Source organism: Suncus etruscus, chromosome 1 (genome assembly GCF_024139225.1).
Source record: "Suncus etruscus isolate mSunEtr1 chromosome 1, mSunEtr1.pri.cur, whole genome shotgun sequence".
Classification (NCBI taxonomy): Eukaryota; Metazoa; Chordata; class Mammalia; order Eulipotyphla; family Soricidae; genus Suncus; species Suncus etruscus.
In genome coordinates, this window is record NC_064848.1 from 185,181,616 (window position 1) to 185,321,134 (window position 139,519).

Sequence of the window (139,519 nt, forward strand, 5' to 3'; positions counted from 1 at the left end):
CCCTATCCACTGCACCCACTCCAGTTCCAAGAATAGGAAAGCTCTGGGAAAGCTGATCTGTGTATCCCTCATAGACTTAGACAAAGAAAGCAGGGAAACTTGCTGGTAGAGTGACCCTTTCATAGCAAACTGCATGAGTTTTTGGTCCTGGGACCATAATTTCCTTTCCCTATGAATAAGGGAAATTTATTCATTTTTTCCTTTTTAATTGACTTATTAACTTATAATATTTATGAAAGTTCACCGGGTTAGTTTAGTATCTCTATACATGTATAGAACTTACTGACCCACCTCCAAAATTTCAACATCCTCCTATCATCAAAAAGATACCTCCATGCATTCTTCCTACCCCTTACCAGAGTTGACATAGAGGCTAGTTTTATTGTGGAGTTTGATTTTTTGTTGGCTTTTTATATTTATATTTCTTTTTTTTTTTTTTTTTTTTTGGTTTTTGAGCCACACCCGGCGGTGCTCAGGGGTTATTCCTGGCTGTCTGCTCAAAAATAGCTCCTGGCAGGCACGGGGGACCATATGGGACACCGGGATTCGAACCAACCACCTTTGGTCCTGGATTGGCTGCTTGCAAGGCAAACGCCGCTGTGCTATCTCACCGGGCCTTATATTTATATTTCACATGTAGGTGAAACCATCTAGAAATTAGAAAAGACCAAGTTTAATTTATTTATTCATTTGTTTATTGGATTTTGGGTCACACCTGGAGATGTTCAGAGCTGACTCCTGGCTCTGTACTCAGGAATTGCTCCTGGCAGGCTTGAGGAATCATATGGGATGCTGGGGTTTGAACCGACATACAAGTACAACCACCCTGTACTATCCACTATACTACCTCTCTGGCCCTGAAATTTTAATTAATTAATTAATTAAGGCCACACCCAATGACACTCAAGGGTTACTTCTGGCTGTGCGCTCAGAAATCGCTCCTGGCTTGGGGGACCATATGGGATGCAGGGGATGGAACCTCGGTCTGACCTAGGTCAGCCATATGCAAGGCAAACGCCCTACCACTGTGCCACTGCTCCAGCCCCTGGCCCTGAAAATTTTAAATACACATGATTTAAACACTTGTTTAAGAGTCCCACTCCTGAAATGATACTGAAGTGCAGATTCACAAAGGACAAGTGAGTACCCATGGAGCTCAGGGAACCCCTTCTTCGGTTTTTGTTTAGCATTGTTCCGGCTCTCTTGACTTATCCCAGATGGCCCCAACTCTTTTCTCTACCTCAAATTACTTCCTTTCCTTTCAGGTCAGGGAATAGCAGTTGGGAGGTGAGGCTGGATGAAGAGATGGGTGACAACCGCCCCTTCACACACACATATACCCCCACCCCAAAGGCAATCTTATCCGCCTGCTCCCAGGGAGACCTGGTTCCAAGGTCACTGTAAAGCAGGGGAAGCAATTTGAGTTGCTTCCTGCCAAGTCTTGATTAGCCAAGTCCAGTTGTAAAGTCCAAGTCTCGTTATTGCTTTTCTTTTCCCCTCCTGCATTGTCGCTTGGGGCCTATTGCTGAGACTTGCAGAGTTTAGAGCTGGAGTCCATTCCAACCATCTCTTGGTGTAATCATTTCCAAGGCCTGGATTTAGCCAAAGTTTGCTGGGCATTGGAAGGAATGGGGGAGGGTGAACGAGGAGGAGTGGATTTTGGCTTCCACACAAAAGAAATTCTGTTTTTCCTGATTTTGTGTATGAGTTCAGGTCAGTGGCAATCTGGTAAGTGCTTTTTAATAGGGGTCTCTGTGATGTGGTGGTGAGAAAATCTTGATGTGCAGCACTTGCCTATTTCTATGGTGTAAATGCTCTGGCCAAAGTGCCTTTCAGGTTGCTGACTAGAAATTATCTCATGCAGAACTGGGAAAGCGCAAATGCTTGGGAGCTCTTGTGAAAGTTCATCACTGATAGCACTAGTTCAGGACTTTTGTGGGGAAGGCCACATCCAGCAGCGCTCAGGGGGGATTCCTAGGACTGCGCTCAGAAGTCACTCCTCGCAGACTTGGGGGACCATATGGGATGCTGGAAACCAAACCTAGGTCCATCATGGGTCTGCCACGTGCAAGGCAAAGGCCCTGTTGCTATGCTATCACTCTGGCCCCAAGTTCATGGCTTTTTTTAATTTTAATTTGTAAAGGATGGAGCTGAAATAATAGGACAGCGGGTAGGGCATTTGTCTTGCACACATCTGACCAGGGTTTAATCTGGAATCACATATTCATCTACTAAAACCTCCATGATTGATTCCTTAATTCAGAGAGCCAGGAGTAAGTACTGAGCTCCCCGATCCTCCTGTCCCCATTCAGCACCATCGGGTGTGGCTTCAAAACAAAACAAACAAAAAAGTGTGAATAACATAATTTAAGACTTCTTTTTTTTTTTTTTTTTTTTTTTTTTTTTTTTTTTTTGGTTTTTGGGCCACACCCGGCGGTGCTCAGGGGTTACTCCTGGCTGTCTGCTCAGAAATAGCTCCTGGCAGGCACGGGGGACCATATGGGACACCGGGATTCGAACCAACCACCTTTGGTCCAGGATCGGCTGTTTGCAAGGCAAACGCCGCTGTGCTATCTCTCCGGGCCCAATTTAAGACTTCTTAAAGCGAGACACTATGAGGCAGGAAGCTAGCTCAGGTTGACGTCAAAGGCATGAGCCTTCCATGGTCAAGGTCCTGAGTGTGATTTCTGACACCACATGGTTCCCAGAGCAGCACCAGGTATATCCTTGGAAATCCATAAACACCTCCAGGAATAGCTCTGTGGCCCCTTATCATCACCATGGGAGCCTTGGTGACCCCCAGCAGCACTGGGCCAAAGTAGCATCACATTGTCGGGCATCAGCAGGACTGTCCCCTAGACCCCCCTGAGCATTGTGTGGACTGTCCCTTCACACACACACACACTCAAAAAGATTCAGCATGAGCTTGGGGTGAACCATCGGCCTTGCAAGCATGAGGCTCCAAGCTGAATGCCTGGCACCACCCCACATGTAACTCCACCCTGGATTTAGGTGTACATACCTGAGACCCGCCCTTTTCTGGGAGGGGTCTTGGGAACTGGATATTAGGTGTAACCTTACCTGCAAGACCCCTCCCATTCCGGGGAGTGGTCTTGGAAGGTTATATAAAGTCTTTGACCCAGGGGATTAGGGTCTTTCGCCCTTTTGGCTTTAGGCTGGGTCTTTTGCCTTTTTGGCTTTTGGCTGGCGCCCGCGCTTCTGGTCTTTGACCAGCATGGAGGTCAAAGGAAGATGGCTGAAAGGAGTTAAGATGCAGGGCTAAGAATAAGAATAGTGCTTGAAAGGTTATGATGTAGGCCACACACATGTGGTGGATAGAGTATGAATAAAGCTGATGCTTCCTGATGCCTGCCTGTGAGTGAGTTCAATACCCGTCGCTTTCCTGGACCCCAGGCCCGCGGTTCATGGGGGATGAAGCCACGTGGTCGGGGCCTAAGGACAAAGGCCTCCATCCTTCACCATCCATCGCCATCCAGATCCACCACCATCGTTAATTATTTAATACAACACCCACATACTGAGCCGATTCCTGCAGTGTTGCTGTTTGTGATCTCTGACAACACACTACAAAGGGTGTGGCCTCCAGTACACTGCAATCGAGTACCACGACCATATATGTGAGCGCCACCACTAAGTCGCTAAATTTGGGACCCCCCTGGTCATCATGACACCAACAAAGAGGATGGGAGTGTGGAAATACAACTTATTTTATTTTAGTTTTGGTTTTTGGGTCACACCGGCAGTGCTCAGGGGTTGCTCCTGGCAGGCTCAGGGGACCATATGGGATGCTGGGATTTGAACCTGGGTCGGTCCTGTGTTGGCCACATACAAGGCAAACACCTTACTGCTGTGCTATATCGCTCTGGCCCCTGGAAATAAAGTTTAAACGTTAAAGAGGAGGCGACTGAGGGCCAGACAGGTTTAAAAACATTGCTGAGAGTTCTACAGAACACCAGAGCCTGACCCCCAGCTTCCTGGCAGCACCCCTATCAATCCTGCTTAGTCCTCCGTGTCCCCACAGCTGGGAGGGAAGCAGAGTCCTTGTGGCACCACCCGCTCTGCAGATGGACCAAAAGCCCACAGAGCTCCTGCATCCAATGCCTTGGCTGGGAACGACTTGGCGCTGCTCCTCAGCCTTCCAGAGCCCCAAATCAAAGGAGCCCAGTTTCCCACCAGCCTCCTTCCCATCCCCAAGAAGAGAACTGTGTTCCCACACTGTAGAGGGCAGGAGTACCCGGACCCCTTTCCCAGAGTCCATCCCCAAACCTCCTTCCACCCTTGGGGAAAGCTCTGTGTGTGGCCTAGGGGCGGGGAGGGAGGGAACAAGCCCTTTCAGACAAGCCCCGGAATGATGTTTTCCGCAGCTGTTTCGCTTTCTTCCTGGGAAAGTGGCCACCTGGGGTATGATAGGTGCAGTGGGAGGACCTTGATCTTCTGGCGCCCCGAAATTCTAGTGGTGGCGCCGCTTCGGATCTGGGGTCTGTCTTCTTCCCTCTCTAGGCGTCAGTTTCCCCACCTGTACAGAATGCACAAGTCTTTGCAGCCTTCTTAAACCCCATGAATTACCGAGGGGGAAGGGAGACCTAGCAGATCACCCAGAGGCGTTTCTTGTTCATTCCACCCTTTTGCCTGTGTGTCTGAAGATGCTCCATATTCCACAGAATAGCTTTCTCCCCATTTCTCTGCATGTGGAGCATCCCAGGACTGTCCTGGGACTGCCCCAGCCAGGCAGCTTCTTCTTCTGGCTCCCAGTGACTTTGTCTCTGTCTCTGCTCCACAAACTGGAGTCTACTAAGGAGCAGAAAGGAGAGCCCAAGAGGGGTCACTTTTCCCCAACTCCTGCTCTGCCCACTTCTCCCATTTCCAGTCTGATCTGCAGACTGCAGCAGGGAAGGACTGTCTGGGAGTGATGGAGGGCAGGGAAGATGGGAAAGAATACTGTGCTTCCCCCCAAACCAGTCCTGTGTCTTCTCATCCCACTGCCCCCCTTAAGAAGAAAATGGGTCACAGTCCACAAGGGCCATTATTGCCAGAGTGCCTCCCCCTGGCCCAGAGATCCTGGCCCTCCCCCACCAGATCTCATTAAAGGGTCGCTGCTTATGCTTCCCAGCCGCCCCCCATCCATCTTTGGCCACGGATGACAGACTGGCCCGGGGGCTGATGTCCGGCAGGTGACAGGGTTAATGGCAGGAGAGGGCAGAGGGCAGAGGGCAGTCAACTCCAGTGGTGGGAGGGCAGCCTGTGGAGGCCCTGGGCCCATTCCAGCTGGGCAGCCCCTCAAATTGCAGCACCTGGTGTTGGGATGTGTGTGTGTGTGTGTGTGTGTGTGTGTGTGTGCGCGCGCGCGTGCGCATGTGCTGGACCCACCCAGCCCCAAGGAAGCAAAGTGGGCACCAAGGAAGCAGATGGTGTAGGTGGAAAATGTGAGGCTGGGGAGAGAAGAGAAGATGCTTACAAGGACTGGAAAGAAGGGGGCCATTGCTGAGTCCCTTCCCTGGCCTCCTTCAATGTTTAAATGCTTTCAGGCAAGAAACATGGGTCTGGGATCAGGAAAATAGCTCAGGGTGGAGCCCTGCTTCAAATAGAGATGAGGGACTGGAGACATAGTACAGTGGGTAGGGTGTTTGCCTTGCACACGGCCAACCTAGGCTTACCCTGGATACCTAGGGATATCCTATATGGTCCCCTGAATCCCGCCTGAAGTGAATCCTGGGTACAGAGCCCAGAGTAAGTCCTAAGCACAGCTGAGTGTGACAGTAAAATCTTCCCTGCAATAAAACACAAACATATATGCGGTGCATCTAAACTTTGACCTCCCACTCCCCAGGCCTTGCAGATTGCAAAAACTATGAAGTCTGAGGAGTGTTTGAGTTGAGTGCTCAGGCTTTCTTGGTCTCTCCCAATTGCCTGTTAGAACAATGACTAAATAGGGGCATTGGGGCCAGAGTGGTAGCACAGTAGGTAAGGCATTTGCCTTGCAAGTGGCCAACCAGGTTGGATCCCTGGCATTCCACATGGTCCCCTGAGTCTGCCAGGAGTGATTTCTGAACACCGAGTCAGGAGTAACCCCTGAGCACTGCTGGTTGTGGCCCCAAAACCAAAACCAAAATTAAATTAAATTAAATTAAATTTAAATTAAATAGGGACTTGGACACCAGTTCTGGACACCACGGATGAGGCCCTGAATCCTGTTCAGACCCTCCCTGTGTGGGCCTGAGAAAGGGGCTCCACTGCTCTGAGCAAGATCCTTTGGAGCCCGGACCAGACTGTGGGTTGCTGTGCCATCCCCAGGCTGAGCTTGTTCAAAGACGTGGTGGCAGCTCATGGTGGTCGAGTTTTGTTTCACAATCACGATCTGTTTTGCTGCTTGTTTTCCCCCTACCCCCCTTACCTTCCCGCCCAGGCTTTTCCCAGGCCTTCTGCCCGGGGCCCTCCCTCGCCTGACCTCCTACATGCCCACCATCACCTCCTCACCCTCTCTGCTCACTCCCAGGGATCCGCTGAATGCCTGTTGGGGGCAGCTGCCCCCTTCGCAGCTCCCAGAGAAGAGGCCCCACATTGGCAAGGGTTAGTTTCTCTGTCTCTCCGGGCCTTTGAAGCAGGGAGGGGAGGGGCTGCCCTGTGCTCCTGACCTGGGGGGGGCAGGCCCAGCCCCCCACCTCCCACAGTGGGAGGGTGTCGACTGAGGAACAATGGGTAGTAGAGGCTGGAGGCTGGCTCAGGCGCTGACCAGCTGGCAGCCAAGAAAGGGGGAGCGCAGGCTGGGAGGTGCCTCTCCAGAGCCATAGAAAGGGCCTGTCAGAGATCGGCCGGTGGCTGGGGTCTCCCCACGGGGAACCCTGATGTCCAGGGCATTCTGTGCAGAGGAGGATTGTGCCATGCCTCTTCTGGGACTCAACTAGTCCAGAGCCTTCCAGGAAGGGGCAGCAGGAGTCCCTCCTCAGCTACAGGGAGCCTCTCCAGACAACCCCAACTTTAGGGTAGGCAAAAGAGCCAACTAGCTCTGTTCTGCCCTCCTTCCCTATCCTGAATGGAGCACCCCACCACCACCCCCCAATACTGATTACCTCCATTAGGTCCTCAATCTTGCGAGGATAATGCATGGCCCAGGCTGGACTGGGGGAGGCAGCTGCCGGCAGGGGAGCCTAGAGGCAGGAGGGAGGCCATGAGCAGAATACCAAGCAGCCCCAAGCGGCCAGCAGCCGGCAAACCTGGCATGCTAGGAGACAAGTGGAGGGTCTAGCCTAAGTCTCAGAGTCCCTTACCAGCTTTGCCGTCCACAACAAACCCACCAACTCCCCACTGTGGCTCAACTCCTGTGGACTCTTGCTTCCCAATACTGTTGGTTGGTGGGCACTTGGATTTGTGCACAAAATAACCCACAAACCAGAGCAATAGTACCACTTGCCTTGAAAGTGTCTGACCAGGATAAGCCCTGAGCATCTCTGGGTGTGATTCATAAAAGCGAACACACACACACACACACACACACACACACACACACACACACAAACTATATATGTATATATATATATATATATATATATATATATATATATATATATATAACTACAGAGGTTATATGCCTTGTGTGTGGCCCACCTCAGTCTGATCCCTAATACCATGTATAGTCTCTGAGGAGTACCACCAGTATTGATTCCTGAGCCCAGAGCCAGGAGTAAGCTCTCAGCACTCCCAAATGTGACCCAAATCCATAAACCAAACTAAACAAACAAAACTCTTGTGGGGTTTCAATCTGGCCACTACTGTCTGATGTGATCGATCAAGCAGCATTCTAAAGTGAGGACTATGGATGGGGCCTGCTGATGGGTACATTCAGTCCCCCTGAGGGGTTGCTGCCCCTGGCCACTTACTTACCCTTGCCACTACTCTCTGTTCTGCAGCCTCTTCTCTTTGACCTTTGGCTGCAAAAGTATTTTTCTGAGCACCCTTTTTTGGCTGGTTGGTTGGTTGGTTTGTTGTTTATGGGCTATATCTGGCAGTGTTCAAGACTTCCTCCTGGCTCTGCACTCAGGCATCTCTCCTGTTGGGACTCGGGGGGACCACATGTAATGCCTGGGATCAAACCTGGACCTTCTGTGTGCAAATTAAACACCTGCCCCACTGCACTATTGCTCAGCCCCCTGACCACCCTCTTTTATCTGCTCTGCAATCTCCAGAGTCCTTTTGTCCCTAAAGTAGCATCTAAGACCACATTCTGCCTGCTCTGGTGACAAAGGACTGGAAGGTGGAGGGACTCAACAGTCAGGAGCTGTCCCAGCATTTCTGCTTACCAGCTCTGTGACATTAGGTAATTCTCTGAATTTCAGAAAGTTTGAATGTACTTATCTACTATGGGGATTTAATGATCATCACATCTTTGGTTTGTGCATCACTTCAATAAGATAATGAAGGAATCAAAGAGATAGTACAAGGGTTAAGGCATTTGGTTTATATGCAGCCAATCATGATTAGATCCCTACTATTGCATGGTCCCTAGAATCAATTTTGCTGGAATCAATCTCTGGGTGCAGAACTGAGAGTAGCTCTTGAACACAATCATAGAAGGCCCAAAAAATTCACCCCTTCTTCCAAAAATATATAAATCAAGAAGTATGGTAAAACCTTTACTACAATGCCTGACATGCTACAAGTCAAGGGGACAGGCCATGAATTAGTTTCATGGTTAAGGCACATGCTTAGCATGCCCCCAATCCAGGTTCTAGCCTTGGCACTACTTGGTCCCCTAAGCATTCACTACCTGGGTGGCCTGGGTGATTCCTGGTGCCAAAGGGTCTGAACATCACTATACCCTCAGGCCCTTGCATTGAACTTTGGTCCAATTGGCTGAGAATAGAGGGTGGGACCTTACTCTTCCTAAGCATCATGTGGGAGCACCCATCAAAATAAAGTGGTAAATGGGATGGGGAAATAGTTTGGCAAATACAGCATTTGCCTTGTATGAGACCAACCTGGGTATCACATATAGTTATATGAGATCTGCCAGGAGTGATCATTGGACACAGAGTCAGGAGTAAGTCCTCTAAGCATTGCCAGGTATGGCCTCCAAATGACTAGAAACCAAAATAAAACAAAACAAAAAAAAAAGTGACAGGGGAAAATCAAGTTTGAAATTTTCAATCTAGGGTTAGTCAGACAGCTTAAAAGGCTGGAGCTCACACTTTGATTAGGGGAGTTGGAGAGATAGTACAGTGGGTAGGGTATTTGCTTGTATACAGGCAATACAGGTTCAATCCACGGCATCCCATATGGTTCCCTCAGCCCACTAGGAGTAATTCCTGAGTGCCACTAGGCGTGGCCCCCAAACAAAAACAAACAAAAAAATATACTCTGCACATGGGAGACCAGTGTTCGATTCTCAGCACTGTCTGATCCTCTGAATATTTTCTGGAGGGATCTTAGCACAGAACTGGGGGTAAACCCTGAGCACCTCCAGCTATGACCCCAAAAGAAAAGAAAAAAAAATTTCTTATTTCAGGTCAGGGCTGTGACTCTGTGGTTGAAAACATGCCTGGAATGTGTGTGATCCTGGGTTTCATCTCCAGCTCTGCAAGAAAAAATAAAATCCGGGGCCAGAGAGATAGCATGGAGGTGGTGCATTTGCCTTGCATGCAGAAGGATGGTGGTTCAAATCCCGGCATCCCATATGGTGCCTGCCAGGAGCTATTTCTGAGCCTAAAGCCAGGAGTAACCCTTGAGCGTTGCTAGGTGTGACCCAAAAACTAAAAAAAAGAAAAAGAAAAAAGAAAAAAGAAAATCCCATTTTGAATCCTCACCCCCCACCCTTTCTCCCTAGGTAACTTGACCTTACCTGCAAGACCCCGCCCATTCCTGGGAGGGGTCTTGGAAAAGGTAGATAACATCCATCCACCTCCATCCAGATCCATTGTTAATTATTTAATGCAACACCATTTTACAGGTGCAGAAAAGCAGGGCCCAGAAGGAAAGAGCCAGATGAGAGACAGGAGTGGAGTGGCCATGAGTCCTGGCATCTGCACCCTCTGCCCATCCAGCAGGAGACATCTGCCCCCCCTCCAACACCTACTCTCACCCTCCCACCCACCCTGCAGTCTTCACCCCACCCTCGAGTTCTCACACCCTCATGGCAGCCTCTGAGTCCTCCCTTCATGAGGTAGGTTGATGCTCTCCTCCCTGAGGACTCTGCAATCCTGAGCACTGAGACCCATCACTTGGGGATGATCGGCTATGGGAGTTGCCAGGATAGTCCTATAAATAAACATGGCATTAAAACTGCCTGGCAAGGGTCTCATAAAGCACGTTTGGGTGAGGTAGTTGGGTGTGTTTATTTATTTGTATTTTTCCTCTTCAGGAGCAAACCAGGCCGCAGAGGAAGACATTAAATTATCTCTCGAAACGGTTCTGGTAATCAGTTGGGCGGGTTAGGAGAATTGTCAGCAGCTTCCCTCAGAGCTTCGTTGGCCTTTCTGAGCTCCTTTCACTCGGCCTGGCTCTATCTGGGACCTGAGACTTCTTTCTGACCTGGCTGTGCCCCTAGGTCAAAGCTGCTGCCCACCTGGGTAAAATGTGCATTTTTCATCAGTCAAGCACATGAAAGAGAATCTATATTGTTCTTTTTTGTTTGTTTTTGGGCCACACTTGATGGTGCTCAGGGTTTATTCCTGATTCTGCATACAGGAATTACTCCTGACAATACTCAGAGGACCATATGGGATGCCAGAATCAAACCTGGATTAGCAAACACCCTATCTGCTATACTATTGCTCCAGTCCTGATTCTATATTATTCTTTTTGTTTTGTTTTGGGGTCACACCCAGCATTGCTTAGAGGTTACTCCTACCTCTGCGTTCAGAAGTCACTCCTAGCAGGCTCAGGGGACCATGTGGGATGCTGAAGTTCGAACCGGGGTCTACAGTGTGTAAGGCAAATGCCCTACCAGGTTTGCTATTGCTCTGGCCTCTCTTTGTTATTCTTTGCTAGCAATAAGAGCAGACTGTGAGACAGGGAAGACAGAGTCCTTGCAGGGAATGGTGTGGCCTGTTTAAAATAAACTCTGATCTGGAAAAGCAGGTGTAAGGAAACCTAGACTGAATATTTCTTTTTCATGTTCTTTCTTAACTTCATATATCAGCTGGGCCGCTAGGACAGAGTCTCTGCTGAGCACATGCTGTGAGTTAACTCATTCCTAGGATCACCTGACCTGGAGGGTGTCATCACTCCCCTTCTCCAGAAGAGGAAAGCAAGTTCACAAAACAAGAGGAGAGGGATCTAGCCATACTCTAGCTAAAGCCTTCTCTCTGCTACACTGCCTCAACTGTTCTATGGAATGGTTTCTTCTGCTTCCCTTAAAGGTGTGGGATGGGGGCTTTGGCTTGAGCTAAGAAGATTCTGGAAGCCTGAGAACTTTTGTTAAATAGTAGGGGTGTCCAAATGGCCTTTCCTGGGGCTGAAGCAATAGCACAGCCTTGCTATATAGTACAGTTTGCCTTGCATGTGGCCAACACAGGATGGACCCTGGTTCAAATCCCAGCATCACGTATGGTCCCCTGAGCCTGCCAGGATGGACTTCTGAGTTCAGAGCCAGAAGTAACTCCTGAGTGCTGCTGGGTGTAACCCCCAAAACAAAACAAAAAAGTGGTCTTTCCTGAGTCAGGCCTAAGCTAGAGACCAGTTCTGCGTACGCACCCCTGTAAGTGAGCTGTGAAAGCCTATAGGGGGTCTAGCTAGTGTTCCTGCCCTCTTTAAAGAGCAAACCCCAGCTTATGCAGGATTTGCAGCACTGTACCCAAGTTTCTCCCCTTCCTCTATCAGGACTGGATTCTTCTGTTCCTCCTCCAGGCTCAGGTTTGGTCCAGACCAGAAATCTACCACATTTGGAAGACGCCCTCATTCCCCAGGGTGGGCTCCTAAGCCCTGCGACCTGTCCTGCCTCAGGCCCAGACAGAAAAAGCAAAAGGAGTCTTTTAATTTTACATTAAAAGAGGAGGCCTCCTCCCCCACCCTCTCTCCATCTTCACCTCCCTTCCAATCACATCAGAGACCCTAGAGGGGGCTTGACCTCTGTCCTCAGGGGAGGTCAGCCGAGGTGACCCTGCCTGTGTGCAGGGTCCTGTGAGAGAGGCCCAGCTGCAGGCCCCTGAGGGCTAGAAGTGCCCCCGGAAACAGGCTTCGGGTCAGCGAGGGCAGCAGAGGCTTCGGGAGGGACTTGCAGGGCCCTTTGTGAGCTGATGGACAGAGGGAGATTAGTTCCACAGGCGGCAGCAGTGTCTGCAGAGAAAGGGGCTATTATGGGGCCACTAAAAAATATTGGGCCACAGCCCACCCCCTCCCCTTTTATCGCCATGGAGATAAGGCTGGAGGGAGGGTGAAGAGAGCAAAAGAGGGAGGGAGAAAGCAGAAAAGGCTGGGCAGGTGGAAACTGAGGAGAAGATGGCTGGAAGCAGGTGGGAGGGAGGAAGAAAACCAGGACGATGACAATGATGAGGAAGAGGAGGCAGAGAGAGAGAGCAGAGAGGAAGAAAGCTTGTCCTTTCTCACTAAAGTGGCTTCTAGTTTCCTCACCACATCCTGCCTATGGAGATCACAGATCCAGCCTTGGAGCTACCAGGGCACAGAAGCCCTGCACCTGGCCCCACAGTTCACCCCTGTGACCTTTGAGGTGAAGAGTCTGACCAACTGGGACTAGATGACACACTGGCCACATGGAAGTAGCTGCTGAGCCTTGTCTAGCCTCTGCTCATACTTGTACCCCCAAGTCATTGTAAGTGGCTTCACCCATTTTCCCCCTCCATGCGTCCCTGCCAGATGCTGATCCCACACCTGTGTCCTTGCAGAGGCTCAGAAAGGGGTCCCTGCACTCGCCCTCCTGTTCTCAGAGGGTTGCCCAAGGAAACAAGGTTAACAAAGAATAGCGCAAGAAAGTGGGCTGGAGAAATAATACAGCGAGAGGGTACTTGCCTTGCACATGGTCTACCCAGGTTCAATTTCCAGAATCTTATATAGTCTCCCAGCCCCACCAGGCGTGATCCCTAAATGCAGAGTAAGTCCTGAGCACCTCCAAGTGCTTCCCAAAAACAAAAGAAAGAAAAGTAGGAGTGGTGATAGGTGAGAAACTATTTGGGAAAAGCTGCTGAGAAGGTACTTGGTTGGAAAAAAATCACCGTTTCTGGTTTAGAAAACATTTTAAGCTGAATGAAAATACAAGAAGGGATAAACACCCAGTATCACTGATGAGCAGAAGCCTGAATGTTTTGGAAGGCCCAGGGCCTGGGAGCTGACCCAAAAGCACAGAGCAGACCCTGGCAGGGCCTGTGGTGGGCTTCAGCAAAAAAAGTTTTGTGAATACTCAGTTCAACCAGCAGATGTGGAACCCAGAGTCAGAACTAATCAGAGAATTGTGGTGGGTCTTAGGCTCAATGATGCTCAAAAGTCCTCTCTTCCAAATAGGATGCTCTTGAAATGAGGGCTCTGCTCCTGGCAAGCAGCAGAGACCTTATGTTTGTCTCAGAGGTGTGAAAGGAAAGGACCTCTCTGCTTGGATCCTAGAAGTAGAAAAGTTGATGATCTAACTCAGAGGATTGGAGTGCACACTTTGCATGTGGGAGTCCCAGATTCTAATCCCCAGAACTGCACACCCCTGAGCATTGCTGGGTGTGATCCAGGAAACAAAACCCCAAACTTGAAAGCTAGAGTTATAGTACAATGGATAGGAGGTTTGCCTTGCATATAGCAAACCTGGGTTCAATCCCCTGCATTCCATATGGTTCCCCAAGCACTGCCAAGAGTAATTCTCTTTTTATTTTTTTTTATTTTGGGCCACACCCAGCGATGCTCAGAGGTTTCTCCTGGCTATGCGCTCAAGAAGTCACTCCTGGCTTGGGGGACCATATGGGACACAGGTCAGTGGCAAGGCAAACTCCCTTCTGCTGTGCCATCGCTCTGGCCCCAGTAATTCTATTTTTGTTTTGCTTTTGTTTTTTGTTTTTTTTTTTATTTTGGGCCACACCCGGTGGTGCACAGAGATTACTCTTGGCTCTGCACTCAAAAATCACTTCTGGCAGGCTCGGGGGAAGGGGGGCGCATATGGGATGCTGGAGATTGAACCCAGGTCTCTCTCAGGTATGCTTTGTATAAGGAAAACACCCTACAGTTGAGCTATCTCCTTTGCCAGGAGTAATTCTTTTCTTTTATTTCCTAGTGGTGCTCAGGGGTTACTCCTGGCTATGCACTCAGAAACCACTCCTGGCAGGCACGGGACCATATGGGATGCTGGCATTCAAACCATGGTCAGTCTAGGTCGGCAGCTTGCAAGGCAAACGCCCTACCACTGTGCTACCTCTCAGGCCCAGGAGTAATTCTTTTTTTTTTTTTTTTTTTTTTTTTTTTTTTTTTTTTTTTAGTTTTTGGGTCACATCCGGCAGTGCTCAGGGGTTACTCTGGCTCTACGCTCAGGAATCGCCCCTGGCAGGCACGAGGGACCATATAGGATGCCAGGATTCGAACCACTGTCCTTCTGGATGCAAGGCAAATGCCTTACCGCCATGCTATCTCTCCAGCCCCAGGAGTAATTCTTAAATGCAGAGCCAAGAGTAACCCCGAGCACTGCTGGGTGTAGCAAAACAAATAAATAAACAGATAAAGAAAAAAAACACCAAGAGGCCAGAGCTATAGCACTGTGGATAGGGCATTTTGCCTTGCTTGCTCACAGCCAACCTGGGTTGAATCCCTGGCATTCTATATGGTATCGTGAGCCTAGCAGGAATAATTTCTGAGCACAAGAGTAACCCCTGTGGACTTCTGTGTATGGCCCCAAAACAAACAAACAAACAAACAAACAAACAAAAAACCTTGTCATCTTTACATTTGGAGAGAAGCTGGACTTCACGGTTGACTATAGTTACCAATTAGCAGGACTATGAGCTCATTTCACTCTGAAGATCCTGAGGGCCAGGCCAGCCAGCCCCTGATCCCTGCTAAGACTCTTCTTGCCTTGTTGGGTCAGTCACTAGGCAGTAGGAACCAAGGATTGTGTAAGAGTAGCTGCAAAAATAAAAAAGCAAGTCCTCAGTAGAGGAAGCACTTAGAGTACTCTTGCCCTTTGGTTCCTCCCCATGGCACATAGGAAGGTGGTGTGCGGGCAGACAGGAAGAGGCTTAGAACCACCAAGATGCAAAGAATTTGCTATACTGGGGGCAGGGCAATAACATAGTGGTAGGGCATCCGCCTTGCACACGGCTGACCCTGGACAGACCTGGGTTCAATCCCTGGCATCCCATATGGTCCCCTGAGCCAGGAGCGATTTCTAAGTTCATAGCCAGGAGTAACCCTTGAGTGTCGCTGGGAATGGCCCAAAAACCAAGAAAAAAAATGAATTTGCTATACTGATAAAGACCCTGTCCTAGGCTCAAAAACAATCAAGCCTGTGTTGGAGACAATCCTGCCTCTTGCCTTGGAGAGAAAAGGCACCATGCCTGGCTCCAACCACCCTGGGCGGGCTCTGGGCTGTCCTGTGAGGCAGGCGTACCTGCTCCAGTCTCTTCCCCTCTGCCTGGGGCTCCTGCCCAAATGCTCACGTCCAGAGTGTATTTATGACTGTTTTAAGAGGGAGTGACAGAGCCTTTTAATATCCCTGGCAGCCCGGGATGTTTTAATAGATGGTGGAGCTGGGCTGCGAGAGTTAAGGAAAGTGAGCTGAGTTGCAGCGTGAGCTGTCAGGCCTGGTTTCTATGACAGACCTACTGATGGACTCCACGACAAAATAAAATACGGGACCGTGTCTCTCCTCGGGCCCGTCAGGATGACGGACAGTCTGTCACCATGCTCTGTCATCTCTCACCTCTTAATCACTCAGGCTCGGGGGGCCTACATTTCCCAAGAAGCCCCCTTTCAGATTTCCACACAATCCACCTCCCGAGCCGCAGGCTCTGTAGCTGGTCTCTGCAGACTGCTGGCTCCGATTTTCTGGCAAGTGCATGAAATTCTCCTTGCTATCTTCCAAGAGCCCACTCATTTGTTGCAGTTGGACAGGATCAGTGGGTTCACAGAACCAACAGAGGGGCTGGGGGTTAGGGGGCTGCATAACCATGTGGGCCACTCAGCCAGCACTAAGGAGGATGAAAATGGTCAACTTCCAAGGTGGACAGGTAGCTCAAGGGGGTGGGCAGACTGGCTTTTGACCCCTAGTACTGTATGGCCCCTAGAACACCAGGGTGTGACCCTGGATGTCCCCAAGTATTGCTGATGGTCTTCAGAGCCACTGGACCCAGGCAGCATTTTCTCACTGGGCTTGAGCATTCAACTGTCTGACTGAGTAGGAGTGGCCCCCTGGCCCTCTGGGTACTGCTTGGGAGCCTTCTCCCTCCAATGGTAAGTTTTGTCTTTTGTTTTGGTTTTTGGGTCACAACTGAAGATGCTCAGGGTTTTACTCCTGGCTCTGTGCTTGGGGAATTACTCCTGGTGGTGCATGGGGACCAGATGGGATGCTGGGGTCAAACCAAGGTCAATCCCATGCAAGCCACACACCTTCTCCACTTATTAACTCTCCAGCTGCCCAATAAGTTTTGTTATGAGTTGGGTCAGATATCTTTTTTCTGTTTTTGTTTTAGGGACCATATTTAGGGATTCTCAGGGGGCTCTCGGCTTGGAGCTCATAAGCTTAGTGCTAAGGGACCGTGCAGTGCTAAGGACCACCAAACACAAACCTGTATGCAAACTGCATTCCAGCCCTTTAAGTCACCTCCCCTGCCAGCTCTTTCAACCCTCACTCACAGACCCATGGGTGGAGCCTGACAGGATTTTGAGCCCTTTTAGCTTATGCCTTGGACCATGCAGGCTGTGTGTGACCTTGGCAATATGTGACAAAACAGTGCTCAGGGTCTTCACTGCCCCGAAAACCCTCAGTTTCCACTCTTGCTCCCTTGCCTCTGCCCCTGCTCCCCTGGGCTACTAGGCCTCAAGGTGGTTCCTAGTACCTGCTTTCCAGCCCCAGGTTTGATGATGGTCTGAGCAGAAACTCAGCCTGTGGCTGAAGCCTCAGCACATTCTGTCAGGTAAGGTCTATGGATTCTCTAACTTATTATTGTTCTTGTTTTATGGATGAAAAGGAGAAAAGCAAAGTCAGGGGCCTTGTTCTTTCTTTCCTTTTTTGTTTTGGTTTGGTTTGGTGTGGTTTGGTTTGGGGGCCACACCTGGTGGCATTCAGGAGTTACTCCTGGCTCTGCATTCAGAAATCTCTCCTGGCAGGCTTGGGGATGATATGGGATGCTGAGGATCAACCCTGGTCTGTCCCGGGTTGCCTCATGCAAGGCAAACACCCTACCACTGTGCTCTCACTCTGGCCCCTGAGGGGGCGTTGTTCTTCAGTGACTGAATAAAGTCCTTCCTTTACATGTGTTTAAGGGAGTGATGTTGGTTGTGCATCAGACGGACTTATTTTGTCTGAGTCCCCATCACACCGAAGGCCAGTTAAGTGGGCCACAAGCTCCTGGGGTTGGACTCCCCAAGTTCTGAGCTGCAGCTCCAGGCAAGCATCTCCTTCCATCCTTCCCAGCGGCCCCCGGGCTCTGCGTTCAAGTCCTCTGCCAGGAGAGAGTTAAGGGCTTGGGTTTAATTTGCCCGTTAATCACAGTTAAAAGAAGTAATGAGCGTCTCCCCAAAGCCTGGGTGTTTCTCTGCAGATTAAGCAGCAATTTGCATAGCCCCTTATTCATTCCCACCTTCCCCGTGGGGCGGCTTGTCCTTTCAGACACAGCCAAGCGCAGCCCGGCTGCAGCGCTTTGACAAATGGCTTTGCTGCGCGTGGTTTAGGGAGAGGGAAGGAGGGGCAGGTTGGGAGGGAGAGGGCAGCTCCCGACAGTAATGGATAGCTAGGGCGTTAAATAGTGCAGAACTTTTTTATTAGACACACAGGAGAAGTTTAAATATTCCGACTGGTTTTTCTTGGAAGTCCGGAGAAGGTGAGGAAGGTGGCAGCAGGTGAGAAAGAGTTGAGTCAGGGCCAGTTTCCTTTGCCCACCACCTGACAGGAAGGGCATCTGGAGGTCACGGATATCTGCTGGCACTGTGGGCCCCCCATGGCTTGGAGCAGGCTTGATGCTTTCCTGCTGGGCTCTGGATCTGCCAGGCAGGTGCCGGCCTGAAAGCTGCTCCTCGGAGCCCAATTTCATGGGTTGTTTCGAGCTGGGGCTGACCAGTTTTTTTTGGTTTTTTTTTTTTTTTTGCCAATAAACCTGGGTCTAGACAGCAAGGCCCTCTCTTGGAAGCTGGGATGCTGATCCTCTCCTCCTCTCCCCTCACATCCCCCACCTTCTCAGAATAGGGAAGGAGGAAAGATGGCCAGATTCTCAGCATGGCTGTGTTCAAGGGGCAGCTGGTAAAAAGGGATTTTAATTTATGTCCTTTTCCTTTTCTTTCTTTGTTGTTTGTTTCTGTTTATTTTAAGCCACACCTGGCATGCTCAGGATTACTCCTGTCTTTGAATTTAGGAATCACTCCTGGTGGTGCTTAGGAAACCATATGGAATATCGAGGATCTAACCTGGGTCAGTGGTGTGTAAGGCAAGCATCCTATCCACTGTATGATCGCTCCAGCCTGTGTCCATTTTTGTTCTTTTTTTTTTTTTTTTTTTTGGCCATACCCAGTGTTGCTCAGGGGTTATTCTTGGCTCTGCGCTCAGGAATTACTCCTGACAGGTTGGGAAGACCATATGGAATGCCTAGGATCGAACCCTGGTTGGCCACACATAAGTCAAGACTCCAGGGCCATCCATGTCCATTTTAAAAGCTTTCTTAAAATCCTTTTCCTACCCAAACAAAACATCTAGGAGCCCAGAAGAACTTTTCCTTTTTTTGCTAATTTGTGAGCCATATGGTCATATTTTAGTGGCCAAAGTTACTTGGGAGATCATTAGGACAACTGACGTTGAAAAATCTGTGATTCCAGAACCAGCTGGGAGATAGCTCAAAGGGCTAGAGCACATGTTTTGCAGGCAGGAGCCCTTAGTTCAATCCCCAGCCCCCACGGGGTCCTCTGGGAACTTCTAGAAGTGATGCCCAGCACTGACCACAAAAATGAGCAAGACACAAAAGCAGCCCAAGCAGTCTGAGGCACGACTGGAGAGTGACAGCCAGCAGGGCTTCCTAAAGGGCATCTACATGTGGTTTTGGGGATGTGTTGAGGAAGAGAGGAGAGGTCAGCTCAAAGTGCTGTGTTTGGACTCTACTGAGCCTGGCTATCCAAGAAAGGTCTGAGAGAGGAGAGGAGACTGGAGTCTTGGGCACGGAGGGTATCCAGGCTAGAAAGATGGTGGGGTCCTAGTATAGACAGCCTGAATGAAACACTGGAAATTTAGTGAGCAAAGTAAACGAGGGTTTCTAAGCAAGAGAATGATTGAAGCAGAAAGGCCCCTTTGCAGTATGGCAAAGGCACATTGATAGAGCTGACAACATATCAGAGAAAGAGTGGGCAGCTGGATTTGGTTGGGGATTGGGGACAAGACCTGAACAGATTCCAAACTTCTGTCCAGAAAGTTCTCAAGTCTCTACCTCAAGAGAACTGATACTTGAATATCTAGTCTGTGTCCTGCACAGACTGGAGACTAGGCTGTGACTGCAGCTGCCTCAATCAGCAGAGGATCTGTCCTCATTGGGCAGGTGAGGGAAACGGGCACAGAGAGCGGTAGGTAGGTGGTGACCTTGCCCAAGGTCACAGGCAGTTCATAATACAGAAGGCAAGCTACTACCATGTTGTTGCTATGACTGTGACCCCGACATTAGCCCAGTCATTAGACTGTGTTCATGAGTTGGGGGGAAGGGAGAGGAAGCAAGGGGCAATTAAATGGATAGCAGGTGTGCATGAAAAGACAGCACAGGACTGCATGCCTCTAGGGGTGACAATGGACACACACCTCCACACTTGGTAAATGAATACGAGTGGGATGGACAAAGGGGGTGCAGCCCAGCCAGTAGCAGGATTCCATAGTGCAAAGCTAGTTGTTTCCACTAGCATGCAGGCTCTTCTTTGGTATTTGGTTGCAGGTCTCTAAGGAAGGTCAATCTTTAGCTGGTGGATACAGAGTTTTAGTCTGAAGAAGCAGAGAATTCCCTGTTCTCTGCAGGCCAGGGGAATTTAAGTTCTTCGACAGTAGGGTACATCTCCCTACATTTCCCTGGCAAGCCCTTTGGTGTTGCTAGCATCCAGTTGGGAAACCATTAATCCTCATGGCCCAGGGTTGCACCCAGCCTTGACAGGCTACGTTGCAAAGGATTTCTCTGCCATGGACTTTGAGGCAGGTCCCATGCTGGAGCCCCAGTGGATATGCAGGAAGGCAGGCAGAAATTAAGCCTGTGTGATATGTGGGCAGTGGCTGGATTTAGTGGGGGGAAGGTGACGCTGCTTCTTTATCTGTGCAGGGGGACCGGTCTTGCTAAGTAATAAGCATTTCACATCTTCCTGGGAAAGACGTGGCATCAACTTAGTAATGAAGTTACTAACAAGTTCCTTGGCCCACCTCCTCGCTCTCCCTGAACACTTGTTTTTCGACAACTCTGGCAACCAGACTGTTCAGAACTCGGTTTTCAAGCTCCATAAGCTCAGCTCTCACTTTCAAGAAAGCGAGTTGCACCACACGGGGAGTCTTTAGCAATGCTTCACAAATCAAAACTAGAGCTCCCGCTTGTCCAGTGAGCACTTACTGCGGGCTGGGCGCTGCGTGAAGGGATCTGTGAGTCCTCACTCATTTGCTCGTCATAAGCACCTCCGGGGCAATTCTGAGAAAACGGGCAAGAATCTCGATGCAGTCAGAGACCATTCAGACAGATGTGGAAGACAGAGCTGCTCCTGTGGGCTGATGCAGCCAGGTTGCATCATTGTGGATAAAGGGCGAACCCAGAGAGCAAAGTATGGGGCTGAGGGCATATTGGCACAGGCTCTGGGGAACAAACCTAATGTCATAGGTTGAAGGAGCCTCAGAAAGCACTTGCCTTGCATGGGTGAGGTACTGGTTCTGTTCCCTAGCACAACATAAAACAAACAAAAAACCCAAGAAACCACTGACCACTGCCCCAGTCAGGAGAGGCCTTGATTTCATCAGTAAGCAGTGGAACAGGCCTAACCCGCCCTGGGAGAACCTCCTTAACCACACCACCTACTAAGGTAGCCCCAAATGGCTGGAGCCCCTTTCTAAGTCCATTCCTCTTGCACCGAGGGCCAGGTCTCAACAGACTTGCTCCCAGCCTACCAGGGTTATACGATCCCCAAACTTTCTCCCTCAAGCTCTCCGGGTATGAGCAAGTATCTACAAAGCTCCTAGGCTTGGAAAAGAGGCACTGGAGTGGCAAGAGTAGCACTGGCTTAGGGAGCTGCTATGAGGGGCCAGCCAAAAGGCTGCAGGGCTGGGAGGGTTTCACTGCCAGCTGAACATGGGGGCTGGCAGGAGAGACCAGGAACAAGAACAGCAGCCAGTGTCTGAGGCCACCGCTGAGGACAGTTCACCTGATCGGTCCACACCAGTCGTTTTCCCTTTTCAATTCCTAGACTACTTTCAGCCCCCCCCCCCACAATTCTCCCCCAAAAAAGAGGTGACCAGGCAAAGATCGGGGGGAAGCGATGGGCTGACATTAATTGATAGGAGCGGCTTCGAGCAGTTCATGCTGCCTTATCTCCCTCTCCTTTGGAAAGCGTGTGTCCGCCAGAGTCCGCGGGGTCGGTGATTAATAGGGGCCATCACTCACTGTCCAGGACGGCTGAAAGGCAGCAGGGAGGGGGCGGCCCTCCCCAGAACTGAGATAACAAGCAGCAGGAATAATGAGTGGTGTCACTCCACTTTTCATTTTGATGGAAAGTCATTACGGGAGTCAACGCCAGCGACAAAGAGCCATGAATCAACTGCTCTGCTATGAAATTAAAATCGAATTGCTGGGCCACCCCCAACCCCTGCCCTTCCTGGGAACCAGGGATGGGGAGGTGGCTGGGGCCAGGGGTGCTATCCGAGGGTGGGCTCCACCCAATCAGAGCGCAGGCCGTTCTGGGTGGGGAAGTGGACGGGCGGCTAGTGGAGGTGACAACTCCTGTCTCCACCTTGTTCATCAGCCCCTTCCTCCCTGAGCCACGCTTCCCTGGGCCGGGAGGTAAGTTCTGATTAAAAGGAAAAGGTGGCCCTGCTCTCTCCCATGAGGTTGCCACTTCACTGCTCCCCTTGTGCCTCTGGCCTGAGTAGGGTAGCCTGGGCCGGCATGGGCAGCCGAGGAGAGAACAGGCCAGCTGCTCCCAGCCCCGCCTTTGGTCGAAGCTAAGTTGGAGGCCACCCTATCATCAGATGCTTAGAGGGCAAGTCCTCGGGCTGGGCCAGGGAAGCCCACTGGGATGGAGAACCTCACAGACACAGGCCAAAACCTCAATTCCAGGCCTGCAGAAGCAGTAGCCACCATCAGGGAGCCAGAGTCTTTTTCTCCTTTATTAAGATGAACTCTTCCGTGAGGAGGTGCAGAGGCTGGAGTTGTAAGCCCACAAGTCACAGGGTCCAGCACAAGTTTTGGTGGAGGGCACAGTGAGAGCCTAGGAAGGTTAAGAAGTAGCTTCCTGGGCCCGGAGAGATAACACAGCGGCGTTTGCCTTGCAAGCAGCCGATCCAGGACCAAAGGTGGTTGGTTCGAATCCCGGTGTCCCATATGGCCCCCGTGCCTGCCAGGAGCTATTTCTGAGCAAACAGCCAGGAGTAACCCCTGAACAACACCGGGTGTGGCCAAAAACAAAAACAAACAAAAAAAAAGAAGTAGCTTCCTGTTGTAGCTTCCAGTCCTCTCGCCGCTGACTGTCCTGTTAGGAAGGATCCTCCACACCAGCCCCGAATGCCCGACTCCTGAAGGTGAGGGGTCACAGAGTGGTCCCCATCAGGTTCACTGGACGCCCGTTGTACCTCTTGGAAATGTCAGCTTCGATCTGAAAGGCAGCAAGAGAGTAGGTGGGGTGGTGGAGTGGGTGGGGGGAATGAGGGGTCCCTCCTGGGCCTGCCTAAACCCCTGGCTCACCAGCTTCTGCAGCTCCTTGGTCTTTTCGATCAGCAGGTCGAGCCTGGGCTCCAGCGTGGCCTGCTCCTGCAGCACTTCCTGCTGCTTCTGCACCATCAGCTCTTTCTTCAGTGCCAGAAGCTGCGACTGCTTCAGCTTCTGCTGCAGGAGCTCCATGACTCGGTCCACATACCTGTGCAGGGCAATCCAGTCGGCACACAGCTCTGCAGCCTGAGCATGCCCATTAGCCACTGGACAGTGGGGACAGGATCCCGAACCCCTCCACAGCCTCTGTAGTTTTTTGTGATTCTTTGTGAGAAATTCTACCCATCATGGGTGGCCCAATCCTACTAGGAAAACAGATCCTGTGCGTAGCCTGCCCCCTCCCAAAGAAAAATCCGTTCCCCACTGAGACAGTACTGTTACAGGAGGCAGGGATGAGGTTTGAGGGGTCTTAATTGAAGAGAAATAAAGGAATAGAAGCTACTCTAGATGACAGAGCCCTAGGCCAAGGGATGGCACATATGCTGTGTATGCAAAGGCCTGGGTTTGACCTGATACTGCACAGTCCCTGAGAAAAACTGGGAGCAATGCTCTAAGTACTGCTAGGTGTAGGCCCCCAAACCAAAACAGCTCAGCATCAAGGGGACAACCAGACCTGGGTGAAGCCAGGATCATGAACAGGTGCTGCATTCGGAGACTGGTCAGCTGGCCAATCAGATCCTGCAACACTGACATCATAGACTCCATCTTCTCCTTGGTTTGGCCCTGCAGGATTGCAGGAGCCAGCTGGAACTGGCTTATGGACAGGATGTCGGCCTCCTCGCCCATCTCCACTGCTCTTTGGGACAAGAAGATCTCCAGCTGAGGACAAACAAGAATTTGGTTCAAACTGAGAACTGGACTCAGGAGCTAAGTCCTCAGACTGCTCACAATATAAGAATGAAGGGCCGGAGAGAGAGAATACAGTGGGCAAGGTGTTTGCCTTATACATGGCAGACCCAGTTTCAATCCCGTATGGTCCTAGATGGTCTCCAGGAGTAGTTCCTGAATGCAGAGCCAGGAGTAACTCCTGAACACTGTGGAGTTTGGCCCAAAAGTCAAAACAAAACAAAAACCAATACAAGAATAAGACACATGGGATTAGAGTCAGCTGAGGAGGGTTGATTTCTTTGGAACACTTTCCTTGCTATAAATTAAGAGCTAGCAACAACTTGCACTGTCCCTTGTCAGTCTTCCCTTGCTATCTCAGGCCTTTACTTGGTGTGGGACTCTTTGTTCTTAGAGTCCAAGATTGCCCTGTCCACTGGAGGCTGTCTGTCACCTCCAAGGGCGTGCAGGGCACCCTCCCTCTGCTAGCAGATGCTGCACGGCTTTCTCTGTACCTGCTGGCTCTGACCCAAGGGTCCTCTGCACACAGATCCCTTTCCCTCCTGGCACCCCTCTCTCCTGCTTCCTTCTGCTCTGGGGCACTCAGGTCAATGCCGAACATGCTACATTTACTAATTTTCTGCTGTACTGGTTGCCTTCCCCATTAGAATATCAGCTTCCTGAGGTCAAGGTCTGTGTCTTGTTCCCAGCTCAATCTCTGGCACTGCAGTGAGTGCCAGGAAGAGGAGCCGTGTGATAAACATACACTGAGTGACATGGGGAAGGAGGGAGGTTCTGATAAACTCCCTGCTCCAAAAAACAAGGAAAGGACATTGCACCTGTCCCCAAGCAGGAGGACATCTGGGAGGTGCCACCCCTGCCAGTTAGGTCTCCCGCCCTTCTGTCATAGGATGGAGGTACCTCCATGAGCTCGTCGATGAACTGATTCCGGGTCTCGGGGTATTCAAGAAGTGACAGAGCATCCGGGCCCCTTGCTACACCTTCCGGAGCTGCCAGGAGAGAAGCAAGGAGATGAGAAAACAGTGGCGCATGGGAGAAGATCCTTGATTTTGGAGGACTTCAAGGGACACAGATGCACTCGAGACATTTTATGTGCCAACCCCAGTGGGAGCTTGCCCCTATCCCACATGCCTCAGTCCTGCACAGACACTCCAGTGGGCCTTGGAGCTAAGATAAGCTTAGAAGGACCCGGCCCTGCCTTTAGTGGCCTCAAGAGGTGAAGTGTCGTCCTGCACTGCCCTCTAGTGGCTCTGAGCATCACTACAGACGCTCTGCAGGAAGGGAGCAAGGAGGGCCCCAACCAGAGCTGCTATGGAACCAGGACCCACGGTCATTCTGTAGCCAAAATTTTCTAAAAAAATGCATTGAAAAGAACAATAGTAGAGCGGGTAGTGTGTTCACCTTGAATGTGGCCAACCTGAGTTTGATCCCTGGCATCCCAAATGGTACCTGATTGCAGAGGCAGGAGTAAACCCTGAACATTGCCAAGTTTGGTCCAAAACAAAACAAAACAAAAAGCATTCCTAGACTCTAGACTATATATATATATATTTTTTTTTGTGGTTTTTTTGGGTCACACCCAAAAAACACCGGCAGTGCTCAGGGGTTATTCCTGGCTCCAGGCTCAGAAATTGCTCCTGGCAGGCACGGGGGACCATATGGGGCGCCGGGATTCGAACCGATGACCTCCTGCATGAAAGGCAAACGCCTTACCTCCATGCTATCTCTCCGGCCCCTCTAGACTATATTTTAAGAATTCTGTTGTCCTGGGACCGGAGCAGTGGTGCAAGTGGTATTTTGTTTACCTAGGATGGACAGTGGTTCGATCCTCCGGTGTCCCATATGATCCCCCAAGCCAGGAGCGATTTCTGAGCGCATAGGCAGTAGTAACACCTGAGCATCATTGGGTGTGCCACCCCCCCAAAAAAAAAGAATTCTGTCTTCCTGCACACTCACATTTGCATGAACATTTTGAGAAAACAATAGCACAGTGTGGAGGACATTTATTTGCCTTGCACATGATCTACCCAGGTTTGATCCCCAGCATCCCATATAGTTCCTTGCGCCTGCCAAGAGTGATTTCTGAGTGCAGAGCCAGAAGTGCTGCTGGGTATGGCCCACAAACAAACAATTTTTTTTGTTTTTGTTTTTGGGCCACACCCGGCTGTGCTCAGGGGTTACTCCTGGCTGTCTGCTCAGAAATAGCTCCTGGCAGGCACGGGGGAACATATGGGACACCGGGATTCGAACCAACCACCTTTGGTCCTGGATCGGCTGCTTGCAAGGCAAACGCCGCTGTGCTATCTCTCCGGGCCCTAAACAGACAAATTTTGAGAAAACAGCTGATGGTATGAGAAGCTTCATCTCAGCTTTGCACCTACTATTCTGAGAATGTGAGGGGGCACCCACTGTGCTGCAATAGCAGATCATGTACTTTACCCTGGTTTCCAGTTTCTAGCACTGTGATCTCCAAGTCTGTGGCAGCCATATCTCCCCAGTTGATCTCATCACTCCCAGTTTCCTGGGTGGAGAGCAAATACCCCAGCAGTCAGGAGAAGGTTCCCAGCAAAGGGAGCAGAACTAACCCGAGGCCCGTGGCAAGTCCAACCACTGCCCATTTTAACCGGAAAACAACTTGCAAACCTGACATGAGTGGCAAAGATAGCAGAGTGGGCTCACGCCTGAAGCCCTCTCAGCCCTCTGTTACACGGGTGCTTTCTGTCTACCCCCTACATACATATCTTGCCCGAACATCAGGAGAAAAGAGACCAAAGGGTTGGAGTGCTAGTAAAGCAGGAAGGGTGCTTATTTGGCATAAAACTGATCCAGATTCAATTCCTGGCATGCTATATAGTCCCAAGTCCTATCAGGAGTGAACCCCAAATGTAGAGACAGGACATTGATACAGAGTCAGGACAGAGTCTGTAACTACTAAGCCCTGAGTGTGGCCCCCAAACAGAAAGAAAATAACCAAAACTCTAACAGTGTCACTTTGAAAACTCACCACCACCACCACCACTTTTGGTTTGAGAGCAAAGCCAAAAGCCACACTTTAAAATGTGAAGCTAAGGGGCCGGAGAGATAGCATGGAGGTAAGGCGTTTGCCTTTCATGCAGGAGGTCATCGGTTCGAATCCCGGCGTCCCATATGGTCCCCTGTGCCTGCCAGGAGCAATTTCTGAGCCTGGAGCCAGGAATAACCCCTGAGCACTGCCGGGTGTGACCCAAAAAACCACAAAAAAAAAAAAAAAAAAAAAAAAAAAAAAAAAAAAATGTGAAGCTAAAAGTGAGAAGCTTTTCTTTTCACCAAAGCAGCAATGGGAGCAAGTTCTCAGGCAGGTGTGCCCAGAGCATCCTAACCTTTGAGTCGGATTCCAGTGAGATGCCCCAGTCAATTTCAGCAGCCTGGACGGAGATGCCTGAGTCTGTTCCTTCTGAAGCCACCTGGACCCCAAAGTCGCCCCAATCAATCTAGAAAGGAAAGCAGCGTTAGCTGACAGAAGGCAGGTAAGGGGAAAGGTATCTGGCAGGGAGCGTTCTGCTCCAGTGAGATGCCTCTATGCCTTCCACAGCTCCACACTAAGGGGGGGTCTCTGCAGAAAGGCAGCCCGTGAGCTGAACCTCCTCAGAACTCACCTATGCTCTGATCTCTGAAAAGCCAGAAAGGGCCAGATACGTTTTAAGTGGTAGAAGCACATGCTTTGTCTGTAAGAGGCCCAGAACTTGACCTACAACTGTTGGGTGAGGTCCTGGTGGTCCCTAAGCACCACCCAGTAGGGTCACCAAAACAGAAAACCTAAAATAACTGTATAAGGCCGTTCTGGTAAAATGGCTCATATGCTCACATGCTTTGCATGTGGGAGGCCTACATTCTGTTTCCACCAGGAAGACCATCTTTGCTCCCTTCCAGTAATACAGCAGGAGTGGGAGTGGCCCTCAGCACCACCAGGCATGGCCCCAAAACAAAACCAGAGAAGCTAAGGCGTGTTCCTTTGAGCCCTTCTATCACAGTGAATCTACTTTTCTTCCTCAGGACTCAATTTAGATCCTTGGGGATTGGAGTTGGGATAGGAGTGGTGGGCAGAGTTTTCTGAGACCAAGAGGTGTGTCTTTTATTATTTGGGGGAGTGGGGTTGGGCCACACCTGTTGACACTCAGGGGTTACTCCTGGCTATGCGCTCAGAAGTTGCTCCTGGCTTGTGGGACCATATAGGACGCCGGGGGATCAAACCGCTGTCCGTCCTAGGCTAGCACTGGCAAGGCAGGCACCTTACCTCTAGCGCCACCGTGCCGGCCCCAAGAGGGTGTGTCTTACCGCATCTTCTTCCACCTTCTCTGGAGCCTTCTCCAGGTTTGGCCGCTCCACCACGGTGGGCTCTGAGCCCGTTCTCCACTCATACACTGTGCAGTTGCCCCTCGTCTGTACGAACTGCAGCATGGGCAGTACCTGCTCCGTAGGGCTGCAGGGGCACACAACCCGTGTGATTGCTGGGCACAGTGCTGGCTTTACCAGCGCAGGGCTGTGGGCTCCAACCCAAGTAGCAACCCATGCTCCTGGTAGCTGCATAAAAGTGTGGCAAGACCAGAGCAATAGTCCAATGGGTAGGGTCCCTGCCTTGCACACAACCAATCTAGGTTCAATCCCTGGTACATCATATGGTCCCCTGAGCCCATCAGGAGTGACCCCTGTGCATTTCTGAGTGTGGTTCCAAATCTAAAAAGAAAAAAGGAATGTGGCACCTGGCAAGCACGACAAGTGAGTGTACCTCTCCAATACCACAACAATGTAAGGGGGAGTAAGGGAGGTGAAAAAAACCCAACAGACTCTCCTGCTGCCCACTTGTGAGCCAGTGTGAGGCTTCAGCTTGGACCATTCATTCCCTCTGATGGGCAAGACTTCCGGGGTCAAGTGGTAAAATAAAACTCAATGTGACATGAGAAAAATAGTGAGAGAAGAGAGATGAGCCAGAGAAAATTGCTAAGTGAGTCCCTGGGCCCCAGAGAAGGTGAGGATCCCTTACCTCTCACACACAAAGCCCACGCAGGCCTGGTACAGGTCAATGGCTTCCCTAAGGACCTGAGCTCCTGCCCCGATCTCCGCCAGCTGACTCGGCAGGTCCTTCACCAGGGCCATCAGCTCTCTCCAGACATTGTCGCCCTGCACAGGATCCAAGAGATGGCTTCAGACCAAAGCGAAGAAGGGCCTGGGGTGGGGGTATGGAGTGCAACAGATAAAAAGAAACCACCAGAAAATGGGAAATGGATGAGCAATGGGCCATGCAGGAGGCCTTTCCCAGAATCACCGTGATTCCATACTGCTTGCACGATTGATAGAACTGCTCCTTCATCTCCGCTGCCCCTGCCTGGCCCTCCTCTTCCTTTCGGCAGTATTCTTGATGCAGCTGCTGGCACTTGGCGATCTGCTTCTTCAGGGAGGGGATCTCATAGTTGACGTTGCGCACCAGGAGGCTGGCAAGTTCCACTGAGAAGGGCCGAGGAAATGCACCACACAGTAAGCACACCCCAGGAAACCCATAGTATCCCTGGCAATGAGCATAGGGTTGAGCTCCCAACTCCTCCTTTTCCAAGCTATAGGACCTTGGGAACCTTAACCTAATCCATCCTCATCTATGAAACAGGAATGAGAAAACTTATTGCGAGGAATATGAGACAGAATGCATTTAAAACACCAGACCTAATCCCTCACTTTACCAGGTGTTTTGGGAAAAATTAGCCATTTATTTGTACTATTAGGAAACACAAATCAAATATACCCCTTAGTAGGCCCCATCCCTCTGCCCTGTATAAAATGGGAGTAGGGGGCCCAGAGCCATAGTGAAGTAGGTAGAATGTTTGCCTTAAATGTGGCCGACCTACATTCAATCCCTGGCTTCCCATATGGTTCCCTGAACCCTCCAGGAGTGATTCCTGAGTGCAGAGTCAGGAGTCACCATTGTGCACAGCCTATTGTGGCTCCCCCAAAATAAAGCAAACAAGTAAATAAAATGGGAGTCTGGATAGAGTGGAGGCCCTCACTCCATCTTATGTCCGTGATAAGGCCAACAAGTGGTTGGACCAGCAAGTGTCCACAACCTATTCCTCCCAACATGTCTCATGGAATTTCTTGCCAAGCATCTACATCCACTTCTTGCCCCAACCAGCATCCCAAACTGTGCCTCTAACTTAGCATTTCAGATCTGTGGGAGTGGGCTTCACCTCTGGATGCCAAGATCCCCAAGCTGGGCCACTCTACCTAAGTAGGTATTGTCCTTCTCATACAAGGTCACAATCTCCTGCCAGTCCTGGGAAGGAAAAGAAACAGGAAGTGAACCCAAAAAGCACTCAGCTGCCACTTCCCAGCCCCATTCTTGTACATGGGAGACTCCTCCACCAAACCCAAATTCCTTGTCCTCCTTGCAATTCTCACTGGCCACCCACTTTAGGAGAATGGTACCAAACAGTGATCGCAGAGCTATTGCTAAAACTAAGCACAGTGGTAGGATCTATGCTTGGCATCAACCATGGAGATGAAGAGCAAGCTCAGGAAGGTGCCTTAGGTCGGTGTTTCCATGCAGCCGCAGGGCAAATAGAGGCTATTAGTCCTGGATGAGAGGCCTCTACTGTCACCAGCATCCCCACTCGCCTTCATGCGCTGAGAAGAATACCGGCCAAAAATATTCTTGGTGGAGGCTTCAGTGCCTTTGAGCAGGTCCACGATCTGCAGGCAGTGGAAGTAGTGAATGTCTGGGAAAAATAAATAAATAAAAGTATGCTGAGGTCATTTAGCACTTGGTACCCAGACTGCCAGTCAGCTAGGAGGCACACACAAACCCCTTCCTCCCTTGCAGTAGTACTGTGTGTGTGTGTGTGTGTGTGTGTGTGTGTGTGTGTGTGTTTGTGTAAACCACTATTGGGTCCTGTTTACTCCTTTGTTGATTGTTTGAGTATCCGCAAAGAGCTCCCAGAATGAGAAATTGGTTCCCATCCCCTTGTCCCCTTTTGGGGGGAGATCTTGGTAATATTTATCCGCAGCAAATAATCCACACAGACAGGAGGGTTAAGGGGTAAAAGGTTGGGTGAAGAGAGTCCTTTGTCAGCCTGTTGCTAGCTCCAAAACACACCTAGAGCCAGCCAGCCAACTCTGGCCAAAGACCCCCAACACCTCGCTCCCAAACTATTTATTCAGCTCTCAACAGCGCCTCCACCTGGAAGGTCAAGGTGGGACAACAGGTGAAGAATAATCTTATGGAAATATTTTCTTTTTTTCTTTTTTTTTTTTTTTGGATTTTGGGCCACACCCGTTTGACGCTCAGGGGTTACTCCTGGCTATGCGCTCAGAAATCGCCCCTGGCTTGGGGGGACCATAAAGGACACCGGGGGATTGAACCGCGGTCCGTCCTACGCTAGCGCTTGCAAGGCAGATACCTTACCGCTAGCGCCACCTTCCCGGGCCCGGAAATATTTTCATATAGAACAAACCACCATCTTATCCAAAACAAAAGAGCCAATGTGGTGCCAGAGAGATTAATTAAAGCAGGTAGGATGCTTGCCTTGTACACGGCCAAAGGTTTGGTGCACCACATCACATATAGTTCCCCGAGCCCTGCTGGGAGTGATTCCTTAGTGCAGAGCCCAGGAGTAAGCCCTAAGCACCACCAGCTATGGCCCCCAAACAAATATAAAATAAAATAGCCAAAGTATCTGACAAAAAGTTCTTCACTGGGCAAAAGGAGGTCCACCATGGGTATGTAGAGTCTCAATCTCTTTTTTTGGTCTTCTCCCTTCCCTTCCCCTACTTCCTATTCTGAACCAGATATTTTTTTTAAGGTTTTCTGTTCCCTACCCGCTCAAAAAAAAAGGGGAGGGGGAACTGGAGAGATAGCATGGAGGTAAGGCGTTTGCCTTTCATGCAGAAGGTCATTAATTCGAATCCTGGCATCCCATCTGGTCCCCCAAGCCTGCCAGGAGCAATTTCTGAGCACAGAGCCAGGAGTAACCCCTGAGCGCTGCCAGGTGTGACCCAAAAACCAAAAACAAAAACAAAAACAAAAACAAAAACAAAAAAAAAAAACCAAACAAACAAACCAACAATTTGGAATACCAGATATTCTGTACCCTAAACTTTTACTCAACTTTCTTCTTCCATTCAGTTCCCAAAAGCCAACCCCACAAGACCATGGATATACGCTTCAGGGTATCTTCACCATTTTTAGGTGATTTATTATAAAAAGCCCAAGAACACTTTATTTATCCTGCCATTAGAACTAAGATCTAAGGGTCAAAGAGACAGCAGGGCAGTAGAGCGTTTGTCTTGCACGCAGCTGACCCGGAGGTGCCTGGTTTGATTCCTGGCATCCCATATGGTTCCCTAGCCTTCCGGGGCGATTTCTGAGTACAGAGCCAGGAGTAGCCCCTGAGCGCTACCAGGTGTGACCCATCAATCAATATAAAAATAAAGTTAAAAAAAAGAACTAAGAGATCTAGTTATAATATCCACACTCTCTGACTTTAATCTCTGCCCTAGGGAAAGAGGAAAGCCAAGAGGGGCTTTCCTTGTAAATAGTGGGGTTAGGAACCTAAGCATGGGCAAATGAATGTATATGCAAAAACGTAAAAGCTTTCACACTGGGGCAAGATCCTTATTATGTCAAAATGGCCACAAAGGACCAGGGAGGTTGTTCAGGGCAGAGCCCAGTTGAGTTGAGCTACACACTTATTGTTAATAGATGGGAGTGAACTCAAATGCACAGGGAAAAAGGAGGTAAGCAAGCAAGCATATACCTCTTTTTTTTCCCCACACCCCATTCCTCTTTGAAAGGAGAATGAGCCCCTCTTGGGTTGGTGATGGTGACCCCGTCAACAGGAACAGTTTCTGACGGAAGTTGATTTGAATTTTGCTTCCTTTCCTACATGTTATCATTTTGTTATTGCACACAAGCTGACCTTTTTCCCTGGGAAAAAGCAGGGAACAAGCTCCAATGATAGTCCCTGTTCCAGGAAAGAGGGGGTGCTAGGCAGGTAGTCCCAAAGCACTCACAGGATCCAGAGAGCAGCTGGGCGATCTCCTCGCTCTCTGGCATGTCCTGGATGGCAGCATTGATCTTCTCTCGAATGGTTCGTACCAGACTCTGCCATTTCAAGTTGCAGTGCCTCCGATCCACCAGCCAGTCTGCAAGAGAAACCAGCCTGTCACGGAGTTCCCAACCACACAGCCAAAATCCCATCACCACCTCAAGTGGACGAGCTAAGACTTGGGCTAAAAGCTGGTTTCCTATCAGCAAAAGGCAGGTGAAGATGGGATAAACAGCATCCCAAAGGGATGCTGGGGGCAGAGCAGACTTGGGCTGCCTGGCTTTGGCGACAGTGTGACTTCTGGAGAACAAATGTTTCAACACATAGATAAAGAGAAAATTTACATTGGTCCTAACATCAAAGATCCTCTTTTGACCACTCTAAATTCTCCATAATATTTTTGTTTCCACAGGTAATTATATCTTTGCAACTGACAGAGGATGCCGCGTGACTTCCACTTCCTTGGGGCTGGGATTAGCCGTGACAATGAAAAATACGAGACAGTTATGCCAAGTGCCGGATGAAATGAACAACTGCAAAGCCCCTAATACCTGCAGCGCCCTAAGGTCTAGGCAATAGGTCTGTTCTTACCCAAGAACTACTCCCTCATGGGAATACCCTGTAATGAGCAGTACAGATGGTTTTACATTAGCCAAAAACGGCCAAGACATGTGGCCAGTAGAGTCCATTCCTCTACTCAAGGAAGGAGTAATTTTGTGGGCATTTGGTTCTGGGTTCTAATGATCAAGTCTTTCTGGGGCAAATCTTTCAAATGCTCTGTGCCTCAGTTTCTCCATCTGTAAAACAGAGACGGTAAGTTGCCAAGTACAAGAAAGAAGGCTGGGTGGGGAGACACAGAGACCACTGTGTCTGGTTCATAACAAGGATTTGCAAAATCCTAGTCAGCTTCAGTTTGGGATGGTCAAGTCCCTAAAAACAGCACTGGGGAGGAAGCAGCGTTCTGGGGATGGCTATCCCATTAGTCCTTTTCATGACCTGTGCTGAGATCATGTACCAAGAGCTCACAGCTGCCCAGTGCTGGCACATTCTGAAGCAGCTCCATGGATGAGCACCGCATAGCACTGGGAACCTGCCCCTGTGCATGAACTTGCCAACTGATCAAAGAGCAGAAGCCCCCTAATAATCAGTGATGCATTCCTACCACTGCATTCCTTTGAATCTTTAGGAAGAAAAACCCTGCAGCTGTCATAGAACTAAAAGCAAGTCAGACATCATCATCTTCACAAAACTGTCACCAAATGTATTAATCCTGTGAGCATATCCCAGAGCTCAGTGCTTGCCCTCGAGACATGCTTTTCAGGCTTTGAACTGGGGGTGTAAACCAGATCACCCAGCCACTATTAGGTCTTTATCTTCAACTGATCTAGATCCTTATTCCTCGAATCAGGAGATCTTTCTTTCCCTCAACAAAACAAAGGTGGGTTGGGCTGGGAGACAGATCAATGATTGGAGCATATGCTTTACATGCAGGAGCCCTGGGTTAGATCCCTGACACCATATGGTCCCGTGTGTACAGCAGAGTGATTTCAAGCACCAAAACCTAAAATACGGAGAGATGAGATTTTTTTTTCACCCAAGTATGGAGCAAAAAAGCATAATCAACGAAGTCATACTTTGCGCTGAAGTTTCAGAGGACCCACTGTGTAGCTCCTCTGTGCCAGAGTGACATGCTTAGAAGGCACCAACTAAAACTCAGATCAGATACAGATTGTGGTTCCTCACACAGAGAGATACAGGCCTGGGCCCCAGACACATTGAACAGCAAGGAGAGGAATGAATGAGCATCCGCAAAGAGGCCATAAGGGATAGGGGGCTCCTGGGTGAGAGCAACAGGGTGCCAAGGACCAGGCCTCCCCCTACATCCGGCTGCGTGGGAGAAGCCCAGTCCTACCGAGCAGCTTGTTGGTCTGGATGTCGATGGGCACGTGCTGGTAGTCCTGGCGGGAAAAAAAAAGGTAGAAAGCGGAAGTGAGTGCGGAGAGGGGACACACGCAAGCGCAACAGAATCCGCCCCCATCGCCACCCCTGGGAGCCCAAATGGCAAGTCGGGACGGGGTCACGGACTCATGGACTGACCCCTGTCCAGGGGCCCCGGCTAGTTCCCCAGGAACCCCCGTCTTGGGTCCCCCACCTGCATCTTTCTTCCACTTCCACTTCCGCTTCCGGTCACGGGCAGCCTCGCCCCGCCCACCACTAACCCTGCGCTGGTTGGGCCCGAGCGTCAAATTACGCACAGACCGGCCTCCTCCGGCCACGTCTCCCACTTCCGCTGAGCCAATCCCGGTGCATGCTCCACCCAGACCGCAAGCCCCGCCCACCGCCGGGCTCGGAGTGGCTGAGGCCGGGAAGGGCGGGAGAACAAGAGACAGCCAATGGGGGAAGCGAGGCGGGCTTAGGGGCGGGGCCATACTGGACGGACAGGGCTGCGGTGGCGGTGCGCTCGCGGCAGGTGGCGCTCGAGAGCCGGTCCCTGCGACCTAGGCAGATTCCTAGACGTGGCTTGTGTTCAAAGACTGATTGCCAAAATTGGACCACTGCAAGGGGTTAGAAATGGGTTCTTACTCACCTCTAGCCTCTCTTTAAGGTCTATCTTAGACGAGGTCTCTCGTACACTTGTCACTACTTGCCTTCCTCTTCATTCTATTCAACTGACATGTCTTGAGCACTTGCAGAAGGTAAAGATTGCAATAATGCTTTGCATGCAACTAACTGGTCCTCGTTTGAAAATCTGGCACCTCTGGGTGTGGCCCCAAAATCTAAAAATAAACAAAAACTTGTACACGTTTAGAGCCGGGAGGAGTGCCACGGGAAGTAATCTCAAAGATAACGTCTACATGGAACTTAAGGAAGAACTGGAGCCCGGGAGGTAGTTCAAATAGTAGGATACTCCCAACACCCAAGGGTTTTCTGGGCACTGCCTGGGTGGTCCGAGCTTCCAGGCTCCAGGCTCAAAAGCATTTCATGTACCTCCCATGAAGTATCAAGGAGCAACCTGCTCCCTCAGCACCGCTAGATATGGCCCCATTAAAAATCAAAACAACAACGACAGAAAAAACAAAACAATACAGAAACAGGGACCAGGGCAATAGCATAGAGGGTAGAGTGTTTGCCTTGCAGGTGGCAAAATCTGGGTTTGATCTGAAGCATCCCATATGGTCCCCTGAGTCCTGCTACGAGTGATTTCTGAGTGCAGAGTCAGGAATAATTCCTGAGTGCCACCAGGTGTGGCCCCAAACAAACATAAAACAGGTGTACAGGCCTGAATGATAGCACAGGGTAGGGCATTTGCCTTGCATGCAGCCAACCGGGACAGACCCAGGTTTGATTCCTGGCATCCCATATGGTTTCCCGTGCATTCTGAGTACAGAGCCAGGAGTAGCTATGAGCGCTACTGAGTGTGGTCCAAAACCAAGCAAAAATAAAAGCAGGGGTGCAGGTAAATAGTACAGCAGGTAAGGTGCTTGCATTGCATGTAGCTGACCAGGGTTCAATTCCTTGTATCCCATTAAGTGCCCTGACACAACCAAGAGTGATTTCTGAATGCAGAACCAGGGATAACCTCTGAGCACTGCCAGGTGTCACCAAAAGAAAAATAAAAGAAAAAAAAGTGAAGAAGAGCTGGTGAGAGAGAGAGAGATGAGAGGAAATGGTGCAGACAGTGATGGAGGTGAGAGGGGTGCAGAGAGTAACAGGCAGGCAAGGTCAGAGCAAAGTTAAAATAATGCGGTGTCACCGAGAGCTAGTTTGAGGCCAACCTGTGCAGCCAAGATATGAGGCAAGTTCAGGGAGAAGGCTGCGAGCAGGAAGGCCCTGTCATAGGGAGTCTCATGAAGAAACCAGAACCTCGCTGAAGGGGTACTAGGGGATTTGAAGAAAGGAGGTCCCTATTGGGATTGGCTGCAATAGCAGAAGAGGGTCGTGGAAGGTAAGAGAAGCAGGGAAGTTGCCAAGAAGTTATCAGGCAAACATCAGGCCCGGTGGGGATCTGAGAGATGTCTGAGAGGGAAATGGACCCCATGAACCAGCAGTGCAGATCGGGTAAGAGGGAGCATGGCTGGAGAACCAAACCTGAGATTAGGATATGAACTGCTGAGCCATGTGGGGAAGGAGAATCACCCTTTAGAGGTGACATTGCAGAGAGAGATCCCTGTGGAAAGCATGCCAATGGTACATGGGGCTGTTCAGCAGCGCCTTGGAGCTGGGTTATACCAGGTTGATGCAGCTGTGACTCAGGCAGTAGTTGAAGCCGAGGGAGGGCCTGGGCTGGGCAGAGTGAAGACAGGATGGCCAAGGACAGATCTCCAAGGCCCTCCCAGGACATGTACCTTTCCAGAGAACCTCTCCAGGGGCTTTGCCTGGCTCTAAGTGACACCCCCTCCCAATTTTGCCTTAGCACAGCCCTGTTTTGTTCCTTTTTGTTTGTTTTGTTTTGGGGCCACACCTGTGTCACTCATAGATTACTCCTGATTATGCACTCAGAAATCACTCCTGGCAGGCTCAGGGGCCATATGGGATGTCGAGGATCGAACCTGGATAAGCTGCATGCAAGGCAAAAACCCTACCCGCTGTGTTCGGGGCTTCCTCCTGGTGGTACTAAGGGATCACTCTTGTGAGGCTGGGGAGATTAAATGGGATGCCAGGGATTCAACCATAATCAAGGCAAATGTCCTACAATGCTGTACTATCACTCCAGCCCTCAGTTTCTTTTCTTTTTCCCCTTATTTTTTTTATTATTTTATTTTATTTTTGGTTTTTGGGCCACACCCAGTGAAGCTCAGGGGTTACTCCTGGCTTTGTGCTCAGAAATCGCCCCTGGCGGGGGCCGGAGAAATAACATGAAGGTAAGCATTTGCCTTACATGCAGAAGGACAGTGGTTCGAATCCCAGTATCCCATATGGTCCCCTGAGCCTGCCAGGAGTGATTTCTGAGCATAGAGCCAGGAGTAACCTCTGAGCACTGCTGGGTGTGACCCAGAAACCAAAAAAAAAAAAAAAAATTGCCCCTGTCTTGGGGGACCATATGGGATGCCAGGGACTCAAATCGCAGTCTATCCTAGGTTAGTGCACGTAAGGCAGATGCCCTACCGCCTGTGCCATTGCTCTAGCCTTCATCCCCTCATTTTTTTTTAAATGAAACTGTGTTGTAATGCTAGGATTCTTGCCCAGTAAGCCCATTCATCATTCCCACAGCCCTTCTCCCCACTGAAAGTCTCTCCATGCTTAGCCAGGGGGCTTCGGCTTCAAGACTTAGATAAATAAACATGTTTGACATATCTACATATATATATATTTTAGGTTTTGACCACGTTCACAGTGCACCATGTGGTGCTGAGGACCAAATGCAGTGCTCTCACTTGCCAAGCACGTTCTCCAGCCCTTTGAGTCATCTCCCTTGCCCCCAAAAGTACATACCTCTGTGCAGAATGAATAGCTCTTTTCTCAATCTTTGTAAACTATGTATGTATGTGAAGCATCAATCATTATTATTAGAGAACAGGTTTCCCTCAACACAGTTCCTAGGGCAGAAATGAGAGCCTCTTCGGGGCTCTCCCATGGGAACTTAGCTCGCCCCTCCAAGAACTGACTCAGGCTCTAGGAATTGCTGGGGCTCCCCACAATTCAACAAACACACTGCTCACTCTGTGAGCCTGGCTTACTCGAATATCCCATGAGGCCTGGCCCTGCCCCACCCTCATAGTGCATCTCCCCTCCTTGAACCAACAGGTGTAGCCAAGCCAGGCAGGGCGTAAATATTGGCCCAGCCCTAGTAAGTGGGTGGAGGCAGGGACCCCCCAGCACCTCACCTCTACCACCTGCTGCAGCTCTTGGGTGACTCACATGGAAGGGAAGGCTGATAGCAACTCTGACTAGCTACCCTGGGTGACTGCCCCTGAAAACATGGGTGCAGGGGCTGTGGGTGGCCTTTTACACTGTCTGGCCTTCTCCAAAGCCACAGAGAATCTCAGGGCCTCTGGTAGAAAAGCACTAAGCAGCACATAACTGGTCTGTGTGGTCTGGTGCGTGGGATTCCAGGAACTTGGTTCCTCGGGAGAAGATCTGGAATGGGGCTGGATATTTCTCTGTGCCTGCTGATTTGGCTGGTAAGGATGGGAAATGGGAAAAGACATAGGCTGGCTGACCAGCTTTGCAAAGGGTGGCCCAGAGCCCCAACACACCATGGACACAGGTGCCTGGCCTGCTTTTGTTACGGTGCAGTTAGCTTGCTTATTAAATGATAACCAGGTGCGTGAGCCAAGGTTGATCTAAATGTTTTACAAGCCTTATCTAATTTGATCCTTCCAGCCACCTTATAATGTGGGGACTAGCGTTAGTCAGGTGTTAAAGCAAAGCAGCCAAAGCTTGGGGAGGTAAATAACTTGTTTAAGATTATGCAACATGCAGTTGGTGCAATAAAGCTTCAGAGCAGGACTGTCTGGCTCCCCAACCTGCGTTGCTGATCTTGGTGGCATGGGACTTTTCTGCTGCAGTCCTGCCTATCCTCTCCCTTGGGCTTCTTCCTCTCAGTTGCCACTCAATCCCCACTTTCTCCCCAGTTGTTACGTCAGACAGTTAGAACTCTGGAGTCCCCACCTGCCTCCAAGGCTCTTCCTTAACACACCCCATTCTGATCAAGGACACCCATTACTTATCTTCCTGCAATATCCATAAAAGAAGGCTCACCCTTGAAATTCACATAACCCATTAATTTCCTGCATCATATGTTTTTTTTATAATGCATGTCTTCTATGTGTGTACTTGGTGTGTAAATGGGGGAGGCTGAAAACACAGCCCTATCTGGACTTCTTGATACATTTAGTGTCACCCCCGTATTGCTTTTCTCAATCTGTCTTCTCCAACTTGTCTTCGAGCACTTAGCACTTGGGGGCAGGAAGGACACCTTGGCCTGGTTTTGCCACCCATGCACTTGACCTTGAGTGCTGATGTCTACTGGGCACTTGTAAAGGGAAGAATAAGAAGGGGCGCGGTAACATGTAGGAGAGATGAGTGGGGCTCAAGGTCACTTGATCTGGGGAGATGAGTTCCCCAGAACCTCTCCTCATCCACCCCTTTTACATATTAGAATTTGGAGTCATCCTCACTGAGCTGCATGGACCCAGAGATAGAAATGCCAGAGCAGCCCCTCCACCCCGTGCCCCATTGGCTTCCTGTGCAGGGCCTGTGAGCTGGGCCATACTCTGACTAACTCCTAAACCTTGACTACTCAGATCCTCCCCACAACATGGTATCCTCAAACATAGTCAGTAGACAATAGCCTCTGAACACCATTGGGTGTGGCCTCCAAACAAACAAAAAGCAAACCACAAAAACTAGTGATCTGAAGATACCTGAAAGGGGTTCCCTTCATTCTTTGAGCCAGAGGTCAGAAACCGGGTATTAGCAAGGTGGATCTCTTCTAGGAACTAACAGGGTCTTGTTCCCCATCTCTCCCAGCTTCAGGAATTGCAGGCAACTGTCAATACCCCTTAGCTTGCAATGGGGCCCTGCCAATTTCTGCCCTGCTGTCTTGTGCTCCCTTCCCATTTGGGTGCCTCTCCCATAAAGAGGCTTTTTGGGACCCAAAAAGAAAGGGTGGGACCCAGGAGGCAGCTCAAAGGGCTGCAATGTATGCTTTGCATACAGGAAATCTGGGTTCTAGCTCTGACATTTCATGGTCCTTGAATTTCAGGATCTCTCTTCATCTTAAAAAATGACATGTGCGGGGCTGGTGCGGTGGCTAGAGGTAAAGTGTCTGTCTTGCCAGCCCTAGCCTAGGACGGACCGAGGTTCGATCCCCGGCGTCCCATATGGTCCCCCAAGAAGCCAGGAGCAACTTCTGAGCGCATAGCCAGGAGTAACCCCTGAGCGTCACAGGGTGTGGCCCAAAAACCAAAAAAACAAAAAAAAAAAACCCCACAAAATCCAGCATCCTAGGAAAATGCAAATAGAAAATCAGCATGAAAAACCCTCTGTCCTGGGCCCGGAGAGATAGCACAGCGACGTTTGCCTTGCAAGCAGCCGATCCAGGACCAAAGGTGGTTGGTTTGAATCCCAGTGTCCCATATGGTCCCCCGTGCCTGCCAGGAGCCATTTCTGAGCAGAGAGCCAGGAGTAACTCCTGAGCACTGCTGGGTGTGACCCAAAAACAAAAACAAACAAACAAAAAAAAAACAAAAACCCTCTGTCCTGTGACTCCAACAGCAGGTCTTTTTAACCAGCTGTGTTCTCTACGAGGTTTGGAAGGATAAATTGCTGATTAGGGACCTTTGCCCATGAGAGGGAACCTAGACAGAAACAAGATGGGGCAGAAGGAGAGGCTTCAGACCATGTAGGGGTGCTCCAGAGAGCTACCACTTCCCAGTCCCAGAATGCCTGAGTGACTGAAGTGGTCAGACTTTCTTTCTTGTGGGGTCAGAGGTTGGGACATCCAAGTTGGGCTATTTCTGTTTGTTTTGGGGTTGTTTTTGTTTATTTTATTTTGTTTTTGGGAGGGCACACTCAGCGGCGCTAAAAGGGGTTACTTCTGGCTCTATGCTCAGAAATTGCTCCTGGCAGGCTCAGGGGACCATATGGGATTCTGGGGATCGAACCAGGGTCTGTCCGAGGTAGTCCACATGCAAAGCATACGCCCTCTCACTGTGCTATCGCTCTGGTACATGTTAGTTTTTTTCTTTCCTGATAAAGACCCCCTCTTGGTTTTTGGGCCACATCCCATGGTGCTCAGGGCTTATCCCTGGCTCTGTACTCAGGGATCACTCCTGGCTGGGGTCTATATGCAGTGTCAGAGATCAGACACCGTGTGAAAGGCAAGTGCCTTACCCACTGTGCTATCTTTCTGGTCCCAGAGCCTGTGTGAACTGCAGACCAATATCCCTGATGAACACAGAATCAAAGATCCTCAACAAAATCCTGGCAAATAGGATCCAACGCTTCATCAAGAAGGTCATACACCAGAGCCTATGTGAGCAAGAATGGTAAAAGATTGCAAGTCAGATCTGGGGACAGCAACCCTGACCACCCACCACCTCCATTGTTCCAGGAAGGCAGTAGGCCTGAGCCACTCACCAACTCAAAGTACTGGCCACTCCGAAGTCTAAAATCCTAGGGGTCCTGAATCTCTTTCTCTTGACCTCACACTGAAGAAGTAACCCTGAGGAGTGGCAACAGGAAGGACTCAGTAGACCCCATCACCTGCACACCAGGACCTGGGGCTGGTGGAGTCCTGCAGTCACCAGAAAGCAAACCCAGTGCTCAGGGAGCTCAGGATTGGGGGAGCAGATTTTGCTTGAAACAACAGAACCCTCAGTAACCCTCACAGAGCCTGGCTCCCATAGACCCCGCCCACCCACAGAGCTCCCCCACAAGAGTCCTACCCACAGGGACCCTGCCCTCCCAAACTGAGCCCCTTTTACAGGCCCTCTTTGCAGAATAAACTTTCTCACCTTCCCAAAAGCAGGTTCAGATATGCTACTCTAGATTCACACAACCTGTGCGCATCTGCTCAAGCATGTCTTTGCTGAGTAAAGCAGGTGGAGTATACTTAAGGGCGCCCCAAGGCTCATGGTGCCCTCTGGAGACACAATTGCAGGATACTAGAGGATTATAGATTCAGTCCGACTCCACGGATCATTTCGAGCCCGCTGACCTGTGCTGAAGGAGGGCCACAGAGAGGGGTGGGCCTGCCCCAGCCTTCTTTCTGATGGACTTTGAATTGACAGCTTGTAGAGACCATGATAGGGCGAGCTGCCCTCCTCAGCAAAGGGCCTGAACTGTCACTTTGGAGAGAGTAGAGAAAGGGACTTGGGGGCCAATCCAGGTGATCCTAGGCCAATTGGGCTGGATAGTTCAGTGCTCAGATCTGAGGATGTGCTGCTCAAGCCCATGGATACTGAGGCCACTCCATACACCACCAGGCAGTCCCGGGGGAGAACTGGGGAATAGAAAGGTGGGGCCCAGGGAGTATAGGCTCAGAGGGCTGTAGTTTGTGCATTGCCTTCGGGAATCCTGGGGTCCATCTCTGACACTGCATAGTCCCTGAAAGAACCTGGAGCTTGAAAAAGAACCCGGAGCTTGAAGAAGGAAGGTGGCTGCTAGGGGATTGAGCAGCCTGGAGAGACACTAGTTTTGTCTCTATCTATTCATTTCTACCAAGGCCGAGGGGAGAGAGGACCTCACAGATGGGTCTTCTAAAGGGGACTAAAAAGCAAGCCTGACTGGGCAGGTTTGGCTGTACAACTGTGTAGGTTTACCTGGATGCAGGCTTGCCCTCCCCCATTCCCCAATTTCCTGCCTTGCCCTCTCTTCCCACCCCACACTATTTCCCTGAGTGCATCCGAAGAGCCCACCACCTCTGTGGGAGGAGGGAGAGGTAAGGTGTGGGGCCAGGTGCCCCTGTGCCCCCCAGGAGACCTGGTTGGGGTGCTGGCCATCAGGAGAGACTCAGCCCCCCACTGTTCCCCACCTGCACTGCCTGTGGGGCACAGGAGCGCTGGGTGGAGCGGGTGACCGGGAACCGGTCTGCCAACCAGTTTAACCAGGACTAGTTTCGGGCTCCCGAGTTCAAAGAAGCTGGGGTGCACCGGGTCCCGCCTGGCCAACGGGAGCTGAAGCAGCCCTTAACTCTTTCTCAAGGGTGCCTGCTTGTGCTCATTTGTGCCCGTTTGTGCCTGGGGCAATGTCCAAATGCCCCCCCCCCCCGGGAGCAGATTGGAACCCCTATGGGAGATGAAATGGGTGGGGTGGCCTTGAGTAGAGTTGAAGGTGCATGCAGGCTCCCACAAGTGGGGAAACTGAGCAAGACTCCCCAGTTCCCCTTTACCCCAGGTCCTTGGAATTTGCTCCTCCTGGCTGGGCTGTCCCTGGAGGACCCTGGCCATAGGGTGGGTGCAGGGGCGCTGGGATTGGATTTCTGGACTGATGAATATTCATTAGCCCAGGCCGGCCTCTGCTTCTGTTGACTTAGCCGGGAGGGGCTGGGTTTCAGGTTCACCTTGACTCCAGCACCTGTTCCTCTGCACCTGCCGCCAAGCTACCCCTCACAGGCAGGCGCTGTGGGCCTCAGCCTTCCCGGGTGCAGCATCCTGGAGGTACCCCTGCCTCCCCCAGCCTCCCCCAGGGCAACGCCTCCACCTCACTCCTCTGGGGAAGAGCCCCAGAGCCATCAGGATCACAGGTACAGGCAGTGGGTGGGTGGATGGGGAAACCAAGGCACAGACCGCAGACAGGGTGCCCAGGCCGCCTCCTCAGTCTGCCTTCTGGGCTAACAGGCTGAGCTGGGAAGGGGATCCCTGGCTTGCCTGTTCCCAGTGCTCCCTAGGTGGGCAGGCAGGGTCCCGACTCATCCACTGGTTGCTTGGCTCCTGGCCAGGCCGCAGGCAGCGTTCCTCCTGGGCAAGTTTCACTCCCTGGTGTGTTCTCTGTTAACTCCTGCAGCTCTGGGACCCACAGCCCCTACCATTACCCCACGTGCCCTGAGGCTTCTGGCTGGACAGCAGGTTAAGTTCTTTGTTCTTATGTGGAGGACCCCACTTCTACCCACAGACATGGCCTCAGAGTTGGGGGCTGAAGGTTCTGGGTTTTGTTTTTTCAATTGCTTTGCTCCTTCCACACCCCCCTCTCCTCCTTCACCTCTCCCTCAGTCAATGGTTAACTTGTCCTGGCTCACAAAGGTCCGGGGGCCCCAATGTGGGTAAGCCCCACTGGGCAGCAAACTGACCTCCACTAGGGTGGTGGGGCCTTTGGAGGGGTTGCCCGTGCATATGCCAGGGTACCCTCAACTCGAGGTAGGGGCTACCCCTGGGGAGGCTCTTGTGCAAACAGTGGAGGTATAGCTGGAATCCCCAGCTCTGATTTCTATCATCGCCTGAATTGCAGAGCCCCAGGGAAAGTCAGGCCCAGCCCTGGCCTAGCCAGTGCAGAACCTTCACCTCAGCAGTTGCGGGGCCCACACCAATAGGGTATCTGTTTCACAGCCCCATTCTGGTGCCCTTCCTCCTGCCATAACCGTGCAGACCTCCTTCTTAGACCTTAGCTGAGCTGTTGGATTCCTTTCATTTCTAAAGTCCTCTCTGGTTTTAAATTCCCTTAAGGAGCAGCACCCTATTGAAAAGAATCTTGTAATTGTGCAACTTGTAACAATAACTCTTACAATCTTATATTCTGCCCAACAAAGGCCAGTCTGCTCATTTACCTGCTTTGCAAAGTCAGATTTCCACCTGTCTGGTGGACATAACAGAGCACCCAGACCTGTCTCCTGCCACTCACTTGCGTGTTCTGAACAGAAGAGACTGCAAGGCCTGGGCGAGTACACCCTAGGGAGATGGGAATTCAAGGCTAGCCCCAAGGGCTCTGAGGCCTGGAGGCTGAGCGAAAGGCCACCAGGGCAGGAGCTGACAGCCGTCTAATCTCTCTAGGGTTTTCTTGACATTCTATCTTTCCCTTTACTGCTCAGAAAATGATGTGTTCCCAATTTGAAGTGTTCATTCCTGGGGCTATATTCTAACTGGCACTGGCAAAAGTCACTGCCGGAGCAATAGCACAGTGGGTAGGGCATTTGCTTTGCACGCAACCAACTTGGGTTCAATCCCTGGCATCCCAGATGGTCCCCCAAGCCTGAGCACAGAGCCAGGAGTAAGCCCCAAGTGCGGTTGGGTATGACCCCAACCCCCAAAAAATATTTTAAAGAAGTTAATTCCTCTTATTTTCTAAGTTCGCTGATAGCCTCAAAGTGGAAAAGGTGGGGCCCTGGGCTCTGCCTCAGACCAGGAAACAAATAGAACAACCACAGGCCAAGCATGCACCCCCAACTCTCCTTCCTTTCCCTCCCATAACTCTGTGCAGAAGCCCATCCAGTTCTGTACAAAACCATGGAAGGCCCAGGAGGGGCAAATTGCCAAAGCAAACTCTCAGGTCGTCCTTGGTGCACCCACCTCTCCACAGAGCCCTGCAAGTATTGTCTGGCCACTTTTACCCCCAACTTCTCTTCTCAAGTGGGAACCACATGTTTCCCCACTCCCTTCCTCTGGGTGTCTCTGGCTACTTGAGCTCAACTAGAGACTGGACTGGCAGTGAGCGCTCATCTCCCTGCAGAGAAGCATGGAGAGGATCCAAGGGGCCTGATCCAGGCAGAGGATAGAGGCGCTGTTTGGAGTATTGGGGATAGCTGGGAACTGGTGACAACAATTTTATATAAGCCGAGATGGCCAGCCCTCAGCTTTCAGTTTTCCTGTGTCCAATAATCTATAGGGGACTATAGGTATGATGGGAAATGTGGAAATAGAGAAGCAGAGGGAAGATCACAGCCCTGGGTCCTTCCACATAATAAAAATTATGAATAGTGCTTGCTTCAACAGCACATATACTAAAAAAATTATAAATCATCTGTGATTTCTTTGGATTTTTTTTTTTAAGAATCCTGATTTCTTCTTTTGTTTGTTTATCTTGGGCCACATCAGGTGATGCTCAGGGGTTACTCCTGGCTATGTGTTCAGAAATCACTCCTGGCTTGGGGGACCATATGGGACTCCAGGGGATCGAATAAGGTCTGTCCTGGGTCAGCCGCGTACAAGGCAAATGCCCTACAGCTGCGCCACCTTTCTGGACCCCTGATTTTTTTGTTTATTTGTTTGTTTGTTGTTGTTGTTGTTTTTGGGTCACATCCGGCAGCACTCAGGGGCTACTCCTGGCTCTGTGCTCAGAAATCGCCCCCGGCAGGCTCGGGGGACCATATGGGATGCCGGGATTCGAACCACCGTCCTTCTGTATGCAAGGCAAACGCCTTACTATCTATGCTATCTCTCCAGCCCCCCCATCCCCGATTTCTTAATTCCTAAAAGGAACTGGAATATTTGCCTATGCTTGGGCTATTTAGCTTTCTGGGGCATCCTAGTTACTGCACTTCTCTGCAAGCCCTTTCACTGGCTTTGGAAGCCCTGAGAACAAGCAGAACCTCTCCTGGCTCAAAGAGGCTTGAATTCTGCACATCTCTATCTCCTCCCATCCATGTCCTGCTCAGTGGCACCCACTCACCTCACCTCCCAGAAGCCTCTGCTCAGACCAACCTACTGTGGAGACCAGAAGAGATGGTCTCACAGCAGGGTCCATGGAGGACAGTGAGATGCCCGACTTTTGGCATGCCCATCGGGGACCTTACACTGTTAAACCCTCTTTCATTTTCCTTTACCTGTTGTGTTCAAAGCCCTCCAAGCCGGGTTTTCTTGGAGCATTGGGGAAGAGGGAGTGCCCCTCCACAAGGATCATGGGGCTCAGCCCCTCACATTCTGAGACCCCCGGGCCCGGAGAGATAAAACAGCAGTGTTTGCCTTGCAAGCAGCCGATCCAGGACCAAAGGTGATTGGTTCGAATCCCGGTGTCCCATATGGTCCCCCGTGCCTGCCAGGAGCTATTTCTGAGCAGACAGCCAGGAGTAACCCCTGAGCACCGCCGGGTGTGGCCCAAAAACCAAAAAAAAAAAAAAAAAAAGAACATTCTGAGACTCCACCTGACTCTTAGTGTCACCCTTAAGGGCAAATGTTGATGTAAAAGTTCCCTGACAAGGCTGGGACAGGGACATGAAGGTTCAGAGGAAGAAGTTGCCAGACCATGAAGAAACCCAGTCTCCCCTTTATTCTCCCCCACACCCCTCAGTGCCTTGCTTCCTGTTAGAAGAAATTCAGAAGTTCTTTCTGTCCAGTTGGTCACCACTAGCAAGTCAGCATGACCCCAACAGCCAGAGTCCTATTCCATTTATAAAGAATTCCCAGGCAACCATCGGCTCTTTCTTTTCTCTTTCTTTGTCTTTTTGGCCCATACCTGGCAATACTCAGTGCTTATTCCTGACTCTACACTCAGGGATTACTTCTGGAAGGCTTGAAACACCATAAGAAGTGCCAGGGATTGAATATGTGTCAGCTGCATGCAAGACAAATGCCTTTGGCCGAAAACACGGGTTGTTTCTATGGGTGTAAAGGGAGGTGCTGGAGAGAGATGTCTAAGACCTGAATGCTTTGAACTCCAGGAAAGCTGCAAAGCTTCCTCAATATCCTGCAATGTTGAGGGGCCTGGAACAGGGGCCATAAGGGCTAACCCCTCTTTCTCACGGAAAGCCATGTAGTTCTGGGGTCAAACATGAAACTGAGTGCATGTCAGAGATGTTTCTGACCCTTTGAGACAAACCAGATCGAAGCCTGAAATAGCAAGGCTACATGGCAAGGAGGTGATGTGGTCTCTTATCTCCCCTTCCTGGATCAGGAGACACACCCACTCAATTGACCCCTTCTTAGACAGCTGTCAGTTGACAGTCTCTGCAAGCATCATACCTCTAACCCAAGCCCCACCTTTTGAGTCTGTGCTATGAAAGAATCCATAATTCATTTCGGGAGGCAGTGCCAGGCACCCTACTTCTCCTTACTGACCCCTGTCTCCCGTGACCCTGCTCTTGTAGGCAGTCCCCTCCCTCGGCCCGGGGAGCGCCATGACTGAGGTCGGCTGGTGGAAGCTGACCTTCCTTCGGAAAAAGAAGTCCACCCCCAAGGTGCTGTATGAGATCCCCGACACCGACGTCCAACCTGAGGGCAGCACAGACCCCCCTCGGCCAGACAGCGGGAACCCCAACAGCGACTTCAATGCCCGCCTGGAGAAGATCGTAGACAAGAGTACCAAGGGCAAACATGTCAAAGTCTCCAACTCAGGGCGCTTCAAGGAGAAGAAGAAAGTTCGGGCCACTCTCGCAGAGAACCCCAATCTCTTTGATGACAGAGAGGACAAAGGACAGTGAAGGAGACCAACCAGGGCACACCCTGTCATCAGCAGGATCTGAGGCAGAGCTTGTGCCACTGGTCTCCAGGGGGCACTGATGCCTGCTGGCAGGAAATGTTGGGGGGTCCAGGTTTGGCTATATTTATGCACTTCTGGAAGCCCTGGGTGGTCCAGGCTTCTCCTCGTACCGCATAAGACTGGAAGGCAGGAGCAGGAACAGACAAGGGAAGTGCTTCAGTAATTTACCTGCTCCCAGTAGGGAGGGTCAAGGACAAGTGTGGCTGCCTCTCCCTTCACTTCCTCTCCCCTTCACGGCTCCCTGGCCAGCTCTGAGAGTGCATGTTCCAGAAACCATGTGACGCGGAGGCTTCCAGGAGCCCAAGGCAGAGACTCTGAACTTGAGCTCACCTCTGAACACCAGTGGGCAACTTCCTGGAACTTTGTTCCCTGGTGCACAGGGAGAGGAGGACCCTGGCATGCAGAAGGCCAATTCGGACCTTCCCCCTTGTCTGCAAAATCCTTCAAACAGAAGCTCTAGTAGTCCTCAGATCTTAACTGGGAAAAGGGATGGGGAGACTTCAGCAGAAGCCAGAAGTGGCCCTGTCCTTCCTCTGTCCCCTCCTGGTATTGGCAGACAGCCTTGGAGTGTCCTGTTTGGAGGTTTCTCTCCCTAATAAATGAGGCTGCAGAAGCAAAGCCTGCACACATTGCAGCTGGCCGAGCTGTTGTCTCATCTCTCCATGGCAGCAGGGGGATCCTCTGTGTTCTTGGGTCCCTTGGAAGCTTCAGGAAGGGTTCCCAAGTGTGAAATAGAGCACTGGGGTCAATAATATCACCCTTTTGGGGCTGGAGAGATAGCATATCTAGGATCAATTCCTGAGTGCAGAGCCAGGAGTAAGCCCCAAGTGTCGTTGGGTACAGCCTCCAAACTAAAGATAGTACTATGAGGGCTAGAGCAATAGCAAAGCAGGTAGGGCATTTGCCTTGCAAGCGGTTGACTCGGGACAGACCCAGGCTCAATTCCTCAGCAACCCACATAGTCTCCCGAGCCTGAGCACCACCGAGTGTAGCCCCAAAACCTAAATAACTGTAAAAAATTAAAGTAATAATATAAGGCCAAATAAGGGGCCAGTAGGTAGGGTGTTTGTCTTGCATGCAGCTGACCCAGGTTCGATCCCTAGTGTTCCATAAGTTCCCTGAATCTTTTAGGAGTAATTTTCTGAGCACAGAGTCAGAACTAAAACCTGAGGGCCATTATCTGTGGCCCCCCAAAACTTAAAGATAATAATTTCACCTCCATCCCAGGCTCCTCAGGTGTCAGTAGGGTGCAAAGGGACAGGAAGCTAAAGGAACAGTTAACACAGAGCTATGTCAAGGGTACTGAAGACCATTATGTCATAGTGCTTTGTCTAGAGAATAGGATTTGAATTTTGATGGGTTTTTTTGTTTGTTTTGTTTTGGATTTTGGGTCAAGCCTGTTGGTGCTCAGAGGAACCATGAGATGTGGAAACAGAATCCAGGCATCCAGCATACATAGGCAGAACATAAGCCATTTATTGGTTGTCTTTTGAGCTGGTAGAACTCAAGTTTCTGGTTCTGTTCACTAGGACCTGGGTGATTTGAGGGACACCAGGATCAAACTTCTGTGCCTCAATTCTCTCTTCTGGGTAACTGGGAGTAACTGTAGATGCCTGATAGTAGTTGTTCAGTAAATCCTTTTCTTTGGCCCCACTTCTGTTTCCAGGGAGAAATGCCCCCCGCCATGCAAGGGTCCCCAGCTCATTTGGTCTCAGGCTCCAGGGGCTGGGAACTGGAGAGAATTGGCCAGATCTCTAGAATGGAAGATGTATGTGAAGGGGAGACCATATAAAATAAGGGATGACTGGGGCCAGACAGATAGCACAGTGATAGGGCATTTGCCTGGCAAGTGGTTGACCCAGGACCAACACTGGTTCGAATACTAGCACCCCCAGTGCCTACCAAGAGTGATTTCTGAGCACAGAGCCAGGAGTAACCCCTGAGCGCTGCTGGGGTTAAAAAAAATAAAATAAAAAATAAGGGGTGACTGAACAAGCCAGCTCTAGGCAGGCCACTGGGTAGTCATGCCACCCCCTCCCACCAGTACCAGGATCATTAGAGCCCCAAGTGGCCCAGAAATGAAGTAGCCAAACAAATAGGCCAACACAAGGGGCCTTTGATAGATGGACACAAAGAGGAGGATCTTTGAAAAAGAGCAGGAGCCTTGGGCTCAGGACTCAGGACACTGCCTTCCCCCAGGTCATCCCATAACTTTGTAGGGTCCCAACTACCCAACTCCTTTGCTCCAACAATTCCCCCACAGTAAGTGATGTTTACAGATCACTTATGACAGGCCAGAGCCTGGTATACTCTACAGGGTTCCTCAACTGACCACCCCACTTTCTTTCTTTCTTTTTTCTTTTTTTGGTTTTTGGGTCACACCTGGCAGCGCTCAGGGGTTACTCCTGGCTCTACACTAAGAAATTGCTCCTGGCAGGCATGGGGGGACCATATGGGATGCCAGGATTCGAACCACGTCCTTCTGCATGCAAGGCAAATGCTTTACCTCCATTCTATCTCTCTAGCCCCTGCACCCCACTTTTCTGGTGAGACAGCTGAAGTTCTGAAAGGTCACTCCACTTACCCAAACCTCGGTGCCAGCAGTGGAAGGCCAGGGTGGCAATGAGAGCCACATTGTACATTCTCTATATACAAGATCCTGCCTGGTACCTCCACCCACCCCCCCCCCCCCCACACACACACACCTTCAGCACCACTCAGCAGAAGGCCTGAGCACTGAGCTGGAAGTAACCTCTGACTACCACTGGGTAAGCAGTCTCCCACCCAAAAGTTAGAAACGGGCCTGTAAATCCTAGTATTATTTCCTTGACTGGGAAACTCCACGCTTACCCACCACTTTTGTTTCCAGAGAGAACCAGTGCCCTTGGCTGGGTGATTTGGTTCACTCGTTCTCAGGCCCCTGGGGAACTAACTGTATGTGAGATCTTCACAGTCTTGATCTTCTGTTGTGGGGGCTGAGAAACAAGGAAGGGGGAAGAGGGGAGTGGCAGTGAGAGAGGGCAAGGCCTGGACCTGTCTTCTAAGACATAAGCACCACTTAAGGGGTTTGCACAGACTGTGGGACTCATGGACTGTGTCCCCGCGTCCCTGTCACTTTAGCCCCTGGTGAGGGCAGGGGAGGAGACTGGCCTCAGAGTCATCAGCACTGGTTTTAATGAAGGTACCACATGGCCATCATCTTGTGCCCCCCCCCCCCCACTGCTGCAGAATGACTCCCACAGCAATTCCAGGGAAGTGCCACACACATTCCTGACGGGTGTGTGTGTGTCTTTGTGTTCATTTGTGTGTCTGTGTTTGTGTCTGTGTCGGTGTGTCTGCATGAGTGGGAAAGTTGACTGCCAGGAATCAGTGCCCAGGAGGCGGAAACGAGAGTACAAATATGAACAGGAGCCGGGAGAGGCTACGGTTTATCGACCACAGTTTCACTGGGACACGACCCAAGAGGGGGAAGGGGGAGTCTAGGGGCCTGGCCGGAACTGGCCGGCACTACCTAGAGAGGCCAATCTCAGGCTCAGGGCACCCCCTGCTGGATGTCCAATCTGCAAGGAGAGAAGTGATGTGGGAGACCGGGTGCTTCAATGCGCCTCTCATCTGGGGATGGGGTGGGTGGGGGTGGCACAGGCGAGTTGAACATTAAACTCATGCTGGGCTATCAGCTTTTCCTGAAGACTTGGCACTGCGGGTGGTGGACAGAGCAAAGGGAACAGCTGAAACCGGGCTCAGAGCTGGCCGTGGGAGGGCTATACAACCCCCAGTCACACAAACAGGACAAGGTAGGGAAGGACAGACACGCCGTCTCCCTCCCCTGCCTCTATCCAGCAGGTGATTGCAGGGTTAGCAGTATCTCTACCTTAAGGAGATCCACCCCAGGAGTCTCCCTGGGAGGAGGCTGTCATGGTCAGACACTGGTCAGCCCTCGCCCAGATTACAGGGGAACCAGGGTAATGCCCAGGACGGCAAATACTGGTTCTGATTTTGGCTTAGTCACTGCAAACATGGACCAAGACTGGCTCAACCACAGCGGACTCCAGGCACCAGACTTGTGTGTGCTCTGTGAGCTCACATCTGTGTGTGTGTGTGTGTGTGTGTGTGTGTGTGTGTGTGTGTGTGTGTGTGAAGGGGGGGCAAGAGTCCAGGGTGTGAGAGGGGGATGTGAGGAATTAGGGTTCAGGGAGGAAGACAATGCACAAGTGGGTCTCGTCTCTACGCAGGGTCTCACTCTTGGTCGTACAAAATTTCCTGGACTTTTTGTTTTTGTTTTTGGGCCACACCCGGTGATGCTCGGGCGTTACTCCTGGCTATGTGCTCAGAAATCGCTCCTGGCTTGGGGGACCATATGGGACGCTGGGGGATCAAATCATAGTCTGTCCTAGGTTAGTGTGTAGAAGGCAAAAGCCCTACCACTTGCGCCACTGCTCCTGCCCCTCCTGGGCAACTTTTAAATATCCCAAAGCCTCAGGGATTAGCTGTTTAGAGATTGACTCATCTATGAGGGTGAGATCCGAGCATCAGATTTTTTGTTTTTGTTTTCTGTTCTGGGGTCACATTTCAGAGGTGCTCAGGGCTAATTCCTGACTCTGCACTCAGAGATCACTCCTAGTGCAGCTCAGGGAACCATATATAGTGGCAGGAATCAAACCCAGGTCTGCTGTGTGCAATTCAAGTGCCCTACCTGATGTACTTACTATCTCTCCAGCATACAGAATCAGGATTTTTGAAGTTCCCCAGCATTATTCCAGAGAGAATGAGAAGCAGTGAGCTGGGCTGGGAGTCCCAGAGCAGAGGTGGAGTGGAGGGGATGGGAATGTTGTGAGTAGTGAAACATGCAACACACACACACACACACACACACACACACACACACACATTGTATTGTAAACAAGCATGGAAACTAAAGCTTGATTAAAATCATTCTGGCCTAGAGGAACCTGAAGGTACCTGCATATGAACTCTTTCTACAAACCTCCAGACTGACTGGAATTTAATATTTCCTGTGTCAGAGCTCTCAGTACCTGACAGGTAGCTCCACCCCTCTTCAGGCAGCTCTGACTGTAATTTCTCCCCATATTCCATGCAACTTCTACTTGGAGTCCTTTGAACCTTGAACCTACAGTGAAGAAATTTAATTACCCTCCCACACATTGCTATGCTTCAGAGAGTGGAAGGGATCAGCTGTATTTTTTAGTGTTTTGTTGTTGTTGTTGCTGTTTGTTCTTGGTGCCGCATCCAGCAGTGTTCATGGCTTATTCCTCGCTCTTTGCTCAAAGATCACTCCTGGCGGGCTCAAAGTACTGTATGGGGTGCTGAGGAGTAAACCCCGACTCACAGCATGCAGGGCCTTATTAACTGTACCATCTCTACAGCCCCCTGTGGTCAGTTAGTAAAAATATCCCCACAGAAAGCAGAATTAGGAGTAAATCCTAAGTATAGCTGGATGTGGACCAAACACAAATAATCCTCTTGGGGCTTGAGAGGACAGACAGTACTATCTCTTACATGTGTCTATCACTTACATCTCTTACATGTGGTTTACCTCAGTTCAAACCCCAACACACATGGTCCCCCAAATCACTGGTCAGATATAGACCTAAATACAAACTAAAAACTTAATAAAAAAAATTCTAAGGGGAGCCGGAGTGATAGCACAGCAATAGGGTGTTCGCCTTGCACTTGACTGACTGGAACAGATCTGAGTTCAATCCCCAGCATCCCAGATGGTCTTCAGAGCCTGCTAGAAGAGATTTCTGAGCTCAGAGTCAGAGTAATACCTGAGCACTGCTGGGTGTGACCCAAAAACAAAAACAAGGGGCCGGCGAGGTGGCGCTAGAGGTAAGGTGTCTGCCTTGCAAGCGCTGGCCAAGGAAAGGACCACGGTTCGATCCCCCGGCGTCCCATATGGTCCCCCCAAGCCAGGGGCAATTTCTGAGCGTGTAGCCAGGAGTGACCCCTGAGCATCTAACGGGTGTGGCCCGAAAAACAAACAAACAAAAAACAAAAACAAAACAAAACAAAATGTCCCAGTTATTCCAAAACATCCCAGTTACGACCCGTTGAGTCTCTCCCACCTAAAGGGAGCCGGAGAGATATCACAATGGTAGAGCGTTTGCCTTGCACAAAGCCGATATGGGATGACCCAGACTCGATTCCCAGCATCCCTCATGGTGCCCCGAGCCTGCCAAGAGCAATTTCTGAGCGCAGAGCCAGAATTAACCCCTGAGCACTGGTATGGCGAAAAACAAAACAAAACAACAACAAATTCTAACGAGTTACTAAATCAAACAAATAATAAACTTAAAAAAAACTTTTTAGGGACATGAAAGAGATTACAGTGGGTGGCCACTTGCCTTGCACCTGGCTGACCCAGGTTCGAAACCTGATATACCATATAGTCCCCTGAATACCACCAGGAATAATTACCGATTGCAGATCCACACCTGGCGATCAAACCCTGAGTATCACCAAAACAAAAACAAACAAAAAGTCTTTTTAGTGAGTTAGTTACAGTTCTTTTAGTTGCCCACAAAATGAAATGAACTCTGGCCAGCTGAAGTTAAAATCAGTTTTATTTTAGAGAGGGGTGTTTGGAAGCTGGAGGATGGTCTGCATAGCCCAGGTGTAAGGAGGGAGCCAGTCCACTAGGAACCAAGGACAGTGTCCATAGACCAGGATGACATTAACTCCTCACTCTGGGTTTCTCTGTTCCAAACTTTGAACTGCTGACAAGAAAAGCTAGTTGGCTCAGATGCTTATACTTGATTGGCTCAGGATTCAACTGGCTTTGGCAAAAATGTTCCTTGTTACGTGTTACCTGGTGATACCAGAAGCCACCATGCCAGCTGCTGGCCCTGCAGGTGCTATTCCCCAAATCAAAGGTAAAAAAAAAAATCAGGGCCCGGAGAGATAGCACAGCGGCGTTTGCCTTGCAAGCAGACGATCCAGGACCAAAGGTGGTTGGTTCGAATCCCGGTGTCCCATATGGTCCCCCATGCCTGCCAGGAGCTATTTCTGAGCAGACAGCCAGGAGTAACCCCTGAGCACTGCCGGGTGTGACCCAAAAAAAACAAAAAAAAAACAAAATCAAAAACAAAAACAAACCTACAATCAACATATAATTGGAAGGGGTGGGGCGCTTCCAAAGAGATAGTAAAATCTTTGCATGCTGCCTGGCTCAGGTTCGATTCCATCTTGGCACAGTAGACAGTCCCCGAGCACTGCTATGGGTTCAGTCCTGAGCATAGAGCCAGGAACAATCTCTGAGCACAGCTGGGTGGGGTCCAGTAAACCAAAAAAGAGAAAGAAAAAGTTTTAAATAAAGAGAAAGAAAATATGTAATGGGAACTTTTCTCCAGTTGTTGCAATGTGACACCTCCTGCTGCTAGGTCGGGTTCGAGGCTGGCTTGGCTGAACCCTGAGCAATCCATCGTGGGCCTGAGGGAGCAGGCATGGCTTCCAAGGTCTGGTTCCCTGTTCCACAAACTTCCCAGCATCCCACTCCAGCTCTGGTTCACAGAGGATTTGGGAGTCAGGGTGCAAGTCGCTCATAGAGCCAGTCCTCCTCCCCTCGGTGGGTCATGGGCCCCACAGGGGTGGACCCCGAGGCTGTGCCCCGCCGGAAGACGATGCGGTCGTGCAGGCGGTTGGTTTGGCCCTGCCAGAACTCTATCACCTGTGGGTACAGGACGTAGCCACCCCTGCGGGGGGAAAAAGAGAGGTGTCTGTGGCTGGGGAGTTTTCTCACTGTCAGAACCGTCTCCCCCATCCCAGGCCCCCTGGAGGAAGTTGCAGGGAAGGGTCTCTAGGAAAGAGCCTGAGCATCTGGGATCCTATGACCATTGGGGTCACTCACCAGTAACTCGGCTTTGGCACTTCTTGTTCCTGGTAGAGCTGCTCCAGTTCCTCATTTTTCTTCCTCAGGTACTGTCCAGGGAAAGGAAATAGAAAAAGAGCCCAATCCTGTCACTACTGGACAAAAACCCTTCACTGGGCACTGACTGAGGCACTGGTGTCTGCCCTCCACAGCATAGGTGGCCCATTTGCTCAGCCCACATCCCACCACTGCAGGGAGAGAAGGCTATCCCCCCAAAACACCCTGAACCCCATTCAAGGACCATTCAAGGCCAAAGGAGTCCCACTTACCTCCCGGTCTGGGATCACAGAACTCTGCTGACTGACCACAGCCCCAATCTGGCTGCTCTTGGGGCGGGAGTGGAAGTAGCCCCTGGCTTCCTCCTCAGGAAGCTTCTTCACGGAGCCCTCCACACGCACCTGCACAAGGACAGCCCCTCAGATGGCATCCCTTGCCACCTGTTCCTAACCCCCTCACTCCTCTCTGCTCCCCTGCCCCCCCCACTGGGAGCCACCTGAGAGGTCACAGCAGAGATCTCACTGGACTTGCCCTCAATCAGGCCTCGCTGTATCCAGCATACCCCAAAACCACTCACTCACCTGCCGGTTTAGAGGCTCCCAGTAGAAGACAAGGGAAGCAAAGGGATTGGAGTCCTGGAAATAAAAGAGAAAACATGTACAGCCCTGCAGAGCTGGCAGGGAGAATGGGGGCAGGAGTCTGCAGCAGGTGCCCTAAGAGAGATGCGGACACTATAGAAGCTTAATGAAACCCCCAAAGACAGGCCTACTTTCTAGGGTGAGGAGACAGGCATGCATGTGTCCAGGTTTACACAGAACGTAAATGTCAATGTGGAACTCTGGGGACTGAGCCAACTCTTTTTTTTTGGGGGGGGGGGGTCATACCCAGCAGTGCTCAGAGGTTACTCCTGGCTCTACACTCAGAAATCACTCCTGGCAGGCTCAGGGGACCATACGGGATACCACCGTCCTTCTGCATGGAAGGCAAACACTTCACCACTGTGCTATCTCTCCGGCCCCAAGCCAACTCTTTTCTAAGACCTCAGAAGAACATGTTGGGGTGGAGGGGGCAAAGGCAGCTCAGGGTTAGAGCACCTGCCTTTGATGCTAAAACTGAGGGTTCCACCCTGGGGGTCCCACCCCCTATCCTCTCCTACCTCGAGTGAAAACCCAGCCCCCTTTGCTGGCTGGAATCCCCCAGTGTCGAAACACCCACAGTCATTGTGGATGACCCACACAGAAATCACCACTGCAATGTGGAAAGGAAAGGGTGCCCCTACATGCACATGGTGCTGCTGGCAGGTCTTAGAAGTATCTTGTTGGAGGTGCCTACTCACTGCAGCTGTGTTCTGTGTTAGAAGCTGGCTGGGGGTATTAACATGCTCCCAAAATGCAAAATCTGTACCCACCAAAGACAAATGCTAATCATAGAAGCACATAGACCAATGTTAGAGATTAAAATCAGGGGGCTAGAGTGGTAGCACAGCGGTAGGGCATTTGCCTTTCACACGGCTGACCCAGGATGGATGTGGGTTTGATCCCCAGCATCCCATATGGTCCTCCATGCCAGGAGTGATTTCTGAGCACAGAGCAGAAAGTAACCCCTGAGCGCCACCAGGTATGGCCAAAACAAAACAAACAAACAAAAAGACCAAAATCAGGGCAAAAAGGACAGCGAGAGCAACACAATGCCTGGGGCTGTCTCAGCTTCAATGCCAAGGATGGCAATGCTGTGGCTAGGGGATGGAGGTGAAGAGGGGGCAGAGGTGGGTACTGGGAGTGAGCTGTCTTTTGTGGTAAATGCATGGAGAGTGCTAAAGCCAGCAGGCACAGACAGCAAGCGGGTTGGGGTGGGTAGCAAGACGGGGTAATTGATGCAAAAATGGCTGGAGCTGGGCTGGTGCAGAAGGCTTCACAAGGAACCCTCACCAGCTCTTTTCCTTTTCGGCTCTCGAAGTTAGTGAAGAAGCGGAAGCCGTCCTTGCCAAAGCCTTTCAGTAGCAGCATGCGGGCAGAGGGTTTCCCATCTCTGCGCAAAAAAAAACAACAACAAAAAAACAGAGCAGAGTGGTCAGAGTCCACTTCCATATTCCCCTCCCCATAAAGGACGGGGGTACCCCTTCTTCTAGTACTGCCCCCGATTCTACACTATCTGATTACTCAGGCTACTCATGCTGACTTGTACTAGAGGTGCGAATTGAATCATTGCTGCCTTAGAACGTGGATCATTGCTGCTGACCTGCAGTGTTTCTCCTATAACACTGTTGAGGTTCTATCCTTCCATGTGAGTCAGATTGTGTGTGTGTGTGTGTACGTGCGTGTGTGTGTGTGTACGTGCATGTGTGTTGCTATTGTTTTTGTTGTTTTTATTATTTTTTTTGTTTTGGGGCCACACCCAGTGATGCTAAGGGGTTACTCCTAGCTATGTGCTCAGAAATGTCTCCTAGCTTGGGGGACCATATGGTACACTGGGGGATAGAACCACTGTCCATCCTAGGCTAGCGCAGGCAAGGCAGACACCTTACCGCTTGCGCCACCACTCTGGCCCCACTGGTCACACCTGGCAGCACTCAGGGGTTACTCCTGGCTCTACACTCAGAAATCACTCCTGGCAGGTACAGGGTACCATATGAGATGCCGGGGTTCGAACCTTCGTCCATTCAGGATCGGCTGCATAAAAGGCAAACTCCCTACCACTATGCTATTTCTTAGGCCCCAGAAGATAGATCTTTAAGATGGTGATTAAGGCTAAATAAAGCATTAGGATGGGACTCTACTCTGGTAGAACTGATGTCATTATAAGAGACACTAGAAGGGGCAGAGAGTAGTACAGTAGGTAGGGCACTTGCCTTGCATATAACCAAACCAAGTTTGGTCCCTGACATTCCATATGGCCAGGTACAATCCCTGAGCATTGCCAGGTATAGCCCAAAAGTGGAAAAAGGAAGGAAGGAAGGAAGGGAGGGAGGGAGGGAGGGAGGGAGGGAGGGAGGGAGGGAGAGAGGGAGGGAGGGAGGGAGGGAGGGAGGGAGAGAGGAAGGGAGGGAGGGAGGGAGAGAGGAAGGGAGGGAGGGAGGGAGGGAGAGAGGAAGGGAGGGAGGGAGGGAGGGAGGGATGGAGGGAGGGAGGGAGGGAGGGAGGGAGGGAGGGGGGGAGGGAAAAAAAGACACCAGAGAACTTTTTCTCCATGCAGGCCAGGACACACACACACACACACACACACACACACACACACATTGATTGAAAGGAGGCCTATAAGATAGAAAAAAGAGGCCTCACAAGAAACCAACTCAGTAGCACCTTGATATTAAGAGTCACCCTCAGAATTGTGAGTATATGGGGCCAGAGAGATATCATGGAGGTAGGGCATTTGCCTTGCATGCAGAAGGAAGGTCGTTCGAATCCCTGCCTCCCATATGGTCCCCCGAGCCTGCCAGGAGTGATTTCTGAGCATACAGCTAGGAGTAACCCCTGAGTGCTGCTGGGTGTGACCCAAAAACCACCCCCCCCCAAAAAATGAATTGTGAGCATGTTTCTGTTTAGCACAAGCAGTTAACCCTTGTGTTGTCAACCTTGTGCTTGTCAACTAACTAGTGATAACATTAGCTATTGCTAGCAAACTAACAGTAATGCAGCAGCCAATGAAAGTGCAGGAATTTTGTTCAGAGAAAGTGACTGGACTTTGTTCAGAGCCGAGGGTCATTTGGGGCACAGTACTAGAGCCTCACCTTCAAGGCCTTATATTTCAGTATTATGGCTCACAGGAAGAGCTGAATGAGAGGCAAATAAATACAAAGAAAAGTCTCAAATGATTCCTTCCTCAAAGAAGAGGCAAATGATTGTCGAGTGAATGATACAGCCAAGCACTGAACCAGGTTTTGAGAAGAGAACTTAATGCAGTAGTACCAGGAGCTGTAGCTCATTTTTTAAAATATATATAATATCTTTATTTAAGCACCATGATTACAAACATGTTTGTAGTTGGGTTTCAGTTATAGAAAAGAACACCCCCCCCCTTTACCAGTGCAACCTTCCCACCAATCTGTAGCTCTTTTTTTTTTTTTTTTGGTTTTTGGGCCACACCCGGCAGTGCTCAGGGTTTACTCCTGGCTGTCTGCTCAGAAATAGCTCCTGGCAGGCACAGGGGACCATATGGGACACCGGGATTTGAACCAACTACCTTAGGTCCTGGATCTGCTGCTTGCAAGGCAAACACCGCTGTGCTATCTCTCCGACCCCAATCTGTAGCTCTTAAATGTGCAATAGAAATGGGTCAATGAGTAGGTATTTAATAGGTGTGTCTGTGGGGTGCCTCATGGGGAAAGATAAATGAGACATTACATTTTATAAAACAGGGGCCGAAGAGATAGCACAGCGGTGAGCATTTGCCTTGCATGCAGTTGATCCCGGAGGGACCCAGTTTGATTCCTGGCATCCTATATGGTCCCCCAGCCTTCCAGGAGTGATTTCTGAGTGCAGAGCCAGGAGTAATCTCTGAGCACCGCTGAATGTAGCTCAAAAATCAATCAATCAATCAATCAAGTTTAAAAAATTTTATAAAACAAATTGAAACAAAATCCCAACTGGAATTTCTGAAATTGAACTGAATGAAATTTGTTCTTGATTTACAGTTAAGGACACCTAGATCCAGAGAGGTCAAATAATGAACCAATAGCTACAAAGACTAATGATGGAATTAGAACCATAAAGTTGATTTCCAGAAAAGAAGGAATCCGTACAAAGGGTGCCTGGTTATGCCTACCTGGTGCAGGTAGCCAGACACATGGCGTTGGCTTCCCCTATGTCAGGGCACTGAACAGCCTCCTCGAACCAAGCAGCAAATTGCTTAATGGGGTCCAGAGAGGTCAGCTGAGTCTCCTCAAATGCCTGGAAAGGGAGAAGTTTACATTATTTTAATACAAACACATAGAGGGGCCAGAGACAGTATAGCAGATAAGCTGCTTGACTAGCACACAACTGACTCCAGTTTAATCTCCAGCATTACATATAGTCCCCCGAGCATCACAGGAGTGACCCCCTAAGCACAGAGACAGAAGCCAGCCAGGTGTGGCCAAAACAAACAAACAAACAAACAAAAAACAAATCAAAGTTGAATTTATAGACAGAGATAATATCTATGAAGGTAAGGTGCTCACTCTGTGACTGACTCCCATTTCTATTCTCCAGGATGTTTATGGTCCCCTGAGCACTGCCAGGAGGAAGCCTTGAGCTCAGCTGAATGTATCCCAACCCAACTATCCCACAAATATAAAAACAAAATGTTAAAACATAGTGCTCACTGTGAACATGGCAATTTTCTAGATATTTTCCAATATTATAACTCAGCTGTCTTAGTCCTTGTGACACACAGCAACTCATAATAGAAAACCGCCCCATTTTATAGGTGAAGAAATAGGAATCAGAGGCGAAAAAAGCTCGCTGGGTCCAGTAACTAGCAACAGATGAATTGGAATCTCAATCCATGGTGTCAAGCCTATCAGCTGCAGAGCCTGAAGAAAGGCAAATCCCCATTGGTTCTCTTCGAGACTGCTGACTGATGAAAAAAAAACTGCTTTCTCAACGGACATTTCTCAGGATGTGACATTTCTCAGTGTTCAGGATGTGACCTGACTTAGTTAACCTTGGCTGTGGGTCCCAATTCCAAAAGACTTTGGGTGCCTCTCCTGTGAGCTAGGAGCTAGTTTCTACACGTCTCCTGTGTTATCCCTCCTTCCCTGTATTAATCATTCATCAGCTGATGTTAAACATTTTACGAATATCAGTGGGAAGTAGGAACAAACGGATCCCAGGAGGAATCTGAGGCCCAGAGCAGTAAACTATCAAGGTGAAAGGTTGCATGGCCTTCAAGCCGCTTCCAAAGTGGCTCTTAAGCCACTCTGCGAGTTGTCTCGGCCCATCTCCTGGGGCTCCCCAACATCCCTCCCCTATGATCAGCTCTGAACTCCTCTCCTTCCTATGGGGGAGACCCCAAATCCTTCGGAGGAGGGTGTCACTCTAGAATCCAGGGAACTCCTCCCATTGCATTTTGACTCCAGGGCTAGCTTTGGGGGGTCCTGTTCCCCCAAGCCCCCCCCCCAAGGTGGGAGACCCCAGTTACCTCTTTGTCCCCACGGTAACTCTTGCGCATGGGTCCCAGATCCATGACCGAGCCGTGGCTGCACAGGTAGCGAAGGTAGGCAGGCCTCCTGCAGAACGTCACGGTGACGCCCCGCAGCCCAAACGTCATGGGGCTGCCGACCACGTGAGTTCAGAATCAATTTCACAGCCGACGGTCGGGCCTACCTATCCCCAGGAAGGAAGAATTTCTCAGTCGCCAAGTCCCAGCTAACAGGTCTAAATCCTCGCAGCCAATGAGAGCGCAGAGTGGGGAGGCGGGACACAAGCTCGGAGCGGCCATTGGCGGAAGTGTTCCGAGCGCGGGGCCAATCAGAAGAGCGCTCGGGCCAGGGGGCGGTGCCTCCGGGGTGGGAGCGAAGAGAGACAAGGAAATGCTGTCACCGCCGTTGAGATGCACGTGGAGGTTTGTTAAAGGGATAGATGGATAGGGACGGCTGCAAGGACAGGTGCAAGGCAGGGATCAGCGGCCCAGGCTGCAGGGATGTCGCCAAGATTAAGTGGCTGGGCCCAGGCTAGATGCCTGAAAGGCGAGCCAACTGCAGAAAGTACCCTCTAGGGGGAGGCAGGTGGCCTGGGAAAGGACAACTGGAAAATGGAGTTAGGGACCAGGCTCAAGGCAAGGTGTTGTTGCAGAGACATCTAGATGAAGGTTGTGGAAAAATAAAATAGAGAGAAGGGCGGAGGTGAATTGTGAACTACTACTAGAGATAGGTGTTGTGTGTGTGAGGGCGTTGGGTGTTTCTGGGAAGTCAGGAGGTGCAGTGAGGTCTGGAACCAGATTTTTTTTTCCCCAATGAGGAAGAAGATGGGAATGAGAAAGGGGAAGAGATTTGGGATCAAGGTACAGAATCCAGGTCCAAGAATGTTGTTCAGTGGTGAGCTGTCTTGAATGTCTGAGGTTTGGGTTTGAACTCTGCAGGGAGGAAGATAGGGAAAGATAAATGAGACCAGAGCCACCTTTTCCTTGCAGCTCTGAACTTCCTCTCCAGTCTGATTCCTCTAACCTAGATCAGAGCATCGCGCACCCCTTGCAGATGTTTTTTTCCCTGAGGGGTGCAGTAAAGTTCACAGGAACCAGTGTTCTGGGGGCTGGAATGGTTCCCACTGCTTTACCTCACCTGGACTGATTCCATTTTGGGGTTATTTTTACTTTTCTCACATTTTGCTTTTCCTGGATAGTCAGAATCTAGTTCCTAGGCCAGCCCTAGCCAGAGGCATAGAAGAGAGATCCGCAGTGCAATGCTACTTCCAGGGGTGGCAAAGGGCAGAGACCTTGGGAAAGCTGCCAGTTTCCATTCTAGCTTTGACCTACCAGGGATAGCCTTGGATCAAGGAATCCAGGTAGTCTGGCTGCTATCAAGAAAGGGAAGCTGCAAGAACCATCTAGGCAGGCACCCCGGACTGTGTCAGGTAAGGGAAATGTTCTGTCATGCCCCAGATGTCTGCATTACAGTTAAGCTATGTAAAGCCCTGGATAGCATCTTCTATTATGGGCTCAATAGCTTGAGCCAAAGAGAATCTGGAAAACAAATTTGCTGCAAAGAAATTATACATGTCTAAAAGCTGATTGCTGTTGGTCTAAAGATTCTTGCTTGTTTGGTGTTTTTGTACCGCTATCATTTTTTCTCTACATAAATGATTGAGAAGGGACCAGGGTGATGGTTTAAAGGACTGGAATGCATGGAAGGCATGATCCTCTGAGCACCATGTTGGGAATAGTTATTGCACTTTGCTGAGTATGACCCAAAAGCAATAGGGATAAAGATAAACTAAATTTTCTTGCTGAGGTTATTTTTCTGCATATATACATTGCAGTCCTCTCTCCTCCCAAATTCCTGACCTTGAACCTACATGAGCCAGAATGAGTGTTGTTTTAGCTCAGACAGTTTTGGAGCCACTCTTTTAGATCTCTTGGGGCATGTTTTCCCAGACCTGGGTTTCTAGGCCACCAGGATTGTAGGAATCATTTGCTTAAAAACCAGAAGTTGGGCTGGAGTGATAGTACAGCGATTGGGCCTTTGTCTTGCACAAAGCTGACTAAAGTTAGATCTCTGGTATCCCATATGGTCCCCTGAGCGATCTCTGCCCTCAGGGATCATTCCTGGTTACTCAGGGGACCATATGTGGTATTGGGAATTTCAGCCAGGGTTGACTGTATGCAAGGCAAGTACCTTATTTTTTTTTTGTTTTTTGTTTGTTTGTTTATTTTGGAGCCATGACCAGCAGCGCTCAGGGGTTACTCCTGGCAAGCTTGGTGGACCATACATGATGCTGGGGATTGAACCCAGGCCCACAGCATGCAAGAAAAACACCCTACCTGCAGGGCTATCCTCTGGCCCCAAGGCAAGTAAGTGCCTTAATCCATGTATTCATCTTTCTGACACTTTTTTTTTTTTTTTTTTTTTTTTGCTTTTGGGGCTATACCCATGACGCTTAAGGGTTACTCCTGGCTATGCGCTCAGAAATCACTCCTGGCTTAGGGGACCATGTGGGACACTGGGGGATTGAACCGCAGATCATCCTAGGTTAGCTGTGTGCAAAGCAAATGCCCTACCACTTGTGCCACCACTTCGCCCCCCCCCCTTTATTGGTGGCACTTGTTTTTTGTCTTTCATTTGTTTCTTTTTTGGAGTGGTCTCCCAAATGGTGTTCAAGAGACCCGGCACCCACTAATAATTTGCAGCCAACAGACCAGAGGCTCAAAGCAAGAACCTGAGCATGGCTCAGTTACTCAGACCTTGGGGCATCCAGGAATATTGGGTCTAGCAGTGCTGGGGAACCAAGTGCTGCGAGGGAATTAATCAGATATTAATCAAACCTAAATGCTACACTATCTCCCAAGCTCTGATATATATTTATTAGAAGACATCTTTTTAGTGCAGGCACTGAGACAAAGGCAAAAAATACTGAGATGAAGAAAATGATGTGGTTTCAGCCCAAAAAGAACTCGTAGTCTAGGGAAAGGCTATTAGAGCTTTAACAGATGTTTCTTCAAGGTATAGGGGGACAAAAAATGGAGAAAATAGGCTGGAGAAATAGCAAATGGTAGTGTGCTTGCTTGCCTTGCACACTCTGACCTGAGTTCAATCCCTGACTTCCCTCTTTTTCCCCAAGCACTGCCAGGAGTAAGCCTGGGTCATTGCTGGGTATAATCCAGACAGACAGACAGAGAGACAGACAGGCAGACAGGCAGGCAGGCACACACACACACACACACACACACACACACACACACACACACACACACACACACACGAAAGTAGTGGGCAGGAAAGACTTGATAAAGGGGCCAGACATTTGATTTGTCCTAGCCATATATGTCTGCGAGATGGACAATGGTTTGCAATCCAGGGATAGGGAAGGACATAACAAGGCATGCTACATAGCAAATGCAAGAGCTGATACTGCGGGAGCCAAGTGGAGAGAAATCAAGGGGGACAGGTAGGGCCTCAGGGCACAAGCAAGTGGCAGGGGACAGATCTCAATTTTCATTTTTGTTTTTGTTTTGGTTTTTTGGTTTCTTTGGGTCACACTCAGCAGCGCTCAGGGTTTACTCCTGGTTCTACGCTCAGAAATTGCTCCTGGCAGGCTCAGGGGATCATATGGGATGTCGGGATTCAAACCACTGCCTTCTGGATGCAAGGTGAACGCCTTGCCTCCATGCTATCTCTCTGGCCCCAGTTTTCAATTTTCTTCTGAACCTATCAATCCAGTGTTCAATTCCTGGTTTATTGTCCATTGAGGTTTGGGACCCTGTCAATCAAAATTTACTCCTGGCTCTGCTCAGGAATCACTCCTTGTTGAATGATGCCTAGAATCTGTTGGCTTCATGCAAAGCAAGTATTACCTGCTATACAGTCTCTTTGGCCCTGGTGGGGTTCAGGGAACCTTATGAGGTGCTGAGGATCAAATCAGGGTAGGTTTTGTGCAAGGCAAGCACCCTACTGCTGTACTATTGTGCTCTTTGTCCCCCTCCCCATTTGTTGTTAGTTTTTTTTAAGGTAAGTCGGGGCAAAAAAGAGTACTAGATTTTGTTTTTGTTTTTGTCGTTGTTTTTTGTTTTGTGGGTACAACCGGTACTTATTAGGGTTTACTCCTGTGTTCAGGGATCACTCCTGGTGGGACTTGAGGAACCATATGGGGTTCCAGGGATTTAACCTGGGCCAGCCATATGCACAGCAAGAGCTTTATCATCTATACTATCTCTCAGGCCACAATAGTACTACTTTGACAGTCACTCCCAGCCTTGGCTATTAGTGAGGAAGTTTGCAACTGGGTGACTGTCCTTAGAGATTTGTATTATGCTTTTCTGCCTAGTGGGGTTTTGGTGTCTGAATCACACAGCAGTCTACAGTGCAAAGCAAACTATCCTCAGGTGTTGGGCCTTATTTGTGGACAAGAAATGAACATTTTGTTGTGACTGCTTTTTCTTAAACATTTTACCATTCTTTTCTGCTCAACTTTTTTTAAAATTTTTATTTGGGCGGGGCACACCCATTGACACTCAGGGATTAGTCCTGGCTATGCACTCAGAAATTGCTCCTGGCTTGAGGACTCATATGAGGCAAGGAGCAGGGGCATCTAACTGCAGTCTGTTCTGGGTCAGCCGTGTGCAAGGCAAATGCCCTACTGCTGCGCCACTGCAGTGGCTCCTTTTCTGCACAACTTTGTGAAACTAATCATCTTTCTTGATAATGTCTTAAATGAACAGAAACTATACTGCAATATTCCATTGTCCAAGAGCAACACTGGTTTGCAGTGTGAACTAAAGAGACTAGATTTGGGTTTGGGAATTTTGCCTTGCCTGATTTTTTTTTTAGTCACTCCCAATAGTTCTTGGGGATCACACCTGGTAGGGCTCACTCAGGTGAATGATAAGAATTGAATCCTGGTTGATTGTGTAAAAGGTAAATGCCCGGGCCGGAGAGATAGCATGGAGGTAAGGCATTTGCCTTTTATGCAGAAGGTCATTGGTTTAAATCCCGGTGTCCCATATGGTCCCCCATGCCTGCCAGGGCAATTTCTGAGCATGGAGCCAGGAGTAGCCCCTGAGCACTGCCGAGTATGACCCAAAAACCGCAAAAAAAAAAAAAAAAAGGTAAATGCCCTATTTCCTCTGCTGTCTCTGACCCTATTTTTGTTTTTGTTTTTTGTTTTGGAGCCATACCTGTGATGCTCAGAGCTAACTCTTGTCGCCAGGGTCACTCCTGACTGCTTCGAGACCACACAGTGCTAGGGATCATGAACCTGAGGCTCCTACTTACAAATGGTACTCAAGCCTTTTTATTTTATTTATTTATTTATTTATTTATTTATTTATTTAGTTAGTTAGTTAGTTAGTTAGTTAGTTAGTTAGTTAGTTAGTTAGTTTTTTGGGTCACACCTGGCAGCACTCAGGGGTTACTCCTGGCTTCATGCTCAGAAATCCCTCCTGGCAGGCTCGGGGGACCATATGGGATGCCGGGATTCACTGTCCTTCTGTATGCAAGGCAAACACTTTACCTCCATGCTATCTCTCCGGCCCCGGTACTCAAGCCTTTTGAGTCATCTCTCAGACCTGCATCTAAGATTGTCCTTAGAATGAGGATGTAAATAGGGGATTAGACTGTGTTCAGGGGTTGTTCCTATCTCTGGAATGAGTCTTGGCTATGTTCAAAAGGACCATATGTAGTGCTGGGGATAGATATCGGGCCATGTACAAGGCAGGTACCTTATTCCTTATACTATCTCTTAGGCCCCTGAGTTCATTTTTTTTTTCCTTTTTTTGAGAGGAGGGGGTTGTTTGCCTTTGGGCCAACACCTGATGATGTTCAGGAGTTACTCTTGGCAATGCTCAGGGAATCATATGAAAAGCCAAGGATTGGACACCCAGATCAGCTGCATGCAGGGTAAATGTCTTACCCACTGTGCCATCATTCCAGACCTATGTATCCATATATGTATGGATGCATATATATCTATATTGGGCCACATCTGGCAGTGTTCAGGGGTTACTCCTGGCTCTGCACTCAGAAATCACTCCTGGCAGGCTCGGGGTACCATATGTGATGCCAAGGATCGAACCCAGGTTAGCTGTGTGCAAGGCAAATGCCCTATCCTACCCACCATACCACCATTCCAGCCTTATGCATCCATATTTTTAAATCATCTTTAACTCTGACCGAATGTTTCAATACTTTAGTACTTGTGTTTGGGAATCTGACTTTGGTGACTAGGTAGAGGGAGTGTCAGTGGCCTGGGACAGCAATGCTTCCTGTGCCTACGGGGGTAGGGGGCAGTGGAGAGGATAAGCTTGTTATCTGTGGCTATCTCAGTAAAGTGGAGAGTCAGAGAGGTAAACTCTAGAAAAGAGTGCTTCCACCAAGACCATTGGTACTTGGGGAAATGCCTGGTGTGGGTCTGGACTGTAAAGTCTTCTAAGAGCACCTCTAAGGCATTGATGCTCACTTCCCACCAGTCCCACAAGGCAGCGATCAAGCTGAGCCTAGAATTCACTTATTCTTTTTGTTTTGTTTTGTTTTGTTTTGTTTTGTGCCACACCCAGTGACACTCAGGTGTTACTTCTAGCTCTGCTCTCAGAAATCACTTTTGGCAGGCTTGGGGGACCATATGGGATGCCAGGAATGGAACCTGGGTCAGTTCCAGGTCGGTTGAGTGCAAGGCAACTGCCCTACCATTGTACTATTGCTTCGGTCCTAGAGTTCACTTATTCTGCACAAACATAGGTGTGCAGCTCTGCCACCGATTCCTCAGGGAGCCTTGGAGTCAGGCTGGAACAAGGGATTGCTCGTTTCAGGAAAGGAAAGTCACTCATGACCTCAGCACAGACATTCTGGATCTGTCTCCTTCCCTCACAGGAAAGAATTTCAGGAAGAGGCGACATAGTGAAGCAAGATAGTTTTTGCTGAATGAAACTTACTTAGAAGGATGTGGGGGAAGAGAGGAGATACATGTTCAAGAGAGAACATGCAAGGGCTTCTTGTTAAAAGCAAGCAGAGAGACACAGAGACAAGCAAGGGAGATACGTGTTCAAAGGAGAACACAGGTCTGAAAAAAAAGACTCAGTGGCTTTGGGGGTAGAATTCTTTGGGAGGAGGGACCATACCTGGTGGTGCTGAGCTTACTCCTGGCTCTGTGCTCAGAGATCACACTCCTGGTGGTGCTCAAGGGACCATATGGGATGCTGCCATGTGTAAGGCAATCATCCTACCTACTGTACTTTTTTTTGTTTGGTTTGGTTTTGGTTTTTCGGGCCACACTCATTTGATGCTCAGGGGTTACTCCTGGCAAAGTGCTCAGAAATTGCCCCTGGCTTGGGGGGACCATATGGGACGCCAGGGGATCTAATCACGGTCCTTCCTTGGCTAGCGCTTGCAAGGAAGACTTACCTCTAGCACCACCTCACTGCCCCCCCCCCTTTTTTTTTTGATTTTTGGGTCACACTTGGCAGCGCTCAGGGGTTCCTCCTGGCTCTACGCTCAGAAATCACTCCTGGCAGGCTTGGGGGACCATATAGGATGCCGGGATTCGAACCACCGTTCTTCTGCATGCAAGGCAAACGCCTTACCTTCATGCTATCTCTCCAGCCCCACCTACTGTACTTTTATACTTCAACCCCATTGGGAGGAGGTTTTATATAATTTCAAATGGTTTTTCCTGGAGTTCTCTACATACATAAAAGTTTATCTTGGCATTGCCATAGGGAAAGCCTTGCACTACTGATGGATTATTCTGTAGCTTCTCCTTTACTAAGGAGTCCATATTTCTCTAGATGGGGTCTTGGATTTCTGTATCTATATGGTGTCTCAGTTTCTCCTCTTCAAAAAGCTCAGAATTTATAAGGGTTCGAAGGGTTATGGCCTTTATGCCATTGGGCAGTTTTAGGACTAAGCAATCTCTTGGTTTTTGTTTTTGGGTCATACCAGGCAATGCTCAGGGATCACGCTTGGCAGGCTCTGAGTACCATATGGGATGCCAGGGATTAATGTTGGTTGTGTGCAAGGCAAGCATCCTATCCTCTGTACTATTGCTCTGGCCCTATGATCCCTTTCCTGTTGAATTTATTTATTTCCCAAAAGTCCATTGCCAGAGTCTCTTTACCTATCTCCTTGCAGCAAGATCCACTCAAAGTGATGACACTAGGTGACACTGGTGAGGCACAGGCATGCTGGAGGGGCTGGGGAGTGATTATCCAATCTGTTGAGTGAAAGTTTACGGCACTCTAGGTCTCATTGGACAATCAAGTCTGAAACTTAGGGGGACACATCTTGTCTGATGATTTTAGTTTAGGTACTGTGATTCCCAAGCTGGCCCTTCTTTTCATTAGGAACAGGGTGAGATTTTTTTGGTTGGGGGGGGGGGTTGGTTTTTGGGCCACACCTGGCAGTGCTCAGGGGTTACTCCTGGCTCTACACTCAGAAATAGTTCCTGGCAGGCTCAGGGGATCATATGTGATGCCGGAATTTGAACTACTATCCATCCTGGATCGGCTGTGTGCAAGGCAAACACCCTACTGCTGTGCTATCTCTTTGGCCCCAGGGTGAGATTTTTTTTTTTTCCGGTTTTTGGGTCACAGCTGCCAGGGGTTACTCCTGGCTCTACGCTAAGAAATTGCTCCTGGCAGGTTCAGGGGACGATATGGGATGCCAAGATTCGAACCACCGTCCTTCTGCAAGAAAGGCAAACGCTTTATCTCCATGCTATGTTTCCGGCTCCTTGAGCTGATTTTTTGTTTTGTTTTGTTTTTGTTTTGTTTTGTTTTTGGGTCACGTCCGGCAGTGCTCAGGGGTTACTCCTGGCACTAGGCTCAGAAATCGCCCCTGGATGCTGGGGTTCGAACTACCGTCCTTCTGCATGAAAGGTAAATGCCTTACCTCCATACTATCTCTCAGGCCCCAGGTGAGAATTTTTTGAAGGGGCATTTCCCAAGCCATGTTCAGGGCAGCTAAGACTGCCCCATTAGTGATTCTCAGCCAGCTGGGCTGGTCGTTTAATAGAAGGGCCTGAGAATTTGGTGTTGCTCGGGTCCTATGTCCAGGGATACCCAGGTTCCAGTAATGCCAGGGCCTCTGGGGCTGGTGATGCGAATAGGTCTATGTGGTATCAGGGATATACCTTAAGAGTTGGGCGATGCCCCCACTTTTTGTTTGTTATTTTTCACCACACCTGGCTGTGCTCAGGGCTTACTCCTGGCTCTACATTTAGGGATCACTCCTGGCAGTGCTCTGGGGATCATATGGCGTGCCAGGGATTGAACTCAGGTAGGCTACATGCAAGGTAAGTGCTCTAGCCACCGTACTTTAATTCCAAACCTTCCTCCACTTTTTATTTTTGGCCATACCTGATGATGTTCAGGGTTTAATCCTGGTTTTGCACTCAGGGATCAATCCTGACAGTGCTCAGAGGACCAAATGGAGTCCAAGGGATACAAGGCAAACGCCCAACCTATTGGCCCCTCATCATCACTTTTCTTTTTTGGTTTTTGAGCCACACACGGCAGTGCTCAGGGGTTACTCCTGGCTATCTGCTCAGAAATAGCTCCTGGCAGGCACAGGGGAACCTTATGGGACGCCGGGATTCAAACCAACCACCTTAGGTCTTGGATTGGCTGCTTGCGAGGCAAACACCACTGTGCTGTCTCTCCGACCCCATCACTTTTTTTTTTATTTGACGATTTCTGAGGAGGAAAGGGGTCTGGGAATGTGGTCATGTTGGAGGGAAATTCAGCCCTGGCTTTTCAACTAGCTGATGGCAGGCCAGGCAGGGGATAGCTGGAGGCACAGAGATCAGCCTTGGGGGGAATTCAGCCTGGAGTGTGGAGATTGCGCCAGCAGGTGCCTGACTGTGGAGTGCCTGAATGGAAGATGCATAGGCAGTGGTGTGGCGATTACTCCCACTCATGAACCTAGCACTGCTCACGGTGGCTTCCTAATGGGACTGGCCATTTCATTCATGTTCCTATCTGGAGGGCATGAGTGCTCAGGGAACAATATGAAATATCTGGATCAAACCCCAGTCAGCTGCATGCAATTGAGCGCCTTCCCCACTATGCTCTCTCCAGTTCTCCCTCATTCTTCTATGACAATTTTCTTTTGAGAGGCAATTTTTAGATTTAGAGAAAAGCCACCACAAAGTCAGCACATGATTTCCGGTATACCCTTCACCTAATGTTCACATATTAAGAAACCAGAACAGAAGGATCAAAACCAAAGAGTGAACATCGGCATTACAGATTTTATTCAGATTTTCTCTTCCTCCATTCATGTTCTTTGTCAGTTCAGCATCTCATCTAGACTACGCGGCTTCATACCAATCCCATCTTTCTTGTCTCTAATTTGTCATCGTCAGTCATTCAACTACTACATTTAGGGATGGTGAAAGACTTCAGTTGGCTAGGCATTCTTTGCATGGAGGAGGGCTAGTATGATCCCCAGCACTGAAAAGTCCCTTAATTACCACAGGGATCCCAAAATAATAATAACAATAACAAAATAAAATTAAAACAACTGTTATAATTAGGCTTCCCCACTTAAGGCTGGGCACATGGAGAAATAGAGGGACCTGGCAGGTAGAGTCATGCAGAGACCTGATGTGTAGGCAGGATGGAGAGCTCTGTCTTGAGCAGTTTTCCTTATGGCAGTGGACACTGCAAAAATCTATTTCCTCTGTCCTGGACATGCATTTGCATATATTGCCTTAAACACCTGGCATTTAGTGTGTATGCTGGTGGTGGCTGTGCTCAGAAGTGACCCCTGGTGGTGCTCAGGAGCCAGATGTGGTACCCAGGATCAAACCAGATCAAATCAAGTCAGTGGGTTACAAATCAAATGCCTTGACTCCCTATACTAGTTTTCTGGCCCCAGAAACCTGACATTCTCAAATCAATGTCAGCCCCAAGTCCCATTTCTTGGGGAGCCATGAGGTTCCCCTCTGATCCTCAGCAGTCTTTGAGCTTTGTTTGGGTCATCTCCTCAAACTCCATGGATAGACCAAAACTACCTGAGGGAGGACAGTGAAGTCAAAGGTAGGACTTGCTGGTGGCTGGGATGCTGATGTGGGCCCAACTACTGGCATGTTGCAGAGAGCTGGTGGTGGTGCAGATCTATGTCCTCCGGAACCTCCATTCTTCCAGGATTAGGGAGTGGTGAGACAGTCATACATAGCTCTGTGTTGTATTAAATATTAATTATAAAGTCATTGTTATGCATGGAGTAGATGGTGAGGCCTTTTATCGGTTTTTGTGGTTTTTGGGTCACACCCAGCAGTGCTCAGGGGTTTTTCCTGGCTCTGTGCTCAGAAATAGCTCCTGGCAGGCATGGGGGACCATATGGGACACCGGGATTCGAACCAACCACCTTTGGTCCTGGATTGGCTGCTTGCAAGGCAAATGCCGCTGTGCTATCTCTCCAGGCCCTTAAAATTCTTAATGCTATTTAACCAAGCACTTTTATATTGGAACATACTTAGTTCCTTTCATTGTAATTATTAATTATAAAGTCCTGGTTGTGCATGGATGGATGGATGGTAGATGGGGCCTTTCTTGGCCAGCCTAGCCGGCACCTGCAGCGCCTCTGGCCTGGCGGGTCTGTAGGTATCAGGGTAACTGGGAGGAAATTATCCACAGCAGTCATGAAGTTTTAGGAGACATCCAGCTTTATTTTAAGGCCTTAACCACCATTTGCATATCTCACATGACTTCTAAGCTAAACAGCCTCTCTGCACCCAACCTGTGTCTTTTCTTTCCAGGCTACTTCTCTCTCCCCTTGATGTGGGAGGGTCTCACTATCCAGGTAAGATAGGCAGGAAGTTTGGGGGAATAGTAACATCTCCAGATTTTTTAAAAAGAGAAAAAAAAAATAAAGAGACAAGGTTACATAAAAGCTTTTCTTTTCCTGACCTTCGCCAGTCAAAGGCGGGAACCCTAATATTTTCCCCAAAACAACAAAGTTTACAGTGTATAATTAAAATATTAGCCTTTTCCATAAACAGAACTTTTCTGCAAAATACACCTATATTTTAAAACTTTTTTTTTTTTTTTTTTTTTTTTGGTTTTTGGGTCAAACCCGGCAGTGCTTGGGTGACTCCTGGCTCTATGCTCAGAAATCACTCCTGGCAGGCTCGAGGGACCATATGGGATGCCAGAATTCGAACCACCTTCTACATTCAAGGCAAATGCCCTACCTTCATGCTATCTCTCTTGCCCCTAGTTTAAAATCAAATTTTTTTTTGGTTTTTGGGTCACACCCAGCAGCGCTCAGGGGTAACTCCTGGCTCTACGCTCAGAAATCGCTTCTTGCAGGCTCGGGGGACCACATGGGATGCCAGGATACTAACCCCGATCCTTCTGCATGCAAGCCAAATGCCCTTCCTCCATGCTATCTCTCTGGCCCCAAGTTTAAAAAAAAATTGGGTCACACCAGGCAGCGCTCAGGGGTTATTCCTGGCTCTACACTCAAAAATCGCTTGTGGTAGGCTGGTGGACCATAATGGGATGCTGGGATTCGAACCACCGCCCTTCTGAAAGCAAGGCAAATGCCCTACCTCCATGCTATCTCTCCAGCTCTGAGTTTAAAATCTTAATGCTATTTAACTAAGCACTTTTATACTGGAACATCCTTAGTTCCTTTCAGCTCCTAACTCAGATATCCTTAGGCCGAGCCACTCTCCATACTGAACTTTAGGAGTCAGGTAGAGATTCAGCTTCTGGGGAAGTCAGAGAGAAGCTGTGGGGAGAGCCAGGACTGTAGGTGTCCTAGGCAGTGCTGCATCCTAACTGAAGTCTATACTTGGCAGCAGCAGCAGCCTGATGAATTGACCCAGGTATCACTAGACAGCTGCAATCTGATGACTGAGCCTGCACCCCATCTCCAGATGTCTGCCTGCCCTTTTGCATCTGGCTGCACCATGCCTCACCAACACCAGCTTCATGGCATGTCCATCACAACGGTTGTCATCAAAGGTTCCTATCTGCGCCTCTAGGCATGGCCTAAATTTCCCCCACCAAAAACATACAGAACAACAGTGCACCTGGCCTTCTCACACAGCATCCGTAGGCTAAAGCCAAGGGTCGGGGGAGATACCTTGTTGGTGTGGTGCAGGGGGTTCCTGTTTTGTGGCCTTATTCCCCATTTTTCTTGGCCCTGAGGAAGGAGGGCCTCGACTTTTTTCATGGCATTTGTTTCCTTATGTGGAAAACCACGTTTCTGCTGGGTCCCAAGACACTTGCGTCTGCAAGGGCTGATGTTTCATCCAGGTGCATGTGAGGTATGCATATGGCTGGAGAAGATATAGGGTCCTGAGTGGTAGTGATCTGGACTAGGAAGGGGAGGGACCCAGGCCAATGCTCTGGAAGGTTCCAGTGGTGACACTGTTGAGAATGACCAGAGCGGAGAAGGCAGAGAGAAGACAGCTTCATTTGTATTCAGAATCTAAATCTAAAGAAGCTTAATTATAGGGGCCAGAGAAATAGTACAACAGTAAGGCGTTTGCCTAGCACAAGACTAACGCAGGACGGACCCTGGTTCAAATTCCAGCATCCCATACAGTCCCCCAGCCTGCCAGGAACAACTTCTAAACACAGAGCCAGGAGTAACCCCTGAGCACTGCCTGGTGTGACCCAAAACAAACAAACAAAAAAAGCTTAACTACAATCCAGTTCTGGGTGCAACGTGTGCATCCTCAAAAGGTCTTGATTGGTTTGAACCCTGGACAGACTCATGAGGTCATGGACGTGTTGCCTGGGTACATGGTGCCTCAGAACATGTCATCCACAACAACTCTCCTCCCTCTTGAGATGTGTACTTTCAGGCTGTATGTTATGTACCAGGGCTCTCGAGTGTGTTACTTGTTACTCTTTCTTATTTTCTCTTTCCCTTTGGTCAAATACCCCCAAATAAAATGTTTTTACTTTTGTTTGTTTGTTTGTTTTTGTTTTGGAGAGGTCACCCTGCGGTGCTCAGGTGCTCCTGACTGTCTGCTCAGAAATAGCTCCTAGTAGGCATGGGGGACCATAAGGGACATCAAGATTCGAACCAACCACCTTTGGTCCTGGATCAGCTGCTTGCAAGACAAACGCTGCTGTGCTATCTCTCCGGGCCCCTTTTTTTTGTTTTTTTGAGCCACACCAGTGATGCTCAGGAGTTACTCCTGGCTTGGGGAACCATATGGGATGCCAGGGAATCGAACCAGGGTCCGTCCTAGGTTAGCACATGTAAGGCATATGCCTTACCGCTTGCACCACCACTTTGGCCTCAGGTTTTTACTTTCAAAGAGGGGAAAAAAGAATTCATAAGGTCAGAGTGCCAGTTTCTGCATTGAGAGCAGAACAGTATCTTCTTGGTGGGGGGGGAGTGTCCCCACAGATCTGAACCTGTCTCTTGCTATATTCCATCTTTCTCAAAATGTCAGTATACCACAGTGTGGTTAAAACTTTAGCATTGTCATCAAACTTGTGTGAGGATTGAGCAGTTAGTTTTAAGGAAGCTTGTATCCTCTGTTGATCTGGGGGAGATGGGGTTGTTTGTAGTTCTGGGAATCAAACACAGGCCTCAAACATGCTAGGCAAATGCTCTGTCAATGAACCACCTCCCCAGGCCCCATTTTCCTTTTAGTTTAAGACTCTGGATTCAATCTCTGGAGTCAACCGCAAAAGGGGGGGTCCTATGCCAAGGAGGATTCCATAGTTAATCTGGTATCCTCTGAAGGGTTTCAGTATGGGCAGGGCAATCTCTCAAACAGAGACTTCAGCCAGAGACCCAATGATCCTTTTAACTGACATGACAGTGACATGTAGGGAAAAGCTATAGCTTGTTGCAAAGAAAGGCCATATGTGACAAAGGAGATAGTATAAGGAAGTGAATAGTTGCAAAATGGCCGTTTGCTCCATCTGAACAGAACAGTGGTCCAAACAGAGTCCTTTCTGAAGACAAGGCTCACTTTCTCCCTTCCTCTGAGCCCCATTAGGTGCAAACCTCAATCTGCATGACACCACAAGCCCATCCTCCTACAAGCTCTCATGTCCCCACTTACAGATCTGCATCACTTGCTAAAACCCAATCTGGCCCGGAATCCCTTGCTGCACAGAGCTGCACTTCTGGCACTCCGGTGGATGAAGGAACTTGGCCCTTAGCGATCACTTTTCTGCACTCTTTGACACCTGGAAGTGACTCTTATATCCCTGTCTTTCTCTTGATTCACTCATGGGCTCTGTGGCCAAAGCTTTCCTCCGGAGCAGGAGAGCCGAGTGGAGTGAGACCTTTTTGGTGAGGAAAGCTGTGCTGTGACCTGACTAGGCTTGCTATGGTCCTCGAAGATCTGGCTCATAGAACAAAGCAAGAACTTGTGCCTTAGAATCTGCCCTCTGAAGGACCACCATGGTGGTCCTGGCCCATGTTTGCAGGCTGTGATGTGGATTCATTGTAAGGGTAAGGGTTCTTTGGTCCCAGTGAAGGTCTCTCAGGAGGCTCCTCTTGGAGCTCTCTGAGGTAGAAAAGGAAGCTGCAATGCCAGAGTTGCAGATTTTGCCTCAGGCAACTAAATTTATTAGCAAGAAAAAGATTATTGTCAGCCCTATGCTGACCAATGAATACATTGTTAATAAAGGATAACAAATCTGTCACTTAATAAAACATACCTCAAGCAGTTACAACTAAAAATAAAGTTGAAATTTTGTTTAATTTAAAAGCCTCAAAAATAACAAGCAATATGTTTTTTAAACATGTAGTAGACACAACTGTCTATTATACAATATACACTGTACACAATAGAGCTGGGGCTGGCTGGGGCAAGTGAAATGGCGAGGATGAGGTTTAGGATGTGAAGGGGTTTTTATCTGAATCCAGATGTGAGTTGAAATGCTGAGTCACTTAGAAAAGAGAATTGCTAGAAAAAAAATCTGTATGTTCATCATTGCCCCCCAAAAACCTTAAACTGAAAGCAGGCATGGGGGAGGTGAGTAACAAGGACAGGAAGGGAGCAATTAAATAAAACTTTAAAGCACACACATACACAGTGTTCATCATCTGAAGAATAGTATAAGGCAACGTTCTCCATAGAAAAAGAGGGGAGTCAGGGAGTCTGGGGGGCAGCTTGACTTTTTTAAATAGAAAGTTGGAATGTGCTGGAGGAGAGTTGAGGCAGGGTAGGGCATGTGGAGTGGAGGCGGCCTCTCGAGCCTCTCCAAAGTGGATGCCCAGGGAGCCATGGGTGCAGGCCCTGGGGCATCTGAGGTGACTGGTGGGCAGGGAAGTGCAGGAGAGAAGGGCATGGCACAATGCGACTCCGGCAGTGTTGGGGGGGGGGCTCACTTTGCTCCTCGACGGAGTGAAATTTATGTTTTTCCTTTGGAAATAAGGGTTCCCACTCGTCCTGGTTTAGAACGTCTCATTGGGCATGGCCAGTGTCCACGGTCTGGGCAGGCCGGGAGCATGTGATGAAAGGGAAGGGTCAGGGCAAAGCCAAGGGGCTTCAGAAGGCGAGGAGGGGCAGCAGAGCCCCTTCCTGGGGGAAAGTTGCAGAACAGAAGGAGCTGAGGCAGGCCCAGGGAAGCAAGGACCTCCTTTGCCCAGAGGCCCAAGCAAGACACAGATGGGGAGCAGAACTGCATCACTGGGGCCTCCTGCCTCAGCTAGCCTTACAAGTTCTTCGTGACCATGTGGGTCTTGTAATGCTTGGTGAGGTGATCACTGCGCATGAAGCGTTTCTGACACTGGCCACACTCGAAGCGTTTGTCCCCTGGAAGAGCAAAAGAGATGCTGTCACTCAGAGTCCTCGCATAGATCTTGCCCTTGTCCTGCCCCAAGAGAGGAACATGCGAGATGTGAGGCAGATTTCACCTGACTCCTGCTTAGACATTTGTCCTCCATGATCTGTGGATCTGCACCATTAGTGCTCCTTTTCAACCCACTGACATCACCCTCATGCTAGGACAGTAAATGTGCACCAGTATCCAGGATTCTCCTCAGGATCTGTTGCCTGCTTTCTGCTGACTTTTGTCCCTCTTGCTGACTATGCCTCTGTGCCACCTCCTGAGGGAAACCCCATGGCTCTCTGACCTGCCACTCTGGCCTGCTACAATACCACCTGGAGTGGGTGGGCATGACCTGCTGATTTTGAGTCATGTGTCCAAACCCAGGTCCCAGGAGAGGAGTCTGCCCCTTGGGGGCATTTTCTAGAGAAGCAGAGTACATGCTAAGGCTCATGAAATTCCAAAGGCAATTTCCTGAGAAAAAGGGTGAAAATTTTCCTCAGTGCTTTGTATTTACTATTTTCTAGCACATTACAACTATGATCAAATAATAGTGACCAGACATTGGGACTGGAGAGATACTACAGGGGTAAAGTGCTGGCTTTCCACACAGCCAACCTGGATTCCATTCCTGCTCCATATGGCGCCCTAAGCACAGTCAGGCATAATCCCAGAGCATAGTTGGGAGTTGCCCGGATTACCACTGGGGTTTGGGAACCCCTGCAAATAATATAGTGACTGGACATAGATAAGTGAAAAAAACCAATGAAATGATTACACACAAATGACTGAAAATAGTGAACCAATCAAAGGAAAGCATTTGGTAACTAATAGTCTGAAAGCTTTTCTGGAATGTGGAGTGGGAGCTGGAGATTTAAATGGTAGTTTGACCTGATCCTCTCTAGTGCCTCAGAAAAAAAAGGGACAGAAGTATGGTCCTGGAGTTGCTGGGAAGGTTCACACATGTCAATTTGTGAAGCACATGGGTCAGTGCCTATCATACTAGTCAGTGATAAAACAAACAAACAAACAAGACTATGCAGCCAGCAGTGTCACAAAGGCTGTGAAACACAGATGACTTTGAGAGACATTTCAATAAAAATAATGGCTTTAAAGGCTAGAGTGATAGCACACAGGTAGGGATTTTTTTTGCACGCAGGCAACCTGTGTTCGATTCTCAGCATCCCATATGGTTCCCCCCCACCCCACCCCACCCCCACCCCCTGCCCAGCCTCCCAGGAGTGGTGATTTCTAAGCTCAGAGCCAGGGGTAACCCTGAACACCACTGGGTATTGCTCAAAACTCCCCACAAAATTTCTTTAGCGGCCCAAGAGACAGTATAGGGTAAAGTACTTGCCTTCATGCAGCCTAGTTCAACCTCTAGTACTGAATGAGTATCACACATACACTATGGCTCAGAGCCATACACACACACACACACACACACACACACAATGACTCAAAGCCACACACACACACACACACACCCCAATAAATAATACAGAGAAATTCACACACACACACACACACACACAATAAATAATACAGAGAAATTCCTGAATGAATCTGGAGCCCTTGGAAGATGATCTACATCACTGGCTCAGTCTGTAAGAACCCCAGAATGTGAAGACAGTAGGGATGGGAAACAACCCTGTGTAGGTACGAGGAGGCACTGAAGACAGAGCAGACCTGTGTGGGTACGAGCGTGCCGCTGAAGCTCATCACTCCGAGTGAATCTCTTTCCACAAAAGAACCAGTTGCAGACAAAGGGCCGCTCGCCGGTGTGCAGGCGCACGTGGGCCCGCAGTAGGGATGTCTTCCGGAAAGTCTTACCACAGTCAGGGATATGGCACACATGCTTTTTCTTGCCCTGCTCTCCAGACCTGGCATAAGATGGGGGAGTGGCAAAAAAAAAAAAAAAAAAGGGAGAGGTAGAAGATGGGGCAGGAGAGGAGAAAGGATGTGAGTGAAGTAAGAGAGCACAGAATAGGCGGGCATCCAGAATAGGGCATGCACAGAATAGGTGGCATGGATCCAGTTTCATCCCCTTTCAAGCAGGTGTTTGTCCCAAGCACAGGCACATGCAGGATGATAGTCCCTTTATTACCTCTTGTCCCCGTCCTTGCAGTTTGGACAAGTGCAGGCCATGCGGCGCCGCTTCTCCCCAGGCTGGGCTTCTCCAGCCAGGGCCTGCTCCATTTGCAACTGGATCTGAGTGGGGCTCAGCCCACTGATGGTCAGATTGTTTCCAGAAACACTCTGCACTGTTAGCTGCTGCTGCCCTGTGGGGAGGAGACACATTGAAGGTGAACAGGCAAGAGCCCAACTCTGTTTCCTTCTGCAGAGGAGGATGATTACCAAGGCAGCTAGAGTTTTTGAGAGCTATTTTGGCCAAATGTAATGCCACAGGCATTAGAGGTATGACTCATTTAATCTTCAAAACCTGTTGAAATAAGGGGATCTGGACAGGAAGTATGGCAGTTGCTTTACAAGCAGCCAACTTGGTCCTGATCCATGGTACCTGCTATGGTCCCCCAGGCACTACCAGGAGTGAATCCTGGGCAGAATCAGGAATAAGCTTTGGGTAATGCTGGGTATGTCCATAAACCAAACCAACCCAACCAAAAACCTGATGAAATAAGTGTCATCACCACCATCATGAAGAAAACTGAGGCTATTAACATGTACATTATATTAACACGTAAAGGTCACATGGCGAGTGGCAGAAGCTAGCAGGGTAGCTGACTTCAGAGTTTAGGTTCTGACCACTCTCTTACATAGACCACATCTGCTGACTTCAATCTAGAAGGGTTTTGTCTAAAAGGAGTTCTTCTGGAATCTTCTCTAGCTTAGGCACTTGAGAAATACCAAATCTGTATAAAGCAATTCAAAATGGGAAGCACCACAGACTTAATGTTGATGAACCTCAGCAGGAATTCCTTCTAGGCCACAAATCAAATACACAAAGTGTTTTTTTAATTCATGAAGGATAAAGAAGAGATTTGAAGTTCTCATGGCCTTGGAAAGAGCCTTTAATTTAGCTCAACAATACAAGAAATCATCATTGTTTGAAAGCAAGTTTCCCTTGATTTTTTTTTTTTTTGAAGAGAGGGGGATTGGTTTTGGGGATACAGCCAACATTAGGGTTTACTCCTGGCTCTTTTTTTTTTGGGGGGGGGGCACACCTGTTTGAGGCTCAGGGGTTACTCCTGGATATGCGCTCAGAAATCACTCCTGGCTTGAGGGGACCATATGGGACGCTGGGGGAACGAACTGCGGTCCATCCTACGCTAGTGCTTGCAAGGCAGACACCTTACCTCTAGCGCACCTTCCCGGCCCCTACTCCTGGCTCTTGAGGGGACCATATGGAGTGCTGGGGATGGAACCCTGCCCACTGGATTAATATGTTAAGGCCAAAACGAAAAGTACTGCACATTATTCACATTGCCAAAATCCAACTTTAACTTGGGGCTTTCTTTTTCTAGAAGCCTTTAAGTTCCTTTCCCAGAAGTCTCCCTTAAACATGAGGTCACAACACACACACACACACACACACACACACACACACACACACACACACACACACACCCAGGAGCGATTTCTGAGCAGAGCCAGGAGTAACCTGAGTGCTGCGAGGACACAATACACACACACACACAGCAAAGCCAGGAGTAACTTGAGTGCCTCGAGGACACAACAACAACAACAACACACACACACACATACTCTGGAAGGGACCAACCCTTCAGCAATAACCTGAGTGCCGCAAGGACACAACACACACACACACACACACAGCAGAGCCAGGAATAACCTGAGTGCCTCAAGGACACAACAACATACACACACACACACACACACACACACACACACACACACGTACACCCTCTGGAAGGGACCAACCCTTCAGCAGTAACTACTTACACACACACACACACACACACTCACACACACATACACACACACAGCCCCATGACCCACCCAAGAACTCTCCCTTACCTCCTGTGTTGGTGATGGTCACAGGCACACCCTGGACCTGGACGCCATTGATGTTGATGGTCTGCATGGCCTGGGCTGCCGCTGCCAGCTGGGCTGCATTCAGGCTGATGATGCTTCCAGCGGGAGCAATCTTTGGCAAGGGACGCTCTTTCCGGAGAATGGCAGCCGAGTGCTTTTTGCTGGTCCCACTCAGGTGGGGAGCACGGGCTGCTGGGCTGCTGCTACACGTGGTAGTAGAGGTGGCTGCAGCTGTTGCTGGGGGGCTATCCTGTACAAGGACCGTCTGTACCTCACCAGAAGGAGTGCGGATATAGACCTAGGAGGGGTCAGAGTCAGTGCCCGAGGCAAGATGGGGATCCTAGCACATTTAAATGCAGAGCTTTCTCCTACCCACATAAAAAGTGGGAGCATCTATAAGGTCTTTCCAAATGGCTCAGACATTCTCTTTACACTAGTATGATGCCAGTCTAATAATGAATGGTGATTTGAAAGCAAATGTTTCATTTACCTTTGCATGAAAAAATACAATGGATGAATCTTAGGACAGAATTAGAAGGCAACTAACCAATGACCTCACAAAAGATGCTCTGTGAATAACCATCAAACAAATGAAAACAGCTCTGAGGCACTGCTAATGAGAAATAGCTCTTCCCCAACTCACAGAAAATAGGCACTCATATTCCCATTAGGAGTAGGCATAATGAAGTGGTCTAGGTTTGCTAGAGGGAAATCTGGGATTCTGGAGTAAGTATTCTACAAGTATGCATTTGAGGCTTCATAAAATAAAAGCTTCTTTGGGGAGTAGGGGTAGTAATCTGACACGGGTCAACAGGCTGAGGTGTCCAGAAGGGAAAGATGAAATGGCTCTGGGAGACCGGTTCCGTATAGGGACACTGATCCAAAAAGAAAAGGATAACAAGAGGATTCTGTCTGCAATGGGAGTTATGGAATCTGGAAAGGGAGAAAATTAGAATGAACCCTGTTGTGCGGGATGGGAATTAAAAGATATTGGTGGAGGAGCCAAAGAAACAACATGGAGGTAGGGCGTTTGCCTTGCATCCGAAAGGACGGTGGTTCCAATCCCGGCTTCCTATATGGTCCCCTGAGCCTGCCAGGAGCTATTTTTGAGCATAGAGCCAGGAATAACCCCTGAGTGCTGGCAGGTGTGACCCTCCAAAAAAAAAAGAAAAACTGAGAAGATATTGGTAGAAACTCCTAAGTTTCTACTAGCTCAAGTATGAATGAGTATAACAAGTATACATGTATACATATTCATTTCTATCTAGAACATGAAACACTCAGTTTTATATATCTATACATATTATATGCACACATATGAATATATATATTCATATATATTATATATACATATTATATGCACACATATGAATATATGAATATATATGGGTATATATTGTTTCTTGGTTTTGTTTTCATAGAGAAGAACTAGATACAGCAACACTCTTTTTTTTTTTTTTTTTTTGGTTTTTGGGTCACACCTGGCAGTGCTCAGGGGTTATTCCTGGCTCCAGGCTCAGAAATTGCTCCTGGCAGGCACAGGGGACCATATGGGGCGCCGGGATTCGAACCGATGACCTCCTGCATGAAAGGCAAACGCCTTACCTCCATGCTATCTCTCCGGCCCAACACTCTTAATAGCAACAAACTCGTACCCAGGTCTTAGCTTCTAAATCCTATGAACCAGAATCCCTTGGAAGACTCCAAAACTGGAGTCAGGGAAAGTACAAAAGGAACTTGGAATATATTGTTCTAGAAAGTAAAGAATATCCAAAGACTGACAGTGATATGTGAAAAGAATATCAGAATCAGTTTGAAGGGGCCAAAGAGATATCATGGAGGTAGGGCATTTGCCTTGCATGCAGAAGAATGGTGGTTCGAATCCCGGCATCCCATATGGTCCCCCGAGCCTGCCAGGAGCCATTTCTGAGTGTAGAGCCAGGAGTAACCCCTGAGTGCTCTCGGGTGTGACCCAAAAACCAAAAATAAATAAATAAATCAGTTTGAAGGGCCCCCTATTGCCCCATTGGCCAAATACTGGAAAATATGACATCAAATGAAAACACAAATATATTATAGAGCCTTGAATAGGACTCTATGGATCCATAATAATAAAAATAAACAAATGGAAAAGAGAATGAGAAAATTAAAAAAAAACTACTAACTTCTGAAAAACAACTAACTGGTTGTTTGCCAGAGTTGGGGCCGGAGTAAAACTAGGAATACATGCTACATGGTACATCATGGATGAACCTTAAAAAAATGGGCCCGGAGAGATAGCACAGCGGCGTTTGCCTTGCAAGCAGCCGATTCAGGACCAAAGGTGGTTGGTTCGAATCCCAGTGTCCCATATGGTCCCCCATGCCTGCCAGGAGCTATTTCTGAGCAGACAGCCAGGAGTAACCCCTGAGAACTGCCAAGTGTGGCCCAAAAACAAAAACAAAAATGTACATATTTTAGGGGTCTGGAAAGGTAGTACAGAAGGTAGGACATTTGCCTTGCAAATGGCTGACCCAGGATCCCATATGGACTCCTGAGAATCACCAAGAGTAAAATCCTTTACACCACCAGATGTAGCCCAAAAGTACAAAAAACAAAAGTTTCTATCTGACCCTTGGTATACATGGGTTCCACATTCCAAGATACAATCAACACCTAAGGCTGGTTAATCCCTGAATGTTGACTACTGATATGGAAGGCCAACTATATTTACTGAAAAATTTCTATCAATAAGTAGATCTAAACACTTCAACTCATTGTTCAGGGTTAGCTGATAGCTCCAGAACGAGGGACACCTTGAAGCTTAGCTGAGCTAGCTGATCAAAACTCTCAAGATGATGGAAATCACACATCAAGAAGCTATTTAATCAGAGAGATCTAGAAAACATGGCCACTGAGTGCAATGTGGTATCTTGACAGATTGGGGAATAGAAAAAAGACATTAATGAAAAAACACTGGTGATATCCACATCATGCCTGGAATAGTTTGGTTAAAAGTGCTATCTAGGGGCCTGGAGAGATAACACAGCGGCGTTTGCCTGGCAAGCAACTGATCCAGGACCAAAGGTGGTTAGTTCGAATCCCGGTGTCCCAGATGGTCCCCTGTGCCTGCTAGGAGCTATTTCTGAGCAGACAGCCAGGAGTAACCCCTGAGCAAAGCTGGGTGTAGCCCCAAAACAAAAACAAACAAACAAAAAAAAGTGCTATCTAGGGCCTGGAGAGATAGCATGGAGGTAGGGCGTTTGCCTTGCATGAGAAAGGACGGTGGTTCCAATCCCGGCATCCCATATGCTCCCCTGAGCCTGTCAGGAGTGATTTCTGAGCATAGAGCCAGGAGTAGCCCCTGAGCACTGCCAGATGTGACCAAAATAAAAAGTGCTATCTATATTAGAGTCAATTTCTTCATTTGACAAGTGTATTCTGGTAATGTAAGCTGTTTAACAACAAATGAAATCAGGTAATCAGAGTACAGATACTACCTTTGCTACCTGTCTATAATAAAACTTATTCTGGAATATAAAAAGTTAAGAAAACGGGGCCGGAGAGATGGCATGGAGGTAAGGCGTTTGCCTTTCATGCAGGAGGTCATCGGTTCGAATCTCGGCGTCCCATATGGTCCCCTGTGCCTGCCAGGAGCAATTTCTGAGCCTGGAGCCAGGAATAACCCCTGAGCACTGGCGGGTGTGACCCAAAAACCACAAAAAAAAAAAAAAAAAAAAAAAAAAAAAAGTTAAGAAAACTTCTATCCAAAAAAAAGAAAGGGGCCGGGCGGTGGCGCTAAAGGTAAGGTGCCTGCCTTGCCTGCGCTAGCCTTGGACGGACCGCGGTTCGATCCCCCGGTGTCCCATATGGTCCCCCAAGCCAGGAGCAACTTCTGAGCACATAGCCAGGAGTAACCCCTGAGCGTTACCGGGTGTGGCCCAAAAACCAAAAAAAAACTTCTATCATAGTAAATATACTAAAGCAAATGGGCCAAGTCTTATGAGGAATAAGTTAATGACATAATTCCAAACTATCTCATTCTAATTACAAATTAACTTCTAGGGATGAAAAATGAACTTTACATTGTTGAAAATCTGCCAAACATCATTTTGATGAGTCTAAGAAAACACTACAGCTCCTTTAGGATGCAGCAAGAATTACAGTATCATTTGATTTTTTTTTTTTTGGTTTTTGGTTTTTGGCCATACTCAGAAGCACTCAGGGGTTTTACTCCTGGTTTTGCACTCAGAAATCACTCCTGGCAGGCTCTGGGAGATTGAACCCAAGTCAGCTGCGAAAGCAAATACACTACCCATTTTGTTGTCTCCCAGCTCCTGATTTTCTTCTTTTTGGATTTTTGGGCCACACCCAGTGGCGCGGTTACTCCTGGCTACGTGCTCAGAAACTGCTCTCCTGGACTGGGGGACCACATGGACACTGAGGGATTGGACCAAGGGGATTGAATTGAGGTCTGTCCTAGACTAGCGTGTGCAAGGCAGACACCTTACCGCTTGTGCCACTGCACTGCTCCGGCCCATGATTTTCCTTTTTAATGAAGAAAATACACAGCTTGCACTAAGTCATAAGCAAGCATTGCAGAGACCTAAATGAGGAACATTCATCACTTCTCGGCCTTATAGCTAAGATCAAGTGTACTAAATGAGGAGCATTCTACAAAATGACAGGCCTATACACTGAAAGTGTCAAGGTCAGGCACACAGTACAGGGATTAACATGATGACAGTTGGATGTGGGTTAATAACAATTACACTACTGGTATCAATTTCTTAAGAGTTTGTCTTGCATGTAGCTGATCCTAGTCCAATCCTCAAACCCCATAGGGTTCCCTGAGAATCACCAGGAACAATCCCTGGGCACAGAGCAGTAGCCCTTAACTCTGCCCAGTGTGGTCTCCTCCTCAAAAGTGTCAAGGTCGGGCTGGAGAGATAGCATGGAGGTAAGACGTTTGCCTTTCATGCAGGAGGTCATCGGTTCAAATCCCAGCGTCCCATATGGTCCCCCGTGCCTGCCAGGAGCAATTTCTGAGCCTGGAGCCAGGAATAACCCCTGAGCACAGCCGGGTGTGACCCAAAAACCACAAAAAAAAAAAAAAAAAAAAGTGTCAAGGTCATGAAAGTCAAGAAAGACTAGAAAAGATTAAAGAGACAAAGGAGGGGCCAGAGTAACAGGACAGCTGGTAAGGCGCTTGCCTTGTATGAAGCCAATCCAGGTTCAATCCCCAACATCCTATAAGGTCCCTCTAACACAACCAGGAGTAATTTCTGAGTGAAGAGCCAAAAGTAAACCCTGAGCAGCACTGAGTAGATCCCAAAACAAAACAAAAGGCAAAGGAGATGTGACAACTAAATGCCATTCTCAGCTGAAGTCTCTTAAATTCATCTTCTTCTCAACCTTCTCTCCCCGACTTATTTCTCTTAAGTAAAACAACCTTATTCACAAAAAAATAAAATAAAATAATGCCATCCTAGCTGAGTTCCTGTGGCCATAAGGAAGTCATTGGATTAAGTGCTAAGACCTGAATGTGATCTCCAGACTATACATTAGTGGGTTTCAATGCTAATTTGCCAGCAGAGAAGGTTGTATCATTATACGTGATTATATAAAAAGTTTACCCTTTTTATTATATAATGCACAGAAGCAATAGGGTACACTGATGGCAAGATAGGCTCAAATGATTCAGGGTGAGAATAATTTGATTCTTTTACAATGATTTCTTTGTTTTAGGAAAAAAAAATTGGGCTGGAATAATAGGAGGGATAGGTCACTTGCCTCACATGTAGCCAACCCAGGTTCAAATCCCAGCAGCACATATTGTCCCCTGGTCCTGACCAGAAGTAATCTTTGATCTCAGAGCCAGGAGTAAGCACTGACCACCACCAGTTGTGGCCCAGAAACAAACAAATCCTAGGCCAGACACATAGTACAGTAGATAGGACACTTGCCTAGCATGGCCCACCAGCACAGCCCGGGGTCACTTTTGAGCACCATCAGAAATGAGCACCTCCAGATTTGGCCCAACTTTCCCAACAAAAGTAAGTTAAAAAACAGAAAGAGAAAGTGTGGGGCCTCAGGAGAGAGTTCAAAGGGTTAATGTGCAAGTTGAAGGTCTGGATTAGATCCCTGGTTAGTAGCCCTTGAAAACCACCAGGAATGGCCCTAAAACCAAAGGGAAAAAAACAAACAAACATATGGACCATGGATGTAGCTAAGTGGTAGATGCATAAGGCACCAGACTTGTTCCCTAACACTACAAATGCAAAATATAGTTAAACCTTTTCTTAGGAAGATCAGGACCTGCACCCTGCCTCAAGGAGAAATACAACCTAGGATGTGTGCACCAAGTGGAGTAGTACACTTCCACCTTTCAGGTATGTCTAGGAACAAAACTTTGCAGATAGCTCAGTATTAAACACTCCAGAAAGCCACTTGGCAATACATACTCCGTCAGAAGAGAGGAAAGGAGGCATTCTCAGATTTCCCCTTGGAGTGACTTCCAAGTTCATAACTTGGACTCAGGAAAAGGGCAGCTTCTGTCTGTCTCTCACTGGGGTTCTCAGGTTATTGATTCCTCAATGGTAGGAACTGCTGTTTTGTATTTAAAATATCTTGGGCCCAGAGAGATGGAACAATGAGTTGAACTCATGCTTTGTATGTGGGAGGCCTAGATTCGATCAGTGGCACCAAAATGTGCTGCCAGAGAATAGAGGTCTTTAAAGCTATTGGATACAGCCCACAAACAAAAATCCTTGGCTAAGCCTATGGCCCATTGGTGAAGTACAAGGTAGGGGCTGGAGTGGTTGCACAGCAGTTGGTCATTTGCCTTGCACGCAACTGACATAGGACAGACTGCGGTTTGATCTCCTGGTGTCCTATATGGTCCCGCAAGCCAAAAGCAAATTTTTTTTTTTTTTGGTCACACCTGGCAGCACTCAGGGATTACTCCTGACTCTATGCTCAGAAATTGCTCCTGGCCTGCTCGGGGGATCATATGGAATGCTGGGACTCGAACCACCAACCTTCTGCATGAAAGGCAAATGCCTTACCTCCATGCTATCTCTGCGGCCCAAGCCAGGAGCAATTTCTGAGCACATAGCCAGGAGTAAACCCCTGAGCATCACTGGGTGTGACCCAAACAAACAAAACAGAAAAAAACAAGACTCAAAGGTATGAGGCCTAAGAATCAAGTCTCAGGGGCTGAAGCGATAGCACAGCGGTAGGGCGTTTGCCTTGCACAAGACTAACCCAGGATAAATCTGGGTTCAACCCCCAGCGTCCCATATGGTCCCCTGAGCCAGGAGCCTTTTCTAAGTGCATAGCCAGGAGTAACCCCTTGAACGTCACCAGGTGTGGCCCAGAAACCAAAAACCACAAATAAAAAAGAATCAAGTCTCAGCACATACAAACATACACAAATCCTTGCACAATTTTTAGTGTTAAGACATAAGGCAATCTAATTTTTTTGTTTTTTTGTTTTGGGTCACACCCGGCAGTGCTTAGGGGTTACTCCTGGCTCTACGCTCAGAAATCGCTCCTGGCAAGCTCAGGGGACCATATGAGATGCCGGGATTCGAACCACCATCCTTCTGCATGCAAGGCAAATGCCCTTCCTCCATGCTATCTCTCGGCCCCAAGGCAATCTATTTTGGACATGTGTTTCCATTTATTAAAATGATAAATAGATGAAATTTTAAATGCCTTAAATATTTATGAGCTAAGTATCCCCCACTTAGAGTAAGATCTTTGGCTACATTTCTAGAGGCAGATTGGTTTTGAGTTAAACTTTTAAACAAAACCTTAAAAAAAAAAAAAAGACATAAAACAATGAGTCAAGGGAGAGGTTTCAACAAATTGGAGCATACAGGCTTCTAAATATCCCCGGGTACTTCCCCACTCTGGACAAAAAAAAGGCAATGAGGAATCAAAGCATTGCCTTGATGGAAGAGTATGAGTATGAGTTCAATTTTAGCTCTAGTCATGTATGTCTTATGAGGATTTGAGTACTTTATTTGAAGGAGTGCCAGGTATCAAACTCAGGGCCTCATACATTTGAAACAGGTGCTCTACTGAGTTATAACTCCAGCCTGTATTTAAGACATTTTTTTTTTTGTTTTTTGTTTTTTGGTTTTTGGTTTTTGGGCCACACCCGTTTGACGCTCAGGGATTACTCCTGGCTAAGTGCTCAGAAATTGCCCCTGGCTTGGGGGGACCATATGGGACGCCGGGGGATCGAACTGCGGTCCGTTCCTTGGCTAGCGCTTACAAGGCAGACACCTTATCTCTAGCGCCACCTTCCCGGCCCCTATTTAAGACATTTTATAGTATCTGCAATAGGACCATGTCTGGCATTTAGTAAGTATATACAAAGAATAAAACTGGCCTCACTGGGTCAAACAGATTCCAGTGTCTTAGGGCATCTTAGTTCCTACATGAATCTAGCCTAAAATGTTCCTGCTAAGCCAAATTACTGCTTTCTGTTTTTCTCCCACCCCTTTCCTGCCGGTGACTATACCTAGCAGTGCTCAGAACTTTCTCCTGGATCTTCACTCAAATCACTCCTGGCAGGGATTGGGGCAAATATATGGGGTACTGGGAACCAAACAAAGGATCAACGGCGTGGAAGGCAAAGGCAAATGCCCTATTTGCTATATTCTCAGACCCCCTCCTAGGTTTTTATCATCCTTGACAATGACTGCATTTTCCTCATTTCTTTTCTTTCCATTAAACTCTACAATTCTGATTTGGAAATTTTCATTCTTGCTACCATGATGAGTATAATTCTATAATGAAAGACAAACTTCATTATTACAAAGTATCTGCCCTATCTACCTGTTCCCTCCAATTCCATAAATAAAAAGTGAGTCAAAGTAGCGGCCAGAGAGATAGCACAGTGGTAGGGCATTTGCTTTACATGCAGCTGATCCAGGACAGATGATGGTTCAATTCCCGGCATCCCATATGGTCCCCCGTGCCTGCCAGGAGCTATTTCTAAATACAGAGTCAGGAATAACAACTAAGTACCACCGGGTGTGACCCAAAAACAAAAACAAAACAAAGAAATGAGCCAAAGTATAAGCAATCAGCGGTATATGTCATTCATCCAGTTTCTAAAGATATATGTAGCCCCATGAATGAAAGAACCCCTCTGTCTGGCAGAAATGTCCACTTATTTCCCTGCTGCCTATACTAGTGACAACAAAACACAGAGCAAGTCGGAGAACAAATTGAGGGGAATGGGATGGGGTATGTGTAACATACCTGAGTAGGCGTTGACTCAGCTGCCTGGATTTGAAAGTTTTGGGAAGGCTTCTGGGGAACCGTGGGTAGGGTGGCAGATGCTGCCTGCACCACCCGCAGAGCCTGCTGGGGGATCTGCACCACCTGCTGCTGCTCCGCCTTGGGGGGCACCACCTGGACCTGCTGCACCACAGCTGGCTGGCCTCCTCCAGGGCTCTGAACAATGAGCAGGTTGTTGCCCGCCTGAATGATGTTGTCTGCGGTGGTCTCAATCAGCACCGTCTCCACCTGCTCAGCCATGGCCACAGGCGGCTGGGAGGCAGGTAGACTCTTCTTCCTGGCCTTCTTGTTAGTCTTAGACAGCGGGGTGGGAGGACTCTCTGTGAGGAGCTGAGTGGGGGCCCCGGTATCGCTGGTGTTCATGAGGTTGTTGACGGGCAGAGTTAGAGTCATGTTGCCACCCCCACCCGTCAGCTTCACAACATTGGCCCCACTCTGAACAGGGGTGGTGGTGGTGGTGCTTGACTTCTGAATGGGGGCTGGCTTGATGGGGACAGGCTTGTGACTAGATGGAGAGGGGGTGATAATGGCTTGGTTGGTGCCAGGGATGATTTGGATCTGGTTGGTGAGATTGGGCTGTACCTGGATGGTCTGGGAACCACTTGCCTGAATTTGAGGGACTGCCTGGTACTGGATGTTAGCATTTGATCGGGTTCCTTTGTTAATTATGGTGGGGTTCTGGATGGCAAACACCAGCTGCCCCCCAGGATAGGACGTGCTTAGTTGTGACCCCTGAATTTGAAGTATGTTTCCTTTGGAGGACAAGATTCCAAAGCTATTTTTGCCAGGACTGAGAGGGAGCGGGGCTGGTTTGATGGGAACAAGCTTCCGAGGTGTGGGCTGAGGAGGTGCAGGAGGTGTCACAGCAGCTTCCACAGCTGGAGGCCCAATTTTGCTACATGTTGCAGCAAGCAGGGCTAAGGGAGAAGGCTGGGAGTCCTGCAAAGCAACAGGCAGAGAAGAATAAGATGACAGGGCTTTTGTTCCAGCTGCCCTACTACCGTCTCTGATCCTCTCCTTCTCCTACATACATACACACAGTGGCCCCTACCTCCCTATGTCTTCTGGTTTCTTCACTGAGTCAAGAAAAGAGGGTGGGAAAAATCTTTCTTAGGAAGGAAATCCCAGCACCCCACGATCAGGTGAACCAACATGAGCTGAACACACTGGTTTTGATAGGGACATGACTTTAGTAGTTAGGTCACCAGGTAGAGCAGTCAAGTGTTCTCTAGAGCTTGGCACATAAAGAGGGCTATTTTTTTCTTTTTTTGTGTATTTTTTTTTGTTTGTTTTGGGGTCACACCCGGCGGTGCTCAGGGGTTACTCCTGGCTGTCTGCTCAGAAATAGCTTCTGGCAGGCACGGGGGACCATATGGGACACTGGGATTCGAACAAACTACCTTTGATCCTGGATGGGCTGCTTGCAAGGCAAACCGCAGCTGTGCTATCTCTCCTCTCCGGGCCCAAGGGCTATTTTTCTAAGGGTGTAAGGAAAGCATCCCTGGAGCTTTTCTGTATGGCCAACTGAAGGAACTGTGAGTTTAATCTTGATTTCCTCAGTCTCAACTGCCATACCTTAAATGACCAGTTTCTTTAGTTCAAAGAGTGATCTATTCACATTCAAGCATAGTTATAGAAAGCTAGTATTTGAAGTTTTCATCCATGTGTAACATCAGGGCTACCCTGCACCCTCAGGGCGATGCCTCACTCACCTGAGTGGTAGAGGCAGCAGGCTGCAGGTAATCACTGGGACTGACAGCAGCAGTGGCAGCCATGCTGGTCTCTGGATCTACTGGAAAAGACAATGAGTGAGGCCCAAGCTGCCTGAAAGGAAAACTTGCCCACCTGCCTCACATTTCTTTCTTATCTTTTTTTTTCTTTTTTTGGTTTTTGGGTCACACCCGGCAGCGCTCAGGGGTTACTCCTGGCTCTGCACTCAGAAATCACAGCTGGCAGGCTTGGGGGACCATATGGGATGTCGGAATTCGAACCACCATCCTTCTATATGCAAGGCGAATGCCTTACCTCCATGCTATCTCTCCGAACCCTTTTTTTTGACCTTTAATTGCTGCTGCTTCTCCTAGAGAAGTTAAGGATCTCCACACTTTCCCATTCAAAGATAGTGGGCACTCATTCACATTTTTCCGAGCAGATTACCTTCTCCTGTTCTCAGAGTCACCCTTCCTAATGCCTGGGATGACTAAGAGAATGAGAGTGTTTTAAGACTTGGGCACTTAATCCGTGCCCCTTTCCAAGTCCTTTCTGCTAGGCTCTCCAGAAGTAAACTGGAACCCACATATGATTGGTAAGGAAGTCTCATCTAGGGCCAGAGAGATAGCATAGTGGTACAGCGTTTGCATTGCACGCGGCTAACCCAGAACAGACAGTGGTTTGATTCTTGGCATCCCATATGGTCCCCGAACCTGCAGGGGAATTTCTGAGCACAGAGCTAGGAGTAACCCGTGAGCACCGCCAGGTGTGACCCAGCCCTCCCCCGCAAAAGGAAGTCTCATCTAACTAATTCCATACCCATAGTTCAGGCATCTCATAACTTCAAGCTTCTTGCTCATGCCCACTGCGGCCAGATACAAAGCCAGCCTGAGAAGCATTGCTTAAACTATGATCCCATGCTCCATGAAAAGGTCTTGGTATTCTTTGCTCTCAGACTTCACCACAAAAGCCCAGGTGAGTGACTGCTCAAGTAAGTACACTTCCCTGTAGGTCATAGGCTCTCTGGCTATCCTGAGACAAGGAAAGCAAATAACTAAATAAGGTGAGTGAAAAGATAGTAAATTCTATTTTTCTCTAGATGTTTATATACTTCTATATGTAAATATACCAAGAAATAAAAAGACTTTAAAATGCTTCAAAGCTGTCAACCCCTGATGTTTGACTTAAAAATGTTTTCTCAGGGGCCAGAGAGATAGCATGGAGGTAAAGCGTTTGCCTTGCATGCAGAAGTACGGTGGTTTGAATCCTGGCATTCCATATGGTCCTCTGAGCCTGCTGGGGGCGACTTCTGAGCGTTGAGCCAGGAGTAGCCCCTGAGTGCTGCCGGGTGTGACCCAGGGCCCCGTGACAACACAGCAGGTAGCACTTTTGCTTTGCATGTGGCAGATCTGGGTTCGATCCCCAGCATCCCATATAGTACCCTGAGCATCGCCAGAAATGATCCCAGAGTAGAGCTAGGAGTAATTCCTGAGCACTGCCAGGAATGACCCTTGAGTGCGAGTCAGGAATAACCCCTGAGCACTGCCAGGTGGACCTCAAAAGAACAAAAAAAAGTTTCCTCCTTCAGCTGAAGAGATAGTACAGTGGATAAGATGCTTGCCTTACTTGTGGTGGACCCTGGATTGATCCCTAGAATCCCATATCATTGCCTGACCTTATCCAGGATTGATGCTTGAGTGCAGAACCAAGAGTAACTCCTGAGCATCATCACAGGATGTGACACACTGCCCACCCCACCCCCCACCCCCCAAAAGTTTTCTCCTTGGGCTGGAGAAATAGTATAGGAGGCAAGACGCTGACTGGTTCCTTCAATCCCCAGCACCACATATGTCCCCTGAGCACCACCAGGTGTGATTCCTGCAGAGAAAGGACGAAGCTTTGAGCATAGCTGGGTATGGTTAAAAACAAATAAAAATGGGCCGGAGAGATAGCATGGAGGTAAGGCGTTTGCCTTTCATGCAGGAGGTCATCAGTTCGAATCCCGGCGTCCCATATGGTCCCCCGTGCCTGCCAGGAGCAATTTCTGAGCATGGAGCCAGGAATGACCCCTGAGCACTGCCGGGTGTGACCCAAAAACCAAAAAAAAAAAAAAAAAAAAAAAAAAACAAATAAAAATAAATTTTCTCCTTACTTTTCTGTACATTCTCATTTTCCCACAATGATTATAATTCCAGAGATTTTTTGTTTTGGGGCAACATACAATGTTATGTGGATTCACTTCTGAAGTACCAGGAACCAAACCTAAACCTCCAGCATGCAAATAATGCCCTCTAGCCTGTTGATCTATATCTCCAGCCCCAAGGACTTTCATTTATGTTTTTTTAAAAGAAAACTTTTTATTTATTTTTTTTTTTTTGTTTTGGGCCACACCCATTGACATTCAGGAGTTACTCCTGGCTCTGCACTCAGAAATCGCTCTTGGCAGACTCAGGGGGACTATATGGGATGCCGAAATTCAAACTGGGGTTCGACCTATGTTGGCCGCATGCAAGACAAATGCCTTACTGCTATGCCCCTTATTTTGTTTTGTTTGTTTGTTTTGCTAGGGTTCCTGCCACTTTGGCCACGGCTGACTTGGCTGTGTGCTATGGTATTTCCCAGGAGGAATTTCACTTGGCGTAAACAGTCCTTATGCTGGCTATTTTGGTCAGTTCAGCTGGCCGAAGCCAACCAGTTTCTAAGTCCAGTCTTTCCCAATTGTCTTGCCTGAAAGAATTAAGAACTAGTAAGGGCAAAAATAGCTGGTTTTAGAGAACAAGGGTGGATCTCAAAGAGAAACAAAGGTGAATCTCACAATGAACTAAGAGAAATTAAGGGTTTCCCCGAAGTAAGAACAATAAAATAAGAACAGAGAGAGATCTTGTCTAAACACAATTGAGCCAGCTTTCCTTACCTATTCCCAATTTTGATCACAGTCTCAGCCCATTACCCTTAAGGTAACCAGTTTCATCAAGGAGGTTTTCATCAAGTTTCATCAAGATTGGGGCCAGAGCGATAGCACAGCAGCAGGGCATTTGCCTTGTGCGTGGCTGACCTGGGAAGGAGCAATTTCTGATCACAAAGCTGGGAATAACCCCTGAGCGTCGCTGGGTGTGGCCAAAACAAAACAAAAAAAGGAAGGTAAGATTCCAGGCTTGCATTTCAAGCCCGTTATCCCCTGAACACATATCTCACTCGTGTTGTTTTTGTTGACTTTTTGGGGGGTGGGGGTGGGGGTGGATTTTGGGCCGCAACTGGCAGCGTTCAGGGGTTACTCCTGGCTCTTCATTCAGAAATCATTCCTGGCAGGCTCAGGGAACCATATGGGATACCGGGGGATTGACCCAGGTCCACTCAGGTCACTCCACGGCTGTGCTATGGCTCCGGGGCTCAACTTGTTTCTTTGCTTGCCTCTTTCCACTCTAAAGAAAGAAGTCAGTGTTCTCTCTAACATACTTCTCTCTCTCTCTCTCCCTCTCTCTCTCTCTCTCTCTCTCTCTCTCTCTCTCTCTCTCTCTCTCTTTTTAATTTTTGGGTCACACCTGGCAGCACTCAGGGGTTACTCCTGGCAGACTCGGGGGACCTTATGGGATGCCAGAATTCAAACCACTGTCCTGCATGCAAGGCAAACACGCTATCTCCATGCTATCTCTCCGGCCCCTCTCCTCAATTTTCTTTTTGGTTTTTGGGCCACATCCGGCAGTGCTCAGGGGTCACTCCTGGCTGTCTGCTCAGAAATAGCTCCTGGCAGGCACGGGGGACCATATGGGACACCGGGATTCAAACCAACCACCTTTGGTCCTGCATCGACTGCTTGCCAGGCAAACGCTGCTGTGCTATCTCTGAGCCCTCTCCTCAATTTTCTTTTTTTTTTTTTTTTTGTTTTTGGGTCACACCCAGCGGCGCTTAGGGGTTACTCCTGGCTGTGTACTCAGAAATAGCTCCTGGCAGGCACGGGGGACCATGTGGGACACTGGGATTCGAACCAACTACCTTTGGTCCTGGATCGGCTGCTTGCAAGGCAAACACCGCTGTGCTATCTCTCCGGGCCCTCTCCTCAATTTTCTAAATAAATTTCAATACAAACTATCTTGCTCTGCAAAAAAAAAAAAAAAAAAAAAAAAGTAAAGATTCCCTTCATCAGCTAAGATCTGCTATTATTCTCCTTGCAAAAATCACCAATCCTGTTCTAATTTCTCTCTTAAAAATCTCTTGAACCAGCTCCAAATTGTCACCTCCACATTCATACTTCTCACATAACCTCCACATTGCCTAGTCTGATTCATTCCTAGACTTCATCTATATTGTTTCAACAGCTGACCCCTCTTCCTCCTTGAAAGAGTTTCTACACTTTGACTCATAGGACACTGGCCAAATAGCAGCTACTCCTGGGATTTCTTCTATATTTCTTCAAGAATTTCTTCTAATTTCTCAAATGTACCCCTAGATTCAGACTTAGAACTTGTATCTCTTTTGTCTATAGCTATTAATACATTCATGAAATGAGATGAAACCAGATAAAAAGAAACTAAGAAATTAGATGGTTTCATTTTATCTTGCTTTACAAACCAGTAATTCATAATGTATATCACCATGTAATCGTTACTGCCACATTATCACACTATGTGTTTTCAATAATACCAAGCAAAAATATTTAAAAGCTTCACAAAATGGTAATACCTCACTTTTTGTTCACCCCCATAAATGTCATAAATCTATAACAATTATGTGGTGAAATACAGTAGGTTCTCGATATTAACTCCCAGACTTCAATCTCCAGACAGGTATAACTAGCTACCTCTGACATTTCTGTTTGGGTGCAGTTAATAGTCATCTGAAATGTTTGAGTTACTGACATATATTGACATATATACTGACATACTGACTCTAATCCTGTCTCTCCTTTAGTGAAAAAAAAGTCTATCTTTACACCACACAGTTCTAAACCTTGAAAATCATCCTTGCTTTTACAGTCCTATATATGACAGTCAACTCTATTTTTTTTTTTTTTTGATTTTTGATTTTTGGGTCACAGCCGGCAGCACTCAGGGAATACTCCTGGCTTTATGCTCAGAAATCGCTCCTGGCAGGCTCAGGGGACCATATGGGATGCTGGGATTCGAACCACCATCCTTCTGCATGCAAGACAAATGCCCTACCTCCATGTTATCTCTCTGGCCCTTTTTTCTTAATAATTTTTATTGTAAAAATCAACTCTGTATTTTGACTCTAACTTCAAAACAGTTTTAGGGGCCAAAGATAGCTTCACAGGCTAAGCACATGCTTGCAATTAGGGAGCCCAGACTCTATTATCCATAGTATCAGGAGCTAGGAGTAGACCACCTTCCCCCAATTCAAAAGATTCAGATTCTGCTTGCCTTCACCACCACCTCATTTTCTTTCTTTTCTTTGTGGGGGGGGGGCACACCCAGCAGCTCAGGGGTTACGCCTGGCTCAGCGCTCAGAAATTGTTCAGGCAGGCTCAGGTACTACTCTATGGGATGCTGAAATTGAACCCAGGTCATCTACATGCAAACGCCCTACTGCTGTGCTAAGTCCTACCACTACTGCTGTGCTATCACTCTGGCCCTGCCACCACCTCATTTTCGCTCAGATCCCTATCAGATCTTGCCTGTATGGCAATGAAACCTTAACTAGACTTCTGAACTTATCTATCAGTCTATTCTCAACACAACCCAGATTGAGGGGCTGGGAATATGGCTCAAGTAGTAAAGAACATGCCTTGCACATGTGAAGCCTGGTGTCTGCTACCCCATACCAGATGGCCTCTTGCACACCACTAAATATGGCCCCCACAATTAAAAGACAAACAAAAAGATCAACCCAGGAGCCGGAGAGATAGCATGGAGGTAGGGTGTTTGCTTTGCATGCAGAAGGACAGTGGTTTGAATCCCGGCAGTGAGCCTGCCAATAGCGATTTCTGAGCATAGAGCCAGCCAGAAGTAACCCCTGAGCGCTGCCAGGTGTGACCCAAAAACTAAAAAAAAAAAAAAAATCAACCCAGTTGAGACTATCAAACTGAAATGTGTATTGTTCTCAGTCCTTCAAGAGTTCTTTATATCCTACTCAGAGCCAGCCCTCACAATAAATCGTGACAGATCAGACCCTGTGTAACCAGGTACTATTATTTTTCCTTAGTACTTCTCACTGTCTGATAAGTATTTAGTTATATGTTGTCTCCCACTAAGAAGCAACAACTTCTCTCTGCCTTACCCACTAGGGTACCCTCTGCTAAATGGTACACAATAGGTACTTTATACTTGAGGGATGAATAAATACTGTAAGTAGAAGGAATTAAATTAGGTTGAAGAGGGGCCGGGCGGTGGCGCTGGAGGTAAGGTTCCTGCCTTGCCTGCGCTAGCCTAGGACGGACCGCGGTTCGATCCCCCGGCGTCCCATATGGTCCCCCAAGAAGCCAGGAGCAACTTCTGAGCGCATAGCCAGGAGTAACCCCTGAGCGTCACAAAAAAAAATTAGGTTGAAGAATCAAAGGAAGGGGACTGGAGCAATAGTAGTGTAGGCAGGGCATTTGCCGACTGGGTTCAATCCCCAGCATCCTATCTAGTCCCCTGAGCACTGCTAGGAGTAATTTCTCAGTGCAGAGTCAGAGTAACCCCTGGGTACAGCTGGTGTAGCCCAAAAACAAACAAACAAAAAGAAATAGCATTATGTACAATGAAATGCTTTCACTGCTTTGGCATATTTACTCATGAGTCACTCTCCACTGACACTCTGGACTGGGATCAGCTTCTGAAATGAGTGGTGTCTTCATTTCCTCCCAGAAGAGGGCTGACTGACCACTATTTCCTTTTTCTTTTTTTTTTTTTTAAGAATTCAAAATGTTTTAATTTGTTTCTAAGCTAATATAAGAAGACTCCCATTTAGAAGTGGAAATATTCCACTTCTAATTAATCACAAGGTCCTGCCTATAGTCTCTTATTCCCCATTTCATACTTTGAGAGGCCACTTGTGTTTTCTACCAAGTCCCATAAGGCATAGTAACAAATATCCCAAAGGGGAAGCACTGGAAAAAGGACTTTGGAAATGGTCAGGCCAGTGCCTGATAGTTCCTGAGCCACATTCACCTGGCAGCTGAAAGAGACCACCTAACAGCCTAAATCACAGCATAGGGACAAATTGGCATTTCAGAGGCCTCAATAAAAAACAGTGGCCTCTTGGGGCTGGGAAGGTGGCGCTAGAGGTAAGGTGTCTGCCTTGCAAGCGCTAGCGTAGGACGGACCGTGGTTCGATCCCCCGGTGTCCCGTATAGTCCCCCCAAGCCAGGAGCAATTTCTGAGCACATAGCCAGGAGTAACCCCTGAGCGTCAAACAGGTGTGGCCCAAAAAAAAAAAACAAAACAAACAAACAAAAAAAAAAAACAGTAGCCCCCAAGCAATGTCTTGAGACTTGTAACTAGCTACTGCAAATAATTCTGATGTAGAAACAAAGTGTGGTGAAGGAAATAAGATGTCCAAAGAAAGGATTCAAACAGCTTGATCTACAAACGTATTCTTCCTGTGCTGCCAAAAACCTAAATCAGCTTCCCACTCCCTCCCTGGAATAGTTGGCTATACCCAGCAGTACTTGGAGAAAGAAGTGCCCATTTAGCCCTTTCCTGCTCTCTTTCACCTGAGCAGCACTTGTTCTCTAATAGCATGCCAGATTGAAGCCCCCATGGCTGAGCCACGTAGTAACTGGGTGAATAATAACCTCAGACCATCCAGGAATGGAAACCAGGGTTTCTTCCAAGATGTTGGTGCACACGGCTCTGAGCTCCTTCCTCCTGGGACTCTCTCTGTAGCATCCCCTGAGGCAGTAAAGAAATCAGTTTTCCATTTTGGAATTCTTTCAACTGGAACAAATATTCAAATATCATCTGGGAAGATTGCCTCAATAATCTCTAATCCTTTACCTACTTAGGCAGATAATGCCCTTGAATGAGTAGTGGTCCATGTTTTTACCTCTCTCATTCTAATACTAAGAGCAGAATGTAGGCTCTCTCCTGTCCAGTCGGATCAAACCTAATGACAGTCAATGAAGAGCTTAAGAGAGATGTTCAGGACCCTCAAAGTGGCTCAAAGGGCTGAGTATATGCTTCCTTTCAAGTACATCCCCCACTTCAGAAACTTTAAACTACATTTCAGGTAAAAAATAAAAATGCTGATGAGTAAGCAGTACTAGAGCTTGTTTTTTCCTTCTACAAAGGCTGAAATGAAAGTCATACAAGAGCATATTCCACTCTAGAATTGCCTGCAACCCAATTTAGGGTGTGTAATTCCTTTCATTTACTCCATGGGCACTTCTCACTCTTGAAAAGTTTATGTTCTTTCAAGTGTGTTTTCTTTCCTCTCCCTTTTAATAAAATTCCTTTACTTTTAATAAAAAAAAAAAAAAGCCATCAGAATTGTTTCCAAATCAAGCAGAAACCTCAATAAATGCATTTCATAAAAATGCCCTTTTCCGGGGCCGGTGAGGTGGTGCTAGAGGTAAGGTGTCTGCCTTGCAAGCGCTAGCCAAGGAAGAACCTCGGTTCAATCCCCCGGCATCCCATATGGTCTCCCCAAGCCAGGGGCAATTTCTGAGCTCTTAGCCAGGAGTAACCCCTGAGCATCAAATGGGTGTGGCCAAAAAACAACAACAAAAAAAAACCAGCCCTTTTCCCAGTCAAACTTATACTTGGTCTGGATTGAAGGCCAATTGTTCATTTAGAACTTACTAGAAAGAAGTTCACAGTCAAAGGAATCCCAAAGGGATCACCTAGATTTATCTGTTCCAAATGAACTCAGAACAAAGTATCAGCACAACTCTAGGGCAGGAAAAATAGAACAGGTAATTAAGAAAGGCAACTGCCATGTACGCAGTAAACCTAGATTAGAGCCTGGGCACCCTGACATTGCCAGGTGTGATCCCAGAAGCAAGCCCTAGTGTAAGGTGTGACCCAAAAACCCCCAAACTGGAAAAAAAAATTCAGAACATCTCCATTTCTAGTTTTGCCTCAACTTGCAGTCCATGGGGTAGGTCCATGTAATTGTGTTTAAGCTTAAGTGTTTGTACCAAAACATCTCTAAACATTCAAATGCATAGGGCTGAGCAATAAATAGTACAGGGAGTAGAGTACTAGCCAACTCATATGATCCTTAGTACCCCATAGAGTCCCCTAAGCTCTGCTGGGGAGAGCAGAGCCTGTGTACAGAGCCAGAGGTAAACCCTAACCATTGCCAAGCCCAAATAAAACAAAATCACACACACACACACAAAAGAGTACACCATGTACAATGTACACCATAAATCCTTTTATAGCAGTGTTTCTCTGTCTCTATGGTATTTTGTGTACATACATAAACATCCCCCACAAATACTTCCCTTTTTTGTTTTTTTGTTTTGTTGGGGGGTCACACCCGTTTGATGCTCAGGGGTTACTCCTGGCTAAGCGCTCAGAAATTGCCCCTGGCTTGGGGGGACCATATGGGACGCCGGAGGATCGAACCACGGTCCTTCCTTGGCTAGTGCTTGCAAGGCAGACACGTTACCTCTAGCGCCACCTCACCGGCCCCATTTTTTTGTTGTTTTTTTTTTGTGTGTGTGTCAGACCCGGCAGTGCTCAGGGGTTACTCCTGGCTCTGCACTCAGAAATAAATCCTGGCAGCTCTCGGCCCTAGCACCATCTTCTTCGAAGCCTCCGTACCATGCCAGCTAAGTGGAGGAAGAAGCGAATGCGTAGGCTGAAGCGCAAAAGACGAAAGTGAGGCAGAGGTCTAAGTAAACTTCCAGACTTGTGCACCGTGCATGGAGGCCACAAGGAGCAGAAGCAAAAAAGGACTGATGGGAGGCCCGGGGGTGTTGGTACAACTGAAACCCAGCCAGCATGTGCTCTCGAATTCATCTCTGCTGCATCTGGACTCTGAAACATCTGTCAGATGGATGATCGCCGCCGCCATCACCCACCTTTTGAGAGACAGACCTTCCAAAACTGTCCCTTGGGAGGTCCTTTTTCCCCCGAACCTAACATGACCTGGACTAGTTTTGTTCTGGCCTGGCTAAAATGTAACCGTGCACAATAAATGGCACGGGGGACCATATGGGATGCCAGGATTCAAACTACTGTCTGTCTTTGATTGGCTGCGTGCAAGGCAAATGCCCTCCTACTGTGCTATCTCTCTGGCCCTTTTCAATTTTTTTAACCTTTTAGAAGTCAATCTTCCAATCTGTATATACACATAAAATCAAAGGAGTAAATATTAAGTCTTATAAGAAAAACATCCTACATTTCCACTATAGAAATGGTGGTAAGTATGGGGCCAGAGCGATAGCACAGCGGTAGGGCATTTGTCTTGTACACGGCTGACCCAGGACAGACCTGGGTTCAATCTCCGGTGTCTCATATGGTCCCCCAGCCAGGAGCGATTTCTGAGTGCATAGCCAGGAGTAACCCCTGAGCATCAGCATAGCCAGAAGTAACCCCTGAATGTCACCAGGTGTGGCCCAAAAACCAAAAAAAAAAAAAAGAAATGGTAGTGAGTAGAGAAGTTTGCAGAAACCAAGCCAATACTATGCTCCAGGGATGTTGCAGGAGGCTAGAATGTATTAAGGGCCCTGTCCTGGCAACATTTGCTTAAAATGAGATTGAGACTTTTTCAAAGGCTGTGAATCACTGGAAAACCTAAGTTAAAGGCTAAGATAATAAAATTACCTAGCTACCTTTATGCCATGAGGCTCTGTCTCTAAACAACTGCCAAATCTTACAGCTTCTGCTCCTCTGAGACAGGAACCAAAAAGCACATAGAAAAAAGCCTGTCAGCCTCTCGATGTCAATAGACGTCACTCTTCTGGAGCCTGTTCTTGCTGGCAGGAATGATAGGATCAGCTTGAGGACTAATTCCACTTGGGCAGAGAGACTATGTCTTTAGTGCTCTCACTTGGGGATGGGGGAATCTCAATTAATATGATTAGGTCCCCCTGCCTCACACATCCCTTGCTTTTTTATTTGACAAGTCAAACCTCTGTTCCATCCTAAGTTTTAATGGCAATCAGAAATGTTTCACCAACTGCTGAGGTCAATGAGAATCAGTTCGCAACCAAAAAGGCCCCTCCAGAACTACTGATCACTGATAGAACACTGGGCCGTGCCTGCCCACTTCATGGCACCCAAAATTCAAAACCGGGCACTGGCCATAGTTACAGGACTGCAGATGACAAGTTTCTTTGAGCCGCTCACCAAAAAAAAAAAAAAAAAATCCTCAGCCATGGGCCCGAGTGGGTAGGTAGCAGAGTGGGTAAGGCGCTTGCCTTGCACGGTAACAGCGTTCTGTCCCGACTCAGCACCCTATAATATGGGCCAGGAGTGCTAGCTGAGCCAGAGGGGCAGCAGTCAACCCCCGAAAACTACCGGGCAGGAGAGATAATAGCATGGAAGTAAGGCGTTTGCCTTGAATGCAGGACAGTGGTTCGAATTCCGGCATCCCATATGGTCCCCCCAAGCCTGCCAGGAGCGATCTCTGAGCGTAGAGCCAGGAGTAACCCCTGAGCGCTGCCGGATGTGACCCAAAAACAAACAAAACCAACATTTTGAGGCTGGAGTGATAGCACATACGTAGGGAGTTTGCCTGGCATGCAGACGACCTGGGACAGACTAGGGTTCAATCCCTGGCATATGGTTCCCGGAGCCTGCAGGCGCGATTTCTGAGGGTAGAGCCAGGAGCAACCCCTGAGCACTGCCGGGTGTGACCCAAAAACCAAAATAAAGAGAAGATCTGATCTGAGGGAAGAAGGCGGGCCAGCACCTGCACCTGCACCTCCACTTGCTAGCCCAGCAAAGCTCACCAAGCACCCCAAACATCCGCTCCACGCGGAAAAACAAAACGCCTCTGGTTCTGGGCGTGCAGGAGGAGGCAAGGCAAGCCAGGGACGGCTCCCGCCTGCTCCCTGCGTCCCCAAGAGGGGAAGGGAGGAGCAGAAGCACCCACAGCTGTAGAGAAGTTCGGGGATGGGATGTGATGGGAGGGAGGCGGTCCCGGGGGCACCCAAATGCGCGAGATTAGAAAAGAAAAAGCCAGGCCCGTGGGTCCCAGCAGGATGGAGCAGAACCCTGGGATCCGAATCCAGGGAACTAACTAACTCAAAAAGTAGAAAGGCGGGAGAGCGGGCGCTGGCCGGGGATGGAGAAACAGGGGGGGACCCCTTTCGATGGTCTCCCATCTTCTGTCAAGCCTCAGGTCCCCCCCCCATCCCCAATCCTCGGCGAACGAACGCAGCCTTGAGTCACCCCAACCAACTCGACTTGGGGGCCCATTCGACGACTAGGGAGGGCTGATGACGGGGCTCCAGCGGGGGCGCTGGAAGAGATTCTGAGACCGGGGTTGGGGTGCGGGGTGGGAAAGTTCGGGTTCGGCCGAGGCTCCTCTTTGCAGTCTGCAGGCTCAAAAGGCGGGAAGTCACGCGAGAGGCCACGCCACCTGTCTGCCTGCCTGTCAGACTGGGGGGACACGGCGGCAATGGGGGGGGGGGGCGACGCTGCTGCTGCTGCTGCTGCTGCTGGGGCTTGGCGCCATGTCAACCCCGAGTTCCCCTCACACCCCCTCGACTCTCGGGGGAGCCTAAGAGAGATGGGGACCCCCATCACCACCACCACCAGCGCCAGTTGCATCTGAATTCTGCAACGAGCAAATGCACAAGGGCCGCAGCCAAGCCGGGGCGGGGGCGGGGTGGGGCTGGGGGGGGAACCGACGACCCGGCCCCCGCCCGGGTCCCCGCAGCCTACGCGCACCCCGGCCCCCGGAAGCGCCTCCCTCCCCCGAGGGGGCGGGGAGTCGAACGCCCCCTTCCTTCCGGGTGCCTCCGCCCGGCTCCGGCCAAAGCCCGCTCCTCCTCCGGGCGGGAATCCTCCCTCCCTCCCTCCCTCCTCCCCCGCCCCTCCCGGAGCCAGGCCCGAGCGGCCCCCAGGGGGGAAACTTCCGGCTCCGAGTCCCGCTCCCGAAACCCTCGAGCGGCCCCCCCACATCTTCCCGACCCTCTCGGCACCGGGGAGACCCCCACCCCCCCCGCCGGCAGCGGCCGGGACCCACCGCTCATTACGACATCTTCCTCCCTGGCCTCCGCCGCCTCCGCCGCCACCGAGAGCCTGACACCGCCCGCCTTAAGCGCCCGCCAATCCCGGAGCCCGCCGCCGCCCGAGCGACGGCGGCTCCGACCAATCCGGAGTCGGGATGTTGGGGAGCGACAGCGCCGCCAGCCAGTCAGCGACGGGCTCTAGAGAGCGACGGCGGGCGGGCCAATCGGCTTCGGAGACGTCACTGATGGACGCGAGAAGGCGCCAACCGGAAATGTCCCTGCGGCGTGAACGACAAGTCCGCCAGCCAACTGGCGGAAGACAAAGTCCCGCCCGCCGCGGAGTTGATGGACGGCGACAGGAAGCCCGAGGGGGCGGGGCTTGGCGGAGGGAGGCGTTTTCCTATTGGTCGCCTTTGACCCTTCCACCCACCTCTCACCTACAAGGTGAGTGATGGATCTGCCCTCCGGCCAATCAGAAGTCACGAGGGTCAGGTCCAGCCCGGCCCTATAAATAGCTTAGACCTGTGTTGTCAGTTTGGTGTGGACCTGGCGTGGCAGGGTCCTGTTGCTCCCAGGTGCAATCCCCACGCCTGGTGAGTGTCAACAACTTTCACCAGGCTTTTAGTTTGTCCCCGAACTTTAGGGAGAAGGAGATAAGATAAGCCGATGTCTGGAGACTTGAAACCTCCAGGAATTTGGGGCTGTTGCTTGGACGTTGCTGCGGGGTGGAGCTTATTTTCTTTTTTGAGTTTTAGCGCCTATTATTAATTCTCAGGGTGTTGCAATGCTGATCCCGAAACGTGGACCTCAGAAATCACCTGAAGTTTCCTTTTTTTTTTTTTTTTTTTTTTTTTGGTTTTTGGGCCACACCCGGCGGTGCTCAGGGGTTACTCATGGCTGTCTGCTCAGAAATAGCTCCTGACAGGCACGGTGGACCATATGGGACACAGGGATTCGAACCAACCACCTTTGGTCCTGTATCGGCTGCTTGCAAGACAAACGCCGCTGTGCTATCTCTCCGGCCCTGAAGTTTCCTAAAAGTAGATTCCAGGAACTAATCCCAGGATTTTATCTGACCACGTCTCTGCATCCCCCACCACCGGCACCTCTGGGTTAGGTGTAGCTGTTGTAGGTCGTGGAACTTTCCTGCAGACTCAGGAGATCAGAGAGATAGTAAAGGGCAATGACTCAGACCCCGACTAGATCCCGAGCATCGCCCTTTTGAACCAACAACACTCTCCCCCTCTCCCACCCCCCCAAAAATAAGCATCTCACCTATAGTGAAGGTTTCTAAAACTTGACCCGTGCCTTAGGTTCTCATCTCAAATGAAAATCGTCCATGCACCAGTCCAACAGCAAAGTTGTTTTATTTTAACCCAGTCCAAAGAGGTGCATTTGCATCGTGCCCTGATTTAGAAGGGATTTCTTCCCAATAAACCTTCAGTCAAAACTGCACTCAATGCATCCTCTCCTACCTTAACCGGGCCCTGAAATTGAATCGGTAGCTTCTGGAAACCTTCATCTCCAGCACAGTCGCCTTTTTCTTCTCACCAGAAACAGGAGACACAGATGGGCTGCGAAATTACAGGATCAAAAGAACTTAGTATTGAGAGTTGCCTGTGTACCCTGGAAATCAGTGGCTAACAGAAAGCTGTACCAGCACTTCTGCACCAGTACAAGAGAATATTATCCTCATTGCTAACCCGGACAAGATCTGGCTGAGGTGGTTGGTCAGATCAAAATCCAAATTTGCAAATATAATGTGTACGTAGAGCCAATTATGCCTATGAAAATGGAACCTTTGTAAAATTATACCTTAAGAACTTGAAACAAAATTCTGAAATAACACTTGCATTTATTGCTGATGAGGAGTTGATATATAGATTCCATGGAGAGCTCAGTGCTCTGTGTGCTCTTCCTGATTTTGTGCTCAGGAATGATCAATCCCTGGTTGTGCCTGGAAGACCATGTAGTTCCCAGGATGGAACCAGGATTGGCCTCTTACAAGGCAAGTGCCTTAGTCCTGTACCATTATCTCCGGAGGAAGTACTGATATTTTCTTTTTTTTAAATTTGGACCACTCCTGGAGGTACTCAGACCTTAATCCTGGCTTGAGCTCAGTGATCATTCCTGATGGGCTCAGGATATCATAAGAGGTGCTGGGGTTCAAATTAGGGTTAGCCTCGTGCAGAGACAGGCACTCTACCCAGTGTACTAGCACTCTGGTTTTTACAATCCTACTCTTAGGTTACTGATTTTTCCTTTTCCCTCTTCTTCCTCTCTTTCAATAACCAGTCTGGCAATTTGAAAATCACTCTTCTAAATGGTTGGTGTGATGAAAGGGCAGGACAGGAGCCCAAGATGCAGTATATGTATCTTGGTGAATAAGCGCTTTGCCAGGCCCAAGTTCAATCCTAAATGTCCTGCTACACAACAGTATTGAATCGCTAGTACCTTTTTCTTAGCCCCAGAAAAACAAGACTTAAAGTAGACCTCCAGTTAAATCTTCCACTTAAGATTAACACCCTGGGGCCGGCGAGGTGGCGCTAGAGGTAAGGTGTCTGCCTTGCAAGCGCTAGCCAAGGAAAGGACCACGGTTCGATCCCCGGTGTCCCATATGGTCCCCCCAAGCCTGGGGCAATTTCTGAGCACGTAGCCAGGAGTAACCCCTGAGCATCTAACGGGTGTGGCCCGAAAAACCAAAAAAAAAAAAAAAGATTAACACCCTACACTGAACTCCTTTTTAGGCATACTGACCTTAGTGTGTGTGTGTGTGTGTGTGTGTGCGCGCGCGCTTTATTTTTAGGCATATTGGCGTGCGTGCGTGTGTGTGTGTGTGTGTGTGTGTGTGTGTGTGTGTGTGTTTTATTTCTCTCCCCTGAGGGGCTCTAGAGGAATAATACGGTGGACTCAATTCCCAGCATCCCTTATGGTCCTCTGAGCTCCACCAAAGTGATATCCTGAGAACAGAGCAAGGAGTAAGTCCTGAGCACCACCAGGTGTGACCAAAAACAAAATCTTCCCTATTCCCTACAGATCCTTTGTGCTTCAAGGAAGCTCCTAACCCTTAGGCTTATCTCTACTGAATTTCCCTTCTAACCCAGAGCCTTTCCTCTGATAAACTCCCATGCTTCCTGGGCCTTGGCAGTAGCCCAGTAGTCACAGCATATGCTTTGCCTGTATGAGGCTTTTGATTTAATTTCCTTTCCCAAAACAAAACTCGTATGCATCCTTCAAACCCCTGCTCAAAATCTGCATACCAGACTCCTGCCCAGCCTGGCATGTTTCTTTTTTTACCTTTTTTTTTTTTATCTTTTGGGTTTTGGGTCACATCTCGTGACACTCAGGTTACTACTGGCTCTGATCAGAAATTACTCCTGGTAGGCTCAGGGAAGTACATAGATGCTACGGCATAAACCCAGGTCTGTTGGGTTTGAAAGGCAAATGCTTTACCCACTGTTACTGCTCTGGCCCCTACCAAGAATGTTTCTTATTGTTGTGGATTGTTCTTAGCACATGTAAAAGGCTTTACTGCATTAGACGTTTGTTTTTGCATCTGACTCCCTGCTAGAGTATAAGCAGCGGTAGAAAAACAGTGGATTGACAGGCAGTATCCATCGAGATAAAGAATGAATATTTTTATCCAATTACCTATACATCAACTTGTTTCTAAAGACCAGAGACATTCTGTTCCCAAGTCATTTTTCAAGTGGGGATTGTTTCACTGTCAAGTCCAGGACTCCACCCAGTTTCAATGACTCAGCTATATGAAGATGCAGGGGTTTGAGGTGGGGGGAGGAAATGGGGTTGATTAGCCTGCTGGGCCACTGCCAACCCTCTTATAGGATGAAATCTGGGGTAAGTTACGCTGTTCCCACCCCAGAGGCCCCATCATGAAGACAACAAAAGTGGGAGTAAAAATGTGTTCAGAGTGGGTGGGGGGTCAGGGTGTGGAGAATTAGAATGTGGCCTCAGTTCTTAGTTACTTTTTTTTTTTTTGGTTTTGGATTTTGGGGCCACACCTGGCGATACTCAGGGGTTATTCCTAGTTCTGCATTCAGAAATCACTCCTGGAAGGCGCAGAGAACTGTATGGGATGCTGGAGATCGAACCTTGGTCTGTCCTGGGTCAGCTACATGCATGGCCAACACCCTACCCACTGTGTTATCACCCTGACCCCAGTTCTTAGTTATTTAAAGGCTTTCCCTCTTTCCTTTCTTGTCTTAAGCCAGGGCCATACCTGGTGTTCCTTCGGAGTGGGGTCAATGTGGTACCCGGATGGAACCTAGGGTTCCCAGCCCATGTCTCTGCTCCAGCCCTTTGCACCCTCTACCCAGCCCTTAACCTTCCCTTTTACAGGCTGCCATCATGTTTTTTTTATGGGGAGGTCTTGGGGGCCACACCCATTGGTGCCCAGGGGTTACTCCTGACTCTAGACTCAGGGATTACTCCTGGCAGTGATGGGGGACCATACGGAATATCAGGGATCTAACTTTGGTTAAGGCAAACATCCTACCCATTGGACTACCATTCCAGCCCCAGGTCATCTTGATTCTCATTTGGTCAGAGGCACAGCCAAAGAAGGGTACCCTGTCCAAAGAGAGGAGCCACTTACACTTAAAGATCTTGAGGGTCTTTAAGCCTCATTTCCATAAACCCACCCCAAATCCCCCAAATCACAACTCTGCTTCTTATCTATCCCTTTCTTGTCCAGGTAAGGCCTGCTTCTTCTTGGCTTCTCCTAGACTCAGGAGAGAGCTTCGACACATTCTGAAATCTGGGTTCCAACCCTGGGTGATGGAATCATGATCTCCAAGGGTGGAAGGGACCTGGGCAACACTTAAGAATTTAGCATGGAGGTAAGGCGCTTGCCTTTCATGCAGGAGGTCATCAGTTCGAATCCCGGCGCCCCATATGGTCCTCTGTGCCTGCCAGGAGCAATTTCTGAGCGTGGAACCAGAAATAACCCCTGAGCACTGCCGGGTGTGACCCAAAAACCACAAAAAAAAAAAAAAAAAAAAAAGAATTTCCTTGGGTGAATCCCATGGGCAGACAGATACTAAAAACCACTCCCGAGCCTCAAGGTGTCTCCCCAAAACAAGGAGCAGCCTGTACCTCCACCTACCCACTGGCCCTCCCCTTTCCCTGCCCATTCACCTCCTCCAGATTCCACCTACCCCCCAATGTCAAGTCAGGGAGGGGACCCTTGCCTAGGTGTTCTGGAGCAGTTTGTCTCTTGACACTTGTCTAGTTTCCAAGTGCCCACAGCTTCTTTCTGCTCTATGTCACCATTTCCTGACTCCCACCAGAGCACCTTCTTGTTCATCTCTGAATCTTCCACTCCCAATACACTGGGTGCTTGGTAGAAAGTAGGTGAATGTCAGTGTTTGGGGACTAATTGACTGTTTTATGGCATTCTTTCTTGGCTTCTCAAGCAGTGATCAGGGGACCAGGAGCCACCCCCCCCCCCCCCAACAACACCAGGTCAACCAGCCAGACTAGTTGCTTCAATGCTTGGGCCGGACAGTGATCAGGGACCTCTAGGGCCATACCCAGTTGTGTTCAGGGGGCCATGCAGTGACAGAGACTGAGTGACACATGAACTCTCCCCAGCCCCAGGACCACATTTTTTTTTTAATACTTGCCATGGACTCCCTATCTTCATTATTTCTTCCCTGCCTGCCTCTTACCCACCATATTCCTGCTCTTTTCCCTACATTTTTTCTGCTTCCAGGCAGTCTCCTGGTCCTTTCCTCCTGCCATGGGCTACTTCACCAGCTTATTTAGAATCAGGGAACAGGATGCCTTAGAGGTTCAGGGAAGAGGTGTGAGTGTGTCCCAGGCCACCAGAAACCTGAATACCAGCGCCCCACTCTCGATTGTTCAATTCTCATTACAACCGAAACTGCTTTTTAAGTTGCAGCCAATTCATCCTTTTTTTTTTTTTTTTTTGGTTTTGGGGCCACACCTGGCAGCACTCCAGGGTTACTCCTTGCTCGGAGCTCATAAATTACTCTTGGCAGGCTCAGGAGACTATATGGATTGCCGTAGATCAAACCCAGGTTGGCTACATGCAAGGGAAACACCCTACCCACTGTGCTATCGCTTCAGCACCCCAACTCAGCCTTCTGAAGGCTGCCATATGCCCTCAGTATTTCCCAGTGGCCTCTGCTGCTCCTTTTTCCTTCACCTGTATTTTGTGTTACCTCCTTTTCACTCAAATCTGCAGGCTTTTTTCAAAAATTTCCATTGCACCTCCTTGCCCAGATAAAGATTCGAAACCACAACCACCTCTGCCCCTTCGTTTAGGTGAATTATGATAATTGTCCCTCTTCAGTCCTCCTTTTAGTTACCCAGGTTTCATAGGTATTATAGTCTTCTCTGGGCATTAAAACTTGACAAAGGCTATAAAATGTATCTACTGAGTGTACTTTGGCATCTGTCCTCCTTCATACCCCACGTGAGTACATCTAGCCACCCTCTTTCTCTCCATGCATCCAGAGAGTGCTGCCTGCCCAGCCACTCTACCACCTTACTCCTCTGCCTGGATCAATGGTTGCTCACCAACTGACATGGAATCTTCCTTCTTGCGTGATCATTCCACCCATCCTTCTCCCATAGGATTCTTCCTTCCTCCCTAGATTTTTCTGGACCCATCCCTTTGAGTAAGGTCAGTGGCACCCCAACAGGAAAGAGCAGCTTTTCTCCCTGGTGCCCATCAGCTTTTGCATTTTACCACCAGGGAGCGCTCAAGGCATTTCCCCAAAGCAGACAACCAGGTTTCTAACCTCGCACATCCTTGAAACATCCTGGCCAGGCACTGGCTTTCAGCTTCACTCAAGTGTATCTGGTGCCTGCTGTTCCCTAGGCCTGTGCTCTACTCACTTGAAAATTCACAGAATGTTCAGCTCTCTGCAGAGAGACTCCTTGGAAAGAGCTAAAGTCTTTACCTTTGCAAGAATGGAGTTCCTACCTTTGACTGCTGCATGCAGCCTCTGCCCTGCACTGATGCTCCCTGCACTTACCCTTTCCTGATTTCAGCTCCCATCCCACCCCCTAGCCCTATCCCAGCTCTCCATGGCCCCCCAATTTCTCTGGGCCCCAGTTTTTCAACAGACAGAAAATGTCCCAAGACCAATGGACAAAGGGAGGCTAAAAGGGCCCCTTCTCTGGGCCCAGCCTTTCTCCCTCAATCCCATCTCAGTCACTATCCATAGTCTCCTAGGGTCCCCTAGTCCCTCTAGATATGGAAGGGGTGGTTCATTGAGGCCACTAGCTGCAAGGCTGAGCTCTGGCACTTCTTCACCTGGCAGCTTAGACCCAGCTGGCAGAGACTCGGGAAGTGGGCGATGGTGGCGATAACAATAACAATAATAATATTAATAATAACATTGGGGCCCACAAAACGGCTGTGAAATACCCTCTAATGATCCCTTACATTTATAGATCTCCTTCTCTTCCGAGATACTTCAGAGCCATTGCCCAATTAACCCTCCTGGCTTCCCTAGGAGGGACAATTAACCCCATATTTTATGGCCAGGGAAACCGAGGCTGAGAAGGTGATGGAGTTGGCTAAGGTCACACAGGGCATCAGTGAGTGACAGCAGAATTGCAGCCAGCACTCTCTCCTTCCTCTCCAGATCCCCAAGGTTTATAAGCCATGTTCACATGCATACACAAGCACATACACTTACACATATACTTACTGGCCCTCCTTGTGCTACAGTTGCCTCCGGACCTGGAAGATGCCAGATCTGTGGCAAAGATGGTTGCTTGGGATAACAAGATGAGACATCCGGGCATCTATCTGCCGGAAGATCTTCCTCTGTTCTGTTGGCTGCACCTCAGGTCTGGCAGGATGTCCTTGAGGACCAAGCCTCTCCAGACCGGAGGACAAAAATGTGGGACTTCCTGTGAGTCCTCCTTTCCACACTAGTTACCTATGGGTCCTGCCAAAATCTGTTCTCTTCCAGCCACAATCCTGCAGTGACAAGGTGGTCCTAGTCAGAGAGGAGAGGGAGCAACTCGAAAGAGGAAGAAGGCTCCCAAACAAGAGTGATGATAGAGGTTTGACATAACCAAGAGAAATGGAGACAGGATCTAGGACAGGAGAGGGCCCCAACCCAAGGCTCACTGGTGACTGCCCTTGGAATTAAAGGCACTAAACACACAAACACATGAGAAGCTTGTTTCTCATGTGAGCTCAAGCAGGGAGGGATCCTTCAGGCCCTGTGCCAGGCACCCACAGAAGGTGGGGGAGGGGGGGACCTTAGAGCAGGAGACAGAAGAGCAGCAGGGAGAATTGGAAGCCACCAGTGAATGCAAACCTGAGTGTCAACTGGCTAGGAAGATGGGTTCAAGGGACTGGTCCCTGGGTGGATCCCTGCTCTGAAAATTGAGGTGACCACAGACTCGCCTGGATGCTCCAGGACCTGGTCCTTCCCCGCCCTCTTGAACTCCTTTCTCTGCTGACCCTGCAGCTGCCCCCAGCTCCTGGCTTCCCCTCTGAAACTCCAAGGCCCCACATTGCTGAGATTTTACTAGGGCTCCCAGCTGGATCCCACCTTTGATCTGGCTTCAAAAAAATAAAAAGGAGTCCCAGGAGAGTAATTTTCACCCCGACCTGCTGGGGAGGAAGGCAGGCTGGGGGCAGGTCCTGACCCGCCCAGCCCACTTCTCTGTGAGCTGGAGTCTGAGCTGGGGGCAGGGGGGGCTGGGGACCAAGGAGTAGAGAACTCTCTGTCACCCTTCAGCCCCCAGCTAGGCTACAGTGTGACCTCCAGTTAAAGTTTTTCATGCCAGTCAGAGAAAGGCAGGTACAGCTGGCTCCTAAATTCCAGACTCCTCTTCCCCACATCTTCTGCTCTTGAGTGGATGACAGTAAGGTCTTTTAAAAAGGTGCCACTATCCTCTCCCCCTATAAGCCCCCTGTTCATGGCAATGCTGACCTACCCACCATTCAGGATGGAGACTGGCCCTGGGCAAGGCTTTGGTCCCTGGCTGGGGACAGAGACATTCCTCAGTTGGCCTCTCTGGGGAGTCTGGACTGAGTGCCCAGGGGAGTTGGGGGTGGGGAGTGAGCCTGAATGAAGAGAGGATGGGCCCACATTATGTGGGGTTTCTGCCCATGTCTCTCTGCCAGCCCAGCCAGGATTCCTATCTTTTGCAGCCACCACCACCACCACCCCCAGTTCAAAGGCTCTGGCTCCCCACCTATCCCAGGATGCTTACCTGGCTCTTTTAAGTGGTTAGCAGTATACTCTTCCCCCAGCCCGCTGAGATTCTGGGCTTCTCCAGGCGGCTAAGGAGATGTAGGGGACCACCCTTCATAAGGTTGCAGAGCCCAGAGTCTAAGAGGAAACAGAAACCAACCCTAAAACCAACTAAGCTGCCCTCCCATAATTCCAGACCTGGACGCCACTGATAACTATATGGTCCACTTGCAAGGGGGTCCCTGGGGCTCCAAGACAGAGGAAGCGGCTTCTGAGTGATACAGGCAGAAACTCAGGGTGAGACATCCCAGCTCTGCTTCTGGCCTTCTAGTTAGAGGGGAGGACCCCCAGCACAGATGCTCTGCTGCTATATCCTGTTTATCTCCCTCAGCTCCTGCCAACTCAAACTCCCACTCCAGGGGCCAGGGACATAGTTCAAACCCTATATGTGTGAGGCCCCAGTTTCGATTTCTGTGTCCACATGGTTCCCAGAGCACTGTGAGGTTACTCAGGTTAGCCCCTCACCACCACATCACTGGCATCTGTAGTGGCTCAGCTGGTCTAGTTGGTCAATTATCAGCATGAATGGCCACTTGAGAACATTGCTGGGGACCCCCCTCCCCAAACGTACTCACCTATGTTCTAAAACATTGCATAGTCAGTGGGTGAAAATATGCCTTGGGCATATGTAAGACCCTGAATTAAACTTGTAGGAGAGGACCCAGGAACATAAACAGACAAGGGCTGCAGGCAAGAGAGAGGGAGGTTAGGGGGTCAGGGCATTTGCACTGCAGTGGCCAACCTGGGTTGAATTCCCAGTGTAGGAGTCCACTTCCTATTCCCCTTGTTACCTACAAATCAGGACAGGGGAGATGGCTCAATGAGCTGGAGCACATGCTTTACACACTGCAACTCTGGGAATGACCCCTGAGCATCTGAACCAACCAGGCATATAACCCCTGTGCACCTCCAAATGTGGCCCCAAGAGAAAAACAAAATTTTAAGGGCTAGGCAGTGTTAAAAGAAAGCTTCATAGAAATAAGACATTTAAGGAGTCGGGCAAGAACTCAAAGAGCCAGTACCCATGAAAGCATGTAGAAGGCCAGAGTTTGAATACAGTATGATCCCAGAACACACCCAGGAGCTATCCCTGAGCACTGAGTTACTTGGAGTAACATCAGAGCACTGCTGAGTGTGGGCCCCCCCCCCCAAACAAAACACATTGGACTCTTCTAGAATTGGCCAGCAATCATCTACTCTTCCTTTGCCTAGCCTTCAGGCCCCTGCTGTCCTTTCTTGCCCAGGAAAGGGGGACTCTGGGAACATGAGTCTCTGTCTCCAGGAGGTCCTTTGGGGAAATGCCCTCCTACATCACTCCCAGCAGGTACCAATCCCTGACCTAGGGGCAGAGAAGAGAGTCCAGGGTAGGGAGGAAGTTGGGAGTCACCTGTCTCCAGGTGGGGTGGGGACCCCAGGGTGATAGCCATCTCCCTTCTCTGGCAGCTCCAACCTGTTCTATTGGTGAGTAATATTTTTTCCTAGAGGAGAAAGGTGAAGGCCTTGGTGGGGAGTTATTCTAGCTCTGAAGTGTCCTCCAGCTCCCCCAGGGCCCCCCCAGGCCTTATGCAAGAGTTGTAAATCTCTCCCCACCCACAGGCCTGGGGGCACCTGGGCAGCCACTTTCATGTAGGGAGGTTTTTATGCGCTGGCTCCCCTGGCTCCAGCGCCCCTGCCCCGGGCCTCCCCAGCCTGTAAAAATCCAGTCCCATCAATCTCAGCATCTAGGCACCCACCCTACAGTTCTCCCACTCACACCCCCTAGCAGTTCCCCCAGCCCAAAAGTCAGGGCTGGGCCCAGCTGAGCAATGACCAAGGGACATGAGGAGAGTTTGAGAGAGCCAGCAGGGCTGTGAGTGCTCACTTTTGAGGGGGCCTTTTCTTATCCTCAGTTGCTACCTGCCTTCCTCTGCACCATGTCATTGAAGGTCTGTTATGGCAGCTTCCAGCACTGGGAAACTTTTGGAGGTCTGGTGGGATGGGGGGCACTGGGATCCACTGGCTGCCTGCATCCACCTGAGCCAAGACAGGTGGCTGTCTGCCTGCCAAGCCCCCAGGGGCAGGCAGCAGTGGCAGGCAGCCCAGTGGCAAGGCTGATTTCCTGGATCAAATTGGGGAGTTTGAGGGGCCAGAAAGATAGTACAGGGGAAAGCCTTGCATTCAGCTGACCAGGGTTAGATTCCCCCCCACACTTAGCACCACAGATAGTCTTCCTGAGCCCACCAGGAGTGTTTCCTAAGCACAGAACCAGGAGTAAGTCCAAAACCAAATTTAAAAAATTGGGGGGGGGGAACCTGGAGTGGTGGCTCTAATGGTAAGGCATCTGCCTTGAAAGCGCTAACCTAGGAGGGACCATGGTTTGATCCCCTGGCATCGCATATGGTCCACCAAGCCAGGAGCAATTTCTGAGTGCATTGCCAGGAGTAACACCTAAGTGTCCCCGGGTGTGGTCAAAAAAAAAAAAAGAAAAAAGAAACACACGCAAAAAAATTGGAGAGTGGGACTGGAGAGATAGCACAGAGGTAGAGTGTTTGCTTGCACCCAGCTGATCCAGGACCGACTATGGTTTAAATCCCAGCATCTCATATGGTCCCTCGAGCCTGCCAGGAGCAACTTCTGAGCACAGAGCCAGAAGTAGCTCCTGAGCACCACCAAAAACAAAAACAAAAAGGAAAAACAACAACAAAATTGGGGAGTTTGAGGAATGGGGAAGGGAGGTGTCATCAAAGGGGTTGGATTTCTTGGAGAAGCTGAGGGGAAGGTCAGGTAGCAGGCTCTGTGGTGTCACGGTTAGGGCATGCATTGCTGCCGGAGAAGGCCCATGCAGAAGGGCTGGAAAGAAGAATGAGGGGAGAGAGGGAGGCAGAGGGTGTTTCCAGTGAAGGGAACAGACTGTTCAAAGGTTCCCAGAAGGGAGAGGGGACCCAGCAGGTTTGCCCAGAAGGTGGGGAGCCCTACCTGGCTCTGCCCTTCCCGAACAAGAGGTGGGAAGAGAAAGCAGTTTTCTGTTCAAGAAGGAGAGGCAAAATGGTTGGTAAAAGAAGGGCTCAGGGGGTCGGAGAGATAGCAAGGCGGTAAGGCATTTGCCTTTCATGCAGAAGGTCATCGGTTCGAATCCCGGCGTCCCATATGGTCCCCCGTGCCTGCCAGGAGCAATTTCTGAGCATGAAGCCAGGAGTAACCCCTGAGCACTGCCGGGTGTGACCCAAAAACCACACACACACACACACACACACACACACAAACACACACACAACAGAAGAAGGGCTCAGGAAAAGTCCACCCTAACTTCTCCAGCACAGACCCTGTCACTCCAGGGTCCCACTAATATCCCTTGAGGCATCAGAGTCCCCCTCTCTTGAAGGTTAAGGAAAAAATACACCCACATTCTTTTCACCAGAAGCCTACCCCTCCTATTCCTCTGCTGTGTTCAGACTTTGATGTCACATGGAGGCCTTTCTGGTACTACCACTTATCAAACTACTCTTTACCTGCCAGACTTTGATCCAGCTCCTTACCCTCACTCTACAGAAGTAAAAGTCCCTGCTGGAATGATAGCACAGCAGGTAAGGCACTTGCCTTGTGTGCAGTCAACCAGGTTCGATCCTTAGCATCACATATGGTTCTCCAGATACCACAAGTGATTCCTGAATGTAGAGTCAGAAGTAAGACCTGAGAAGCATCAGGTGTGACCCAAAAACTTAAAAATAGTAAAAGTTAGGACCAGAGCTATAGCACAGTGGTATTGATGAGGACAGATTTTTTAAATGTTTTTAGGGTATATATATATATATATATATATATATATATATATATATATATATATATATATATATTTTTTTTTTTAACTTCTCTTTTTCTTTTTTTTTTTTTTTTTTTTTTTTTGTGGTTTTTGGGTCACACCCGGCAGTGCTCAGGGGTTATTTCTGGCTCCAGGCTCAGAAATTGCTCCTGGCAGGCACAGGGGACCATATGGGGTGCCGGGATTCGAACTGATGACCTCCTGCATGAAAGGCAAACGCCTTACCTCCATGCTATCTCTCCGGCCCCTTAACTTCTCTTTTTCAAAGGACTGCTCCATTTCAAAATTTTAGCCTGCTAACAGAAATCTGCCAGAAAAGTGGGAGCTAGAGAAACAAAGAGGCCTCAGACAGTTAGGAAAAGGTTTTAGACATTGCCCCTGACCCCAACAGTATAGCACAGTTGCCTTGCATGCAACCAACCCTGGACGGAACCTGGTTCTATTCCGGGCACCCCATATGGTCCTCCAAGCCTGCCAGAAGCGATTTCTGAGCTCAGTGCCAGGAGTAACCCCTGAATGCCTCCGAGTGTGACCCGTCCCAAAACGAAATATTGAAAGTCAAGATTCCATGCAGGGACACCTAGCAGGATAGTAGCACTGTCAGGATTCCCAGCCTAGTATTCCAGGGCCTAGGCTGCTCTTTAGAGTGACGAGCACCATAGTGGAGGATGGAGCATGGGTATTCTTTACGCTTCTCTTGATTCCCTTAGGCCAGACTGGCATGTGCTCCGTGCTCAGCCAAGAAGCAGCATGGCCTGCTCTTCCATCCCCGCAGGGTCCCCCCCCCCCTCCGGAGCAGCATTGGGGACCTGACTACTGACTCCTCCGAGGTTCCCTGCTTCCGCTAGCACCCAGCAACCGTCAGGAAAATAGGCAATAGCAAAAGTGAAACTGACTCAGCCAGTTTCCCGCCCCCGCCCCTGCCCAGGGAAACGGGGAGCAGCCTCGGCTGGACAACAACCAATTAGGCACTTTTTATTGCCCACACCGTCATAATCCTCAGCGCTTGGCCAGGAGGAAGAAGAGGAAATAGGAGAGAATGGAATTCCAAGATGCTGTCAGGGTTCCTCCCAGCCAGCCTCCTGCTTCTGGCAGGAGCATGCTCTATTATGGTCCTATGGGAGGACTCAGCTCCAAGGAGGAGAGATAGCACAGCGGTAGTGAGTTTGCCTTGCAAGCCGCCAACCCAGGAAGGACCTGGGTTTGATTTCTGGCATTCTATATGGTCCCCAAGCCTGTCAAGAGCGATTTCTGAGCATAGAACCAGGATTAACCCCTGAGTGCCTCCGGGTGTGGCCCAAAAACCAAAACCAAAACAAAACAAAAAAAAAGAAAAGAAAAAGGAAGGAAAAAGGGATGAAAGAAGAGAAGGAAGGGGCCGGAGTTTGCCTTGCACAGGGTCAACCTGGGTTTAATCCCAGGCATTCCATATAGCCAGGAGTAATTTCTGAGTGCAGAGCCAGTAGTAACCTCTGAGCACCATGGGGTGTGGCCCAAAATTAAAAAGGAAGGAAGGAAGGAAGGAAGGAAGGAAGGAAGGAAGGAAGGAAGGAAGGAAGGAAGGAAGGAAGGAAGGAAGGAAGGAAGGAAGGAAGGAAGGAAGGAAGGAAGGAAGGAAGGAAGAAAACCCTTGTGCTCGGGAAGGAGACACATCTGAGCTAGAACAGTATTGGTCTACAGTTTATTGTCAGGGAATAAAGGTCTTGTCTCTTCCATCAGACTACATTCCTTACCAAGGTGTCCTCCACAGGGAGGCAGATGCCTCTTTTGTTCCTTTCCTAATCCTCCCTCAGTTACCCAGGACAGAGCTTATTTTTGTGTGTGGGAAGCAGAAGGTTTGAGTCAGATCTGGTGGTACATCAAGGGCTATTCTTGGTTCTATGTTGAGGGCTCTCTCCTGGCTGTGCATGGCGGACTATATATGAGGTGCAAAGCAAGCACTTTAATCCTGTATTATCTCCAACTTCCCCCGGGGAGGGCTTTGCCCTGCTGAAAAGGAACCCTAATTCTGGCTCTGACCTTGATTGGGGAGATTGGGCATTTTCCAGTTGGAAAGTACATCCAGTGACTGTCTTACTTTCCCAATCTGTAAGATGGGGGTGGAAACAGCTCGGGGTGCAGTTGAGATGTAAAAATGTTTGGACCTGGTGCTGGCCTGGACCCAGGAAGAGACAACTCTATCATATCGGCCCTATTAGCCTTGTGGGGGTCTGGTGGAGAGAGAGATCGATCCCTTCCTGGGCAGCAGCTCTTCCTGTCACCAGTCAGACAGGTATCCAGCCCAAGGGTGAAGGGTAGCCCTCAAAATGGGTGAGGGGATGGATAGAAGTCAACTGACCCAGAGGCTTTTGGCAGCTCTTTTGATGGGGGGGGAGGGGAGAGGTAGCCAGGTCAAGTTTATTATCACTGGGAGGGAAAAGGAGAGTTCCGTGGTCCTCAAGGGCAAGTGGAGATCTGGACCAGCGAACATATGGTGAACTTGACCATGGGGTGGTGACAGTCAAGTGAGAGGACACAGGGGTGTGAGAGGGTGGGTTTTGCTGGGGTGCTGTCTCTAAACCCCAAAGAAAAGAGGAAAAAGGCACAGTCAGGGAGCTGAGGGAAAGATGATTCTTTCCTAAGTCATCGAATAGGAGAGGAGGGAAGGTAAGGGGTAAAGGTACAGTCAGGGGAGTCCTGAATCTCCTCCTCAGGCCCCTGTGTCAAGAGTGGTCATCACCACCTCACTTGTCCACAGTGTGGCCTTGCGGGGGTGGAGATGAGTCTATGAGGAAGAGCAGGCATGGCTCGGGGCCTCCCTAGCCGGTTCTAGGTTCTGGGTGGGGCCCTCCTGGCTGACACTTGGTCCCCAGCCAGACCTTGAGGTGTGGCAGGTGCGTGGGAGGAGAAGGAGGAGAAGGAGGAGGGAGCCCGTGGCATTTCTAAAGAGATAGGGTGGTGGCCCCCATTGCCCTCCTGCATGTTTCTCCAAAATAAAAACAGAAGGAATGAGGAAGGAGTAGGGGACCTTGGAGTTCTTGGGAAAATCTTGGGGGAAAATGTTCTTTCCTCTTCTTTCCTTTTTTTAGGTTTTGTTTTTGTTGAACTTTTGGTTTGTGGCCACATCTGGCAGTGCTCAAGAGCTACTCCTAGCTCTGTGCTCAGGGATGGCTCTGGTGGGTTGTGCTCAGGGGACTATGTGGTGCCAGGAGTCAAACCCAGGACTCCTGCATGCAAAGCCTGTACATCAGCCCTGTGAGCTGTCTCCCAGCCTGAGACAGGATTCTTTACCACAAAGATTTCCCAGTCTGCAGAGGGAGACAACACATTTCCCTTTTGTCAACAAAGTCACAAACAAGGAAGGAGAGAGAACAAATGAACAGAATTCTTGAGGTTGTGCTCAAAAGACCAGACCGAGAAAAAAATCATGGGAGAGTTTCCTATAAGAAAATGTGAAATAGATTTAGGGGAAGAGAGAGAAAGACCAGTGAATGACACTCATCCTTAAGCTATGCCCATTTACCGAAGAGGAAACTGCCAAAGACCTGACAGTAATTCTGAGTCAAATTCCAAAGGCTCCTGTTCTCTGTGGTGAGAGGGGGCTGGAGGCTCAGAAAGGAAGAAGGGGACAAGCTAGAAGATAAGTAGGAGAGAAGACCGATGTCCTTTGGGTGAGGCTCCTCCCTGGCCTGTGGATGACCCAAAGTCACTTAAAGTCCAGGAAAGAAAGGCGAGTCAAGCAGGTCTCTGTCTGGAGGCCGTGAGTCAGGAAACTGTCTGATCTTTGGAGCTAAATCCCCAATCTCTGGGGCTTTAAAGACTCTATGTCCTGCCTCAAAGCCACTGGAGCTGCCCTGCCCTGACCTTTTCTCAGCCTACCTTTAGCTGCCCTCTGATCTCTGACCTTGGAGCCCCTGGGACCCATTCCTCCCAGAAGGCCAAGTCATTTCTCCCCCAGACCCAGCCTTTGGGGAGACCCAGATGACATGGCAGGGGCACAGCTGGGCAAAGAGTAATCCAATCTCCCAATTGATGGCCCAGCCCTCATCTACTGCTGCCTGAATTTGAGGGGAGACAGGTATAGTGTGTAGAGACTAAGGAGTCTCCATATGGGGCCCCTCAGCTCCCTACCCTCTATGTGGGTGCTAATTAGAAGTAGAAGGAAATATTGCAGGGGACAGGACCCTTTAGTTCTGGGGAGGCCTTCTGTATCATCAGCCTCTTCTCTGGACACATTCCAGTTGGACCAGATGGGATACTAAGGGACTCCCTGAAGACATTTAAACTATTCAGTCTCAGTGGAAAGGACCTCTCCAATGCCCAAATCTCCATGGCAGAGTCAAAGGCATCTTCCTTGTATCCCATTTAAGTCCAGAAGGATGTGGGGGAGAAGGTCTGGGAGGGGAAGGCCTCATCTCCCATTGGGGAAAAGAAAGGAGATGGTACGCCCCTGGACTCATGGACATTTTCCTCAGCCCACAGAGCCAGCACTGCAGGCTAAGCTTGGCTGGCAGGGCTGGGGAGGGTAGAGGGAAGGAGGCTTGGAACCTGGCTGAGCCCCAGTCTCAGGAGGGAGGGAAGAGGGTGGTGAGGGGGGGCTGGCTCTTCCGCCTGGTAGATTAGTGACTCGAGACAGGAGAGGGCCTGTCACCGGGCCCATAAATAAAGCAGCCGAGTCTCTCCCTCCATCTGTGTTTATCTGTCTGGCCTTGAGTTCCGGGACAGGAGGTGTCTCAGCACCCCAGCATCAAACGCCCCGCGGGGTGGGGGGGCTCACTTCTCTGGGGCTCTCAGCCTCTAGATCTCAAATCCCTTCCTCTCAGCCCCTGGCTCTTTGGCCACTGACTCCTGAAGATCGTTGAGGCATTGGCAAGGGTGTGGTATGGGGGTGGAAGGGGAAAGATATTTGGGGTCTCTGGTCTCTATGTTTGTTGTTAGGGGTGTTCCTAACATCCACTTCCCAAGGGAAGTGAAGGGCATATTCAGAAAGGCTCTGAAGGTAGGTAGAGATTTTGTGTCTGAAACCTTCAGGGAGGTGGAGGACAGAAGAGAGGCCTGAGAGCCCCCAAGCTCCCTTAGCTGACTTCTAATCTCTCACCAGTTGCTTCCTCTCCTTTCTCCGCCATCAGGTCTGGTCCTAGAACCCCAGACTGCTCTTAGGGCCCCAGATCAGGCTTTTCTTTTTTCTTTTTTTCTTTTTCCCCACTTTTGTTTTGGGGCCACACCCAGCAATACTCTGGGATTACTCCAGGCTCTGCACTCAGGAATCACTGGTGGTGCTTGGAGGACTATATGCCAGGGATCGAGCTCAGGTCAGCCATGTGCAAAGCAAACACCCTACCTATCACTCCTGCCCCACACCAGGACTTTCTGTGTGTGGTTTCCCACATAGCTTGCATTAATTTCACTGGGAAAGGAAAAGAAGGTGCAAGGCCCTTCTGGAATACTTCCCTGCCTCCCCTTTGGAGTTACTGTTAGTCAGAAGGGGATTGGGGCCCTTGGCTTATGTACACCTCAGGTACTGAGGTGGGACTCAGGTGATTGCTGCTTGAGATTCTCTCTCGTGTTCATCTGTCTAGTGTTTCTTGCTGTCTCCCCCCACACACAAGTAGATGTTTGTTCCATAACATGACACCCCTTCTTTTTTTATTTTTTGTCTTTGGTTTGAGCCACATCCAACTGCACTCAGGGGTTACTCCTGGCTCTGAGCTCAGGAATCACTCCTGGCAGGCTCAGGGGACCATATGGGCTGCTAGGGATTGAGTCTGGGTTGGCCACATGCGGGGCAAATGCCCTACCTGCTGTGCTACTACTGTGGCCCTCCCTTTTTAACTTCTCTTTCCAGACCTCTCTAATCACCTTGATCTGCCCAGCTGGATGAGTTGAGGATATCCCAAGTCTCTGCTTTCTGTAGACATGGTCATGTCCTTCCATGACATATCTTCACCTCCAGCATTTCTGATCTTTCTCTCTTTTAGTTTGGGTTTGAGTTTCTGGACCACACTCAGCTCTGTGCTAGGGGTCATTTCCAGCAGTGCTTGGAGGATCAAACCTAAGGATCTAACACTCTATGTGCCTAGTACACCATGTTGTCTCTCTGTACCTACCACCACTTTTTTTTTTTTTTTTTTGCCACATCCAGCAATGCTCAGGGATTTCTCTTGGCTAGGCTCTAGGGTTCATATGAGATGTTGGGGATTGAACCCTTACCTGCTGTACTATTGCTCTGCCCACCCTGTTTTTCTTTTTTCTTTTCTTTTTTTTTTTTTTTGGTTTTTGGGCCACACCCGGCGGTGCTCATGGGTTACTCCTGGCTATCTGCTCAGAAATAGCTCCTGGCAGGCACGGGGGACCATATGGGACACCGGGATTCGAACCAACCACCTTTGGTCCTGGATCGGCTGCTTGCAAGGCAAACGCCGCTGTGCTATCTCTCCGGGCCCCACCCTGTTTTTCTTGAAATAGAATACCTCTGCCTTGGTCTGGAGTGATAGCACAGCAGTAGGGAGTTTGCCTTGCATGTGGCCAACCCAGATTCTATCCCTGGTGTCCCATATGGTCACGCTAGTCAGGAGCGAGTTTTGAACCTATAGCCAGGAGTAACCCCTGAGCGTCACTGGGTGTGGCCCAAAACAAAACAAAACAAACAAAAAAAAGAACACCTTTGCCTATATTATTGGCACTTCCAAAAATGCTACAATGGTGGGAATTTTGGGTGCCAGGGCAAATGCTGGGGCTGATGAGGCCCTTCAACTCCCCTTAGATTCTACATAAGGAATCTCAAGAATCACTGGGGTGAGCTGAGACTGGAACCATGTCCCAAGGGTAAGAGGATCCTGGAGAAGGGATATCTAAGACTGAGAGTCTGGCAGAGGAAGTCAGGATGAGTAGGTACACACCCACCACATGGCTCAAGTCATTGTCCCTGGAACCATCCAGAGGACCAGCCATGTTGGCCAGGAACACACATACAAATCACTTCTCCTTTCTAGGCCTCAGTTTCCCTGAATGTCAAGTGTTCCTTTCTGAAAATGGATGTGGGTGGGGGTGTGGGAGCTCTCCTGGGAGCAGGGCTATCTATCTGGAATGACACCCTCTGAATCTGCTTTGCATAGCATTTACATGCATTCACTTGAGCTGAACCAACAAGTGGAGCATGCAGATGGCCATGAAAGAAATATAAATAAATATCACATGAGATGTCAAGTGGTGGGATTCCAGGGCAGGGAGTCTCCCTGAGGTGGCAACGTGCTCCAAAGGGCAGTTCTGGAGGTGGTTGACACGGGCTGGGCAGCCCAAACTACTTCTGACAGCCTTCCAGACTCTAGCTTCCAGATCAGCTTATGAACAGAACCAGCTGGGATTTAGGGATATCTGGTATTGCAGTTCTCCCTACAAGCCTGGGAGAGGAGGGAGCAAAGGACCCACTGGTTCTGGGGGTGGCAAGGGCAGTTTTGATGCGAAGGGCAGCCAAGCAGGATTCTCAGGCCCCCTGGGGCAGCAGGGAAGCTGGGATCCAGTCCCAGGAATGTTCTGGCCTGGCAAATGGCGAATACTTGCCCTCAGGCCCTAGAGAGACAGGAAGCAGATGCCAGGCCAGGCTGGATCTGGTAGGAGAGGGAGATGATGAGGGTGGAGGTTTAGGGTGTTCAGAGGATGGGGAAGTAGATCAGTGGGGACCCCTCCAAATGCCACCCCTGCAGAAAGGCTCTTGTTGAGCCCACTCCAGCTCAGCCTGGAGGAGATCAAGAAGTCAGAGACTAAAACCTAAGGAAGAGTTGGGTCTGATGGCAGAGACCCAGTCCTACTGATGAGGCATTGGACACAGAAACTATCCTGCTCCAATAGGGACCTTCAGCCCAGGTTCTTAAAAGCCCATTTCCAGGAAGGAGACCCAGACCCTATCTCTAATCTGGAGCACAAAATGTGACCCTTTCACTCTCAAAGTCACTCCAGTCAATCCAGGGATTTTTGGAACCTTTCACAGAAATAGGATATCCCATCATAAAGAAGTACCCAACTCAGTTTTTTACCAAGAGAAGTTGATGGGAATTTTTTTTTTTATTTGGTTTGGTTTGGGGCCACACTCGATGATGCTCAGGGATTACTCCTAGTTCTGCACTCAGGGATTACTTCTAGCTGTACTCAGTATATGGGATACTGAACCCAACTAGTCCACATGCAAGGAAAGTGTCGTACCTGCTATCCTATCATTTCAGCCCCTGACTGAGGGAATTTGGAGTAAAATTTTGGCACTTGCTGTTTATTTTATTTTTATTTTTATTGGAGAGAGGTTTGAGCCACACTTAGAAGTGCTCAGGATTTACTCCTGACTTCGTGCTCAGGGATTACTCCTAATGGTGCCAGGATCAAAGTCCGATTGGCCTGATGAGGCAGACAACTTAATCCCTGTACTATCATTCGGGCCCTTGAGTGAGGTTTTGAAGATGGAGGCAGGCAGGCATTCGGGCTTTATCCAAGGCTGGCCTGGAGAAGTGAGGGATGCACTGGCTCCAGGCTCCTTCCAGGGTCCTGGGGTCGGTGGAAGAGAGAAGAGGAGACTTAACAAGATAACCCTGCAAGTGAGGGCAGAGCCAAGCCAACTGAGCAAGGTTAGAGCTTCCTAATCCCAGCCCCCTCCCTGCCCCCACCACGTTGCTAACCTAAGGCTGTTGTCAGAAGGTTCCAGGAGGCCCCATCATCCTCCAGGTGGGCTGTTAGAATAGGGGGAAAGTACCTGAGTCTCTTTAAGGCCTCTTTTTCCCCATCTGTACTTTGGGTTCTTTCATCTAAAGGGGGGAAAGTCCTTTGCAGGAAGGTCCCCAGTAAACCTAGAGCCTTGGTAGGACTGATCTCCACTCTTTCAGAGGAGAGGGGAGGCCAGCAGAGACTGGGGTCTCTCCAGCTGACCCTACAAACATTTCGAAAGGTCTGAACTGCCCCATTGGGGTGAGGTGGAGGGGGGAACAGAAGCGGGATTTGCATCTCATTTGCATCCTAATGATGTGAATTCCAGGCCGGCCCAGCCTCCGGAATCTCCCTGGCTCCCTCTCCCTCTGCGGTTTCCCCACCTGCCCGGAGCCTCCCGCTTGCCAGTTTGTGTGGCCACGGCTGGAGGGGTGCAGGGAGGTTTCAGATCTTGGCCTCTGTCTCCCTCGGGCTCCACTGCTCAACTTTGGGGTCTGTGGCCCTTGACCCCTTAACTCCTGCGGGGTACCCCGGGGAGGTCTCCCCTGCAGTTGGAGACTCCCAGACTGGCTCCTATCAGGCTGTCTTTGCCCATTGCGAACCCCTCTCCGAGCAGCCCAGCGGGAGTCCCTCGGGGTGGGGTGGGTGTTGGCTGGAATGAGTGGTCCCTGAACATTTCCCCTACCCTGCTCGGTGCCCTCAGCCTCAGCGGGGGCCCGGGTACTCAGCGCAGTGGGCCGGCAAAGGGCTGTCCCCTCCCACTGGAGCCAAATAATTGCCTCCTGCTTTGTTGTGTGGTGTCTGGGGCCCGGGGCCTCTCATTTGTGGGGACGTGCTGTGGCGAGAGCCTCCTGCGTAATTACCCTCCTCCCCATCGCCGCCGCCGCCACTGAGCCTCCTGCGTCCGCTGGGCCTTACTCACCCCGCCGGCCCACTCCCCCTTCTGCCGGCCGGCGACGCGGGGCACCCCTCCCGGTCCCCAACTCTCTCTGGCAAGCCACCCTGGGCTCCTCGCCAGCTGTGCTGATGCCACCTCCTTCAGGGTCTGTCCTGGGGACAAAGGGACCTGGAGGGATAGTTCTGATCAGATACCACCACCACCCGCACACACACCCCACTACCACACACTGGACTAGACCCAGCACTGGCTTGGGGCACTCGTGTGCCTAGTGTAACATCTGGCCAGCAGTCACACCTGTTGGGGCTCGTTGCTAGTTTGGCGCTCCCTGGCCCTTGCTACCTGGGAGAACACGTCCCTCTGTCCCTCCTTTCCAGTTCTAGCCACTGTCTTTTCCCCTCTCGGCCTATTTCTTAACCACCCGCTGCTCACCTATTTGCTGTAAAGCGCTATAAAGGAGAGAAACACCTAGGGCCCGGCCACACCCACATACCAAGGAAGGAACAGAGACTCCCCAAGACTCCAGCAAAGAAAGGAAGGCCCACAGTTCTCTCAATTGAGCCAAAGGCACCCAGAAACAAAGGATGTAAATTTAGGGAAGTTCTCAGTTTTTTTTGTTTTTGTTTTTTTTCTGAGACAAAGAAAGAAATGGACCAAACAGACCCATTGAGAAATCAGGCCTTTGAATTCTTACTTTTTTTTTTTTTTTTTGGGTGGTGATTTTTGGGTCACACCCCGCAGTGCTCAGGGGTTATTCCTGGCTCCAGGCTCAGAAATTGCTCCTGGCAGGCACGGGGGACCGGGACTCGAACCAATGACCTCCTGCATGAAAGGCAAACGCCTTACCTCCATGCTATCTCTCCAGCCCTTCTTCTTATTTTTTATTAAATCCCTCATAACTGTGTTACTAGATCGACCAGGTTGAACTAAGTCTGGGTTAGGGATAAATGAGGAGGAAACCCTGGAATGAAGGAGTCACCATGCCATTTGAATTAGGAAAAAGGGGGTCACCGGGCACACTGGACTTCATTGAACTCACAGAAATGTATTGAACTCATTGGTGGACATTTGATGGCAGATGACCCCTCGCCTCCAAAACCAAAACTAGACCTTGAAATGGTAACTTGAAGGGCTGGAGGGATAGCAAGGCATCCCTTTGCCTTGCAAACTGCCCACCCAGGACAGACCTGGATTCGATCCCCGCCATCCCATATGGTCCCCCAAGCCTACCAGGAGTGATTACTGAGTGCAGAGCCAGGAGTGACCACTGAGTGCCGCCAGTTGTGGCCCAAAAACCAAATAAATAAATAAATAAATAAATAAATAAATAAATAAATAAATAAAAAGAAATGGAAACTTGAGGGGTGCAGTTCTGACTCCACAGACCCAGATGCCTTCCTGTTCTATTTCTAGAGCTCCTACTATGCTCCAGCCATGGTTCTGGGCACTTCGCAGACCATTCGTGAGCCACAACCCAAATTTTAGCAAACCTTTCTGAAGGTTGTGGGCTCTGTCTGCTAGAAGGAAGTTCTGGAAGGGACAATCCCTCTTCTTCACGTGTTTTAGGAACTACTTATGCAAGATGGGTTTGGAAATGCTGGTGTTTTCCAGAAAATGAAGAGGGAGTAAGCTTGGTGTTCTGGGTCATGGAGACCATTGACCCAGGAGAGACAGTCACCAGGACATCCCCAGTTCAGAATAAGAAAGAATGAACCCAACAGGGGCCGGAGAGATAGCACAGCGGCATTTGCCTTGCAAGCAGCCCACCCAGAACCTAAGGTGGTTGGTTCGAATCCCAGCATCCCATATGATCCCCCATGCCTGCCAGGAGCTATTTTTGAGCAGATAGCCAGGAGTAACCCCTGAGTACCATTAGATGTGGTCCCCCCCCCAAAAAAAAAAAAAAAAAGAATGAACCCAACACAGGCAGAGTTCCAGCATTGATTCTGGGCAGAACTCTGGGATACTGGTTAGGAAACTGAGATACTGAGGATCCCTTCCCAGTCAGGCAATCGCCCTTATTGTGTACATGCTTGACTGGGGATCCCTTGCAGTGGAACCCAGCAAGCAAGCTTAGGGCCTGTGGGTGCTCTGCCCTCAGCCTCTAGACAGGCGGGTCTTCAAAGCAGCTTCCTGTCCCCCTGTTCTTCTCTCCCTCTCTCCCAGGGCTTCTCTTACCCCAGGGAGCAGGAAATTCTCCCAGAATGTTTTTACAGGGTAGAGGAAGGGCAAAGGGGCATGAGGGCACTGGATGAGGTGGAGACCAAAGGTGGCTTCACAAACACCCCCTCCACTATGCCCCAGCTGCCTCTTTTGGGCCCTGAAGCAAAGGAGCAAGATGAAAGGGACAGAGCTGACCAAAGAGAGGCAGGAGGGAAGGGTGGAACCCAGACTGGGAATGGATTTGGGGAGCAGATATAGGGGGTGGAGCAGAGAAGAGCTGGGATTCCACTCAGCTCATTGGTCTCCTTGGCATCAAAGCATGCACTAGCTTTCAGCAGGTAGAACTGATGAGTATAGTATGTTTATGTGCATACAGATTGGATGAAGAAGTTGGTGGTAGAGAGAAGGAAAGGGGATGCAGGATCCTCTAGGTATGTGTGACCATATCCCAGCATGGCACCATAACCCTCTTACTCACCGCACACATGTACAGTCTAGACCTTTGCTAGATGGACCAGAGATAGTACAGCAGGTAGGGTATTCACCCAGCATGTGACTGACCTGGGTTTGATCCCTAGCATCACATGTGGTCCCCTGAGCCTGCCAGGAATGATCCTTGAACACTGCTGGGTGTGCCTCCCCCCAAAAAAAACGAAATAAAACCAAAAAAGACCCTTACACCCCTTCTCTAGGAACCTGACCTTGCCCATCTTCTATCTGGATCATTCCAGATCAGGCCAACTCTGCTGTCTTCCAGCTGAGGGAAGGACACATGAAAAAACCCCTTTCAGGGATCCTCAAACTTTTTTTTTTTTTTTTTTTTGGTTTTTGGGCCACACCCTGTGACGCTCAGGGGTTACTCCTGGCTATGCGCTCAGAAGTTGCTCCTGGCTTCTTGGGGGACCATATGGGACGCCGGGGGATCGAACCGCGGTCCGTCCTAGGCTAGCGCAGGCAAGGCAGGCACCTTACCTCCAGCGCCACCGCCCGGCCCCTTCCTCAAACTTTTTAAACAGGGGACCAGTTCACTGTCCTTCAGACTGTTGGAGGGCCAGATTATAGTAAAAACAAAAATTATGAACCAATTTCTATGCACACTGCATATATCTTATTTAGAAGTGAAGAAACAAAATGGGAATAAATACAATATGTGGCCTGCGGGCCATAGTTTGAAGACCCCTGAATGAACCACATAATAAAGTTTTAACTTGGCATGGAAAATAAATATTTATCAAACTAGGATACATATGCCAGAAAGTGGTGCAAGCATATGCCACAAGTCAATCATAAGCAAAAGTAGATTTTCATGAAATGCACCAACCCAGGGGGCAGACTCTCAAGAAATAAAGCATCACCCTAAATCCCAGCAGTTCCACCTTCCTTCTGCTTACTAAACCCCAAGGTAATATAGTCTTTGGTTGACCCTCTGAAACCACTGCTGTTTTTCCCTTCTGGGGAGTTGGTTTGACTTCACTTTGGACCTTTACTTTCATTTCAGGTCTCTTTCTCTTCTTGTGCTTCTGGGGCTCCCTCTTTGCCTGAGTCTCAATCTATAGTTGAGGGGAGAGTTGGGTTGTATCAAGGCTTCTTCCTTTTTCCCTGGGTCTTCTGACAGGATGAACATCTGACACTTTGTCATCCTCTTGGGGCTCCTATCCAAGTTGGGATCTGGAAAGGACTGGTCCCACACCACACCCCTGCAAAGGGACTCCAGAGGAAGTCCCCAGCCTGGGCGGGGTGGATTAGATGGCGCTTTGAGATCCAGGGATGAAAGGGCTGCCTAGAGCCATTGTCCTTGGCCTCTTGTCCAGCTTGGTGGGGGTGGGGGATACCCTGTCCCCTTGGGCATCAGGGATGGGCATTGACCTCTCAGGATGGGCACTGCCAGGCTCCCAAAGAGCCTTCTGTTCTAAAGCAGGGAGGCCAGAGCCTAGATATTGGGGAGTGGGGTATCAAGAACCCACACCCCTAGGGTCTGCCTCCCCGCCTCCCGGGCAGCACCCAGACAGCCCGGCTCTGGTGCCGTGTGTGGTTTCAGGATAAGCTGCCGATGCCACCCAGAGCGCCCTGCTGACAGACAAGGATCTCACCCGCTTTCAAAGACGCCCTTTCATCTGCCAGGGCTAATTACACCTGCTGAGCGGAGGAGAGGGCATTGGAGCCAGCCCCCCTCCTCCCCCGTCCCAGCTCCCAAGCCCCCTGCCTCAGGAGCTCTCCTGCCCAGCTGCCAGTTCTCAATCTCTGGCTGGAGCCTCAGCACCTGCCAATTAGGGCTCCTCTGGTGACAAGTGGCCCTGTCTTTTCAGAGGGACTCTGCATGAGAGCAGAGAGGAGAGAGGTCTGGGTGTTCTCTCCCACAAGACTAGGTGGCATTAGCAGGGGACTGAGGGGCCCTGGGCGGTGATGAGGGCCTCCCAAGCCAAGGTCCAATCTTCTAGAAGGCTGGTTAATGGTGCCCATTGGCACCTGGCTCTCACCAGGCTAGTCTGGGGTGGAATCTGTCTTCCACACCTTTATTAGCTGGATGACGTGGCTTCTCAGTTATTTGAGCTTCAGCTTTCTCTCCTGTAAAATGGGAATATGAGGATGTACTTCAGGGGGTGACTGTGAAGGGAGAGACAAGGCCAATAAAGCACCTCCCAGCCTGGGAATGAGGCCATGTTTTGTTTTGGGGGTTCTTAGGACATCCCCAACCTGCTCTGGACTAGATTAATCTGCACAGTACCGGGAGTGACTCTTCTCGAGCATTTCCAGTGCTGCTTTGCAATACTGTTCACTACCCCAGATTTCCAACGGACTCCCGGAGCACCCTGCTGTTGTGGTTGTGTTGTCTACAGTACTGGGACAGACGGGGGCTGCAGAGTGAAGGGCTCCTCTGGGGCTTTAGCATGCAAATGTGTGTGACGATGACACTGAGAGGGGCTTGTGTGCAGGTGCTTTTCTTGAGGTGCATCTGTGTCTGTTTGAGTGAGTAGGTGAAGATTGACAGACTCCTCAGTATCTGTGTTTGAAGCTTCTTGAGCTCAGTCAGTGGTGAGCGGGTGAGGGTGAGTGTGGGTGTGTGTATGTGTCTATGGGTTTGTGTACATGTGTGTTATGTGTATATGTGCCTATATGTGTGAGCTGTGTTGTGTTCTATATGTGTTTTTGTGTGTATGTCTGTATGTGTTTATGTGTATATCTGCCTGTGGTAAGTGTGGGTGGGGAGGGCAGAACATTGGCACAGGTGAAACCAGGCAGAAGGCACTGGTCCTATCTGTCTGGCTATGTGAGGGGCACATGTAAAATGTGGCTGGCCTTGGGGCTCTTTTTAGGATTTCCAGGGTAAGGTCAGAAGAGCAAATAAAGTTTCTAACAGAGGGGCAGTTTCCTTCCCAGCCCTCATTTGATGGCTGAGAGAAAAACTCATAGGAAGGGGGCCGGAGAGATAGCATGGAGGTAGGGTGTTTGCCTTGCATGCAGAAGGACGGTGGTTCGAATTCCGGCATCCTATATGGTCCCCCAAGCTTGCCAGGAGCGATTTCTGAGCATAGAACCATGAGTAACCCCTGAGCGCTGCCGGGTGTGATCCCAAAACAAAACAAAACAGAAAAACCTCACAGAAAGGATCCCATCTCCTTCATAGTGGGGTGAAAGAAGGTCTCAGCAGCCTAACTCCATCATCCTCCCCGACTGTAGGAGGAGGAAACAGAGAGCAGGACCTGGGGCCCAAAAGCTGGAGGCAGAGAAACCTCCTGGCTCATCTGTCTTGCTGCCTAAATGCAACAGTGCTTCTGAGTGGCTGCTGGTCTCCTGATACCAGGCCTAGCTCAGTCCTTGCCTTCCCAGTGTCAGTCCTCCACTAGATATAAAACACTGAGCATGTGTGTTTGGATCCTCAGGTTCAGTTCTGGGGGCTGTAGAACTCCTGGACTTCATCATTTCTCCCCATCCTCCCACAAGTTCTGCTTCTGACTGTCCATCACTCATTCCACAAATGCATGCCACCTGGCAGGCTAAGTGACCCCCTTATGTCTCATGCCCTTGGGGAGGTGGTTGGGATGGAGGACCCCACTAGAGCTGCAGAAGGAGACAGGGGTCTGGTGGCTGGCTGAGGTCACCTGCTGGGGAAGTACGTCAGTCGTGGGTGTGGAGGGCCCTGCCAGCCACACAGCCTCCCTTTGAGCCTTTGTTCCTGCCAGCCCAGCCCCTTCCCACTGAGGATTCTAGGATTCGCAGCGTGGCGTGTCCGATGAGCCAGAGTCTTCGCCCGGACAAGATCCTCTTCTGGCCCTACCCTCTGCTCACCTCCTCCTCCCTGTCTCCTTCCCAGCCGCAGAAACCACTCACTTGGTGGGATTGCAGGGGAGTGGGTTTGTGGGGGACACTCACTTGCCTCCTGCCCTTCTCCTGGCCCCTGGTCACCAGGCAGTTGGATTAGAGCTTTTCAGGGTGGGATGACTGAACTGGTCATCCCAGCTGGGAGGGAAAGGTAGGCGGGTGCCAGGGCAGGGAGGTAAGAGTCTTCAGTTGCCCTTCCACCCTCAGATGCTATCCCCAACCCTTTGTTCTCCATACATGTCTGACTGCTCCAGTCAGTCTGCCAATCCCCAAATGGTCTCCATTCACCTTGGCTTAAAGGAGGTTTCCCCATCACTGGTACTGCTGCCATATGGGACCCTCCCAGCCATCTGCCTCTCCTGGGGCCTGAGCCCTGGTCTTGGTCTTGGTTTCCACCTACTCCCTTTGCACCATGGTACCCCATAATTTGGGTCTACCTTTAGCTTTTTGCTCCAAGAATTCTTTGGGTTTTCTGCTCTTCCCTTCCTCTCTTCTTTCTTCTTTCCTCTGTATGAAGCTTTCACCTGGCCTTCTTCTTTTTCCTTCCTTGCTCCATCTCCCAAGTCCTCTTTCTTTCTTCCTTTCCTGTCCACTTGCCAGTGTCTCTCCTGAACTGCATATCAGTTTTGCTCAAGAGTTACCTGAGGCCTTTGTCTCCCTTCATTCAACTCCCCAGAGAGAAGTTGGGGTTATAGCTCCATGGATTGGAGCTCATGCCTTATATCCACAAGGCCCTGAGTTTGATCCCCCTGTACCTCATGATCCCTCCTTCTCCTAGCACCACCAGGCATTGTGCTAGAGGCTTCTCTGGCAAAAAAAAAAATCCAGGGTGTGGGGCTTTGGGGGTGGGGGGAGAGAAGGAAAGAAACCAGCTCCTCAAAGATTGGATTGCTTATATTTCCTGACATTTCTAGAAGAGTCTGAAAGAGCTGTGCAGAAAGAAATGATAGAATATATGAGGGCACTTATCAGAGGAAACAGTCAAAAAGAACAGGCAAAAATGTGAAGAATAAAAAGAATAGTGCCCCCCTTGAGCCCTGCTCTGGGGCAAAAGGATAGGAAGAGTTAAGCAAGCTGAATGGAGAGGAACAAAGGATAAAAGGTCCTAAGGGCTCCTCTGTGGTATGATGGGAGGGCCCCTGGAAGTTTCTAGAGAGTGAGTGTCTACTCTGCAGGCAGGTGGATAAGCTTGCTGAAGACCAGCTTTGAGCCCTTTGCTGAGGATGGAGGGAACCTGCTCCAGGATGCCAAGGGTCATAAAAGGTGCTCATGGAAGTCCCCAGGCACCTGTCAGTCTTGACCTGGAAGAGAACCCACTGGGTTCTAATCCTGGATCTGCCATTAATTAATTTGCTGAGTGATCTCTGGCAAGTTCCTCAACTTCTCTGGGCCTCCCCTTCCCGGTCTCCACCCCTATACCCCATGAACTGGTGCCTGAGGGCAGAGATGGCCTCCCTCCAGGCTGAGTCTGATGAAAACTGAGACAATCTCAACCCTCCAAGGTGTTCAGGGCTGGGAAAGCTCTTGGACCAAAATTTTCCCTGCTGGTGGAGGAGGAGGTCCTGTAATCCTGAGGGTAACTTCAATCTCTTCTCTCCTCCCAACCCTGGCTCAGGGCACCTCCCTCCTCCCCACCCCCTACTCTGTGAATCCCCTCATGGGTCCTGACACTCCCCATTTCTCTGCCCACCTGGGCCCTGCACTGCAGAGGAGCAGGGTGCAAACCCTGGGGAGAGAGACCAGCCCAGCACTCCTGATGAGCAATAATTTGTTTTATGACAGAAAAGGAAATTGTCTTCAGTTTCACAAGAGCGAAACGAATTCGTTTGAAGTAGTTTGCCCTGAGGCAGGCAGGAGAAGGTTTCTCTCTGGAGCTTGCCCTCGCTCTCCTTCTCTCCCCCTCTCTCCCTCTTCCCTTCTAATTACTGCAGCTTCCAAGCTGTTGGCATGAGTTGGTGCCAGGCTGTCAGATGCCAACTGCCCCAGGATCTCGCCTCTTGGGTGTGGATAAGGGGATGGAGCCACAGGAACAAAGTGGGGTGGCACTTGGCTTGGACTCTGTCATGCCCAGCAGCGAGGGTGGAGGAGGGCCAGGGCTGAGGGCAGCACAGGTCCCAAGAGCGCCATCAGCTCCAAGCCTTGGGAGACCATCAGCCCCTTAATACCCAGGAACAAAGGGGCCTATGGTGGCCCTTGGGCTTTTCTCAGTAGACACCTCTGTTTCCTGATCTGTCTTCTTTCCTAGCTTCACAGGGTGCTAAACTCCCTGAAGGCATCTGGGCAAGATAAGGAAGGGACCATGACTGTCTACTGGTGTTGAGACTCACAACTTTATCCAGAGACTGTGCAGGACAGAGAGGAATGCATCTATGCATCATCATTGTTGGCTTCAAGCTCCTCCAGGAATGATCCTTGAGCACAGAGTCGGGAGCAAGCTCTGTGAGCATCACTGGGTGTGCCTCCCAAAGGAAGCAGTATGATAGACTAATAGATTCTGGGAGACCCCTATGTCTATTCTTGGGGTCCTTTCCCTCCTTCCTTCATCAAACCATCCTTCCTGTACCCATTCATATAAATCCCTTTGAGACTGTTAGGCCCCATTCCAGAAAGTGGGAATGGGGCACGAGCAGAGTTTACAGGGAAGAGAGGAGAGGGGAGTGCCTGGAAGGAGGGGGGATTATGCCTGGCGCGTGACTGACATGA

General features: G+C 49.4%; 4 protein-coding genes across 6 annotated transcripts; 1 reads left to right on the forward strand and 3 right to left on the reverse strand.

Annotated features, from left to right (window-relative positions):
- Positions 1 to 22,453: 22,453 nt before the first annotated feature.
- Positions 22,454 to 35,172, reverse strand: CDK5RAP3 (CDK5 regulatory subunit associated protein 3). 2 transcript variants are annotated; one of them, XM_049780692.1, is made up of 15 exons: positions 35,139 to 35,172; positions 34,899 to 34,944; positions 32,952 to 33,083; positions 30,558 to 30,658; positions 30,168 to 30,216; positions 29,218 to 29,396; positions 28,936 to 29,072; positions 28,230 to 28,374; positions 27,275 to 27,385; positions 26,355 to 26,436; positions 24,816 to 24,904; positions 23,683 to 23,888; positions 23,046 to 23,217; positions 22,774 to 22,956; positions 22,454 to 22,572 (listed from the first exon to the last, which is right to left on the reverse strand). In XM_049780692.1, the coding sequence occupies exons 1-14, from the start codon at positions 35,142 to 35,144 to the stop codon at positions 22,891 to 22,893; spliced, it is 1,521 nt and encodes a 506-aa protein (XP_049636649.1). In that variant the 5' UTR covers positions 35,145 to 35,172; the 3' UTR covers positions 22,454 to 22,572; positions 22,774 to 22,890. The 2 variants fall into 2 exon arrangements, with proteins under 2 accessions (XP_049636649.1, XP_049636645.1); XM_049780688.1 differs by lacking the exons at positions 30,168 to 30,216; positions 30,558 to 30,658; positions 32,952 to 33,083; positions 34,899 to 34,944; positions 35,139 to 35,172 and having other exon boundaries at positions 22,565 to 22,583; positions 22,785 to 22,956; positions 29,218 to 29,400.
- A 13,304-nt stretch (positions 35,173 to 48,476) lies between these two features.
- Positions 48,477 to 48,779, forward strand: PRR15L (proline rich 15 like). The gene has a single exon (XM_049781506.1). It carries the CDS (start codon positions 48,477 to 48,479, stop codon positions 48,777 to 48,779), a length of 303 nt encoding a protein of 100 aa, XP_049637463.1.
- Positions 48,780 to 55,956: 7,177 nt separating this feature from the next.
- Positions 55,957 to 63,028, reverse strand: PNPO (pyridoxamine 5'-phosphate oxidase). The gene is made up of 7 exons (XM_049781036.1): positions 62,841 to 63,028; positions 61,485 to 61,609; positions 58,652 to 58,751; positions 57,305 to 57,358; positions 56,996 to 57,124; positions 56,706 to 56,776; positions 55,957 to 56,550 (listed from the first exon to the last, which is right to left on the reverse strand). The coding sequence occupies exons 1-7, from the start codon at positions 62,967 to 62,969 to the stop codon at positions 56,382 to 56,384; spliced, it is 777 nt and encodes a 258-aa protein (XP_049636993.1). The 5' UTR covers positions 62,970 to 63,028; the 3' UTR covers positions 55,957 to 56,381.
- Positions 63,029 to 78,513: 15,485 nt separating this feature from the next.
- SP2 (Sp2 transcription factor) lies at positions 78,514 to 107,770 on the reverse strand. 2 transcript variants are annotated; one of them, XM_049779224.1, is made up of 7 exons: positions 107,712 to 107,770; positions 94,631 to 94,707; positions 92,880 to 93,857; positions 83,604 to 83,919; positions 81,712 to 81,886; positions 81,294 to 81,487; positions 78,514 to 79,591 (listed from the first exon to the last, which is right to left on the reverse strand). In XM_049779224.1, exons 1-7 carry the CDS (start codon positions 107,716 to 107,718, stop codon positions 79,491 to 79,493), a joined length of 1,848 nt encoding a protein of 615 aa, XP_049635181.1. In that variant the 5' UTR covers positions 107,719 to 107,770; the 3' UTR covers positions 78,514 to 79,490. The 2 variants fall into 2 exon arrangements, with proteins under 2 accessions (XP_049635181.1, XP_049635171.1); XM_049779214.1 differs by having other exon boundaries at positions 94,631 to 94,710; positions 107,712 to 107,723.
- Positions 107,771 to 139,519: the final 31,749 nt, after the last annotated feature.

Bases quoted from the DNA above. Each gene is read 5' to 3' on its own strand.
- CDK5RAP3 (XM_049780692.1), bottom strand. The intron at 29,073-29,217 runs GTGATTCTGGGA...GATCCTGTGCAG, and splicing joins GCAAGCAGTATGGAATCACG to GGCGACAATGTCTGGAGAGA. The intron at 24,905-26,354 runs GTAAAGTACATG...CTCTCCTGGCAG, and splicing joins GCTAGAAACTGGAAACCAGG to CTCCGGAAGGTGTAGCAAGG.
- PRR15L (XM_049781506.1), top strand. From the start codon at position 48,477: ATGACTGAGGTCGGCTGGTGGAAGCTGACCTTCCTTCGGAAAAAGAAG.
- PNPO (XM_049781036.1), bottom strand. From the start codon at position 62,969: ATGACGTTTGGGCTGCGGGGCGTCACCGTGACGTTCTGCAGGAGGCCT. The intron at 58,752-61,484 runs GTAGGCATAACC...TTTTTTGCGCAG, and splicing joins TGTCTGGCTACCTGCACCAG to AGATGGGAAACCCTCTGCCC. The intron at 56,551-56,705 runs GTGAGTGACCCC...TTCCCCCCGCAG, and splicing joins GTGCCAAAGCCGAGTTACTG to GGGTGGCTACGTCCTGTACC.
- SP2 (XM_049779214.1), bottom strand. The intron at 83,920-92,879 runs GTATGTTACACA...GACCCCTCCTAG, and splicing joins CTGAGTCAACGCCTACTCAG to GTCTATATCCGCACTCCTTC. The intron at 81,488-81,711 runs GTAATAAAGGGA...ATCTTATGCCAG, and splicing joins TGCAAGGACGGGGACAAGAG to GTCTGGAGAGCAGGGCAAGA.